This window comes from Erinaceus europaeus, chromosome 2, assembly GCF_950295315.1.
Source record: "Erinaceus europaeus chromosome 2, mEriEur2.1, whole genome shotgun sequence".
NCBI classification, from domain to species: Eukaryota; Metazoa; Chordata; class Mammalia; order Eulipotyphla; family Erinaceidae; genus Erinaceus; species Erinaceus europaeus.
The window spans coordinates 116,541,095-116,683,708 of record NC_080163.1 but is presented as its reverse complement, the minus strand read 5'-3'; the positions used below and the strand labels follow the sequence as shown (position 1 = coordinate 116,683,708).

The window sequence follows — 142,614 nt, the reverse complement described above, 5'->3', positions numbered from 1 at the left end:
AAGGTTGACTCCTCAGAAGGGCAGAAGAGATATTGGGCTGTCAGAAAAGTCATGACGTATTTTTTCCTCTTTATTTTTTATATTTATTTATTTATTTATTTATTTATTTTTTACCAGTTGAGCACTGCTCAACTCTGGCTTATGGTGGTGCAGGGGATTGAACCCTGGGACTTTGGAGTCTCAAACATGAGAATCTCTTTGCATAACCTATAATGCATAATGCTATCTATCCCTGCCTTTCTCTTATTTTTTCTAACTATATTTATTTATTGGATAGAGACAAATCAATAGGGAAAGGGAAGATAGAGAAGAAGAAGATAGAAGAAGAAGAAGAGACAAATCAATAGGGAAAGGGAAGATAGAGAAGCAGACACCCGCAGCACTGCTTCACCACTTGCAAAGCTTTTCCCCTGCAGGTGGGGACCAGGGGCTTGAACCCAAGTCCTTATGCACTATAATGTATGTACTTAACCAAGTGTGCCACCACCTGGTCCTATAATGTATTTTTCTATGCCTAAATGCACCATGACTTTTCTGACAACCCAGTAGATGTAGAGAGTAATTTTTTTTCTGGAATAAAAGGTTCATGGGTAGAAATGCCTCAAGGATATTCTGATGAGGATGAGAATGTGACTGCACAGGTATTGGACAGAACTCTTTCTGACAAGTACCTGACTTCCAAGTGGAACCAAACTTCTGAGAAAGCAGTTGTGAGAGGATGGAGGCAGATGACAATTCCCTGGTCTTGGAAGCTGGCACCTGGCATGATGCCCAGCCCTTGGCAGAGTGGCTGGGGGAAAAGCTCAGAACTTCTCCAAGAAGGCTGTGTGGGAGCCAAGGTTCTCTGGACAAGAATGGTGGTGAAGGAACAGTTTCTGTTCAGGTAAACATGCTCTGAGAAGATTGCATTGGATTTTGAAATAGTTTTGGAGTAAATTGAACAAAATAAAAGTGAAGTATGACAGGGATGTTTTCAGTTCCTCCCTGGAAGGCCTGTTTCTGCAGGAATTAACTAAATATTTAAAGTTTTATATCTTCATGGTTGTCTTGTTGTCTGTTTTGAACAAGTCTTGATTGTAAAGGATTCTGTTTGGGGAGGGTGGGCATGGGAGTTAACACACTGTTTAGAACACATGCCATAGTATGTGGAGGTCCTAGGTTTGAGTCCCCAGCAACACAAGAGAGAATTATAAACAGCGGGTGTGTGGGGGGGTCCATGATTGCTGGAGTGGTGGTATTGCTGTTTCTACACTATGTCTCCCCCGCAAAAAATTAATATCAAAGTTATACCTGGGAGGCCATTTAGCTTTACTTAATAACCTATGAAACTCTGGGCTTGTTCATAGAACCCCTTTAAATTAAAAGGTAAAGATTTCTACATGGAGCTTTTTCCAAGTTGTCCTCTCTAGGTTTTGGCTCTGATTCTGAAATCGGTCTCAGGAAATATTCAACTGGCAAAGAAAGTTTTTTTTTTTTTTTTTTTAAAAAACATCAAAGTAACGGCTCAGGGTTTCTGTGCCAATGGAACCCAATCACCAGGATTTCCCTAAACTTAAGAAAAAAACAAAACAAAAAAACCTGCCTACCCTCAGGGGTTCCTGTTAATTGGGAAACGCCTGCTGGAGAAGCTTAGTCTCCCAGGGCCTTGGACAACAGCCCTGTCTGAGAGAACCCCTCAGCTCTTGCTGTGGGTAGGAGGCTAATGGATGACCCAGCACCAGGAAGGGCTGGAGCTCCAGGAGGCTAGGCCACCTCCAAAAGGCAAGAAGAGCAGGTCTCCACTTTGACCTACTCGGTTGGGCTGACTAGACCATTCTCTTCTGCTAGACATGCAGACTGAACAGTAGATGTTAACCAAGAACCATGGCAGCAATGCATCATCACCCATTGTACTAAAATGTACAAAGAGGGAAAAAGTCACCATTTTATGGGTTTGGAGGTCTGACAGAAGGGACCAGAGTATTAGAGTATTACATTGGTGGTTGTGGTGATGGTGATGAGGGGGGCTTCTTACTCCTTGTAGGGGAGCTGGGAGTGCGAACACGATTATGAGACGCAGTCTGTGCCCCACTCTGCTGGCCCCCAAATCCCCTCTGCTGCCCGAGTTCCAGCAAAGGGTTAAGAAGTGGCGGCGGGCGCGTGCGGGTGCGGGCAGGGGAGGCCCCCCTGCGCTCTCCAGGGCCGAGCAGCCAGTGCGCGCGCCGGCTGGCTGCGCCCCCTCCCCGCTGTGCCCGGCTCGGCGCGGCCTGCTCACTGGCGGTGAGCGAGGGCACCGTTCACCCAGGGGGCCCAGGGTGCTGGGGCGCTCTGGGGCTCAGCCGCGCGGGCACCCGCACTCGCACAGGTGCGCGGAGGCAGCCTCAGTCCCCGAGCTCCCACAGGTGCGCGGGAGGAAGCCCTGCGCATGCGTTTCGGAGCCCCCTCCTTGGGCCCCGAGTCCCGGGATCGGGGAGCGCCCTGGCGGAGGGAGAGGCGTGGAGTGGAGAGGTAGGGTAGGGCCCCGCGACACCCGAGAGCGGGAAATGGGGGTGGGGACTCGGGCCAGGGAGGGCAGAAGCAGCGGGGTGGAGGGGGCGAGCTCTCTCGGGGAGGGGAGGGGAGTCCTGGCGCCCGCGGGGTGGGGGGGTGGGATTGCCAGGGCAGGGACGCCCCCATATCCTTCTCGGATGCGGGCGGCGGGGGCCGGACAGATGCGCTGGGTCATGGAGAAGCCTCCCCCACCCCGCCCCAGGCCGCCTTGGGTGCTCAGACCTCCAGCTGGTCCCCGAGTGTCCGCGTTCAGCGTAGGGGGTTCACGGGGCCGGGGGTTCTGACTTGAGGGTCTGAGAGGGTGGGGGGGCGGGTGGTGTGTGTCGGGGCGGGTCCCCCTGCTGAGGCTTGGTGATCGGTAAGACTGGATCCCTCTAGGGTGCACAGGAATCGGAGTGGGGGGCTGCTTCTGGGCTTGAGACCCAGGAGGGAGGATCTGCATGTGGTTTGGGCAGATGAGGAGACCTGAGGAGGGCGCACTGGAACTTCATTCTTCCCTCCTCACTGCCCCCACCCTGACCCCTGACCAAGCCCATGAGAAACCCAGTCTGTGCTTGGGGGGACCCAGAGCCTGTGCGCAAGAGCAGTACACCCCCATCCCCTGATCCTAGCCCCCACCCACACCCAAGTTTCTGTTTGATGTACCCAAGGTGTGTGTGTGTGTGTGTTGGGAGTGGGGGTGTCTGGAGAACATGTAAACGAAGATGTGTGTGTGTGTGTGTGTGTGTGTGTGTGTGTGCACCCTACCCCACAGATTGCAATTCTAGAGTTCATTCTCCACCCACCCACCCACCCCCGCACCTGTTGGAGCCCGACTCTTGCATGAGTCTGACCAGGGTCCCTCTGCTCAGGCTTGATGCTCTGTTAACATTAAATAAGGTAGGCGTTCAAAATTGCACCATCTCTTTGGTTCCTATGAAAGCCTGTTCTTTGTGCTCCCTTCCTCCCCCATTCTGAGGGAAAAGCAAATAACAAATTGATGTCATGAGAGCTTTATTTCCACGCCAGCTATCAAGAGCTATTGACTTGGTTTAAATTCCCTGCACATGTTCCCAAGCATGAAGGAGAGTTCCAATGTGCCAGGTACTGGGGCTGACTCTTCCTCATCACAGAGCATTTTATGCAGCCTCAGATGGGATTTTAGATGCCAGTCTGAGCTTTTTATCCTGAGTGAAAAGGAAAGGTCTGACTATTAAAATTCTCCTCACGCCTGCCATGGATTTTCAGGGCAACCCAGCACTTCAGATCATCGGTGCCAGCCCTCCCTTCTGGGAACAATTGATCAAACAGTTAATGAGAGAGAGTGTTCCTGAGCATTGAATCTAATTGCACAGGCATGACTGCTGGTGGGAGGAAAATAGTTTAAGGTCCCTGACAGTGTTGTGATTGGGCCTGGGAGGAGGGGAGAGACACTGGGTGACACCTGACTGGGACTAGGACTAAGACATGTTGAAGTGTTGGTGCTGCTTTACATGTGCATTTTGACCCTCAGAGTCCTATCCCTTTCCTACATGTGCCTGGGGAGCATAGAGACATGTGGAAAGGTATGGATGCTCATCTCTGAACATCTGGTCCCATAGCTCTGGCTTGGTCTTCTGCAGCTCTGCAGCTCTGGTTTGGTGGTTTGGGAAGCTTTTTTTTTTTTTTTTCTTTTTCTTGAAGCTACTGGAGTATCTGGCCCCCTCCACCAGGAACTCTGGGCCAGGAACTGCCATTCTATTGTTCCATGACTGCACTACACAAGATCAGTCTCACAAAGAAGTTGGAAGTGCCTAGTAGCTCAGCTTCCCCAAATTTTAGTGGTATGGAAGGTCTCTGAGAGGTATCAGTATGCAGAGCTGGAATTAGCCAGCCCTTTCAGAGTATATCTCCCCCTGGTGACCTAGGGTGACATCTGTTATTCTTTGGAGGTCAGAGAATGGCTGTCACCTTTGTGGCCATGTCTTACATGTTGAATAAACTATGGGGGCTAAAGTAAACATTCTGTCTACTTTACACACAGACACAGGGCATCAGAGATCATAGAATGTACAGGAGTTCTAGCTCTTAGGAGGATAAGATCATTCCAGGCTGCAGACCTACATCAGAAAGGCTCTTCAGTACAAACATGCTCGTGCATGTGAACACACACACAAACACACACACACACACACACACACACACACACACACACACACACACACACTCCTACACCTGGTTTCCTGAGGGAGTGTACTGTCGGGAGGAGGGAGAGAAGTTTCTGGTTTAATGGAGAGAAGGCCAGAGAGCACTGGGAACAGATGGTTCCCAGCTCTAACCATTGTGGGAGTACGGATTCCAAGAATAGCCATCACAGAGAAGCTTCTCAGTGGGAAACTCTTGGTTATTTTACTGCTTGTTGTAAATTAACTTACAAAAATTGAGATTTTGGGAGTGGGGGCTGCTTACGGCCACAGCAGGTAGCTGGGAACTGGTTTAAACAATACACGGTTTATTAGGATGAAACAGGTAAAAGGCAAAATAAGCACTTATCATCAAAGGTTAAGAGTACACTAGGTCCATAAGGTCTGAATATAGTTATCAAAGGTTTAGTCCCATAAGATAAACAATTACTAGATCTGGTAAAGGTTGCTCATGGCTGTAGAGGGGTCTAAAAGTTTACCGGCTAGCAGAGTTACACGTGTTCAGTTCCCAGGAGAAGTAGACATGGCGGATAGATGCTTGGAGCACCTCCGCAGAGGTGCTTCTGACCAGGAGAAGATCCTGCAGCCAAAGAGCCTCACATGCTCAAAGTCCCTTGCTTTTATACATTCCCTTCTCTGAAGCACCTCCTCAGGGTGAGGTCATTTGTATGCTAATAGTCCCAACCTCCTGCTGGAGTCACCACAACTGCTGTCCATTAATTCCTGCCAAGGATTCAGCCCAGCATATTCCTCTAAGTCACCTGCCACAGATGCCAGCTGCAGGGACAGAGACACCATGCACCCCTCTTTTCCCAGGACCCTGGGATATCTCTGCTACTGCAGTCCTGTGCAGGGATGCATGACGGCAGACTTGGTATCTGGGTTTCTCATGGGCTTGTATCAGCCCCACCCATGGCTGCTGCAAAAGTCTGGTAGCTTGTGTCTGCTAGCAGTATACAGAGGCATCAGGTGCACTGAAGTTTGGGGGGGAGGGGGATTCCACTTCTGTCCTGCCACTTACTGATGCCCTAGCTGTTACTCTTCTGAAAACCCCCAACCTCCCAGGATGGTGGAGGATGCAAGCTTAGCACTAACAAATGAGAACCACTTTGCCTGGGGACATGTTTTGTTGATGTGCTGTCAGGTCAGATCACAGTTCATCTAGTCTTTGAGGAGTGTCCATAAAGGACTTAAAATGGTAGATGTCAGGAAGAAGAGTCTCTCATGTCACTTGAGCTGTTGAAAGACATTCATTTATTCATCTAGTGACTTAACAAACTTTACTTTGGAGATGCCCTTTCCATTTTTACAGAACACAGCATATTCTGCCTAACTTGGTTTTAGTTCCTCTTATCCACTCACTATCTCCATCCAGGAACTGTAATAGAGATACCCAAAGACAAGGAGGATAACTCTTGCTTCCTATATCTCCAAGACTCCACACACCACACATCTCTGCAGACAGCAGTCCATGGGTGCATCTGGAACATAAATGGACTTGGTGAATGATTCCTCTCTCTGGCGAGATTTGTCAGAGCAAGTCTGCTTGAAACTCTCATTGAGAATCCTGAGGATGTGGGGCTCAGGCATGGAGGGGAGGACACTGGCTGTATAGACACATGGTCAGCCTGTAGCTGGGGGCTTCATGCTGTTGCTTCTTCCCTGTAGCACTGTGTACCCAGAAACTGCCAATTCATGTAAAGAAAGAGGAACTTGGAAACACAACATTGTGCAAACAGCTGAGGGGAAGAAACTTTTATAATCAAACTGAAATCTTGAACTTCCTTGCAAGTTTCTAGGATGCTCAAATTGTTGTTATGTGTAATTTTCTCAGTTGCTGGTCATTTGTTATTATGAGGGGTGTCTGGTATGGGGGGGGGCATGTATGCATAGTCTGATGCCTGGATTCGGACCTTCCCAGGCACTGGAAGACATTCAAAGAAATAGCATGGCTGGGTCCCTATGAGACAGGAAGGAAATCTGTATATGCTGTACTTGCCACAGAAGTTCAGATGAACTTGTAAGTTTACTAACATAGTAGAATCATCAAATCTCCCTTGAAACGAAGAGTCTTCTTATTATAATATTACTACATATTATATATGTAATACATGTGTTAAGTATTATTATTCTGAAGTATACTTGAATAGTCTAATATCTGCATTAAATACAGAAAATGAACTAATATTTCTACTAGGAGATCAAACACACTTTCTAAAATCCATATTGATAGTAAGTAAATTAATTTAAAAAACTTAAAAAGACCTGTTTAGATATTTATAAGATCAGGAAAAAATTTACATCCTTCTGGGGAAAATGCCACATCATGATAGTGAAATAAAATGGTTCTGCGTAAAATTGATTCTAACTGCAATTGAGAAAGAAACCAGCTCCTCCACTGTCACATTGCTGACCCCTTCCTTTCACAAATGGTGCTGAGAATCTGTAAGGTAACTTTTACTGTAAGGATCCCAGTTCCAGCTCCTGGCTCCCCACCTGCAGGGTCGCTTCACAGGTGGTGAAGCAGGTGTGCAGGTGTCTATCTTTCTCTCCCCCTCTCTGTCTTCCCCTCCTCTCTCCATTTCTCTCTGTCCTATCCAACAACGAACGACATCAACAACAACAATAATAACCACAACAAGGCTACAACAACAAGAGCAACAAAAGGGGGGGAAATGGCCTCCAGGAGCAGTGGATTCATGGTGCAGGCCCCAGCAATAACTCAGGAGGCAAAAAAAAGAAAAAGAAAGAAAGAAAGAAAGAGAAGAAAGTCTTTCCAGTTTGTCTTGCACCTGCCTTTTCTTTCCATTGTGACTAATATAAAAGTGATCCTCGGGGATGAGCTTTCTCACGTTGTACTGAGAACAAGCCAGAGGAGGAATGGTGAAGCTCTGGGGCACTTGTCCAGATTAAATAAATAAAAAAATCACTACACGAGCTATTTGTTTTCAGCAGTCTGAGTACTGCTGTGTTGCACAGAACTGTGAGTGACTGGTCCAAATGAGAGAGTCCACACAGGTTTACTTCACACTTTAAGGCCCCTGTGGTCCTACGGAAGACAGGTTTATGTCTGAGTGTTTACCTCACTTTCCTGGCAGTGACTCAGGATGATAAAGTGCCTCTGGCATCCTTGGGGAAATTTGGTAAACTTTTTGAGAAATCTTTGCAGGCTGCCAGTCCTCAGTTCCTGTCACTAGGCCCCATCCCTTTCCTCCATATAGACAGAATGGAGAATGGAGGCTGTTCAGTGTCATGGCTGGGACACAGCTGAGCAAACAGCAGGGTCTTATTGCAGGGTGACCTCTGGGATATCACCCTGGGTCTGGCCAACTCTCAGATTACAAACAGACACAGCTGGATGCTGAATTTGCACTGTCCCAGGACTGTGTGCTTCCTATAAAGTGAATACATCAAAAACATGTACACATACGTGCATCAACCCAGAGCATTGGTGGGGAGCAGCTACAGTATGAAGTGTGAACAGTAGAAAAGCAAAAGGTATGCAACAAAGATGTGCGAGTATCATTCCTCTGTCATTTGATAGGCAGAAACCTGCTGTATCATGTAGTTTGGGCTGCCTTTGCTATGCTTTTCTTGCCTATTCTTACCCCTGCCCCACCCCCCATTGTGATAAGTCTTACTGCTGGCTCTCAGTGCCTGCTCCTAGTGACCACTTTTTCCTCTTTTAAACTTTTTTTTATTAGGACAGGAAAATTGAGGGGGAAGGAAGGAGATAGGGAGAAACAGAGAAACACTGCTTCACTGTTCATGAAGCTTCCAGCTGGGGAGAGGGGACTTGAACCCTTGCACATGGTAACCCGTGTGCCAAAGCAGATGCACCACTTCCCACTGTCCCCCTATAATCCCTTTTTAGAAAGTTAGAATGCTTTTTTATTCTACATCTGTACAAAGCCAGAACACTAACTGGTTTCCCTCTAACATTCCTTCTCTGACCCTGTCATGTCAGGAGTCTTGATGATAGTGTTAATTTAGGAAAGCTGTTGCTTGAGTTATAATTTAGGTGCAGCTCTTCTCTTTCCTGATGTATCTCTCCTGGACCTGAGCTCTCTGTGGACTTTCTTCTCTGTTTTTTTTTTTTTTTTTCCCCCAGGAACACAGTCTTTGGATTCCAGATCTGGACATGGAGCCTCTGAGGTCAAATCTAGAGAGGCACCCTTGGCTTCTTTCTCCACATATTTAGTTTGGAATATTTACCTGGAAAATATTCAAAGGAAACGATCATATTAGTAAGGTGATATGAGTTGGCCAAGCCTTCTCACTGAATGTGTACAACACACACACACACACACACACACACACACACACACACACACACACACTTCCTTCCACTGCAAGGAGCTTGCTGTTTGACTGCTACTGACCCACAAAGCCAGCACTTTCATAGAGCTCCCCCTTTGTGTATGAGACCTAAGTCTGAACAGAGTTCAATATGGGCCTGTTTGACTGTTTGCTGTTTGACTGCTACTGACCCACAAAGCCAGCACTTTCATAGAGCTCCCCCTTTGTGTATGAGACCTAAGTCTGAACAGAGTTCAATATGGGCCTTAAATTACATTCAAGGCAAGAATAGTTCAGTGGCTATATTTAACCCCTAAGCTGTTCTGTATCCAAACCACTGGACCGCCAGTGATTAGTCATGGGTCTCTTGTCATTCCTTAGACTAGGATGGTGTAGTAGAGCCATCACATGACTCTACTGGAAAATGCTAACCCTGATGTATGTCCCCTCTCTCTACTACAAACAGGAACTTCAGGAAAAAGATGTTGGATGTGGGGACACCTGATGTAACAACAAAGGAAGCCTGGAGGACAGCCCTTGATGGATGTGAGGGCCTTGCAATGTGTGAGGTCACTGGTTCCTCTCACACTCCCAACCTGTGACCTAGAGGCTCCCCTGGTGACAGTGGGGACAGATGTTCTGAGATCAGAGATACTCCACGGTAGTCAGGACATAAACTCTCCAGCTAAGCCTTCCTTACTTTCATGCCTCAGTGGCTCCTGACAGAACACGGAGAACCTTCATACTCTGCAGACTGAGTGCTTGACCACCAATGTGCGTGTCCTCTCTCCATAGTGTAGATATGACTGATAGCTTGGATCAGCAGGACTGGCACGAGGCAAGGGGCGCGACTGCAACATGCACTTGAGAGCTAGTCTTGTAGAGTGGGGAGCCCAGGTGTGTGGCAGTCTCTGGCCTGCAGGGCACCTCCACCTGGGCACTGCCAGGTGCTGCAGATAACCTGCATGCAAGTCCGACCACTGGTGACACTACTGAGTCCAAGTTTGGTGGGTGGTGCCTCTGGAGTGAGGACTGCTGTCCTCACGGGACTTGTGAACCACCACCCCCCAAAAAAAAGCGCACCCAAGTGGAAACTGTTCAAGTGCCAAGAGAGCTGTGAGAGCCAGAAGACACAAGGAGCCAGCGACCTCTCTGGAGGAGTCAGGAGAAGGATGGTGTGCTGCTGAGCTGAGGTGGCTAGAGAAGACCCCCCCCCCATGGAGACCCCGGTGGTCCCCTGTGTCCTCTACCCGGGGGATGAGCGGGGGGCCGAACCCGGGGGTGTTCTGGCCCGTGGGACGTGTGGCCAGGCGGTGGGCCAGGGCGGCGCTCCCGAGGCTCCGGGTGAGGGCAGCCTGCAGCTTGCGGACTCGCCGGCGGGGGAGGGCGCGGCATCCCAGGCGCAGACACCCTGCAGTCTGCGCGTGTCCTTGTGCTGCAGCTCTGGGGACAACTCGCCGCCACCTCAGTCTCCTGCCACCGCGGCCCCGGGCTCAGAGGCCTCCTCGCCCCCACAGCTCAGCGGCCACAGGGTGGTACAGACGCAGCGTCAGGTCAGCAGCCGCGCGGGCGCCGGGTCCCCGAAGGAGCGCGCGTCTCCGGAGCCCGGGTCCCCGAAGGAGCGCGCGCCCTTGCAAGCACCCGGCTTCCCCATCGAACTCGCGTCCCCGGAGGGGTGCGGGTCCCCGGAAGAGCCTGTGACCCCCGAGGAGTCCGGGGACTTGGAGGAGTCCGGGGACCCCGCCCCGGTGCCCCCAGGGGTCGGCCCGGCCTACGGGGAACCCGACCTAGTGATAGAGGTGTCGGGCCGCCGGCTGCGGGCTCACAAGGCGGTGCTTGCGGCGCGCTCCGACTACTTCAGTGCGCGCGCGTCCCGGGACGTGCTGCGGGTACGCGGCGTGAGCTTCGCGGCCCTGCGGCTGCTGCTGGCCTACGCGTACAGCGGGCGCATGGCGGGCGTGCGACCCGACAACGTGGCGGAACTGGTGGCCGGTGCGCGCCGCCTGCAGTTGCCCTGCGCCGCGCAGCGCGCCACCGAGGCGGTGGCGCCCCAGCTCAGCCTGGCCAACTGCTACGACGTGCTGAGCACCGCCAAGCGGCAGCGGCTGACTGAGCTGCACGACGCCGCCCTGCGCTTCATGAGCGACCACTACCTGGAGGTGCTGCGCGAACCCGCCGTCTTCGGCCGCCTGTCGGGCGCGGAGCGGGACCTGCTGCTGCGCCGCCGCCTACGCTCGGGCCAGGCCCGCCTGCTGGTCGCCGCGCTCGGGCCGGCGGGGGATCGCACGGGCAGCCGCCCCCAGAGCCCTTCGGGGGACGCGGAGGGCCGCGGGGACGCCGCAGTCTACAGCTTCTACGCGGCGGCCGGCGAGTGGCGCTCGCTCACCCGGCTGCCCGAGGGCGCGGCGGCGCGGGGCTGCGGCGTCTGCGTGCTCTACAACTACCTTTTCGTAGCCGGCGGCTTGGGGCCCGCCGGGCCGGACGGCCGTGCGCGCCCGTCTGATCAGGTCTCCTGCTACAACCCGGCCACCGGCTGCTGGAGCACCGTGCGCCCCCTGCGCCAGGCGCGCTCGCAGCTGCAGCTGCTGGCCCTGGACGGCCACCTGTACGCCGTGGGCGGCGAGTGCCTGCTCAGCGTGGAGCGCTACGACCCGCGCGCCGATCGCTGGAGCGCTGTGGCCCCGCTGCCCCGTGGAGCCTTCGCGGTGGCACACGAAGCCACCACCTGCAACGGCGAGATCTACGTGTCAGGGGGCTCTCTCTTCTACCGCCTGCTCAAATATGACCCGCGGCGTGACGAGTGGCAGGAGTGCCCCTGCAGCAGCAGCCGCGAGCGCGCGGCCGACATGGTGGCCCTCGACGGCTTTCTCTACCGCTTCGACCTCTGCGGGCCTCGCGGAGACACGCAAGCTGCGGGGTCAGGCACGGGGATCAGTGTGCTTCGCTACCATTGTCTGGCCAAGCAGTGGAGCCACTTCGCCCCACTCCTGCCTCCCGGCGCCCCTGCCAGTCTGCAGCCCTTCCGCTGTGCAGCCCTGGACGGCTCCATTTACTGTGTGAGCCGTGCTGGCACTTGGCGCTTCGTGCCGGACCAGGACGGTGGTGAGGGTGGCAGCTTCCAGCCCGAGGTGCTCGGAGCCCCAGGGGATGCCCGTGGATTTCTTGTCCCCTTTGTACTCAACTTGCCGGAGGAGAGGCCTGAAGGAGGCGAGGACAGAGGTGATGAGGATGCCTTGTAAGGCAGACAGGGAGCAGTTGAGTATCTTCCACGAACAGCTCTGCGACAAGGGGACAGATAAGATACCCTGTGGGCTGAGGTCCCACTTGCGAGGGGGACAACGGAGAGGAGAGGGCGAGGGTTCTCTTAGACCCAGCTCACAGTGAAGTGCTGTGAAATTTGAGGTTTGTTAGAGGGCTCTGCAAAATTCTGCAATGCTGATTTCAGGTCTGCTTCCCTGCTAGCACCATATTCTTTCTGCTTTGCTTTGCTTATGGGGTAGGAAGCAGGTTGTGTGCAAGTGAGCGCATCAGTAGGATCTGGCCTGGGATGCTTGAGCAAGAAGGATGTGGAGCAAAAGATTGAGGTTCAAGGCTCAGTGGGTGGGTTCCACAGTGTACCTGAGATGTTCTTGGTTGTTTTTTCTTTTTGGTGGAGTGGTGGTGGTGGTGGTGTCAGTATGCTTTTGGGTGTACCCAGGATACACTCTGTGAACTGAGGTGGACCAAAGTTGCACTGACAGGAAAGTCCCAGGGAACCTCACCTGTTGGACCCAGAAGTGGGTTATGGGGAACTCTATGAGCAGAACCAATGAAAAGTCACACTTTAAAAATTAGAACTGCTAAGCAAGACTCTTGAAAACTTCCTTAGTTAAAAAAAAGTTTCTGTCTCCATATGCTTAAATTTGGCTGAATTCCAAGGCCAATAGGCACTGAAGGAGAAATATGTGATTGCCATTATTCACACTTGCCCTGTAAGTGCCAGAAGTTTGTTCTGTGCTACATGATGCCCAGTACCAGGATGACCAGTACACATACACACCACACACACACACACACACACACACACACACCTCAGTGACCTATATACTGTAGGGAGATGGAATTCATATTTCCCAGTTAGAGGATGGTGGCTTTTGTTCAATGACATAGCTGTGACTTACTCTTTGAACTTTGGTGACTAAATGTCAGCCACAGACCATGTTAGAAATAGAAAAGCTTCCCAATAGGGTGCTTGTCAGTTTTTCAGGGAACTTTGTAGCTTACTTGATGTGCCCAGGCACATTTACATTTTTATGATGGGCTACATTTAAATACTAAAAAAGGACATTTAAAATTCTAAAACAAACGTGCAGGTATGTTTTGAATTCATGACTTAGGCTGTTTTAACGAATTATGATGGCATTTTGGGAAGGGGATTCATTTCCACAAACACCCTTCTAACATGGCTGAATGACAAGGATCAACTTGATTAAGAAGAAATAATACACATTTGAACTATAGGTTAGCAAGACAGCCACATCTTTCAAATGGTGGATTCCAAAGTACCCTGCTTGGAATAATAATGAAACGCACTACTTTGACAGTAAGAATTAGAAACAAATTAGCTGATCTATCCTCATTATGATGTTTTATGTATTTATTTTTTAAATTCCCCCCCCCCCCCCGCCCCAGCACTGCTCAGCTCTGGCTAATGGTAGTGAGGGTCACTGAACCTGGAACCTTGGAACCTCAGGCATGAGAGTCTTTTTACATAACCAGTATGCTGTCTTCCTCGCCCCTATAATGTTTAGTTTAGCTTTACTACTTAGCTAAGAGTTTCAGGATAAAACATATCATACAAAAGCAAGCTGATCTGTAGTCTGAATCCAGTCCATCTCCTGATTATAATAGGACCAATGCACACTGAAAGTTACAGGGACATAGATGCTCTATGTCATTTTCAGTCTTGGGATCAACCTCATCACTCACACTGGTTCTGGGAACTTGTGGCACCAGATTTGCAGTTGGATGACTTGAATTCTGAATCTTTTTTGATTTCTGACACCAATGTCTTTTCTTTGAAGAGAATGAGTGCTGTGGAAATCCTTTTGTTCTTTAGTTAAATTTCTTATCTGTGTCACTTTTGCTACAATCACCTCAGTAGAAAATAACCACCTCCATTTTGGTAATTCCTGTGTCGTTTTAGCAGCGGTTGAATTTGTTGATCTCATGGGTAGCTTCCTGTGAAAGCTTTTAAAGCAGAGTATTTTAAAAATCTTTTCCTATAAGTCCAAATCGATGCAATTCCTGATCTGCTGTAACATCTTAAGAGGCTGGATGAAAATGAATGTGCTCTTTCGTGTACTTGTTTCATATGCTTTTTTTTTTTTTAAAGTATATAAATGCTTTCTTTGGGGTTATTCTTTTGGGCTTATTTCCTCCTTTCCTTTGTCAGTGGTATTACCCCTGGAAATAGAATAATGAGAGCTGAAGTTGGAAATGTGAGCATGCTTTTGTTGCATCCAATTCATGTTGGGGATCACATGCTCACCCTTTTCCCACCCAGAGAGAGGTGTTGGGCTCCACACAGCCCCACTCACCAGTGAACTGGTTTGATGGAATTAAATACAGCAGCCGTGCCTCAAGAACCAGCACCCCAAAACCATGGCTGAGTGGGGCTGAAGTCTCATGTTCCTCCGGCACAGACCTCACCTGCCCCCTCCTGCACAGCTTGTGGACTTCCAGCATTTGGGCTCAAGCCCCAGGCGCGCATCCGTACAACCTCATGTGTATGTCAGACCAGCCAAGATGAAATAAATCATGTGACATGCAGTCTCTTCAGATCTCTGCATTTGCCGTACCTGGCCCCACCATATTGAAGGAAATATGGTCTCTTCTCTCTCCCTCTCTCTTTCTGCCTCCCTGACTTTTCCTAAAAAACAAAACAGTAACAGCAACAAAACCCAATCTATCTCTGCAACAGCTGATTTACCCCCCCCCCAACCCATGCCCCAGCAACAAGGCCCCAGGAGATCATCCTCCCAGTGCAAAAAGCTTTCCTGGGGGTAGGGTCCCCACATCCCAACCAGGTCTAGCCTTGGAATGTCTCCATCTGGGAGTGGAAGTCTCTAAGGCCCCTGAGAGTCCTTCTGGTTAAGTTCCTTTCTTTCTTTCTTTCTTTCTTTCTTTCCTTTTTTTTTGGGGGGGAAATAGTTTTTAAATTTTTAAAATATTTTTATATTACAGAATTACACGTCAGCAGGGGTTTGAATGCACACCATTCTCATCACCAGAGTTTTGAATCTTCATTCTCCCCACTGCAAACCACCACAGTAAAGTTTTAGACATGGGCCAACCATCTTCTCTACAACTGTCCACATTTATACATAGTTTCCTATTCTTTTTCTGATTCAATCCTCTCTTTCCCTCTAAGCCACTCATGACGTCATAACTACCCCCATATGTCCCTCTCCTTTTCCTTCTTTCTTTCTGGGTGCTGACGGAGTTGGAGTGCAGAGTCCTCTTATCTTCATCCTATCACTTCTCCCCTGCTGGGAGTATGGATCAAGGTTGTTTATGGGGAGCAGAAGGTAAGAGTTCTGGCTTCTGTAGCTGCTTCTCCACTGAGCATGGGTGTTGACAGGTTAATCCATACTCCCAGCCTGTTTCTGTCTTTCCCTAGTGGACCAGAGCACTGGGGATGCGAGGGTCCAGGACACACTGGTGAGATCATCTACCCAGAAAAGTCGGGGTGGAGTCATGGTAGCATCTGCATCCTGGTGTCTGGAAGGTGTCATGATCTAAGTTGAGACAAAATGGTTAATGAACAGGAACCAGAAAGTAGGATCAGAGCAGATGAGCTTAGGGATTTTAGGGTAGAAGAAAGTTAGGAGAACCATTTTAGGCATGTTCCTGGGGGCATACAACTATAGTAGTTTTGCTTGAGTTTGGTAGCTAGCCTGATGTTGAATGGGAATATTGTCTGAGAGAATGGTATCAGAGTGGAGAAAAGGGCTAGAAAGTTGGATTAGGGATCTGGCTATGTTTCCAAAGAAAGGAATCCATGTTTCTCCTGCTTTGCCTATGCCTGGGGGTTGGGGGTACTGGCCTCCACTGATTCCCCAAGAGGAAATGGGGGTGGCTGTGGGAGATGGGACAAGACTAAGAGGAAGAAGGGTGTTCTGGCAGGTCTCATGAAAGGGACAGCCTAGGGTGGGTCAGGGGCTGAAGAAAGAGGTGGTCAGAGTTGGCAGGGACCTTGTTGGGATCTCCCAGGGAGGTAGGGTGGGGAGGGCATTCTCTTAGCTGTGGATAGGGTGCTGTTCAGGGATCCTAGTGCCTGATTCTCAGAGAAAATGGCAGGGGAAGGCTGAATGGAAGGTGGAGTCTCACTCCCAGTTTGGGTGGTTCTGGCTCTTTGTTTTTGCCCTGAATATGCTGGCATGGAAGGACTATTTCTCCTGCCACCAATTTTCCAAGACACCAACATGTTGTCATCAACTGGAAAAGACGAATACAATACTCATCTAGACACTGGTCACACGGTGTCCTCAGTTTGAGGATTTAGAGGCCTGTGGGACAGGGCAGCTGAGAGCAGGGAATCTCTGTCCTGGGGGTGCCCTTCCCTCATTCAGGTTCCTGATTCCTTTCAGCCTCCTGTCAGTAGTCCTGCCTGATCACTGAGCACTATGCCCCTGGATAGTACCCAAGTCAGACCCAAGGGACTACACCACCACCCCCTTTGCCCCAGGGAGACCCCAGTGGAGATTCTGGGAACTGGCTTTCAGCCTTGCCTCTCAAGCAGGCTGAGCAAAAACTGGAGATGGAGTCAGGGTTTGGGCAGTCCTGAAGTTCTGTTGCCAGGGCAGATGGTCAAGGAAGAGGTGGAAGAAGATTGGAAAAGATTGAAGGAGGAAGAGGAGGGCCTTGAGGTGAACTTGCTTAGGAGGCTATGCAAAACCCTGAGCTGTGCAAAACCCTAATGGGGGCCTGTGGAGATACTGTGAGCACAGGGCCATGGATGGAATGCCTGGTGGGTGCCAGGGATTGTTATAGAAATGGAGATAGCGGGAGTTGGGCGGTAATGCAGCAGGTTAAGCGCATGTGGTGTGAATTGCAAGGACCAGCATAAGGATCCTGGTTCAAGCCCCGGCTCTCCACCTGCAGGGGAGTCACTTCACAAGTGGTGAAGCAGGTCTGCAGGTGTCTATCTTTCTCTTTCCCTCTCTGTCTTCCCCCTCTCTCCATTTCTCTCTGTCCTACCCAACAACGATGACAACAATAACAACAATAATAACTACAACAATAAAACAACAAGGGCAACAAAAGAGAATAAATAAATAAATATTTAAAAAATGGAATGAAGATAGCAGAGGCCAGGTGGTGGCACACCTGGTTAAGCGCACATATTACCAAGCACAGGACTCAGGTTTGAGAGCCCTCAACCCCCACCTGCAGGGGGTCTTCTTTATAAGCGGTGAAGCAGGTCTACAGGTGTCTATATTTCCTCTCTATCTCCCCAGTCTTTCTCAATTTCTCTCTGTCTTATCTAATAAAAATTTAATAAAAAATGGCTGCCGGCAGTGGTGGATTTGTAGTGCCAGCACCTAGCCTCAGTGATATCCCTGGTGGTAATAAAACGAAACAAAAATAAACAAAAAAGAATTGGAGACAGTGGCTCCACCCCTACAGAGGTAACAGACACCACTGCTACATTCTCTGGTAGCCATTCTCTCCTTTTCTGTGAAAGCCCTCTCAGGAACAGTAAGAGAACACCACTTAGTGGCCAGGCTTTCCAGCTTTCCATTGGGGACCCTGCTGAAACCAAACCGCCAAGTCAGTGTGCTCTGATTTCTTCCCTCCAAGCTCACTCACCAGCTGTTTGCCCCACCTATTTTGGAGGCATCCCAGGTGGGAGTGCATTCACATTTGCTTTGATGAGCACAGAGAAAGGCTCAGCCTTTCAAACACACAGTGATGTCACCAAGCCACACAACCCTTCCTACAGAGGAGACAAGGGAGTGAACTTTCTAGATAGGCTTCGTTGTAAATAGTCACTTATTAAAAAACAAAACAAAACATTCTTCTTTCAAGAGACATAGCATTTCCTACACACTGTTTATTTTTGATAGATGTGACTACATTACATAAACAAAAGAATCCTAAATTATATTTATTCTAAATATAATTCTGGAAAACAGACTTCTCCCAGCAGGCTGACAACTTCAGCGCCTGGCAGGAAATGTTCCTCTTAGAAGGTGGATGTTTCCGTGTATGAGGAGACCTTGGGGTCAGTTGCCTCTCTGCAGCTCATTGCTCTTGCAAAGAAAGCTTCTAAAGCACAGGTGGTGAGTGACCCGGTGTCATGAGTGTAGGGTCTATGTCACTTCCAGAGAAAGTCCCCCTCAGGACACTTAGCCATCCATTTGCAAGGTGGCTATTTCTTTTGCTTCAAAGACATGATCTGGAGACTAACAGTTGAGCACCAGTGGTTCCATTGTGCTTATTCATACAACCCCAAGCATCCTAGCAAATTGAAAACAATCATGATTCCATCACCATATGCCAGTTCCACATGTGCCAAAGCACCTGCTAGATTTTCCACTAGGTTTAGAGACACCCCATGGGAATGGTCTGAGAATGGGGAGAAAGTCTGTGAGTAGAAACTTTAGCCAGATTCTTTCCTTCCTTTCTTTTCCTTTTAAAATTTTTTTTTTAAATTAAAAAAAGGAGACATTAACAAAACCATAGGATAAAAGGGGCACAACTCCACACAGTTCCTATCACCAGATCTCCGTATCCCATCCCCTCCCCTGATAACTTTCCTATTCTTTATTCCTCTGGGTGTATGGACCCAAGGCCATTGTGGGATGCAGAAGGTGGAAGGTGTGGCTTCTGTAATTGCTTCCCCACTGAACATGGGCATTGACAGGTTGATCCATACTCTCTCTTTTCCATTTAACTAGAGCATTGCTCAGCTCTGGCTTGTGAGGGTGCTGGGGATTCAACTTGGGACTTTGGAGTCTGAGGTATGAGAGTCTCTTTGCATAACCACTATGCTATTTCCCTCACCCTCAGCCAGATTTCTGCCCCATTGCTCCAAATGGTGAGATGAGACTTAGTTTTCACTTCCAGCCAAAGAACTGCCTCATGCCTGTCCTTTGTGGGTGGGTGGTGCCAGGAGATATCGCACTCAGTAGACTGCATACTCTGCCATGTTGGGGACTTGGGTTGGAGGCCCCAGCCACCACCACAATGGAGGAAGCTTCTGTGCTATGGTTTCTTTCTTTCTCTTTCTCTGTCTTTTTCTTTTTGCTTAAAAAAGCCCAGAATGGTGAAGTGTGTGTGTATGTGTGTGTGTGTGTGTGTGTGTGTGTGTGTGTGTATAACTGTACATGGTTTGGTGTGCTTGTGGTTTGGTGGTAACTGGGAGGTAGCTTACCCAGTAGATCACACACAAGGACTTAGTTTGAGACCCTAATCACCTCACTCTACAGGGGGAAAGATGCATGACTGGTGGAGCAGTGTTGGAGAGTCTCTCCTCTTTCTCAGCTCTCTCCCTCCCTCTCTCTCTCCCTCCCACCATCCCCCCTTCTCTCCTTCCTTATCTTCTTCCTTTTATTTCACCCTCTATGTAAAACAAGCAAACAAAAAGGTCTACTACTGGGACTGGTGGATTCATTCAGTTATGAAGCCCCAACAGGAAAGAAAGAAAAAACAAGCCTTGATCCCTCCCCACTAAAAAGGAAAATTTAAAAAATTGTATGGCTTGTGGTCTCAGGAGGTGACTGAGACAGAGTCTAGACAACATGTTATTGCTCTAAAGCCACAGTCCTGTGTGTCCAGCCCCAAGCCTCCCAAGTGAGCAAGAGCAGCCTGGAACTGGAAGTTGTGGTGCCATACAGGCCTGAGTCCCCTGTTCTCCAGAGCTGCCTCCCCCCTCCCCACCAGCTGTGAGGTGGGACCATCCAAACTTCTGGGAGGCTGGTTGGAGCAGTGGGGAACACAGACAGCATCCAGTGTTTTCTCTCTGAATTTCCCCCTGCCCTGTCCCCATTGTCCTTGTTTGCAGTCCGTCCCTGGAAGGATCTGGATGGATGCTGGTCCCTGGCCAGTGCTCTGTGCACCAGAGGCCTCCCTTCCCCCCATCGGGCACAGAGGACCCTCTGTGAACACGGAAGGACAGAGGCCAGCGGAGACGCACCCTTGTCTGTGTGAAAATGACCGTGGGAATTGACTGGTATGGAGACAAAGGCCCTTTCTTCCTGTCCTACATCTGAACCGCCTCTGTTTTCTCTCTTCCAGCAGTGGTGTCAGGGGACTAGGAAATGCACCCGGTGGCCAGTGACATGGGGTGACATCCTTCTTCCCTTTAGCTCAGATGAGTTCATATAGAGATGCATCCTGGGTACACTGCTGGTCCTACGTGGGGTTTGTGGGGGTGGGGGGTGGGGGTGGGGGTTTGTATTTTCATTTCCTTCCTCTTTCTTTCTTTCTTTCTTTCCTCCTTTCTCTTTTTTATTTTCTTTCTTCCTGTTTGGTCACATTTAGTAGACCTACCTGTTCCCTTCTCCCAGCATTTCATTCCTAACTTCATCCCAGTGAGTTTGGATTCCCACTGAAGGGATGAAATACTTGAGGGTACTGTGCTGGCTCTGAAGTGACAATATCTAAAAACTTTCCAGAATGACAAATCACAGGTCACAGCTGGGAAGTGTGGTGCCACAACCCAAATCACATCTGCTGGGTGCACAGGGCTCTGTATCCTGGGTCAGTGTGAGCACTGCCCCCCTGAAATCTTTCACAGGCTGCTGCAGTCCCTCTCTTAGAAATCAAGGCAGCACAGTGCTTTCAAAAGCACTTAAAGGGATTCAGGTGGTCATGCACCTTCTTGAGCACATGTTACAATGCACAAAGACCCTGGTGCAAGCCCCTCATCCCCACCTGCAGAAGGAAAGCTTCACAAGTGGTGAAGCAGTGCTGCAGCTACCTCTCTCTCCCTCCCTCCCTTCCATATCAGTTTATCTCTTTCTCTATCCAATAAACAAATAATTAAAAACCCAAACCCCCACTTACATGCATTTCATGCTATTTTTTTTTAGTTATTATTGTTGTCATCATTGTTGGATAGGACAGAGAGAAATGGAGAGAGGAAGGGAAGACAGACAAGGGGAGAGAAAGACAAGCTTCACTGCTTGTGAAGCAACTCCCCTGCAGGTGGGGAGTCGGGGGCTGGAACTGGAATCCTTATGCCGGTCCTTGTGCATTGAGCCACCTGCGCTTAACCCACTGCGCTACAGCCCAACTCCCTTTTTTTTTTTTAAATGTTAATAGCGGGCACATTTATTAAGTGTTTAACAAGTTAGGGGACTGGGTAGTGGGGCACCTGGTTACAGGGTGTTTTTAAATTTTTTAAAAAATATTTATTTATTCTCTTTTGTTGCCCTTGCTTTTTATTTTTGTACTTATTATTGTTGTTATTGATGTCATCGTTGTTGGATAGGACAGAGAGAAATAGAAAGAGGAGGGGAAGACAGAGAGGGGGAGAGAAAGATAGACACCTGCAGATCTGCTTCACTACTTGTGAAGTGACTCCCCTGCAGGTGGGGAGCCAGGGACTCGAACCAGGATCCTTATGCCCATCCTTGCACTTCATGTCACCTGCGCTTAACCCACTGCGCTACCACTGGACTTCCACAGGGTGTTTTTTTAAAATTTTTATTTATGAAATGGAAACACTGACAAAACCATAGGATAAGAGGGGTAGAACTGCACACAGTTCCCACCACCAGAACTCTGTATTCCATCCCCTCCCCTGATAGCTTTCCTATTCTTTATCCCTCTGGGAGTATGGACCCAGGGTCTTTATGGGGTGCAGAAGGTGGGAGGTCTGGCTTCTGTAATTGCTTCCCCGCTGAACATGGGCATTGACAGGTCTATCCATGCTCCCAGCTTGTCGCTCTCTTTCCCTAGTGGGGAAGGGCTCTGGGGAAGCAGAGCTCCAGGACGCATTGGTGGGGTTATCTGTCCAGGGAAGTCTGGTTGGCATCATGGCAGCATCTGGAAAAAAGTTAACATATAGAGCCAAACAAATTGTTGACTAATCATGAACCTAAAGGCTGGAATATTGTAGATGAAGATTTGGGGATCTTCATTTTGGAGATAGCCAGTAGGTCTATTTTAGTTATATTCCAAAGGGCCCATGACTATACTAGTTTTTTCCTGAGCTGGACATCTGAATGCAGGTGGACCCAAGTTATTGTCTCGAGAGATGATGTCATGGCTGGAAAAAGGGCTAGAAATCTGGATCAGGGAAGAGAGTAGCTACCAAATATGGGAAAGGTACATAAATATTGTTGACTATAAACCCCGTTGATTTGATCTGGGGCCTATAATTTCATGCTATTTGAATAGCATCTATAATACATGCTTGTAAAGAGTGAAATACATCTGTGTTCAAATGCAGCACCGCAGGGTTAGCTGATCAGACCCTGGTGCAGCAATTATTGTGTGACACTGTGCTCTGACTTAGAGCAGGAGGCTACAGGGCTTTGGGGAAATACCAAATATCAACCCTGAGGTTAAAGGTAGGTCAGAAAAATTACATCCACTTTTACAACATAAAAGATTTAGTGTCTGGGGTGACCCAGGATGTGGTAAAGTGGGTAGGACATTGGACCCTCAAGCATGAGGTTCTGAGTTCAATCCCCAGAATTGCATATGCCAGAGTGATGCTCTGGTTCCATCTCTCTCTCTCTCACTAAAGAAATAAATCTATCTTTAAAAATACTTATTAATTTTTTTGGATAGAGGCAGAGAGAAGTTAAGAGAGAAGGAGGAGGTAGAGCAAGAGTGAGGAAGAGGGAAAGAGAGAAAGAGAGAGAGATTGACTTGCAACACTCCTTCACCATTTGTGAAGCTTCTCTGCAGATGAGGATGGGAGGCATGAACCTGGGTACCTCTATATGATAACATGGGCACTCAACTGGGTGCACCATGACCTGGCTCCTTCTGTCTCCATCTTTTTTTTTTTTTTTTAAGAGTTAATGTCTGAGAGGAAGACAATGCAGATGTTAAAGCTTAGCAACTAGATTCATGAACTGTGGTAGAAAGCCACTATGTAACACATACCACAGTGATGTCCTCAGTGTCATTGCCCTTAAAAGCCCCTCACCCTGTTCTCTACCTGCCCTTCTGGATGGCAGCCCCAGGCTAGTCCCCACCTAGTGTCCACATCACCTACGGGGCCATCTAGCAAGATGACCTGCCTTAAGATAACACCATGGGCCCTCCACCAGAGGAGGCATATGGGGCTGCACAGTGTCATTTCAGTGCCTCATGGAGCACCTGCACACAGTAGGACCTCATAGATCCTTGGTGAAGACATGGGTAGGTTCCAAAGGCTCTGTAGTCACACCCTCAGGTCACAGCCTCTGTCTTCACAGCCACCTCTGATCAATAGTGGGGGCCCCAGAAATAAGAACATTTGAGTAGAAAGAGCTGGTGCTCCACCAGGAGTCTGGTACATTCACATGTATGCACACATGCCATGCGTGCACATACGTACATGTATGCAGACACATCCACACAATCCACATATGCGCGCGCACACACACACACACACACACACACACACACACACACATCCTTCTCGATCTTTTCAGATTAAAAAACTCATTTTCTTTCTCTTAGGTGTAACATGGTTTTTGTTATAGTTCATTTGATCTTTAATTTTTATTTTCTTTTGACAATAGGAAATGTTATAGAATCAAAAGCTAGTCAATTTTCTACCAAACTTTACATTTTATTATGTGATTCCCTCTCTCTCTCTCTCTCTCTCTTTCCATTTTATTGGGGAGGATGAATGGTTTCCACGTAGGTACAACTTCTTGTCTTCCCAGGGTAGGTGTCTACAGAACAGTCACCCCCCTCAACTTTGGATCTCTTCTATCATCATACATCAAGATATCAACACCTTCTCCACCACCTCCCAAGCCCTCTTTCCTCAGAGTCTTTTGCTTTGGTGCAATATACCCCACTTAGTCCAAGTTTCACCCTGTGTTTTAAGTTCCACCTGTAAGTGAGAGCATCTGGTATTTGTCCTCTTTTTGGGTCATCTCATGTAATATAAGGCCCTCTAGCTCCATCCAAAATGAAGCAAAACACATAACTTCATAATTTTAAAGAGCTGATCAGTATTCTAATGTATGTATACACTCCAATTTTTTTAGCCATTCATCTGTCCACTGGACATCAGGTTTGTTTCCAGGTTTTCCCTATTACAAATTATGCTGCTATGAGCATAGGTATATATAGATCTCTTTGGATATGTATTTCTGTTTCCTTTGGGTAAATTCCCAGGAGAGGGATTGCAGGGTCATAGAGTAGGTTTATCCCCTCCCCTCCCCTTTCCTTCCCTCCCCTCCCCTTCTCTCTCCCCTCCCCTTCACTCTCCCCTCCCCTTCTCTCTCCCCTCCCCTCCCCTTTTCCCTTTCCTCCCCTCCCCTCTCCCCTCCCCTTCCCTCCCCTCCCCTTCCCTCCCCTCCTATTTCTGTTCCCCCTTCCACTCTGCCCTACCCTGCCCGCCCCGTCCCTCCCCTCTCCTCCCCTCCCTTCCCTTCCTTTCCCCTCGCCTCCCCTCCCCTCCTTTCCCCTCCCCTCCCTTCCCTTCCCTTCCCCTCCCCACCCCTCCCCTCCCCTCCTCTCCTCACCCCTCCCCTCCCTTCCCCTCCCTTTCCCTCCCTTCCCCTCCCCTTCCCTTTCCCTTCCTTCCTTCCTTCCTTCCTTCCTTCCTTCCTTCCTTCCTTCTTTCCTTTCTCTCTCTCTCTCTCTCTCTCTCTCTCTCTTCCAGGGTTATCTCTGGGGCTTGGTGCCTCCACTGCTCCTGGAGGCTATTTTTTTGTTGCCTTTGTTGTTATTGCTGTTGGATGGGGCAGAGAGAAATCAAGAGAGAAGGGGAAGACAGAGAGGGAGAAAGACACCTACAGACCTGTTTCACCACCCATGAAGTGGCTCCCCTGCAGATAGGGGGCCAGAGGCTTGAACTGGTCCTTGTGCTTTGTGCCATGCGTGCTTAACCCACTGCATTACTGCCTGGCCCCCAGGGAAGATTTATTTCTAAGGTCCTTAGAAATATCCAGACTGTTCCACAGGGGTTGGACCAATCTGTATTCTCAGCAGCAGTGCAGAAGTGTCCCCTTTCCAACATATATTGATGCTGTCCTTTCTGGTGTATGACATTCTCACAGGTGTAAAATGATATCTCATCACTGTCTTTATTTGTATTTGTCTGCTAAATCACTTTGGGCACTTTCTTCTGTATTTGTTGGCCCTCTGGATCTCTTCTTTGGTGAAGATTCTGTCTATGCCCTTCCCCCATTTTCTAATGGAATTGTTTGGAAAACAACTTATTTTCAGTGTAAGAGCTGATATATATATATATTACAAATGCAAACAATTTTTTATCCCTCATGTTATTTAAATTTGTTTGTAATTCTTTCCCTTTCTCACACTCAGATCACTTTTTTCCATGGAAGATAGTCACAGGATTTTCTTATGAGAATGGGCGGTCCTGATAGTTCTGTGCGCCATCTCGTGGATTTAAATTGAATATTCACTTTTCAGACTTTCCAACGGCTGGAGCTTTGGGCAGGTGCGCCCTCTTGTGACCATAAATAGATCATCATTTTTTAACGAATTCCAATGTCTGTAGATCTCATTTTGCCCAAGGTTCAATGGCACCTTTGTGTGTCTCAATCTCCTGGAAGTGTAGGAGGTCAAATTATCTGCAAAATTCTGATGTGACTCTTGGTCATATTGGCAACTGAGTTTTTTCTGAACCGTGTTGGTGTTTGGAAACCTGCATAATTCTATGTATGACTGTCCTTTCCAAATGTCCAAGGTGGGTATTAGAAAACCATTCCCTGGGAAGGACAACCAAACTATTTGAGTGCAGCGTGAAGATCAGAGATGAGCTTGTGTCAGTATGAGAAGATCCTGGCGGGGCTTCTGAACACACATTGCAGCAAATCTCGGCGAAACAAGCAGACTGGGTTTGAACTAGCAAGAGAAGGTTATCCATGATCCTATGGGATTTGAACCAGGGACCTCTCACTGACCATGCAATACTCTATTACTGAGCTATCTTCTTGGTCCTTGGACAATACTCTGAAAAAAGAGACAAGACTGACTCTCTTCTTTCACTGCATGTCTCCTTGAGATGGTATTTTCTTCATATGATCAACCCCAAAATTGAATTGCAACCAGCTGAATGCGCGCGCGCGCGCGCACACACACACACACACACACACACACACACACAAAATCTCTTCTCAAGAAAAGTAGTCAAAATATTTGGAAAAGTGTCAATCTACCTATTATTTTTGTTTTAGAAATCATGAAGTTATCTCAATTTAAATTTCTAGTGCCAATAAAGATGTGATTATTTTTATATCACTTGTAATTTTTTATTATTTATTAATTATTTATGTAAATTTTATAAATGATAGTTGTTTGGTATAACAATAATTTTCTGGACACAGTTTAACCAAAAATCTGAAAAAACTTAGGCTAAAGGACTAGTACTTGATAACAAAATGTCATATTGAATTAATTGAAGAATGACTGAATCTTAGACACATTTAAATATTGTTCATTTTTGATACTTATGATACTTAAGCATTTTGTTTTTACATCAAGGAAGTTACTAGTTGATACTTAACTCTGTACTTCTCCTGTGCTAGGGTAGGTTCCACTCTTATTGTGATCACATCTCTCAACTCAGCTCACTTTATTTTCTTTCAAATCACCAAAATGGAAGACCCACTACAGAGGGTGCAACCCCAGGTAGAGCTGTGCACTCCAACAAGAGAAGGAGAGGTAACTTCTGCCTCTCCAGCAGTAGAGGAGCATCTTATCTATGTATTCTTTTGAAAGTACTTTGCACAGTCACTACTGAATTTTAAAAACCACCTCCAGAGTTAACATCGGAAGACCACCTTTTGATCCACAAATAACTGAGCACCTTCAGGCTCTAGCAGGATGACTATCTATGGATGAGAAAGGAATTTTATGTAAATGAGTTTTCCATTCACTTGGAACATTTTGCCCCTGGTGTGGGATCTGGTATGTGTATGTTCTTTCTCTTTTTAAAATTTATTTTTATTAGTGATTTAATATTGATTTACAAAATTGTAAGATAATGGGGCTTGAAGTCCATACAGTTCCCACAACCAGAGTTCTGTGTCTCATTGCCTCCATTAGAAACTGCAGTAGTTTTCCTAAGGTCACAGATATAGGATGATTCTATAACTATCTATCTATATCTATGTCTCTCTCTCTCTGTCTCTCTTTCTTCTCCCCAGAGCATTGCTCAGCTCTGGTTCATGGTGGTACAGGGGATTTAACCTGGGACTTTGAAGCCTCAGATATGAGAATCTCTTTTACAGAACCATCTACCTCTGCCCTCTATTTATGACTCTCTATATTTCTTTTCCATTTTCTTTAAGGGTCCTGTATTTATTTCCTTTCTAGTTCATCTCTATACCCACTGCTACTTCTGGGTGTCTTTCCTTTTTTCCTCTTCTCTCTGATAAGAGAAACTGTGTTTGTCTTCCTCTGGTATTTCCCAGGGCCACTTCCTTTTCAGTGATAGTATAAAATATAAAAACGAGATTCCTGGTTACAAATGCTTTGAGTCCTGGTGGAATGGGGGTACAGAGACCTCTGGTTTACTTCCCCTATCATTTACCCCCTGGGAGTATGGACCAAAATTCTTTTTGGTGTGCAGAAGGTAGGAGTTCTGGCTTCTGTAATTGCTTCTCTGGTGGACATGTGCATTGGCAGGTTGATCCATACCCCATCCTGTTTCTATCTTTCCCTAGTGGGGTAGGGCTCTGGAGAGGTACAAGCACTAGAGCTTGTACAACCACTGAGTCCCTGTCAGACTGAGTTCACAGTGCATGGTCACAGCTGGAGGTACTGGTGAGGTCATCTGTCTAGGGAAGTCAGGATGAAATCGTGGTAGCATCTGGAACTTGGTGATTGAAAGGCAGTAAGATGAAAAACAGGACAAAAGGTTTAATAAACAGGAACCATAAATTAGGAATAGAGCAGATGAAAGTAAAGGAAGCTAGGACATCTATTTTAGAAATGTTCCTAGGAGCCCATGTCTTAGTAATCTTTCCTTAAGTTTCATAGCTAACATGGGGGTGAACTAGAAATATTGTCTGGGAAGATGGTGTCAGAGTTGAGTCTAGAACTAAGAAGCAGGAGTAGGGCAGAGAGTTACTCACAAACTTGAAGAAAATATATAAATGCAATTAACTTTACCACAGCAATCGAACCTGTGCCCCGTATCTATTCATAGTTATCACCAGAGCTTGTACAACCTCTGAGTCCCTGTCAGACTGAGTTCATAGTCTGTGGTCACAGCTAGAAACCATCTAACCCGCACTGCTTCAGAACCAGTCTTCCTCCAGTGTCAGAGTTGACTCAGTCTCTCTTTGGAGAGTGGGGCAGTCCCTATCACTGCTAGTTAGTAGTAAGAGTATGATCCCGAAAAAGCCCACAAAAGGGCTTATGATGATGTTCCCAAAGGATGTGACCAGTTATGGCAGAGAAAGGGATCTATTACTCAGAGAGACTCAGTCTCTCTTTGGAGAGTGGGGCAGTCCCTATCATTGCTAGTTAGTAGTGAGGTTATGATCCCAAAAAAGCCCACAAAAGGGCTTATGATGATGTTCCCAAAGGATGTGACCACTTATGGCAGAGAGAGGGATCTATTAGAGGTCTAGGCCCATATCATCTATGGGGGAATCCAAAGATTCCTTGTCTAGGACCCCAGGTGATGGGGTGGCCTGATAATGGCCAAAAAGTCCATCATTCAGTGAACAAGTCTCTTGCCCATTTCCAGTTTTTGTAACCCTTTATCTAATGAACTTAGTCTTTTCCTCAGTTGTTGAAGTATTGAGTGTCATTTGTTGTATCCAGACTGTTACTAGGTTTATGGGCTTTGGTCTTAAGTTAGGGAGGAAATAGACCTAGGATTTTAGTGAGGTAGTTTATTTATTTATTTTTTGTTTTTGCATTTATTTGTTTATTTATTCTAATAAAAGTTCTCACAGAGACATCAATTATCCTTTATTTGATGTATGTATGTATGTATATTAATTAATTTTTTTTTTTTTTTGCCAGTAAGGGAGTCAGGGGGATGGGGTGAGAGAGACAGGAGAGTCAGATCTGAGAGTCCTCCAGGATCCTAGGGTCACCTTCCTCTGCACTATGGGGAGATTTGTTCATATCTTCTGCCCCTCTTCATCTTATCACCACCCAATGCTTTATATCATGGCTGGGGGGCGTAGAGCTGGGGTCTCTGTACCCACAAAATGGATTCCCCTGATTTGGCTGCTTGAACAGTTATCTGGGCCTCTGTCACTCTGAGGCAGTGTCACATGCCACTAGGACTGAAAAGACAGTGCATGAGCCCTTGGCAAGGCTTACTTGATCCAACTGGCTCTTTCCATGTGGGGTAGAAGGAGGAAGGGTGGGTGAAGAAGTACAGGTAAGCCCCACAGACTTTCCTGCAGATGTGACCCAGAGCCAGGCCCCTGTCAGGGACTTGATGGCTCAGCCAGATCTCAGTCCACATGCAGGATATGACTCTTTAATGGAATGGAGGAGATAAGTTCCCTTAACTGAGGTGGTGTCTGCAAATAGAAACCTGTAAATAGAATCTCTAGGTTTGAAGTCAGGCTCGCACATGTAACAAAAACACACTCAGGGAGCTTCTTCCCCATTTGTGAAATTATGGTTTTAAAAAAAAATTTATTTATTTATTCCCTTTTGTTGCCCTTGTTTTTTATTGTTGTAGTTATTATTGTTGTTATTGACGTCATTGTTGTTGGATAGGACAGAGAGAAATGGAGAGAGGAAGGGAAGACAGAGAGGGGGAGAGAAAGACAGACACCTGAAGACCTGCTTCAACTTCTGTGAAGCGACTCCCCTGTAGGTGGGGAGCCAGGGGCTTGAACCATGATCCTTACGCTGGTCCTTGCGCTTTGCACCACCTGCACATAACCCACTGCGCTACTGCCTGACTTCCGAAATTCTAATTTTGAAAATGTGGAGGAAGGGATTGGAATCCCCCACCTTCAGCAGATAAACTCACCACGAGGCTTGAGGTCAGGGGAAGGCAGGAAGCCACATGGCTCTCACCCAGGCAGCCAGTTCCCTCATCTGTCTGAGGCATAGCCTGAAATCCTGCATTTAGTGTCCTGCTATGATCCTGCAAGATCATAGCTTTTAACAAGGTTTTAGAAAGATGTAAAAGTTATGGCTGACCCTGCACACTGTTAGGGACTCCATTCTTGGCTTTCCTTCTACACACCCAGGCCTTCAATCCTCCAAGGCTTCCACATGCAAGGTCAATCTTTCAGCTCTGAGGAAGGCAGCTCAACCAACCAAGAAGTATGATAGGTCCTCCAGGGCCCTGACACAGACTCAGCATCTTGTCTTCTTGATGGGGACCTCAGGTTTGTCCAAATAGAGGCACTTGTGATGATGTCTGCTGGTGCCTCACATGCTTAATTAAGATTCATAGATGGGGCACTTGCTTCCATCAGAGACTCCTGGGTCTGTGATATGTGCAAAGAAAATCAGTCTGATCCCTAAATCTCATCTGCTATAGTCTTGCCTTTAGGTTCCTGATTATTTAACAATTTGTTGTCGGGCTGAGCTTCACGGGTGGGAGTCAGATGACCAGAGACTCATGGCTGGGCTGTACACAGTATCTCTTTATTCATGCAGGACGCAGCACAATCTAAGCCGAGCTAAACTAAAACTAACTCACAACGCTGTCTTTATATATACTTGCCAAGTAGGGTGTACACAGGATGTGATGTAGAGAGGGTGGAGAGAAAAGTGACTGGTGCAAATCAGGGTGTGACAAGGAGAGGGGGCAGAGCAAAAACACATCATGAACCAGTGGGGATTAGACCAATGCCCTGCAGTGGTTATGTAAATAGAATACAGTGTTAAGCAGGGGGGATTAAACCAAATGAAACAGAAGGGGTTTTAGAAGCAGAATTAGAAGCATACCAACAATTTGTTCTGCTTTATATCATGTTTTTTAAGCCACCAAGTTGCAGATGCTACCATGATGCCAACCTGACTTCCCTGGGTAGATGACCTCACTAATGTGTCCTGAAATACCACTTCTCCAGAGCCCTGCCCAACTAGGGAAAGAGAGGGACAGGCTGGGGGTATGGACTGACCTATCAATGCCATGTTCAGCAGAGAAGCAATTACAGAAGCCAGACCTTCCACCTGTTGGTATGCTTCACATTGGTTTGGTCTCACTCCCCCCGCCTCCGGGAGATTGTGGTTTAGTCTTTGCCTTTTCGCCCACCCCCTATCCTACGTACTTCCTGAGTTCCTGACTCTGCTGCTGGAGGAGAAAGATGGAGGAGCACATTATGTGGTGATTAGGTGTTGGACTGTTTGCCCGCTCATGAATAAAGATTAAACTGTGTTCTCAGTACAGCCATGTGTTTCTGGTCATCTGTTACCCACCCGTGAAGCCAGCCTGGAGAAAACGACATAATGGCGCCCTGAACAGGGACAAGAATCTTGGCTCCACATACATGCAACAGACCAAAGAAGATCAGATAAGTAAAGCCACAATGGCCTTCTTTTCTGCTTGTGAAGAGGTTTCCAAAGGCCTCTGCCCTTTCTTCATGAGACTGTTTCTCTGTTTCTGGAATATTTTTCTCTGGGCCACACTGTGGTTTCCGCCCAACGCCTACCCGCGGGAGCTGGCTAGCCATTGCGTGGCGCGGGGCATTGGGCGTGGGCTCCCTCCACACTGCTCTGCTGCTGGGAGCAGGGCAGCAGACATGGCAGGCAGGGGTGCAGCCCATCCTGGCCGCCACCCCGGGGCACCTTGGCCCACGCCTTCTGCACGGCCGGCCTGCCCGCCCTCCTGCTATGAAGTCTGGGCAGATCCTAGACCATCTGGAGACTGCGGGCTCTCTGGCAGGACTGGGCCCCCTGGCCAAGATCCCTAGCTCAGCTCTGAAGGCAGAGGAGCTAGAATACGCAGAGATCCCTGCAGAGATCGCAACCTACAATTCCTGGAGCTGAAGTTGTGCAAGAAGCCACCACCGGACAATGCACCCCCGAACAACTAGACAGTACAGATCTAAATTCGTGTTTAAAATGATGTCTTCGTAACAAAAGTTTTTCTCCTTGTGTATTGAAGACCATGTTTATGTGTGTGTTTAAAGTTTGGTAAACATTAACTATAAGGTTAAAAATGTAATGGGTGTAACAAAAGGTTAAGTAAGACGTTGTTGATATGTAAAGCTCTCAAATACATTAATTAGAAATGGTGGATTGCACAATGGTTATGCTAATGATTCTCATGCCTGAGGCTCTAGCAGTGGTTCTTTGACTTACCACATTTTATTGCACTTAGATTGGTTAGGAGCCTTAAAATGAAATTAAAATGACCTTCCAAACTTATAAAGATACTTAAACCAATTATAATCATCGAGTTATCTATTGTGGTAAACTTCTAACCTGTTACAAGTTTTGTTTCATAAGTAAGTGAATTGCAGCTGTCAAGTTCTCTACAGAAAAGCGGAATTCCAGCAGCTGACCTTCCTCATACAACGTTCCACCCCCTGGCATTCTTCTGTGGACATCTGCTTTGGACTGGCACTTCTATCGGACTCACTGGTACACCTCTTGGACACTTTGCATAAAACTAGCAGCTTCCCTTTATGCTGCTGGGTTTCGCAAAGACTGACTGCAGCCAGCTGTCATGGGACTCTATAGGCCATACCCCCCTCCTATCTTACTAGGTAATGCCCACAGAATCAGGAAAGGCCCATCGAGGCAAGAAAAGCCCACAGAGGCAAGAAAGATCCTTTAGCTTGATAAAGCCTTGCCTATAGAGGCAAGAAACGTCCCCCACAGGCCTTCCCTTGGCATCATACTGGTTCTTGTTGCTCGTTTACTTGTTCCTCCATGTTTGTGTCAGTTTCTTTTTTGAAAATTCCTGTATGATAAAGGTTTCTGTTCACACCACACTCCTGATACTATGATCAATTAGTTAAAAAGAAAAGGGGGAATTGTTGGTATGCTTCACACTCCCCCCACCTCTGGGAGATTGTGGTTTAGTCTTTGCCTTTTCGCGCTGCTCCCTTCTCCCCACCCCCTATCCTATGTAATTCCTGAGTTCCTGACTCTGCTGCCGGAGGAGAAAGATGGAGGAGCACATTGTGTGGTGATTAGGTGTTGGACCGTTTTCCCGCTCATGAATAAAGATTAAACTGCATTCTCAGCTCAGCCATGTGTTTCTGGTCATCTGTTACCCGCCCGTGAAGCCAGCCTGGAGAAAATGAAAACCTTCTGTACCCCATAATGATCTTGGGTCCATGCTCCTAGAGGGATAAAGAATAGGGAAGCTATCAAGGGATGGGATGGGATATGGAGCTCTGGAGGTGGGAACTATGTGGAATTGTATCCCTCTTATCCTATGTTCTTGTCAGTATTTCCTTTATCAATAAACATAACAAATAATAAAGAAAATTGGTCTGATCACTGTTTATCTCTCAGGGGGTTGCCAGCCAGTTTATTCTCTGGATCCTCTGGGAGACCTTCCTTTGATGGGTGGAGTGGGGGGTGTGAAACAATTTTCTTGGGAGAGACTGGGACTAGAGCCCAGAGACTGAGACCTGTGGGTAGGACATGATATGTTCTCATCCCTGCTCTCCCTCCTTTACCTCCTTTCTTCTCCCTTTCCCCTTCTTTGCCTTCTCTATCCTTTTCTCTCCCTGTTTTTTCTTGTCATCACTGGGATGTTTTACCACTCCAGGTTGATTTTTTTCAGATAGAAAGAGGGAGTCAGGGGGTGGGGTGGGAAAGAGAGAGGAAGAAGGAGAGGGAGAAGGAGAGGGAGAAGGAGAGAGGGAGAGAAGGAGAGAGAGAGGGAGGAAGTGGGAGAGAGAGAGAGAGAGAGAGAGAGAGAGAGAGAGAGAAGGAGAGAGGATTTCTCCAATTCTGTGAAGCATTGGATTTGAGCCTAATCTGGTTTATGGCAGGGTGGGTGCACTATTTAGGTGAGCTATTTTGCTGTTTCTTTCTCTTCCCTTCTGCAAGGGACAGAGATAGGGCTGACCATATCTGAAGCTTACAGTGGATGACAGTACAGGTGTTCCCCAGGATGGGATGTTGACAAACAGAATAGACTTCATGTCCACCTGCTTTGATTTCCCACCAACACTGATCAACTCAAATGCTAGCAGCACTAAAGGGAGTCAGACAGGCAAAAGAAGCACACGTTCCCTGAGGAGGCATTCAAGGGGTTCTCAAAGAGTCCCTGTTGGTATGCTTCTAGTTCTGCTTCTGGGATCCCTTCTGTTACGTTGCTTGATGTTGTGGTCTATTTACATGGTCATTCTGTTACATTGGTTTGGTCTCACTCCTCCTGTCTCCGGGAGATTTTAGTTTAGTCCTTGCTAGTTCCGCGCTTCTTCCTTTTCCCCGCCCCATATCTGATATACTTCCTTGGTTCCTGACGCTGCCTCCAGAGGAGAAAGATGGAGGACAGGATTGTGTGGTAATTAGATAGATTAGTTTTTTGAACCGTTGGCTCGTGAATAAAGAAATACAGCTTCTCCGCTCAGTCTTGTGTCCCTGGTCGTCTATCTACCGCCGCGAAGCTAGCCCGGCATACTGAACTCTGAACTCTGACTGACAAGTCCCTCTTAGTTCAGGAAGTGGCTTTGTTCCTTGTTTTTATAGCGTTTTACTCATGCTTTCATCCATGAGTCCTCTTGGTAGGTGGTGGGTTCTTAACTAACTAGACTGGGAATGGGGCTTTTTTTTTTTTTTTGAAACTCTTGGCATGTCTCATGTATTTGTTTTTTAATTTTAAATTTTTATTAGTGATTTAATAATTATTAATACGATTGTAAGATAAAAGGGGTATAATTCACACAATTCCCATCACCAGAGTTCCATGTCTTATCTCTTCCATTGGAAACTTCCCTAGTCTTTATCCTTCTGGGAGTATGGACCAAAATTCTTTATGGGATACAGAAGGTGGAAGGTCTGGCTTCTGTAATTGCTTTTCTGTTGGACATGGACACTTGGCAGGTCGATCCATACCTCCAGCCTGTTTCTATCTTTCCCTAATTGGGTAGGGCTCTAGAGAGGTGAGGTTCCGGGACACATTGGTGAGGTTGCTTGCTCAGGAAAGTCAGGTTGGTGTCATGGTAGCATCTGCAAATGGTGGCTGAAAGGTGATAAGATATAAAGCAGGACCAATTGTTTAATAGACAGGAAACCAAAAGTTGGACTAAATCAGATGAAATTAGGGTTCTCCAGGTGGGAAGAAACTAGGAAGTCTATTTTAGACTATTTCAAGGGGCTCATGACTTGAGTAATTTTTGCCTGAGCCTGATAGCTAACATGTAAGTGAATTTAAAATATTGTCTGGGAAGATGGTGTCAGACCTGAGAACAGGGATAGAAAACTGGATTAGGGCAGAGAGTAGCTCCCAAACATAAGGAAACTATATAAATACTATTAACTGTTTACCCCATTGATCTGACCTAGGGCCCATATCTATTCATATTTAGCACAAGAGCCTGTGCAACCTCTGAGTCCCTGCCAGTCTAGCTTGTAGTCCATTGATACCCTGGAACATTCTAGGCTGCACTCATTTCAGGACTAGTCGTCCTCAAGTGGCAGAGTAGGCTGACCCAGCCTCCCTTCAGAGAGTGGGGCAGTCCCTATCATAGCTGTTCTACAGTGAGGGCAATGTCCTGAGAGGGCCCGCAAGATGGCTTATGATGACATTCCTGATAGAAGTGACCAGTGATGGTGGAGAGAGGGATCTATTAGATGTCTAGGCCCATATTATCTGTGTAGGAATCCAAGAATTCCCTGACTAGAGCCCCAGATGATGGGGTGGCTTTTGGTTATTGACCAAAAGGGCCATCATTAAGTGAACAAGTCTCTAGCCTATATCCAGCTTTTGTAGTCCTTTCGTTATCTGACGAGGTTAGACTTTCTCCCAGTTGTTAAATCTTTGAGTGTCATTTGCTGTATCCAAACCGGTATTGGGTTTATGGGATCTGGCCTCAAGCTGGGGAGGGAATAGACCTAGGGTTTAAGTGGGATCTAGATTAACTTTTAAGTTTTAATGCATTTTACTTGCTTGATGATTTTAATAGAGGTTGTCACTGAGGACAATAATTGTCCTTTAGTTGATGTATATGCTTTTGCCAGTCAATCTCTCTCAGGACACTGCTCAGCTCTTGCTTATGGTGGTGCTTGGGATTGAACCTGGGACCTTGGAGCGTCAGGCATGAAAGTCATTTTGTACAATTATTATTCTGACTCCTCAGCTCTCATAAATTCTTTTCTCTAGTTCTTTGCAGAAAACTGAAAGGAAGAATTGTGACACTTTCTACAACTGGGAAAACAGATCTCAGAGGCTGAGCAATAGGCCCCCCTGGGCATTCTGCAGGCCTGGGGACTTTGGGTGGGGCTATCAGCATGCAGCCCTGCTAAGACCAGACATGCCAGGGACAACCCTGGCTGTGCCAGTCTCACTCGCATTATTTATATGTGGATACATGCCATGCAAAAGATGACACCCTGCACTGGCCTGTGGTGGGATGAACCCATGTCTGGTATTTACTATAAATAAGACTCGGCCGGCCCAGCACGCTCCTTTAGGAGGATGGAACTAGCCCAGGCAAATCCAAGTGCAAAGCAGAGCAGCTTCTGAAATTAACACAGGCACAAAAGAACCGTGGTGCCCCAGTAGGACAGCTGGTCTCTCAGCTCCAGCAGCACAACAGGCTCCACAAGGGCCACTTGTGTGCCAGAGGCTGGGGTTTTTGGAAATAAGTCATACAGTGTGTTAGAAAGTGAAAGGGGTGGGAGGAAAGTGAAGCGGGGTGAGATGGCTTTATCCTATCCCCCATCTTCTAGATTAGGGACTGAAGGGCCACCCCCTTTCCTGGAATAAGAAAAGTGCACTATCTGACTCATCACTCAGGCGGCTGATTTATGGTGTAGGTATCAGTTTGGGAGGGGCAGGGCCTGGTCTATAAATAGCGCCCCCCCCAGCATAAATTGGAGGGACAGAGCTTTGGAGAGGGAGAAGTTCTCTGCTTCCTTGGAAGTCCCCCAGGCGAGGAAGCTGCTTTTCTGTCTTCTGCCACCTTCCCCTCTAGGTAAGTCTCTCTTTTGCTTTTTTGATTTTGGAATTGGAGGATTTGGAGGGAGCAGCAGTAATGTGGGCAGTGTATCCCCTGTCTCCTACCTTGATATAACACAGGGTAGAGAAATGTGAACCAGAACCTTCTACTGTGTGTGTGCGCAGAAAAACCACAAACCTTTAGACTCCAGGCCAAAGATTACACAGCTCCTTCTTTTTCATGCTCACAGTCTTTTTATTTGCTGGAACATTCCAGTATCCCTTTTCAAGGCTTTACATCTTTGCAGCCTTTCCCAGGACAATTCTGCAGACTCATGTCTGCAACTGTCACCATAGTCACAGGAACCACAGGCTGGAGAGGAGAGTGCAGGCTGGAGAACACGGAAACTAAAATTAGGTGTTTCCTAAAGGAAAAAAAAAGAATAAGGGTCTTCAACCTGGACTGTATTATCAAGGGGGCTGGAAAGAAAGCAATACTTCCTGTTAGTTTTTGAAAATCCCCTCCCCCCAAAAATGGAGAGTTCTTGGTTGCTTCTTTATGATGTGTGTGTGTGTGTTGTGTTGTGTTTGTCACCAGGATTATAGCTGAGGCTTTGTTGTTAAAATTCGGAGGCTCCAGCCGCCCGGGCTAGCTTCACGGGCGGGTAACAGAGACGACCAGAGACATACGGCTGGGCAGGGAAGCTGTATTTCTTTATTCAGGAACAGCGATTCATAAACTAAGACAAACTAATCACCAAATAGAACTCTGCTGTCTCTTTGCAGCGGCGCAAGCACTCTCTCTAACTCTCGAACTCTGCAACTCTCCAACTCCCGAACTCTGGAACTCTCGCGGGGTTCTGTGAGGCAGGGCCAAGCGGGCCGCGAAACTAACAGGACTGATCCAATTCTCTTGGCGGGGGAGAACTAGAACCCAATGTAAAGCATACAACAAGGCTTGATACCTTCATGATAAACTACCTACTCCTGGTGGCCATCCTTTCCTTCCCCCTCCTGTTTTATCTGATAGGACAGGGAAATTGAGAGGAAGGGGGAAATAAAAAGGGAGAAAGAAACAAGAGACACCTGCAACACTGCTTCAGTGCTTGTGAATCTTCCCTTTTGCAGGTGGGGACCTGGGGCTTGAACTCATGTCCTCAAGCATGAAAACTTATGCACTTTACTGGTTGCACTATCTAGCCTTTATGATGTGTTTTTTGCTGAGCAAGACCCTGCAGATGTGCCAGTTTCCCCATATCCTCTGCCTGTGTGTTTTCCACTCATAACCAAACTGCATAGTTGTGTGGGATCTACTCTCCCCCTTCCTCCTGCACAGAGATGGGAGGGCCCAAGGTAGCCATAGTAGAAATGCCAGGCTCCCCTCTCTCAGCCCTGTACACTGAACAGAGGTGACATAAATAAGAAAGAAAAGACAGAGATGTTTGACAGGGTATTTAATAAACTTGAGTCTGGGATGTGCTGGCAGGGAATCTGCATGGAGGAAATGGGGGGGGGGGCTTGGGACATTCACCTGCTCACCCACCCTCATAGAATAGTATAGTGTTGTGGAATGAAACCACCCTGATAATACTGCTTTATTTTAAAGTCTCAACTGGTGGAAAACACTATCTGGAGGCTGGAACATTCTGCCCAGGAAGCTGCACCTACTCTCCTTTCTGGGTCTTGCTTGAGGATGCATGAATGTCTGGGCAGAAAGCATTAGTCTGGGTCTACAGACAGCACTGTAGAAAAAAACAAGAGAGAAGCATGGAGAAATTGCCCAAGTTACTCCCACCATAATGCCTAAAGGTTATTTAGAGGAACAGTTAGAGTTTAGTTACTGGGTTTATCAGATGATGCTTCTTCAGGATGATTTGGTCTCTTTAGTTCTTACTAAGTGGTTTGGGGGAAAACAAAACAAAACAAAACAAAACAAAACAAAACAAAACAAACCTTGGAGGATAGCTGTGAGCAGTGTGCCTGAGATTGGGCCAAATCTGCTCTGGGAATGGAGGTTCAGTCACTAGGAGAGTGCCATTGCCCATCAGTTTTGTCCCCCTGGGAAAACTTGAACTTGGTATGTTTGTGGAAACTGACATTTGTTTGTTTGTTTATTTATTTATTTTTAAAGTATGAATGACAATTTCTTTCATTAAATGAGAGTGAGTGTTTTGTACCTGGAACTTTTTTGCAAGTTCAAGCCCTTCTCAGTGTCATGAAAAATCAGATCCCAAATCTTCTTGGCAGGAAGGATTAGGACTGAGCTTTCTGAACCATGGTCCCCTGGGCTGAACCTGCTCAAGTTTCGCTTAGTGTCATCATTCTAAGCATGTTGGCAGTGTTTTGGGTGTTGGGCAGTGGGTGGGACCTGGCTCGGGTGGGGCTGGACCACCATGGGAAGCCCCAGTACTGTCCCTGCTCACTAGAGACACTAGGTCACCAGAATGGGTGCCTTCACTTCTGAAACATTGATTTTTTTTCTCTCTCTTCTCCCTCTTTTTCTTTCTTTGTTCTTTCCTTTATTTCTTTCAGAACATTTTTTAGTTTTTATTTATTTGTTTATTTATTTAGGATAAAATAGGGGGAATTGAGAGGGAAGAGAGAGATAGCGAGAGAGAAATACCTGTAGCACTACTTAACAGTTTATGAAGCTTCTCCCTTGCAGGTGAGGACCGGGGTCCTTATGCGCTGTAACATGTGAACTCTACAGGGTGGACCACTATTGAGCCCCTAGGCTAACATTTCAGTCAGCTCTACTTCTGTCCTCAATAGGATGGGCCAGATACAAGCCAGGGCAGAGATTTCCAAGTTGTGCAAATTCCCTTGCAATGGCAGGAGGAGCTCAGATCTCTGTGTGCGATTCCTTCCATGGTTGTCTTCAAGTGGAGGAGAGCTGCTCCAGTATTATTCCATCCCAAAGTCACTGTGAGAGCTCCTGGCTAGGTCCTATCAGCCCATTTCTCAGTCAAGTAGAGTAAGGCTGAGAGCTATGCAAAGCTCCAGGGATGGTCATAATGGTATCTATATGTGCGTGTGTGTGTGTGTGTGTGTGTGTGTGTGTGTGTGTGTGTGTGTGTGTGAGAACAGTGAACATGTTAGAGAATTTGTCTTCCTTTTTTTTTGCCTCCAGGATTATCGCTGGGGCTCAATGCATGCACTATGAATCCACTGCTCCTGGAGGCCAACTTTTCCTTTTTTTTTTTTTTTTTTGCCCTTGTTGTTGCTGTTGGGTAGGACAGAGAGAAATAGGGAGAGGAGGTGAAGACAGAATGGGGTAGAGAAAATCACCTGCAGACCTGCTTCACCACTTGTGAAGCAATCCCCTTGCAGAAGGGGAGCTGAGAGCTTGAACTGGAATCCCTACGCTGGTCCTTGTGCTTTGCGCCATGTGCACTTAACCCACTGCACTACCACCTACACCCCTCCTTTCCGTTGTATTTCTATGAAGATAGTGAGACTGGCTTGTGTCATAAGTAGAAGGGGCTGACTGAGTTATTTTTTGGGGGGTTCTTCCTGTTCAGAAGTGAGTTCTGGGCTGGGTTGGGGACCCTGCTGGTTCTAAAATGTGAGATCCACTGAGAGTGACCAGGTGGTTGGGAGTCTGGGAGTCCTGTGGGTTTGTCTGTCTGTATTGGGGCAGTGGGTGATAAGTGAGGGGAGGGGCCGTGTGTGTGTGTGTGTGTGTGTGTGTGTGTGTGTGTGTGTGTGTATCTCTAACCCAGCTCCTATGCTGAGAAGACTTGGAGCTGGGAAGTGTCAAATATTTCGTGGTTCTTTCTGTGGCACTGGCACAAGTGTGAGTACAGGGACAGTGGGGGTCTCTTATTTTGACAATCCTCAACACAGACCAATTAAGTGAGCCGTGAGAGTGGGAATGAATGTGAGGGCATGTTCTACCACTACAGGGCCTAAAGGGGCCCCGAGAGAGGCAACCAAAGGAAGTCTGTGTGAGGTTAAGGGACAGGAACCCAGTGCACTGATTCTGCCTCCTGGGCCCCCAATCTGGACAGACAGGAAGTGCCCACACTTGCTTGTAGTGTTCTAGGTATGCACTGAGGTCAGGGACACACCTTGTGTTGGTGTGCTCGTGCCAGGACAGGACATGGGGGACTAGCTCAAGGAGAGCTGTCACCAGACTCTGACACGCATAGTGACCTTTTCAGCCACTTTACATTCACAATAGTCATGCGCAGACACCCTCCCCCATGGTGCCAGTTGCCACCATTCAAAGATTTTAAGAGAGAAAGCTCACTCCCATATCACCAGGCTGTTTGGGGACTCTATGCCAAGAAATATAGATTTGAAGGTTAACTAGCCTTGATGAAAGTGAACCCTGGGGGCTTGGTATAGCCCCAATTTACATGTCTGAGACCCTAGAAGCCACAGGCCCCATCCTTGGTACCACCTTATGCTAGAGCTGAGCAATGCTTTGGTTCTCCCTCTCTATTGAAGGAGTACAATCATTTTTTAAAAAGAAAGTTTCTTCTTGAAGAAAAAAAAACCAGATCCTTGTTTTCTGGCTTTTTGCTCCCTGGGATTAGTCTTGGTTTCTTCTGTCCATTACAGAATTTTTCTCACTAGTGTGGTAAATTAGGTGGGTGGGTGGGGGGAGTGATCAGCAGAAATCTGGGAAGAAATCTAGCTTAAAGAAACATGTCACAGCAGTGGGCACTCCTACAATCCAACAGTAATAGCTAAATACACCCTGATTTTTATATTTATTTATTTATTTTTACCAGAGCACTACTCACTTCTGGTTTATAGTGCTGTTAGGAATTGAACCTGAGACCTGTGAGTCTCAGGAATGAAAGTTGTTTGCATAACCATCACACCATCTATACAAATCTCACCCTGATCTTCTGACTGCTAGAGAAACAAAGTATAAAACTGGGAGTCCAATAGATACCCAGACTTCATGTCCAAAATGACTTCCACCCATCACCCATCTCATTTTCTTTCTGTTCTTCCTCCAGAAACAGGGTTTATTTATTTATTTGTTTGTTTTTAACTTTTTATTTATTTTCCCTTTTGTTGCCCTTGTTGTTTTATTGTTGTTACAGTTATTATTATTGTTGTTGTTGGATAGGAGAGAGAGAAATGGAGAGAGGAGGGGAAGACAGAGAGGGGGAGTGAAAGACAGATACCTGCAGACCTGCTTTACCGCCTGTGAAGGGGCTGCCCTGAAGGTGGGGAGCCAGGGCTCGAACCGGGATCCTTCACTGGTCTTTGTGCTTCGTGTCTGCCCCCCTAGGGTTTATTTATTTACCTACCTATGAAAGCACTGCTCATCTCTGGTTTATGGTGGTGCCTGGGATGAACGTAAGTGTTTTTGCATAACCATTATATTATCTCTCTGATCTGCCAGAGTGGATTTTTAAAAAAAATTTTAAAAAATTTACTTATTTTCCCTTTTGTTGTCCTTTATTATTTTTTTTATTATTGTTGTTGTTATTAGACAGGACCGAGAGAAATGGAGAGAGGAGGGGAAGACAGAGAGGGGGAAAGAAAGATAGACACCTGAAGACCTACTTCACTGCCTGTGAAGCGACTCCCCTGTAGTTGGGGAGCTGGGGACTAGAACCAGGACCTTATGCTGGTCCTTGTGCTTTGCGCCACATGCACTTAACCCACTGCGCTACTGGCCGACACCCCAGAATGGATTTTATTAGCTGGGTTGGCTTCCCAGTGGAGTCAGCTTCAGAAGGTTACTGAAGATATCCTAAGATGCTGGCCCCAGTTGGGGGAACCAATGTCTGGTTGCATGCTTTCTTTCAGACCTTCATCAACATGTCCCTGGTTGCTGTCCCCTTCTACCAGAAAAGGCACAAGCACTTTGACCAGTCGTATCGCAACATCCAAGCACGCTACCTCCTGGATGAATACACATCGAAAAAGTAAGTGGGGATGATGTGTAGACTTATAAACTCTGGATGAGGGAAAGCTTTTGACCCCAGAATCCTGGAAGGAATGGTTCAGGGAGACTGATCTGGGGGTGAGGAGAGAATATCCTCTGGCACCTGTCTGTCCAAGGCCTGTAGATCCTGGTGAGCCCTGAGCTGCGGATCTTTCAGTAAATTCTCAGGACATCACTTTCCCCCACAAGTCTGTCTTCCAAAGCTGAAGTCAAAATCCTCCATAATAAAAGGTACAAGAAGAAAGTGGATGAGAGGAGTTCCCAGGTGGCCCAGGAAAGAAAATCAATGATACATGGCTCCACAAATGGTCAAATAGTCCTTGTTATGAGAGCCAATGAGACTGTGTGATCCAGGGCGTCTGCAGGTTGTTAAACCCAGTGACCTGCGCCTCACAAGGCTCCCTTGACAACATGTATGGGACTGGGTGAGTGACCAGAAGGTTGTTCTGCAGGACTAAGACCTGCTGGGCAGGGAATCCTGGTGTTGGGCACATGTCTCCAACACCCTATATTTAGAAATGCCTATGGGTTTGTATTTGGTTGCCATCCCTGCAATAAACAAAGCCAAACATTCTCAGCCTCTCCCGGCTCTGCAGAGATCTGGGTTCCTCTGGATATATATACTCATGGCATCAGGCCTGCCTGGCATCCAGAAGAGTGGGGAGGGTGGTGAGACCTCTTTGACCTGCCAATACCCCCCAGTCCTTGAGGAAGGCACTTGTGTATGTGTGTATGCATATACACATATGTATGGATATGTAGGTCTAGATGCAAATGTGTGCACAGACATGTGAGCATGCATGGGAACAGATGATTTTGCATGAGTGTATGTTTGCCCTCGAGGGTACCGTAGCTGTGTGTACATGTGCATGTATGTGTATATACATCTGGGTGGCATGTAGGTTAAGTTCCCTACCTGGCCACAAACTATGCCCTTTCCATCTTTCTTCCTTTCTCTCCTTCTTCCATTCTTTTTTCCTTTACTATGTAATACATATTCATTTGAAAGAAAGGGAGGGCCAAGGTTTTCCTTTTCTTTCCTTTTTTTTGCCTCCAAGATTATTGGTGGGGCTCAGTGCCTGCACCATGAATACACTGCTCCTGGAGTGGAGGATATTTTTCTCCTTTTTTGGTTGCCTTTGTTGTTTTATCATTGTTGTGGTTATTATTATTGTTGTTATTGATGTCATTGTTGTTGGATAGGACAGAGAGAAATGGAGAGAGGAGGGGAAGACAGAGAGGAGGAGAGAAAAATAGACGCCTGCAGACCTGCTTCACTGCTCCTTTTCTAAGGCAGCTTCTCTGCATTATGCACCCAGGAGGTCTTCAGCCCGGTCCTCCCAGCAGTCCTTTGCTCAGACTTCATCATCCAAGAGAGCATCCAGCCAGAAGTCAACTGGAGGGACCACCTGCAGACTCTGTGCCAAGAGGGTGTCAGAGGAGGAGGAGGAACATGCAGAGGGAAGGTAACCCTGCCTTCTCTACTGTGCTGCAGAGTCCAGTGGCCTGCAGCTTGAGACATGAGGGATGAGACATGACTCTCAAGTACAGGCGTCACTGTAATAAAAGCCCAGGTTCTGTCCTGACATTTGAAGTGAGCATGTGTCCTGCTTCCTTAACAGCTTTTCAAATTCCCCTCCCCCCCTTTTTTTTTTTCCTGAGAGCACTGCTCAGTTCTGGCTTATGGTGGTGCTGGGAATTGAGTCTGGGATCTCAAAGCCTCAGGCAGGAAGGTCTTTTGCATAACTGCTGTGCTATCTCTCCAAGCTCAAATATACTTTTGAGAGACAATTAGTGAACCCCCCTTTCGGTGCCTGTTGAGAGCACCAAAAGTAATGTCCAAGCTTCCAAACCTTCCCCTAACCCTTTGCTCACATGGTGGCTGACTGTTTGTGGGTTCCTGGCTCTCAGGTACCGCTCATCAACAGCGGCCTATGGAGAGGCCAAGCGGCAGCGCTTCCTGGGAGAGCTGGCCCGGCTGGAGGACAGTGTCCACCTAGCACGCTTGCAGGCCCAGGACCAGCTGAGCAAGCATGCCTTCCAAAGTGTGGTAAGGATGAAGGGGTGCTGTGGCAGTTGAGATGTATTTAACGGGGGATGGGGTGGGAAGGATCTCCAGGGCCTCATTGGCCCCAAGTGTTCTCTGCATCCACCCAGCCTCCTTGTTTCCCAGCAGCTGCAAGACAGGCAGGCCTGGCAGAGCTACACCCGGGAGGAGCGCATGCGCAGGGCCCCAGAGATCCTGGTGCGCCTGCGGTCCCATACGGTCTGGGAAAAGATGTCTGTGACACTGTGCTTCACTGTGCAAGGCTTCCCCACTCCCGTGGTGCAATGGTGAGTGGCCCCTCTCGGCAGAGCTTCCTTCTACGGAAGAGGGGCTCTAGGACCCAAAGGCAGAGGGCAGGAGCTGTGCCTACTTGCCTGCCTGAATATCACAGGTCTCCAAGTCCTTGGGAAACATTGATTGAAGCCTGTGAAATGCCATGTGGACGTCCATGCTTAGTGAAATCCACTCAACTGTCTTTTCAGAGATCTATTTTATGGCTCGCTACTAAACCACACCATTAATTATAGTGTTAGAGAAATTGATTACAATGACCTTGATTTGTAACATCATGCAAATGCTCTAGGACCCTAACTTCACATTTGGATACACTGCATGTCATTCACCATCCAGAGAAGAGTTTATAGTCCTATTGACCCCAGGGTTTTATTTGAAACTAGAAGTGGCTCAATGGGCAGAGCTCAGGACTTGCATATCTGAGGTTTCACTTTCGACCCCTAGTACCATCTATGTCAGGGTGATCCTCTGGTTCTCACTCATAAAATAAATAAATAAATTAGTCTTAAGAAATGTTAGAACCAGTCTCTCTGAAATGGGCTGTTTCCACAAGCAGTTCTGCTTTTAATTATGTCAACACAGTAAGCTATGGAACTATGGAGCTCTCAAGTAATTGAGTCTCTAAACTGCACAGATATCATCTCCCTCTCTGTCTCTCTTTCTCTTTTTACTTGCCATAGCTCCTGGTGGCAATTTCGTTTCACTGATTTATTTATCATCCTAAACAATACTGATAAGTAACAACTGATAATATATAACATAAATATATCATATATCATATATAATATTCATTTGTTTTCCTCTTGCTGAAAGTGATAAATTTTCAAAGTTTTTAGCTTGCTGTGAAAGCCATAAGGGTTTTACTTGTTATGGGATCAGAGAGCTGGTTCCAGGGCAGGCTGTCATGGGGAAGGCAGGCCCCTAATCCTGTGGAACTTGAGGCCAGTGATTCTTTGGAGACCATTGAGGTGGAATAAACTGTTGTCTGGGACCCACATGTGTGACACATGGTTCCTTAGAGAATGACATTTTGATGTCCTTCCAAAGCCCCAGAGCCCTTAGGCACAGGCCTGAGTTTAATGTCAGCTTAATAGCATTAGGTTTGAGCAACTCCTTGGGGAAACAAACAGGTGTGTCCCTTGCCCCTTCACTCACATACATTTGCTCCTTAGGTATAAAGATGGCCATTTGATCTGCCAGGCGGGGGAGCCGGGGAAGTACCGCATCGAGGGCAAGTATGGAGTGCACACATTGGAGATCCACAGGTGAGGGCCTAGAGGCAGCACCACCCTGTCTTGTACCTGAGATTCTGGGCCACCACAGAAGGCTAGAAGCTTCCTTTCTTGGGCCTTGGGGATTGTGCCTTCTGTCTAGTCCCTGTTCTGGGAAGAGAGGAGGAGTTCCAGGAAAGATGTAGGGTGGATGGGGATGTGGGTGAGAAGCAGAAGTTATAGACCATCCCAGTGTGGGCTGAGAGGTGTCTGATTTGGTAGAGTCACACTTTCCCATGCACGAGGACACAAGTCCTAGCCCCAGGCTACCACATGGGAGCATCTACACAGAAGAAATTTTGAGTAATTGGGATGAGAGATACTGTGGTGTCTTCCCTTTCTTTCTCTCCCTATTTTTCTTCCTGTCTCTTGCCCTTTACCTTAAAGAACAATAAAAATAAAAGAAACCTCTGGTAGTGGTCGAATCATGTAGGCACTGAGCCCTAGTGAAAACCCTGAAGGAAAAAAGATAGTTCACTTGGATAGTACACTACTTTGCTATGTATGAGACCCAGGTTTGAGCCAGCCCCTCACTGCATTGAATGAAGCTTTAGTGTTCTGTTTCTTTTATTCTCTCTTTCTCTGCTTCTTTATCTCTTTGTCTTTATAAAAGAAAAAAGAAAAAAAATAAACAAACAAACAAAAACCAATTCCAGAGTTGGGATCCTGGTATGAAGTGGGTAGGTGGGTGTTTGATTTATCACTGGGGTACATGCTGTATAGGATCAGAGAGGTGATGTTGACCTGGCAGGGAACTTGTCTCCCAGTTGAGATATTAATACTCACTTTTGAAAGAAAGGCTGCACCCTCTTCTCCAGGGCAAGAAGGTTTCTCTCACTTTGGTATTAGTACTTCTGTCCCTTGTCTTGGGCCCCATATGCACTCATAACAAAGTGAACCAGCTCTGCAAATACAGGCCAGGATGGGACTTGGCTCAGGACTGGGACTCGCCTCCCCCTCCTCCATCCTCAGGTCAGGTTTGACAGAGCATGTGCAAAGGGCCCCAGGAGTTTGGGGAATGGGAGCTGTGGGGACTGACCTCCCTTTCCAGTATTCTTGCCCATGTTGGAATGTGTGACCACTGAGAGGTGTCTCCAAAGGGCCTGGTAGAGAACCCACAGATTCCAGCTCCTGTCAGCTGTTTCCACCAAGTGCTGAGTCCCCAACACCCGATCTCCCCAGCATCATTCCTGTGACAGGAGCTGGCTGGCTGTCCCTGGCACAGGGACTGGCTCATCCTGCCATTAAAGAGTGACGTTTATTCCTAGGAATGTTCTCTGGCCCTGCTGCAGGATTCTTGGGGTAGCTGAAAAGAAGCTTTCCACCCTCTGGGGCTGCTTGAATCTGCAATTGACACTGTTTTATATGCTCATAACTTTCTCTCTTGGGAGCCAGGCTATGAGCTCTGTTTCCTCACAGCATGTTAATGCCGCCTGCTATTTTTATAAACACTTGGGGGTGACCTCCCCTCTCTCTTTCTCTCACTCACTCGTGAGGCCACCACTGCCTACTCTTGCACTGCCCACAGGGCTGGCTGCTCCCAACTCTTTATTTTTAGATGTTGATATCCAAATTCTAATTTGAGTGAAAATTCAAATCCACTGCCAACCCCACTTAGATGTGAGGACGTGGCCTGGCCACTGAGAGAGATTCCCTCACTCCTTGAGCAGGGCCTGGCCACCTTTTAAAACAGAGGTGAAAGTGTTGGCTTCCCTCATGGAGAGGTTTTGGGGAACACTTCAAACAGAGACCTGGGGTGGAGGAGGAGTAAAGAAAGTGCTCCCTGCAAGTTTGTAAATACTGAGACTACAGGAAGGAAAAGAAAGAAAGAAACTCTTCCTTTTTTTGTCCCTTGGAAAGCAAAGAAAAGAGACTCTTGCTCTTAGTCCCTTGGTTGCAGTTTCTGTGAGTGTGGGCAGGAGGCTCTGGGCTGGTGCAGGGCTTCCTCTGGTGTGGCTGTGGGCAGGCAGGGGACAGAGTAGCCAGGGGACTACTGGGGTCTGAGAAGGGAGTATAAGCTCAAGGTCTCTGTAAGATCACAACTGGCATTTAAAGAAAATGTTTGTTTAATAGGGCAGGGAAGTATTGAGAGGAAACAGGTAGATAAAAAGGGAGAGAGACAGAGAGATACCAGCAGCACTGCATTCACAGCTTGTGAAGCTTCCCTTTCTGCAGGTGGGGACTGGGGGATTGAGCCAGGTTCTTGTGCATGGTAGCATGTGTGTTCAACTGTGTGTCCCATTGTCTGGCCCCACAGATGGTATTTTTAAGCATTGGGTCCCCTCCTTAGTCCCCGTCTTCACTGCTGTGAGCTCTGCCCTCCTTAGGTTAACCTTACCCTCCAATTATCACAGGTAGGCCATTTATAATCTGTACCTGCTCTAGTATTTCTTTCGTAACAGAACTCACATGCACAGGAGAGTGATCAGACTGGGATTAAAGCAGGCAAAGAGAGTGCCTTTTTATGCCAGCCAGCAGGGGGCGTGCTTTCGGCCATGGATCTTTCAGTCTATGCCAGTCATTATGGGGTTCAGCCTCCTTCACAGACAAGTGAGGCTGTGGTCTTGGCATGACCGGGCAGGAGCACAGAGGTGGTCTCACATATCTGCACAGAGGGCTACCAGGGACTGGGCCCTGAAGTTGCCTGAATACTAAGCACTAAGTGTTAATTGGTGACTTGACAAGCTTCTTAGTGATAATGTGTTAGGTGACTGTCCCCTAGAATCCTAATGTGGTAAGTCAGATAAAAACTTGCTCTGGATCCCCTGGAGAAGCTATCTCAGGCTCCAGGACTCCCAGATCCTTTTCCAGTGTTAGTTCCTGTCACCCCTCCCATTCCAGCCACTTCCCTCTGCTCCTCTCTGCCCCACTTTCCAGATACTCCCAGCTCATCATCCTGAAAGGCAGTTAGTGACAGTTATTAAAGCACTTAGAAAGCCTTACTGACCTCTCTCTCTCTCTCTCTGTCTCTCTCTCTCTCTCCCTCTCCTATCCCTCTCCCTCTCCCTCTCCCTCTCTCTCTCCTTAGAAAAGAGCTTATAAATTCCATGGAAGCATTTCTCTTATTGATAGTACTCTCTTTATAAAGTTCCTCACCAAAGAACCCCCTTTGGACTTAGAATAATTACATAAAAATTCAGGGTAGAACTTAAGAAACAAGGACAGAGAGGGAAAATAAATACAGTGTGGAACTTGAACTGGGTGTCGTGTATCACAACAAAAGCAGAAGAACTCTGGAGGAAGGAAGGGGACAAAATGGGTGGAGAGGACTTTGGGGGCTCTGGTACATGATGGTAGAAAATAACCTAAGTTGGGGGGGAGTGAAGAGTGTTTTGTGGAAACCTATCACAGGGAGGTGAGAAATTATACACAGGTATCAACAACTGTGCTGTAAACCATTAATTCCTTTCACAATAAAATGATTAAAGTAAATAAAAAAAAGAATCTGCAAAGGAAGACATTGGTGGGTGGAGAGGCAGGGAATCTGCAGCTAACACACTTAAAAAAACAATGTAGGGAAAGGATATACACCATAAACTCACAAAGTGTTCTCAGATGCACTGAGGCTCTTCTCAGTAGGGGCTACTGTGACATGGTGGAGGGCAGGGGGAAGGAAGGGGAACAGAGTCCTCTGCCTCCTTCCTTCATCTGAGATCTTTACCAGGGCCTTGTAGGATGGGTCTTGGTGTGCATCAGGATGTAGAGACAGGGGAATAGCTCTTGGCTGGCTTAAATTGCCCCCTCCAGTTAAATCCTCCATCAAGCAAATAGTGAGAACTTTCTGAGGCCTGGACATATATAGATTGACAAATTGTGCAGATTCTAGGAGTCCAGAAGAGCCCTTGCATTTTCTTCTCAAAGCCAAGTCTGGTTCAGACATGCTGGGATTGAAACTCAGCTCTACACAAGGACTGTGGTGTTGGAGCTGTCCACAGCAGAGCCAGGACCTAGGGTTACTTTGTGGGAATGACCAACGTGCCTGGACCTGAAATCTCAGGACTCCCTGGCACATGTCTCACTCTTTCTCTCTCAGGGCTGACTTTGATGACACTGCCACCTACTCAGCGGTGGCTACCAATGCGCATGGACAGGTGTCTACGCACGCCGCTGTGGTGGTGAGAAGTGAGTGTGTGCACCCTTGGCAGGGGGCGTGGAGGGTGCCTATCCTTCCCTGCACATGTTCATCCTCTTGTCTTGCAGGGTACCGGGGGGATGATGATCTGCTCCACTCCGTTGGATTGCCCATTGGATGTGAGTTGATGTTTGTTCCATAAAGCATCTTGATTAATTTTAAGTGCTCTTTTCAAGGGCTCAGGAGCATTTCAGTCAACTCATGGAACCCATCACCAAAGTTGTTGTTGTTGTTCTTTTTAAAATAATATTCATTTATTTATGAAAGAGAAGAAGAAAGAGAGAGAATTAGAACATCACTCTGGCACATATGATGTTGAGAATTGTACTCTGACCTCATACCTGTAAGTCCTGTGCTCAAGCCTCTACTCTACTTCCTGGGTTTTCACCATCCTAGTCCTTGTCTCCATCCAACTTCCCAAGCCTATGTCAGGAGGCTGTCACTCTCTTTGTTTCATGGTGTCACTGGGAAGTGTTTTGACTTTAATTGATAATTTTTTTTTCTCCCAGAGCACAGTTCAACTCTGGCTTATACTATTGCTTAATCTTAGTCTTTTTGCATAATCACTATGTTATCTTCTCAATCCTGGAGGGTGTTTTTTTAGACTCTGGTGAAATTACCACCTAGAAAGACTGCACATCATTACAAAAAAACTTATTTATTTCATATGAGAGCAGTGAATTTCAAGTATGAGAATGAGAGAAGCCACATCACCACTCTGTGTATGTCCAGACATGCAGGTCCTGTGCTTTGCCATTTGAGCTACCTCCTTAGCCCTACACATGCACATTATTGACCATTATTGACAGGAAAAGTTGAATTCATATCCTTTCCTGAATCACAGCAGTGCTGCAGTTTACTTTCTTCCCCAAAGTGGCTAAACTAATTTAGACAAGGAGATTCACTGGGAACCCTGCCTTGATGGTTTAAAATCTAATTCTCTGCACTCAGCCCCCGCACCCACCACCCTTCTACCTGCTTGTAGGCTACTATCCTTGGGTGGACACCTACAGAATATGCTTCTTGTCTCCCGTATCACAGGCTGTCCTATGGGGCTCTCATCCCAAAGGGACCTGCCATGGCCTAGGAGAAGCTGGACAAATCCCAGGGCCTGAGTGGGAACAGAAGCCTGAGGTTGGGCTGAAGTCAGGGGAGGGTGGTGCCCACACCAGGGTCTCAAGGACCACTGGACTGGGGGATGCTGCTCTACGAAGAAGGGGGGACTCGGGATTGATCTGAACTTGTTAAATGCTGACTGTATTTCCCCATACATAGCAACTTTGATTTTACTCATTTGAGGTTTAGACATCCAAACACAGTGTTTGTTGTAAGTGAAGAATAGACTTCAGAGCACAGAATGTAGGTTCATTGTAGGGTTGAGCACACCCCTGTGTGTCTTATGTGTGTGAAACAATGTCACCATCTCTGAGCAGTGCCCCTGTCCTCGGTGATCCCATACACCCACTTTGACGTCCAGTTCTTGGAGAAATTCGGGGTGACCTTCCGAAGAGAAGGAGAGACACTTACTCTCAAGTGCACACTGCTGGTGACCCCTGACCTGAAGAGGGTGCAGCCACGGGCTGAGTGGTACCGAGACGGTGAGTATGTAACCTGAACCTGAGAGAGACAGAAGGAATGGGGAAAGAGGAGCAAAGCAAGGAAAATATAAAAAGGAAGAAGGAAAGAAAGAATGAAAGGAAAGAGGGAGAAAAGGAGAGGAGAGGCAGAGAGAAGAAAAGAGGGAGAGGGAACAAGTGAAAGAATCAGAAAGGAATAGAGAAAAGAGATAGTGAGAGGTAAGATTGTTTGAGGGTGAGGCTGGCATGGCCTTCAGGACTCCCCTAGCTCCCAGCATGCTGACCCTGGGAGGACACTGAGGCCTGCATCCTTCCACCTCTCTGTCCCCTTGCTGCCCTTTCAGATGTGCTGGTGCAGGAGTCCAAATGGACCAAGATGTTCTTCGGAGAAGGCCAGGCTTCCCTGTCCTTTGGTCATTTACACAAGGATGACGAGGGCCTCTATACCCTGAGGATCGTGTCCAGGGGTGGTATCAGTGAGCACAGTGCCTTCCTGTTTGTGCGAGGTGTGTGTATGTGTGTGTGAGGAGGGTGGGGGGAAGTTTGGGGTAGAGCCCTGGGAAGTTTGGCCTGGGGAGATGGACAGGGCAGGAGGGGGTACCTGAATGTGAAGGGTCCTGCTTGGGAGCATGTGGGTCGCTCACTCCCTCTATGCTGCCCCTCCACCCCCAGGTAAAAATGGAAGCAGGAAGGTAACATTAGAAGTAGATGTGAATTGTGACCTTAGTTCTTTCTGATCCCTGGGGAAAATTGCCAGCATTTACAAATGACTCCCAGAATGAACACACAAGGACTCATGTTCAAGCCTGAGCTCCTCATCTGTAGGAGTTAACTGGGGGCTTGGCCTCAGGTCCTAGTGCATGGTAATGTGTACATTCTGCCAGACCTCTCATATATTTTTTTTAATTTAAAATAATATTGATATTAAATAACCACTCCCAGTTCAATAGCAAGCTTCCGCAATGAGTGCCACATACTTGCAATAGTCTGTTAATCCAGTCCCACACACAGGAAAAGAATTAGAGGTTCTGGGGAAGTCTAATTGCACTGATGACTTTCTGGAGATCTGGATACGGGAGAAAATATTTGACTGGGTGTCAAGAAACCCTTTGCTTGGGAGTCAGGAGATAGCACAGAGGGTTAAGCACACATGGCGCAAAGCACAAGGACTGGCGTAAGGATCCCGGTTTGAGCCCCTGGCTCCCCACTTGCAGGGGAGTCGCTTTACAGGCGGTGAAGCAGGTCTGCAGGTGTCTATCTTTCTCTCCCCCTCTCTGTCTTTCCCTCCTCTCTCCATTTCTCTCTGTCCTATCCAACAATGATGACATCAATAGTAACTACAACAATTAAAAAACAACAACAACAAGGACAACAAAAGGGAATAAATAAATATGAAAAAAAAAGAAACCCTTTGCTTCTTACATGCAAGGAGATTTGGACAGGAGGTGTGTGCTCACATCCTAAGGTTTTATAACTTCAGTACTGGGCACACACATGTCCTACAAGGAAAGAAAACACATTGATAATTTATTTTCTGAATAGTTCTGTTGGCCTTGGTGCTGCTGAAATTAAATTTGAAAGTAAGGCTCAGCCTATGGATTAAGAACAGGCATATTTGTGTATGAATTCCCTACCGATCTAAGTGGTTGCTCTCAACTTGCCAGAAAAAAAAAAGTATGTTAAATACATAAGTTTTCTAAAAAAATTGAAAATATACAAGTGTCTAAGGAAGGTTTTTTAAAATAATTTTTATTAGTGATTTAATAATAGAGAATATTGTGGGATAAGAGGGGTATAATTCCATGCAATTCCTACCACCAGAATTCTATATCCCATCCCTTCCATTGGAAGGTTCCCTATTCTTTATCCCTCTAGGAATATGGGCCAAAGATTTTTATGGGGTGCAGAAGGTGGGAGGTCTGGCTTTGGTAATTGCTTTTCTGCTGGACATGGGCATTGACAGATTGATCCATACCCCAGCCTGTTTCTATCTTTCCCTAGTGGGGCGGGGCTCTGGGGAGGTAGGGTCCCAGGACACATTGGTGAGGTTGTCTGCCTAGGGAAGTCAGTGTCCTAGTTTATGGATACATGTGAAAATATGCTCTGTCTCACGGGACCTAGCAGAAATTGTTCTAAACTTCCCATAGCACACACCTAGTGTTCAGATAAACACAAAGAGTTGCTGTGAAAGAATTTAGGGAGTGATCGCCCACTGTGCGTCTAACTACAACAAAGCACAGATGAGGTTTCACAGGGTACAGAGTGCTTTGAGTTTTAGACAATGCTCATAAATAAGTTTCTATATTTTTAAGTGTACATTTTATTAGTGATTTAATATTGATTTACAAAATTATGAGATGACAGGGGTGTATATTCCACACTGTTCCCACCACTACAGTTCTGTGTCCAAATTCCATTTCTTACCACAGCCCATTCTGGACAGTAATGACTCAGATCACTCTGGTGTGAGCTTGTAAAATGGGTCCAATCCTGTTTGAAGAAGCCACTAGTAGGGTTTAAGGTCCCTTCTGTCCTTCCTCCCTCAGATGCGGACCCACTGGTAACAGGGGCCCCTGGAGCACCCATGGACTTGCAGTGTCACGATGCCAATCAGGATTACGTCATTGTCACTTGGAAGCCACCCAACACGACCATGGAGAGCCCTGTCATGGGTTACTTCATTGACCGGTGAGCATCCCACTCCCTTCCAGACAGGGTGTTCCTGATAGGTGAGCACCCCAGGCCTCTCCAGGGATCAAGTTCTTCTAGGTACGGTGCTGTTGAAGTGACCATTGGTGGACAACACATCTGGATACTAACTTTTCTTAACTCAGCTCACCTTCTGAATTATCTCTGCCTTCTAGTTATACCGCTTCCATAAATCAGTATTTTAATAACATACTCTTGTTTACAAGTATGAGGTGTTTTCCTGCTATAAATGACATGCATATAATATAGGCATATACAGCTTTCTCTCTCTATATATAAATTCCCTAGATAGCTGTGCCCTTGTTTATGCTACTGTTTCTATCAGTTTTTTTTAAATATTTTATTTTAATGAGAGAGAGAGAGAGACAGAGAGTAAGGCACAGAAAGAAAGACCAGAGCACTGCTCAGCTTTGGCTTATGGTGGGATTGAACTGAGATCTAGGAGTCTCAGGTATTAAAGTCTTTTGCGTAACCATTATGCTATTTCCTCAGCCTATAAATCAGTCTTTTTTAACAGCATTTCCTGAATAGCTCTGTCCTTACTTACACTACTCTCTCTCTTTCCTTTTTTTTTAAAATCATCATTTCGGCATCATCGGGTTTCTACTGATGTGAGCAGCTTGCCAGTTCTGACTGCTGTGCATGTAGAATAAATACATGTGAGTCAGACAGGTATACACTTCTCTTTTTACTAAATTGCGTTTCTTCCTGTATTCTTTCTTATCTGAAGGTGTGAGGTGGGGACCAACAACTGGGTGCAGTGCAATGATGCCCCAGTAAAGATCTGCAAATATCCGGTGACTGGGCTGTGTGAGGGCCGATCTTATATCTTCCGTGTGCGAGCTGTTAACTCCGCAGGGGTCAGTCGGCCCTCTCGGGTCTCTGATGCAGTGGCTGCCCTTGACCCTGTTAACCTGAAAAGATTACAAGGTAGGATGCTAAAACACCAGGAAGTCTGGTATTGATAGGTTACCCTGATGCATTTTATCTCAGTGATATACCAGCTAGAACCCAGTGAGACTGATTCCAATTGGCCCTTTCTTAGTCCACTGATGATGTAATTTCAACATATAAAGAGACCGAGTAGGTGTGAAAATCAAGCTTCTTGACTCTGGATTTTACATATTTGTTCATTTGCTATTTTATTAATGATTTAGTGTTTTAGAAAAGATTTATTTACTTATTCATGATAGAGAGGAGAGCATCACTCTGGCACATATGATGGTGGGGACTGACCTTAGGATGTGATTTCTGCAAGTCCAGAGATCTAGTCACTGTATAAAACCCTGGACCACTATTAACTTATTTGTGTGTGTGTGTGTGTGTGTGTGTGTGTGTGTGTGTGTGTGTGTATGTGTGTGTGTGCGTGAGAGAGAGAGACTAAAGACTTTGTGAGAACTATGGTGGTGGTTGTGTGTTTATGAGGACATAGAACTTTGGTGGTGTGTGAAACTATATCCTTATAATCCATTATTAACTCAATATTAAAATTATATGAAATTAAAAAAAATAGAGATTAGAGCATTGCCAGAGCTGGGACCCAGAGTCTCTTCTGCCTACAAGTACAAGCTGAGATATTTGTCTGGCCCTTATTTTTGAATTTTAATTGTTCCTGACACAGCTTCCTTAGGGTGATCAGGCCTTGAATTGTGGTTTTAAGTGAGCCACTATGTTTTCCTTAGCACTGGTCTTTTGAACTCAACTTGAAGAGTTGAGAAGCACTAAATGTCATTATATCCCTCCCAAAATATCCCCTCAGATTATTACCAGGGAGCACGCAGAAGTGCTTCAGTCCTTGTTCTCAGGCAGGGAAGCTAGAGCTCTTTTTATGAAGCCTTTGGGTATTAAGTTCAGCACCCCTTTCTCTCTGCAGCCTTCCACTTGGAGGGAGATAAAGAAATTGTTATCTGTCAGGATGACCTCGAAGGTAAGTGGCTTTTCACCTCCAATTCAGCTGCTCCTACTCCAAGCTGTGGGATTGTGGCTTGAGACAGGAGAAATGGAGAGAAATGTACTCTTTACAGGCAACAATAAACACTGAAGGTCAGTTCTGCATGCTGGAGGTCTAGAGGAGTTGAAAATAAACCATTGGGCAGAAGGAGGTAGTAAGAATAAGATCACAAAGTCTTTACACTTTCATTTTAGTTCACACATGCATTCTGCTTAGGATTTACAGAAAAGAGAAAACACTGAATCTAAACTATGATTACTGAATGAATGAAGCTGGGGTCCAACTCAAAGATTTATTTAGGGGGAGAGTATGTGGTTTAATTTGTTTAAGCAAACATTTTATTTTTCACACTTTTACTGAAATGGATTGCGGTTTTCCTGTCAAATATTCCTGTTTGAAAGTTTTTATTTCCTTTATTTGCATTGGATTGCATGAATACTTTTTCAAGTTCCAGAGCAAACCATCTCTGGGTTCAGAAAGGTGCTTTAGGAAATTCTAAGCACTTCTCTTAGCATTGTTTTTTGGCTAGAAAAGAATTGGTACACACCATTTAGTTTTATGAAAGGGGGATGTTTACTCCTGTTGGCATAAAATTTCTTCCACTGCTATTTTAGGCTGTTTGCTAATTTCTTTTTCGGATCACTTTCATCTTGGTTAGTGTCTCTCAGCAGGCATTTTGATGAATGCTCTTCACATCATTCAATACTTCTGATTTTCTTGTGCGGTTCCATCGGAGAAAAGGACACTCTATTCTTGGAAGGGAAAGAATGGGCTCTAGTAAAATACAATAAGTTTGATTTTATCCTGTGACACATTCAAAGATTTTTTTATGCCACCTGTGCTTAACCCACTGTGCCTGACTCCCACAAAGATTTTTAAAAAAATTAAAAAAAAATCTTTATTTATTAGATAGAGACAACCAGAAATGGAGAGGGAAGGGGGTGATAGATGGGGAGAGAGATGGAGAGATACCTGCAGCCCTGCTTCACCACTTGTGAAACTTTCCCCCTGCAGGTGGGGACGGGGGCTCGAACGTGGGTCTTTGCGCACTGTAGCATGTGCGCTCAACCAGGTGCACCACCACCTGGCCCCTCATTCAAAGATTTTTATATTCTCTTGGATGAGGTCTTGGTAGCAGCACATGTCATGATTCATCATTTGCTTTACAGTCTCATTTCTAGTTATGTAGCTAGAATTCTCCCATCTTACCTGGGGGTGGTGGGAGTTTAAGCATTAAGAACTTCCATTCTCATTGACCTAGAGAAAACAACTCACTTGCAGAGATTGTGGAGGTTGTGATTTCCTAGTTGATAGAGTACAGGATTTGGAACCAGAAGCACTAAGCTCAGACCACAATTCAGCACCTAAATAGTTACATGTCTTGAGGAGAGTGCTACCTTCTTCTGAGCTTCATTTCTGAGCCCCATTTTCATGTCTTAGATCAGGGATAGGGTTTTTTTTTTTTTCTGTCAAGGGCCATTTAGATATTTATAACATCATTAATGGACCATACAGAATTATAAACCTAAAATACTGCTTACTGTTACTATGAAAAAAGTCTCTAGATTTATTGACTTTCAAGTCTCATCTGCAGTTTCCTTGGCAGGGCCAGACCAAATGATTTTTTTGGCCTTATGTTACCCATGGGCTGGATATTCCTTGTCCCTGCCCTATATTGAGTGTGCATCTGGCAATATATTATAGTGTATGAAACATACATCACAACATTGTTTTTTTTCACCTCCAATTCTATTTTTATTATTTATTTTATTTATAAAAAGGAAACACTGACAAAACCATAGAGGGGTACAACTCCACATAATTTCCACCACCAGAATTTCATATCCTATCCCCTCCCTTAATAGCTTTCCTATTCTTTAACCCTCTGGGAGTATGGACCCAAGGTCATTGTGGGATGCTTCTGTAATTGCTTCCCTACTGACCATGGGCATTGACAGATCGATCCATACTCACAGCCTGCTTCTCTCTTTCCCTAGTGGGGCAGGGGCCTGGGGAGTCGGAGCTCCAGGATACATTGGTGGGGTTGTCTGTCCAGGGAAGTCTAGTTGGCATCCTGCTAGCATCTGGAACCTGGTGGCTGAAAAGAGAGTTAACATATAAAGCGAAACAAGTTGTTGACTAATCATGAACTTAAAGGCTGGAGTAGTGTTGATGAAGAGTTGGGGGGGGGTCCTCCATTTTGTAGATAGCTAGTAGGCATATTTTAGTTATATTCCAATGGGCCTGTGGATATACTAGCTTTTTTTTTTTTTTTTTTTTTTTTTTGCCTGAGCCTGATATCAGATATGCAGATGGATCCAAGTTATTGTCTGGGGAGATGATGTCATGGCTGGAAAAAGGACCAGAAAGCTGGACCAGGGAAGAGTGTAGCTCCCAAATATGGGAAAGGTGTATAAATATTGTTGACTGCAAACCCCATTGATTTGAACATCACACCATTCTTTTAAAAAACTTTTTATTAGTGATTCAATAATGATCAGGTCCCACCTCCTCTAATGAAAATGTCTATATTTCCCCCCCCCCCGAACTTACGGATCAAAATTCTTTGTAGGGTGCAGAAAGTGGGAGCTATGGTTTCTGCAATTGCTCCTCTACTGGGCATGGGCATTGGCAGGTTGATCCTTGTCCCCACCTACTCCTGTCTTTCTCTGGTGGGACAGGGCTTTGGAGAGGTGAGGTTCTGGAACATACTGGTAAGGTTATCTGCCCAGGGAAGTCAGGATGGCATCATGTAGCAACTTCAACTTGTTGACTTAAAGGCAGTAACAGATAAAGCATAAAAAACTGTTTAATAAAGAGGAACCCAAAGGTAGGACTAGAGTAGATGAGAATAGGAGTCTTCTAGGTGGGAAGAAACTAGGAGGTCTATTTTAGGTATGTTGTAAGGGATCCATAACTTTAGTAATTTTTGCCTGAGCCTTATATCTAACATTGAGGTGGACTAAAAATATTGTTTGGGAAGATGGTGTCAGTGTTGAGAATAGGTCTAGAAAGCTGGATTAGGGCAGAGAGTAGCTCCCAAATAGAATAAAATTAATGTCACACCATTCTTACTTAGAGTTGGTGAGACATTCCTGAACAGGACCCTGGAGAAGGATGAAGTTGAAGCAGAGGTGAGGAGGACAGGGAGCTGATGGAAAGTCCTCAGGGCAAAGCCTTTGAAAGTCTTTTCCTGGCATTTGCTTATCTTTTGCTCTTTGTCTTTTCTTTAAAAATTTTTATTTTATTAGTGATTTAATAATGATCGACAAGATTCATATGGTTTCTACTATCAGAGTTCCATATTTCATCCCTTCCACTGGAAGCTTCCCTATTCTTTCTACCTTTGGAAGTATGGACCAAAGATCTTTATGTAGAAGGTGGGAAGTCTGGCTTCTGTAATTGCTTCCTCTTGGACATGGGCACTGACAGGTTGATTCATATCCCCAGCCTGTTTCTGTCTTTTCCTGGTGGGGTTCCAGGACACACACTGGTGAGGTCGTTTGTCCAGGGAGATCAGGAAGGCATCCTGGTAGCATCTGCAACTTGGTGGCTGAAAGGCATTAAGATATCAAACAGAACAAATTATTTAATAATCAGGAACCTAAAATTAAGAATAAAGCAAATGAGATTTGGGGTTTTCATGTTGTAAGAGGGTAGGAAGTCTATTTTAGGTATATTCCAAGGGGCCCAGGACTTTGCTAATTCTAACAGATCCCCCTCTCCACCGTCAGTGGTCATCACCATCAGGAACAACACCATAAGCCCTCTTGTGGGTCTCTACAGGACCTTACCCTAAATGTAGAACAACAATGATAGAAACTGCCCCACTCTCTGAAGAGAGCCTGGGTCACATAGTCTGCCACTTACGGAAGACTATTCCTACAATGAATGCAGCCTTGAATGTTCCTAGCTGTGATCATGGAATGTGAGCTCAAACTTACAGGGATATGGAGGTTACACAGGCTCCTGTGCTGAATATAAATAGACATAGACCCCAGGTCAGACTGATGGAGTTTACAATTAATAGTATTTATATACTTTTCCCATATTTGGGAGCTACTCTGTGCTTTGATCCAGCTTTCTAGTCCTGTTCTCAACTCTGACACCAGGCAGTACTTTTAGCCTACGTGCATGCTAGCTGTTGGGCCCAGTCGAAAATTAGTGAAGTCATGGGCCTTTCTCTTCCTTTTTAGCTCTTCTCTCAGTTGGGCTGTGGGTCTCTGGCAGCAGTTTCTTCCTTTGAAAACTGTTTGAATAATTTCTTTTTCTTCTTTTAAAAGATTTATTTATTTATTTCATAGAGTAATAAGGTGAAGGAATGAGAACCAGAGGACCACTCTGGCTTAGCAATGCTAGGGATCAAACTCAGGACCTCATGCTTGAAGGTCCACTACCTAACTCATTACTTTACCTCTTGGACTGCAGTGCTGTCTTCTTTTGTCCATGGTTGAGGTCACTGCAGACTCATGTGGAGAAGACCTAGCTTATCTTCACAGGGAATTCCTTGCTATTCCTTGCTAAACATTGCATTCTTCTTTCTTTCCATGGTGTCAAAGAAAGTGTTCCTTATTCCATTTTTCCAGGCTTAGAAACATCATGCCAGGTCTATAAACAGTGGGAAACTCTGATCTGAAAGTGTGTGAAAGATACGTGCATTCATGCATACAACTGTACCACACAGAGACCTTTCTCTTTTCTTTGCTTCCTCTGGTGTCTTGAAGTCAGTCTTGGTCCCTTTGGAAGCTGGGCATGCCCCCTTCAAGGACGACATTCTATTCCCATCTCTGGATCTCTGTAGAGTGTCCCGAGGGTCAATCCACCTGGCATTCCCTAGGCACTTTCCTGGACCCACCAACCTCCTCCTGTTTTTCAGTCCAGTGGCTGCCAGAACCCTACCTAACAAGGTCATGACAGCGTTGCAAGGCCTATGGTGTCTGTCAGATGTGATGCCTCCAACGATGCCCGTAAAATGAAACCCGGACTTGTTTGTGTTGTTTCCATGTGGCTGTCGAATTCCTCGCCCCAGGGCACGAGTGGACACAAGAAGGGCTCATAAATGTCCTGGGACATTTCAAACAGTTGTAATCATGTGATAAGCCAAGTGAAAGCTCATAATATTTGATATGGAAATCATAGGGGCTCCTGTGAACCTCTGTCCCTTTTGCAAAGCTCTTAAAAACTAATACCCCTGTCACCTGACATTGTTCTATAAAGTGGTACATGTCAGAAGGCATAGCAGACATCTCTTGATTGTAAATAATCAACTGTAGTTATTTGGAAAGACTAAAATATCACTGAGAATTTTAAAATTTGTGGCCCGATTACAGGGTTTGTTAATGTGGTCCAGTTTTACAAACAGAGAGAGAGAGAAAAAAAAAGTGCCTGGGAGAAGCTGCTGTACAGTTTCAGTGCTTTGAGGGAACCATCAGAAGATCTTTTGAGAATTCCTCCCACACTGCAGAATATGCCTGCTCATTCTTTCTCTGCACAGGTTCCCAGTGCAGCGGCAAGAGCTCCATTTCTGGTTAATGGCCCATTTCTTCCTCCCCTCTTTCCAACTGAAGCTCCAGAAGGCGTTGGATTAGATTACATTCTTTCCCTATGAAGTGGCATATGTTAGAGACCAAAACAATCAGACAATCTTTCCTAGTGCATTATCCTTTGGCTTGGAGGGAAGAATAGTCTTTGTGGTTTGTTAACTTTCCTAAAATAGAAATGAAGTAAAGGACAATATGATAAGGCACTTCTTTCATGCCAGCAATTTGCCCCAACGAAGACTCAGCCAGGGACGGGCCAATGTGGGTTGGGAGGCTGGATCCTCAGCCCTCACTGAGTTCACTGTCTCTGCAGGTGAAGTCCAGATCCCAGGCCCTCCCACCAATGTGCATGCCTCAGAAATCAGTAGAACATATGTGGTGCTCAGCTGGGAGCCACCTGTCCCCCGGGGCAAGGAACCGCTGATGTATTTCATTGAGAAGGTACTCTGGTCACATTTCTGTAAAAGTTAGCCTCCTTATGATCTCAGTTGTGTGTGCTGTAAAAGTGGGTAGCTGTGGAATCAGCCACCACTGTTGCTGATCAGGAAGCTCCCTGGGCAGAGTAGTGGGTGTGTGAGCAGGGCTCTGCAGGGGTTTTGGGGTTGGTACCTGTGCTGCTGTTTATGTGAGGGAGTGACTGTGTGCATCTCTCAGTTCCTGGCCCCTCCAAAACATAATGAAGGCTTGAACTGAATGGCCATAAGTGTTCTTGCCTAAGCAGTCTGGTTCTAAGTACTGGTGGTTTTCTGAGGTGGGATCAAGCATTCTCTGCCATCACACTCTGGGTGTTCAATGCCAAGTGGCCACTGGGTGGCAATCATGCCCAGGGATTCGACCTCAGATAGGAGCTGCAGAGTGGCATGAAAACCTTAGATCTTGACACAAGTGAAGAAAATGTACACAGCAGCACACACACACACACACACACACACACACACACACTATGCACAGACATATTTATACATATTTACTTATGTATATATTTTTTTGTAATTTTTTATTATCTTTATTTATTGGATAGAGACAGCCAGAAATTGAGAGGAAGGGGAAGATAGAGAGGAAGAGAGACAGAGAGACACATGTAGCACTGCTTCACAACTTGTAAAGCTTTCCCCCTGCAGGTGGGGACTGGGGGCTTGAACCTGGCTTCTCAAGAATTGTAACGTGTGCTCAACCAAATGCGCCACCACCTGGCCCCTTATATATGTTTATATATGTGCTTATAACCAACACAGTTTAGACCTGGCAGCCTTCCTCCATGCATTGCTTCCTCTCTTACTTTATTCAACTCTGCCCTATTGCATTACAAAATTAGGTTATGACTAGTCATTTGATCTTGGAACCACTCTTGGGCTGTGGGTTATAATTGGAAAAGCTAGTCTTTATAAGCCCAAGCCCTTTAACTATCATTCTGTGATACTACTTTTATATTACATTATGTTACAATATACTATGTAATACAATATACAAGCAAATAGATTCTATAATGTATAGTAGATAATGCATTTTCATGCTGTATAGATTGGATCAGTATGAACACACAATATATAACATGGAACAGAAAGTTTACACAGATAATATAACACTTGAAGCAGGAAGACCAACCAGTACTGACTGTCAAATAAGCAAAGCAGAACAGAATGGGAGGATAGAAATAACAACTTGAAACTGAAATGTGAATAGTTGAATTATGTTGACATTTTACACACATATTCCTGAAATATCTTTAATTACTTATAGTTAATTTCATTTTATGAAAAAGACAACCTGTGCCTCCCCCATATTAGGTAATTCCTGGGTGGGTGGGCAGTGTGTGCAGCATGCTGTGGATCCCTGGGGCATGGGCTGGTTAGTTGAAAGGACATGTCCTCCTGCTCTTGGGTTATGCTGAATGTCCCCTGTCCTCACAGTCCATGGTCGGCAGCGGGAGCTGGCAGAGAGTCAACGCGCAGACAGCAGTGCGGTCCCCACGTTACGCAGTCTTTGACCTCTCTGAGGGGAAGCCGTACGTGTTCCGGGTTTTGTCAGCAAACAAACACGGCCTGAGTGACCCCTCAGAAATCACACCTCCCATCCAGGTGCAGGATACCATCGGTGAGTGGTGAGGACGGCCCAACACCATGACATGGGTGATGGTCTCCCTCTCGATAAAGACGTGCATGTGTGTGAGGGGGACAGCTCATGCTAGCTTGAAATTGTATTTTTCCCCCAAGGGGAATATTTCTCTGCCATGTTTTGGTAGGTTTTCATTATTTCCCCAAAGTTTCAGCTTCCATTTTGAGACCAGTGAACCATGTAGAACTACTTGGAGGTCATGGCCACTTAAAAAAAGTGACAAGATGTGCAAGAACCTGGCTTCAAGCTCCTAGTCCCCACTTTATGAGCAGTGAAGCAGGGACACAGGCCTCCCTCTTTTTCTTCCTCTCTATCTTTCTCTCCCCTCTCAGTTTCTCTCTGTCCTATCAAATAAAATGGTGAAAAAAAAAAAAAAAGGAAAAGATGGCCTCTGAGAGCAGTGGATTCATCACCAATTTCCAATGATAACCCTGGTGGCAAAAACAAACAGAAAAAACACCCAAAAGCATAACCTAAGATATGTATACTTGCTTATTAAAATTGGCAATGCTGTTGCTACCGACCTCACTATTCCTTTCTCCTTTTTTTTTTTTTAAAGATTTTATTTATTTATTAATGAGAAACATAGGAGGAGAGAGAAAGAACCTGGCATCACCCCAGTACATGTGCTGTGGGGGATTGAACTCAGGACCTCATGCTTGAGAGTCCAGTGCTTTATCCATTGCAACACCTCCTGTACCACCTCTTCCTTTCTCCTTATACAAACTCTAAGCCTGAGCAGTTATTTCCCCAGGGAGGAAGAGCAGGAAGGTTCTGGGGTGTCTTTCCAGTTTCACACCACTTACCATTTGTCACTGTCTTCTCTAAAGCGGTCCCTTCAGCCCCGGGCCGGGTGCTGGCCTCCCGGAACACCAAGTCGTCAGTGGTGGTTCAGTGGGACCGGCCGAAGCATGAGGAAGCCCTGCTGGGCTACTACGTGGACTGCTGTGTGGCAGGGAGCAATGTCTGGGAGCCCTGCAACCATAAGCCCATTGGCTACAACAGGTGAAGGCCCCCCTGGAGACCCTCACTGGCCTCGATGTCCAAAACATATCCTGGAGTAAAGCTTAAATTGCCTAACTGATCAGGAACACATGGCCGCATGGAGGTTGGAGCACTGTCTGCATAGGGTTTGCTCACCTGGGCTGTTTTCTGTTCTTACGCAGGTGCAGGACTTTAACGGGGATGAACTGATCCCCATGCACATAGTGGTATAATTTGTCATTGGTGAAAGTCAATTTTTAATCAGAGTTGCTGTGACATAACTAACATTGACAACTTCAATATTTTTTTGTTATTCTTAAGTCATTTTTCATTTTTATTTGTGATTAATAGTAGGTTACAAGACTAAAATTACAGTGTAATCATCGCCAAAGTCCTGAGTCCCCGCCCTCCCATCTCCCAAAGATCACCACTATAGTTCTCACACCTCTTAGAAGCAGTTTGCTTGCTTCTAAAATTTGTGATTGATAGTGGTTTACAAGATTGTAAGACTATAGGATATAGTTCTACAGTTCACCCACCACCAGAGTTCTGTGCTTCCAACCTTGCAACGATAATTCTAGTTCTCAGAAAGTATTAAAGAGTGCTTGTTTACTTTTTTTCAAGTTCATGTGTTTCAATTCTCTAGAGTCCATGTACGAGTTAAACCATCCAGTAGTTGTCTTTCACATCTTTACAACTTACTTTAAAAAAGTTATTTATTTATGAGAAAGAATGGAAGAGATCACTCTGGCATATGTGGTGCTAGTGAGTGAATTCAAGGCCTTATGCTTGAGAGTCCAACATTTTATCCACTGTGTCACCTCCTAGGCCATGATGTTTTACCTTTGAAAGGGAAAATTCAAGTAGCACCATGAAAGGCCTTTTATCTTTCCATGTCTTACACTTTGTAATTGCTTTGTTCCTGCAGCTGGTATTTTCTTTTTTTGGTCACTGATCAAGACAAAGTCACTGATACATTTCCCTGCTGAGGAGCATGAGGTGACTTGCCTTGTGCAATGAAGCAGCATTCCCACCTCTGCAACTACAGCAGCTCATGTGGAGGGTGTAGAGGTTGTCTTGGTTAGACTATCTTAAGGATGTGCTTTTTAGAGAAACAAGAGGCACTTGATACCTTCACTGTTGTAGATTGGACTAGCTATTATAGCTCAGTCCTTTTTGCTTTTCCAATCTCCTTTTATAAAATAAGTTGAAAAAAAAAACCCATGCTGTGGTTAGGAAAGAAGACATGTAAGGAGCGTGAAGGGATAGAAAGCATAATGGTTATGCAAAGAGACTCTCATGCCTGAGGCTCCAAGGTCTCACTCACTCAGGAGTTCAGTCCCCATTCAGCACCATAAATCAGAGCTGAGCAGTACTCTGGTTTAAGAAAAAAAAAAAAAATGACTGAGTGTCAGTCAAATCTATGGCCCACAAATGCAGAAAATTGCTCAGAACAAAGAACTTTAACAGTGACGAAAATGATCATTAACTGCACCACACACAACAGTCATTGCTAACACCTGATATATATCTGAGTCTTTTTCTCCATAGGATTCATAGATGTGATAGATCAGAGGTGTGTAATGATTGCAGGAGTTTGGAATTATACTTGTGGAGTCTGAAAGAGAACGAAGAATGAACACATTGCTGACTGAATACAAAGCAACTGCTCTTGGATCTTCACAAGTCATGTCCTATTTAGCACAACAGAGCGGGGGGGGGGCTAGACTTCCTATTTATAGATGGGAAATAAAGACAAAGGATCAAGGATATGCAGTCTGATAAGAGGCAAAGACTGTGTGGAGCCCAGACTAGCAGCAGAATCTTAGTTATTATTGCCAATGGTGTTGCTCTTCTTCCTTGTGTTCTATGCATGGGACTACTTAGGAAAGGACGTCAAGACTCTTATTTTAAATATTTATTTATTAGAACCAGGGTGTTAACATAGTAGTGATGCAAAAGACTTTCATGGCTATGATTCCAAGGTCCCAGGCTCAATCCCAGGTACCATAAACCAGAGCAGAGCAGTGCTCTAGTTGAAAAACAATTAGATTAAATTAAATATTTACTTATTTTTTGTCATTGCTACTGAAGCTTTACTGCTTTGGATTGACATTTTTTATATGGAAAGAGATAAAGGCAGAGAAGGAGAGACAGAATCACAGCAATGGAGACTCCCTCCATGGGCGGTGAGTGGTTTGTGGGGTGGTAAGTGGGGGTAGTTTCTAACCTGGGTCATGGGTAAAGCAGGCATGAACTATCATGCCTCAGATGAGCTATCTGCTGGGCCTTCAACTCTTTTAATATTTTTGACCAGTGATGCTGGGGATTGAAACTGACACCTCCAAACTTCAGACATGAATGTCTATAGAGCAAACTCTTTTGTATTCAGGCAAAACTTGGGAACAGAAATAAGAGAGAATTCACAGAATAAGGACTCCGGTATTCCAGTGAAGTCACTTAGGGATGGTGGGGCTGGGGGTTGGAGGATACTCCAGCTCTTGTATATTTGTTGGTCTTCCTTTCTCTTTGACCCTGCATGATGATTCACACTAAGTATCTAACATTGAAATGGAAATGGATAAACGGGGTATAGTAACCCCATTCAAGAGTCAATTTCCTTTTTGTCCAAGGTAGATGTTCATGGAGTGTTCAAAAATGATTTCTACTTCTGCTATAGGAGCCAAACCAGCTTGAGCCCTGCAGGTTTGACCCTGAGCCCTGTTTTCTCAGGTTTGTGGTGCATGGCTTAACAACTGGAGAGCAGTACATCTTCCGAGTAAAAGCTGTGAATGCTGTTGGGGCAAGTGAGAATTCGCAGGAATCTGACATCATCAAAGTCCAGGCTGCCCTCAGTGAGTATTTCATGGGCCATTTTGCTTGGATTTTCCTTTCCCAGTGCATTTTAATTTCTGCATGAACAAACATTTATGATGCCATTTGGAATCTTACCAGAGGGAAAAAGGGGCTGTAAATGGTTGAACAGAAAATGCAATTATGTGGAAACCTCTCATCAGTTGACTGCTTGTCTTGGAAATGCCAGTGTGCAAGGAGAAATGATCACATGGCTATAAAATGCAAATTAAAGTTAGAAAATATTATTAGAGGTCATATTTGTTTCTAAATACATTTACGTATGTGCCACAGGGTATACATTTTTCTTTTCAAAACAATGCTGAAAAGGAGCAACATCAATGACCTTTTTAGCTGTTCTTAGTTCCAGGAACTTTAATAAATAATTTTAGGGAATTTCAAATGCTTTTGCAACTTTGTGGTTTTATTTATAAACAATGACCTTTTAGAGATTCCTTTGACCAAATTGGGCAATCAGGGCCCTCCATTTTGGTGATGGATCCTTAAAAAAGTCAATCTCTACAGCTCTGGTAATCTTCCTGGTTATTTCTTTTCTTTTTTTTTTTTTTTTGATTTTTTAAATATTTATTTTTTTATTCGCTTTTTGTTGCCCTTGTTGTTTTATTGTTGTAGTTATTATTGTTGTTGTCATTGTTGGATAGGACAGAGAGAAATGGAGAGAGGAGGGGAAGACAGAGAGGAGGAGAGAAAGATAGACACCTGCAGACCTGCTTCACCACCTGTGAAGTGACTCCCCTGCAGGTGGGGAGCCGGGGTTCGAACCGGGATCCTTATGCCGGTCCTTGTGCTTTGCGCCACCTGCGCTTAACCCTCTGCACTACAGCCCGACTCCCTCCTGGTTATTTTCTATTAAGTACACTCAGGAATGTTTTGAGACAGCAATGCCATATATTACACATTTGAATCAGAGTATTCTCTTTTCACTCTGAGAGAAATGTTTTACTCTTTTTTCTTTTTTATGAAACTGTGATTTCTTTTAACAATTGAGCTACTGAAATTTCCAAAGAATGACAACTCTGATACTATTAGTCATTCAATGTAGAAAAACATCTGTTTTCCTTTGCTTTAATCTCCAACTAATTTTTCCCTGGAGGGACTGTGACATATCCCTTTTTGCCTTTTTTAGATAATCTTGAATGAAAGGCAGGGGCCAGGTGGTGGCACACCTAGTTAAGTACACACATTGCAGTGCTCAAGGAGCTGGGTTCAAGCTCCTGGTCCCCACCTGCACGTGGAAAGCCTCATGAGTGGTGAGGGAGGGCTGCAGGTGTCTCTCTGTCTCTTTCCTTCTCTATCTCCCTCACCCCTTTCAGTTTCTCTCTGTCTCTATCCAATAATAAAAACAAACAAATAAAAATATTTTAAAAAATGGAAGGCAATCATTTGGATTTGTCTTTTTAAATTTCTTTTTGCTGACCTGGGGCCTTGTGTATATACAGTTCCACCACTCTAGGTCAAAATTTTTTAAAAAATTTCTTTATTGGAGGAATTAATGTTTTATAGTCAACAGTAAATACAATAGCTTGTACATGCATAACATTTCTCAGTTTTCCACATAACAATACAACCCCCACTAGGTCCTCTGCCATCATCTAGGTCACTTTTTTCTTTGAGAGAGATCGAGAGGTCGAGACCCCACTGTGTCAACACTTCCTCTGTGACATCACTCAGGTGATGTGGGGGCTCAAACCTGGGCTGCGCATATGACAAGGCATATACTCTACCTGGTAAACCATTTCTATGGCCCTCAATGTGTATTCTGTATAACAATACTTGCTTCCAACTCACCTGCCTCTCAAGAGACAGGACATTCACAGATGAAAGTAACACCGAGTTGGGCTGAGGGAGATCAAAACATCTTTCCCTGTCCCTTTTGTTCCTTCTCAACCTGTCAGCAAAATATACAGAGTATTGAAATCTGGTGCTTGAGACTTGCTTGAGAACCTGAAATTTCTGAAACTATAGGAGTTGAAAACATGTTGATCTGCAGGGTGCTCCTCACTACCCCCAGGAGTGGTGTAGTTTTACTCTTTGCTGGGGAGAAAAAAGAAAAAAAGCTACCTTGGAACATTTCCCAAAAGGAAGGGAAAGCTGGAATTTCCCAGGTCTCTGTTAATAACTCAGAATCTGGTAGGATGGAAACACCAGGAAATGTATTTAGATAAAGTGACACACAGGAGAGGAACTTTTCTACTTTTACTCTTTTCTAGGAGAAGCAATAAAGCAAAGTCATTAGTCAGAAGACAGGCTGAGGAAGGTAGAGGGACAGGGGCTCAGGGCCATGGTGGTAGGTAAGACCAGACCCTGAGCTGTAGTCCTGGTATCTCTTCACAGCCGTGCCTTCCTACCCTTATGGGATCACGCTGTTGAATTGTGATGGCCACTCCATGACCCTGGGCTGGAAGGTGCCTAAGTTCAGTGGCGGCTCAGCCATCTTGGGTTACTACCTGGACAAGCGGGAAGCCTACCACACAAACTGGCATGAGGTCAACTCCACGCCCATCAAAGACAGGATCTTCAAGGTGGGTTTTGGGTTTTGGTGTTGGCACTGGATGAGGAACCCTATATTATGTTTCAAAACTCAGTGATAGGAGATGATTTTATGTTGAAACAAAATGAACCAAAACAAACAAACAACAACAACAAAAAGAGCAATGCATAGTATCTTAAGTCTGAAGCACAGTAGTTGTGTGCTATGTGCTGGTAGGTGACAGGACCCCACAGTGGGGCCCCATTGAAGGAGACTTCCTGTGGATAGTCTGTCATGCCTGGGTTGAGGTGGTCTGGAGGGGAGGTTGGGATGTGGGCCTCAGTTTCCCTCGAGTGAAGGTCATCTTGTTAGCCCTGTGAGAGTGTTTGGGGAGTGGTTGTGACAGGACAGGAGATTTATCATGGAGACAGCAATGTCTGGCAGCCTTTCTCACAGGACCTACATATTCCCCACATATTATTTTACTTTATTTGTTTGTTCTAAAAATGTTTGCTTACTTCTTCATTTATTTACACAACATTTTTGAATATGTATATTTATTAATGATTTAATATTGATTTACATAAGTCTAAGATAAGAGGGGTATAATTTCATAACATTCCATCCACCAGAGTTCTGTGTCCTCATTCCTTCCGTGGGTTGACTTTCTATCTATAACTGTATATCTATATATATATATTTTGCTCATTATTTCTACATCCCTGCCTTCATTTCCATTCTAAGTTGCACCTACACATATTCCTACTTCCTAGTGTCTTTCCTTTTCCCCCTCTTCTCTCAGATAAGAGAAATAGTGCCTGGCTTCCTCTGGTATTTTCCAGATTTGCTTCCCTTTCTGTAATGCTACAAAAACAAGACTCCTGATGACAAACACTTTGGGTCTTGGTGGAATTAGGGTTTAGAGCTCTTTGGTCTTCTTCCTCTATCCTTCACCCCTCTGGGAGTATGGACCAAGGATCTTTATGGAGTACAGAAGGCGGGAGTTTTGGCTTCTGTAATTGCTTCTCTGCTGGACATGGGCATTGGCAGGTTGATTTTTTTTCTATTGTTCCCCCCACACCTCATCTTATAAATCAATCATAAACCCCACTACATAGCAAGTCTCAACACCGATTTCACATCGTAATGGAAAAATAAAATCTGAACAGGTGGAGGGCTTGACAGAAGGCTCACTGTACGAGTTCAAGATTGCTGCCACCAACCTAGCCGGGATTGGGGATCCATCAAATCCCAGCGAGCTATTCAAGTGTGAGGCCTGGACGGCTCCGGAGCCTGGTGAGCCATATTCCTGGACACCTAGACACCAGATATCTTGCAGCAAAGCTGGTCACAGGATGTGTGGGTTTCCTGGGGACAGATAAGAGTTATGTTTAAATGACAATGTCAGAGCCAGGCTGTAGTACACTCAGTGGGAGTGCACATGTTACCATATACAAGGGTCCAGGTTCAAGGCCCCCCCCCCCATCCCCACTTGCATAGGGGGAACTTTATAGCAGTGAAGCAGTGCTGCAGCCCCCTTTATTTCCCTTTCTTCCTTCTTTCCTTCCTTCCTTCCTTCCTCCCTTCCTTCCTTCCTTCCTTCCTTCCTGCCTCCCTCCCTCCCTTCCTTCCTGTCTTTCTTTCTCTCTCCCTATCCTTTCTCAATTTCTCTTTTGTCCTATCAAATAAAAAGAAAGAAAAAAAAATGGCCACGAGGAGTGGTGGATTCATGTGCAGGCACCAAATCCTAGTAATAATCCTGGTGTAATTAAATTAAAAAAAAAGACAGTGCCACCTGCCATGTGTACAACAGCCTTGTGTCTGAGAGCAGTGCCTTATCCTGTGCCTTCAAGAGTCCCTCAACTTTATCCAGCTTCCTGCATGCCCCTGCTGCAGCATCAGCACCTCCTCAGAGCACCTGGAGAGAAGGTGACATGACATGTACGAGGGGACTCAGCACTGCCCTTGCTGGACTTCTGAGAAAGCAGGGCCACATACCCCTTGGTGTGTGTGTGATTCACCCGCTCTGCTTCCAGGTCCTGCGTACGACTTGACCTTCTGTGAGGTCAGGGATTCCTCGCTGGTCCTGCTCTGGAAGCCCCCCGTGTACTCAGGCAGCAGCCCTGTGTGTGGTTACCTGGTGGACTACAAGGAAGAGGAATCCGGAGAGTGGCTTACCGCCAATGAGGCAACCACAGCCAATCGTTACTTGAAGGTGGTCACATCCTTCTGTTCTGCGGTCATGACTGGTGTGGGGCATGCTTGTCCTGCCACTTAGAGGTGGCAGGTTCCTGCTTTGTGTGATTGTCTCTGAAAGGTAGTGGTGTCCCTCCTTCACATAAACTTCATCAAGATGCGGCAGGCCCTTCCTTTCCATAATTACTACCTGGGGTTTTACATGTGCTTTACTTACTTACACACCTGGGAAGAATGGCCATGTCCGCAGGTAGATTGGCCCCGGTCTCAGGCGGCACCTACAGCTTTTATTCCCAGAGCTTAGACTTCATCACTATGGGCTCCATGAAATGACTCCACAGCAGGACCAATAGAGTGTTCCCCGGCCCACATATCCAGCTTCATATTCCATGGACTTAATGTAGGTGATCACTATGGAAGCCTTTAGATCAGCATACAAGCACTCACATGCATATGCTCAAGTGCATCTTTCCTGTCTCTCTGGCTCGCTTTGGTTAGCTACCCCAACTGGAAGACTCAGTTATTTTTAGAAAGCTGGCTCATATAATATGTGAACAGCAATAGTCATCTTCATTTGTCTATTCACATGAGACATATTCTTTGTCTCTCCAGATCTGTGACCTGCACCAAGGGAAGACCTACGTGTTTAGGGTGCGTGCGGTGAATGCAAGTGGGGAGGGGAGGCCATCGGACACGTCGGAACCGGTGCTGGTGGAGGCCAGGCCAGGTGAGTCTCCGTGGGTGCTATGGGAGGTGAGGATGCATCCTAGTTCATGGAAGCGTGGAAGGTTGGGTGGGGAGCCCTTGATATCTTTTACTTTCCTCTTTTTTCCTCCTTTTCTTTCACTACATATGCCAGTCTATTGGCATATAACAGTTTATAAAGTGCCTCTGTTGTATTGCACATCACACTGAATAAGAATAATTGAACCAACTGAGCTCATTCTCACTGGGTATTCTTTTATCTCAATGTATAGTTTAATTTATAATACTTGAATTCAAAAAGATCTTATTTTTTATCAAATTTATTTATTTTTATTATTTGATAGGACAGAGAGAAATTGAGAGAGAGGGATGGACAGGGAGAGAGGCAGAGAGATACCTATAGTAGAGAGGGAGAGAGACAGAAAGACATCCTATAGCACTGATTTACTACTTATGAAGCTTCGTCCCTGCAGTCAGGGACCAAGGGCTTGAACCTGATTCTTTGTGCATGGTAACGTGTGTGCTCAAAACAGGTGCAACGCCACCAGGGACCCCTCTTCCCCCACACTTGATTTTAATGGTGACAAAAGGGGGGGGATTACATAGTCCTCTATTTTGAAAAGAAGTTGGATCAGAAAGTAAGATCTGTGCCTTGGTCCCAGGGTCTCTGGTGCCTGGGGATGGAGGAGGCCCCCCAGGCACCTGCACTAGAGCAAAGGGACACTCTGCAGGACAACCAGGGCTGCTCTGTCACTTAGGAATTTTTCAGCAGATTATAATGTTCTTGGTAATTTTCTTGTCTTCAAGGAGTGGAAACCCAGTGGTAACGCCTTCACTTTGGGAGAGTGTTGGAGGTGAGAGGGGAGCAGATAGGTGGCATAGGATGGAGTTTAGCTGGCAAGGGAGTGATAAGAGTTCCTTCTCTGTGCTGTCTGCTCCCTCTGTCCTGCCTGGGCTTGTTGGGCTGCCTCCTAGGGCATCTCTGGGGTCTGTTCTCCCCCCCACTCACCAAGCCTCAGTGTGTGCGCACACATACACACACACACAACACACACACACACGCACACACACAACACACACAACACACACACACACACAATACACACACACACACAGTGGGGTGAGTCTGACAGAAGAAAGAAAAAGTTCTTTTAGGGATGGGCGGTGGTGCACCTGGTTGATTACATGTGTTACAATGTGCAAGGACCCAGTTTTGAGCCCCTGGTCCCCACCTGCAGGGGGAAAGCTTTGCGAGTAGTAAAGCAGGCCTGCAAGTGTCTCTCTGTCTCTCTCCCTCTCTACCTTCCCCCTCCCTCTTGATTTCTGACTGTCTCTATCCAATAAATAAAGAAAGATAAAAAAATTTAGAAAAAAAGAAAACTTTCTTTAAAAAAAATATTTATTTATTCCCTTTTGTTGCCCTTGTTGTTTTATTGTTGTAGTTATTGTTGTTATTGATGTTGTCATTGTTGAATAGGACAGTGAGAAATGTATATAGTAGGGAAAAACAGAGGGGGGAGAGAAAGATAGACACCTGCAGACCTGCTTCACCGCTTGTGAAGAGACTCCCTTGCAGGTGGGGAGACAGGGGCTGAAACAGACTCCCTTGCAGGTGGGGAGCCAGGGGCTTGAACTGGGATTCTTACGCCGGACCTTGCACTTTGTGCCACCTGCGCTTAACTCACTGCGCTACTGCTCAACTCCCAAGAAAAAGTTCTTTCTGGTGGAATCTCAGCTCCAAAGTTCTCATGGGTACTTGGGAGTTAAAGAATAGTTATGGCTAGAAATGGGGAGACTACAACAAAACCAGAAAGAACCCACTTCCATCTCTTTGTTTCCTGGAGGCTTTATTTGGTCCCAGTAATATCTCTCAGTACTCTTGGGGTGGGAAATACAGGCTTATGGGTCCATGTGGCATCTTCTTTCCAAGGACAGAACCTGAGGGCAGCTCTGAGTGGCCTTGTCTCCCCACTTCTCAGGGACCAAGGAGATCAGTGCAGGTGTGGATGAGGAGGGCAATATCTACTTGGCCTTTGATTGCCCAGAGATGACTGATGCTTCCCATTTCACCTGGTGCAAGGCCTATGAGGAGCTGCCAGAGGATGAGAAATTCCATGTGGAAACTGCGGGGGACCAGTAAGTCACTCTGGGAACCACCATCACCACCTCTGAGAAACATATGCACACACCTCACCCCACTCATTCCTCTTGTCTTTCAGCTCCAAGCTGTACTTCCGGAATCCAGAAAAAGGGGACCTGGGGACCTACTCTGTGTCTGTCAGTGACACAGATGGCATTTCTTCCAGCTTTGTCTTGGATGAGGAAGGTAACATCGGCACCATAGTCTCTTGCCTTTAGTTTTATGAACTTTCAAAGACTGGCACTTTGTGTACATGAAACTTAACCTTTTTTAAAGAATGCATATCTAGGCGAGGCTGGGGAGGGATGTGGGAGATTTTTATCAGCCACAAAGGATTTTAGAATATTTGAATTCTGTCCACTAAGTCAACCACTATTTAGGACTTAGAACGTAATGTTTGGTTTTAGTCACATTTCAATAGTGTGATGAACAGGAAGTAGAAAATTAGCAAACAAGCCCATAAAATGAGACAGAAGTGTGCAGATGGTGGACACCCTTCCATCCTTCCATCCTTTCATTAGAATCAAGACTTTCTCAAATTACCTTGAATTTCTTTCTGCTTTCCCATCAGATCTCCTCAGACTCACACTAAGTCTTGGTGATGTCAGTTCTCTACTAAAGCTCACAAATATCATAGTGGTCAAAAACCAATTAACATCTTTTTCTTGGTTTCAGAGCTTGAACGTCTGATGGCACTGAGCAACGAAATAAAAAATCCCAGTAAGTCAACTGTAGCCCTGAGTGTCCCATTGCAGTACGGTGGATGATACATGGAGCTCTGAGACATGGTACCTCTCTCAGCTCACCGGCTTGTGTATAAGCTTATATGCAACAGACATTAGCTTATACTATAAGTGTAGGAATTGTCAAGTGCAGAGAGTGTGTGGGTTTGGCATTTAATATGCCTATTTCCAACCCAAGGAGGTGTGCGTTCAACAGGATCTTTATTATTAAACTACACTCAGTGCAGGATGGACACACATGTCCCCAGTAACTGAAGGCACCAAGAAAACTCTGCTGTCATGAGGCAGCACAAAAGTTTATAGGCAACAGCAGACTAACTAGAGTTTCATTTTCCATTCCTGGGTTTCATAATAGATTTCTATACTCTGAGGCTTCACCTCCTCAAAGAATTTAATAATATCAAAGGACTGATATTCTCCTCTAGTAAGCAACGGTTCTTTCTCACAAGGATTCATGCATTATTGACTTGGTGCTCTTTCTCCTTCCTGTAGCAATTCCTCTGAAATCAGAATTAGCTTATGAGATTTTTGATAAGGGGCAGGTGCGCTTCTGGTTGCAGGCTGAGCACCTATCACCCGATGCCAACTTCCGGTTCATTATTAACGACAGAGAAGTCCCCAACAGCGAGGTGAGTCCCTGTGGGCTAAGCTCTGGCTTGGTGAGAGCCAGGCCTTCTTTCAGAAGTCAGTTACTAAAAGTCAGTACAGTGAATTTTTGAAATGGTGGTGTAGCAGAGTGACAAGAGGAATGAGGGATGTAGAGTCATGTTTAGAGCTTTGGTCTAGGGTAGATACAAGATCACGAGGAGTCCTTTGAACCCAAGCCTGCTGAATTAAAAAAAAAACAAGTATGTGATATAGAGCCATTGAGCCAGTTTTATGAAAAGGCTCAGGTTCTGTGGAGGGGGGATATCTTTGGTGACTCAGTGTATAGATTCTTGATGATGGTCTTAAAGGGATATGCTTTGCTGCATTGTGACAATATACCCCTGTGTCTTTACACTGCTGGCCTCCCTGGAAGCATCATTGGGGGATTTGCTTTGTGTCTTTTTGGCTGACCTCTAGCTTGTACACCTGGGTGAAGAGAGCAGAACTGTCACAAGTGCACACTATACTACTTAGCATTTTGTTCTGTTTTTAATCAAACAGGATGAGTCTTAGGACATTACAGACATTCAGGATAAAGCATTTTTTGGCTCTGGCTGGAATGCTGCTTATCTTCTGATTTTTTTTATTTATAAAAAGGAAACTATGACTAAACCATAGGATAAGAGGGATACAGCTCCACACAATTCCCACCACCGGAACTCTGTATCCCATTTCCTCCCTTGATAGCTTTCCTATGCTTTGACCCTCTGGGAGTATGGACCCAAGGTCACTGTGGGATGCAGAAGCTGGAAGGTCTGGCTTCTGTAATTGCTTCCCCGCTGAACATGGGTGTTGACTGGTCTATCCATACTCCCAGCCTGCCTCTCTCTTTCCCTAGTAGGGTGGGACTCTGTGGAGTCAGAGCTCCAGGACATATTGGTGGGGTTGTCTGTCCAGGGAAGTCTGGTTGACATCCTGCTAGCATCTGGAACCTGGTGGCTGAAAAGAGAGTTAACATACAAAGCCATACAAATTATTGATCAATCATGAACTTAAAGGCTGGAATGGTGCCAAGGAAGAGTTGGGGGTTCTCCATTTTGTAAATAGCTAGTAGGCATATTTTAGTTATATTCCAAAGGGCCTGTGGCTATACTAGCTTTTTTTTTTTTTTCCCTGAGCCTGAAATCTGATATGCAGGTGGATCCAAGTTATTGTCTGGGGAGATGATGTCATGGCTAGAAAAGGAACAGGAAGCTGGATCAGGGACGAGAGTAGCTCCCTAATATGGGAAAGGGGTATAAATAGTGTTGACTGTAAATTCCATCTATTTGATTTGGTCTTTTGATTTTTATCTGTTGTCTAAAAACTATGACAGGGACTGATGGTAGCACACTTGGATGAGCTCACATGTTACAATGCACAAGGAATTTTAGCTCTTGGTCCTCACCTGCAGAGGGAAAGCTTTGTGATTGGTGAAGCAGTGTTGTAGGTGTCTCTCTCCTTCTCAAAAACCCTCTTCCCCTCTCAATTTCTGGCAGTCTCTATCCAATAAATAAAGATTAAAAAATTATAACATAGTCAGTTTGGTGGTCCTGGAAGTGGCACAGTGGATAAAGCATTGGATTCTCAAGCATGAAGTCCCAAGTTCATTCCCTGGCAGCACATGTACCAGAATGATGTCTGGTTCTTTCTCTCTCTGTGTCTGTTATTCTTCCAGAATAAATAAATATGATCTTAAAAAAAAAACAAAAAACCCTAGGGAGTCGGCCGGTAGCGCAGCGGGTTAAGCGCATGTGGCACAAAGTGCGAGGATTGGCGTGAGGATCCTGGTTCAAGCCCCTGACTCCCCACCTTCAGGGGATTCACTTCACAGGCAGTGAAGCAGGTCTGTAGGTGTCTTATCTTTCTCCCCCCTCTCTGTCTTCCCCTCCTCTCTCCATTTCTCTCTGTCCTATCCAACAACGAATGACCTAAACAACAGCAATAATAACTACAATAACAATAAAAACAAGAAGGGCAACAAAGGGAAAATAAATTAAAAAATATAAAAAAACTAAAAAAGACATGCCCAATTTGATGGAATTTTTTTCTTTATCACTCAGTGGTGAACTTGGGGTCTCTTAAATTTCACTGTCTATACTTCTTTGTCCACTTGTTCTTTAGCTTCTGCCATGAAGGCCATTGGTATATTTGGCTCTCCTACTGAGCCACAAATAGCTTGGTTCTTAGTCTACCACCCAAGAACTAATTGATTCTATTTTTCTTCTGCACTGGGCAGCCCATAGGACAGTTTCTCAATCTGACTTCTCATGTCTGGTTCGGCCTCTGTGTCTGATGGGCATTTGGTTCAGTTTCTGGGTTAGATAAACATCTACCAGTGCAGGAACCATTCACAGAGGGTTCACATGGGAGAACTGACTGATCAGAAGAAAGCATGTATCTTCTTTCTTGCTGCAAAAAGGCCAGTGGTTGGACTTTCTAAGAGACATATCTACATCATCAGAGTAACTGAAGGAGTTTTTTCTTAGTAAAGATCACACCAGGAAATGAAATGGAATTTAGCGTAATTGCATCTTATTTGCAGAGCAGCTTTTGATTAAGTTTCCTACCTGCTATATGCAGCTTGCTTGAAACCCTAGCATCGTTGCTGCAGGACTAATCTAGAATATGGCAGTTCTATTTCACTTCTTTAATTAGCAGTCCACAGGTGACTTTTACACTTGTAGATTGCTGCCATTTTGGGAAAGTCACATAAAAGCCTCTATTTATGGCACCCATAAAATCACTGAACTCTTCTTCTTGCTGCCTAATGGTGAGCAGGAAGCCTAATTATTTTCTAAAAGCTGCCCAGGCATGATGGGACAGGGGCTAAGAAAACTGAAAAGGCTTCCAAGAATCAAGCTGCTGAGAGTCCCACTTTTCTACTCAAAACTGATTAGACTAAATTCCTCTAGTTCTTGACTTACGGTGTTGGCAGTGAGTGAAATGTCAGACAAATGAGAATGAAACTCTTGTGTGATCCAATTAAAACCTGCTCTCCATTTTGGAGGCCACATTCACTGCAGAGGTCACGCTGTGTCTTTCCAAGAGTTACTTTGTCCTGGGAAGGGGACAGAGATCACAGTAGTGCTTTCTGCAACTAACACAGTTTCTGAAAATAATCTCTTTCTCTAGCAGTAATCTGAGCTCATGTGTTTCTGTTATTGCTATCCTTTACTTCACCAGGAAAATCAGTTTCTTTTTCCACTTTCCTATTTACAACAAGGGCAATGATCTGTACATGTCCATATATTGGGTTGCTGGAAAAGTCATCACACACACACACACACACACACACACACACACACACACACACACACACACACACACACACACACACACACATTTAATTTGTATTTATAAAAAGGAGACACTGACAAAAACCATAGGACAAGAAGGGGTACAACCCCACACAATTCCCACCACCAGAACTTCGTATCCCATCCCCTCCCTTGATAGCTTTCCTATTTTTTGTCTCTCTGGGAGTATGGACCAAGGGACATTATGGGATGCAGAAGGTGGAAGGTCTGGCTTCTATAACTGCTTCCTCACTGAACATGGACGTTGACAGGTCGATCCATACTCCCAACCTGTCTCTCTTTTTCCCTAGTGGGGCAGGGCTCTAGGGAAATCGGAGCTCCAGGACACATTGGTAGGGTTGTCTCCCCAGGAAGTCCTGTTGGCATCATGGTAGCATCTGAAACCTGGTGGAAAGCTGCCTTATAGACTGGGTCTGGTCTCAGTGTAAAGCTGCTTCTAGTCTTCTCCATATGCTAGAAGGTCCAGAACATCTTTCCTCTGTGTCCTCGTCCCTGTGCTGCTTTGTGAAGTATGTGACCCAGATATGAGCCCAGCTCCCACTGCATTAAAGAAATCTCTTTCATTCTCTCTCTCCTCTCCTCTGAAGTCTCTGGACACAGTCTGAAGTGAAGCATGCTGAAGGGGTACTCGTTGTGTTGATTAGGTTGGGATCGGCGGATGCAATATTATTTGGTATGAATTAAGAGAAGCATGTAGGAAAGTGTGCCACACCCTAAGGTTCCAGGACTGGAGGAAATATAGGTTCTATAGTGGAAATGTGAGGTTCCTGCTGTCTTAGTGTTCAAGAAGACAATAGATAGTTATTGTTATCATCACATTGCTTGGTAATTCGTTTAACTTTGAAAAATCCCTTTGTTAGGATTTGCTGTATAACACCCAATATCACCATAATTTATGTCCTTTGACATTATTTATATATAGCTGTGCCACCAGTAGCTTCTGTTCTCCCTGGTCTAGGCTTTTAAGAGAACATGACATATTTTTCTACGTAAAAAATATGTTGTGACTTTTCTGATAACCCAGTATATATTCATAGCTACATATAAGTGTATGCTTAATTATTTTAAATAATATTGGAACTTCTAAATGTGAAAGTGATTTTATTTTTAAAGTTTGTTTTCTGAGAGTCTAATTTTAGGGCTGGAGACAGGTAGGTCTGAGTCCTAAAACCTAAAAGTATGTTAGAGTAAATGGTAACTTAGAGTATACCACTAGTCACGGGGAGTTTAGAGGTTCAACTTTGTGAGTAGTTTATTCCCATATGGTCATTCTATCTGTTCATTGTCAGATATTGTTCAAACACAGTCCCTTAGCCAGCATAGAACATTTCAGTGTCTGTTCATTCATCACCAATGATAAGAAGACAGAGCTTGACTGTGCTGGTGGTCTGGGGACAGTGACCCTGTTCAGCTAGGGGGACCTGGTGTGCTGGGGTGTTGAGGGGAAGAGAACAGCACAGTGTGAGGTCAGAAGGCCCAACTCTTGGAGGTTTGGAGCTGAGATGGTGTGAATGTGAGGTCACATTGCCAGTTACTCTTAGCCTGGGGTCTGTTGGGACACATTCTGCTTAATGATTTTGCACTGAGTCATTTTCCATATAGCAGGGCTGCTGCTCCCTTGAAGAACATGGGCTTTGTCACGGAATATTCTTGTTTTATTTTTCAAACATTTTTTTTAAATTTGTGATTAATTGTGGATTACAAGATAGTAAGATTACAGGGTATGATTCCACATCATAGCTATCACCAAAGTTGTGTCCTTTCTCTTCCAAAGATAACCACCAATAGTTTTTAGAAAGTATTAGAAACTGATTGTTCCTTTAAAAAAATTTTTTATTATCTTAATTTTATTTACTGGATAGAGACAGACAGAGATTGAGAGGGAAGGGGTGACAAAGAGATAGCTGCAACACTGTTTCACCACTTGCAAAGCTTTCCCCCTGCAGGTGGGGACTGGGGGCTTGAATCTGGGTCCTTGTGCACTGTAACATGTGCACTCAACCAGGTGTGTCACCACCCAGCCTGTTTACTTGTTTCTTTCTTTCTTTCTTCCTTTATTTCTTCCTTCCTTCCTTCCTTCCTTCCTTTCTTTCTTTCTTTCTTTCTTTCTTTCTTTCTTTCTTTCTTTCTTTCTTTCTTTCTTTCTTTCTTTCTTTTTCTTTGTTTTACAAGTTCATTTTTGTCAGATCTTTAGATTCCACATACGAGTGAAACTGTCTGGTAGCTGCGCTTTATATCCTTACTTATTTTGCTAAGGATAATCACTTCCAGTTCCATCCACTTTGTCCCAAAGTTCACAGCATCTTCTTTTTGACTGCAGAGTAGTATTCCATAGAGCGTATATCTAATAACTTCTGTATCCAGTCATCTGTTGATGGACATTTAGGCTGCTTCCTCTCTTTGGCTCTTGTGAACAATGCAGCTATGAGCACAGTGGTACATATGTCCCTTTGAATTAGTGTTTGCATGTCTTTTGGATAGATAACTAAGAGTAGCATTACTGGGTCATATGGTAATTCTGTTCTTATTTGTTTAAGAACATTCTGTACATTAGACTCTTATTTGATTTTTTTTCCCCTACAGGGTTATTGCTGGGACTTGGTGCCAGCACTACGAATGAATCCATTGCTCCTGGCAGCCATGCTTCCCCCTTTTCTATTTTATTTGACAGGGCAGAGAGAAGTTGAGAGGTGAGGGAGGGGCCTGATGGTGGTGCAGCTAGTTGAGTGCACATGTTAGAATGTGCAGGGAGCCAGGTTTGAGCCCCCAATCCCCATCTGTAGGGAGAAAGCTTTGAGAGTGGTGATGCAGGGCAGCAGGTGTCTCTCTGTCTCTCCATCTGTCTCACCCTTCCCTCTTGATTTCTGGATGTTTCTACCCAATAAACAATAAAATAAATAAATATAAGAGAAAAAGAGGGGAGAGGAGATAGAGAAAGTGATAACTGCAGACCTGCTTCACCATTTGTGAAGCGCCCCCCCCCCCCCACAGGTGGGGATCGAGGGCTCAAACCCAGGTTTTTTTTTTTTTTAATCAAAATTTTCTCAGTACCACTGCCATTTTTTCTTTTTTTTAATTTATTTTTTTGTTTATAAAGAGGAAACATTGACTAAACCATAGGATAAGAGGGGTATGACTTCACACAATTCCCACCACCAGAGCTCCACATCCTATCCCCTCCCTTAATAGCTTTCCTATTCTTTAACCCTCTGGGAGTATGGACCTAAGGTCACTGTGGGATGCAGAAGCTGGAAGGTCTGGCTTCTGTAATTCCTTCCCCGCTGAACATGGGCATTGATTATTCAATCCATACTTCCAGCCTGCCTCTCTCTTTCCCTAGTGGGGTGCAGCTCTCTGCACCCTAGTGGGGTGCAGCTCTGGGGAAGCAGAGCTCCTGGACACATTGGTGGGGTTGTCTGTCCAGGGAAGTCTGGTTGGCATCATGCTGGCATCTGGAACCTGGTGGTTGAAAATAGAGTTAACATACAAAGCCAAACAAATTGTTGATTAATCATGAACCTAAAGGCTGGAATAGTGCAGAGGAAGAGTTGAGAGAGGGTCCTCCATTTTGTAGATAGCTAGTAGGCATATTTTAGTTATATTCCAAAGGGCCTGTGGCTATACTAGTTCTTTTTTTTCCCCTGAGCCTGACATCTGATATTCAGGTGGATCCAAGTTATTGTCTGGGGAGATATCATGGCTGGAAAAAGGACCAGAAAGCTGGATCAGGGAAGAGAGTAGCTCCTTAATATGAGAAAGCGAAAGCGGTATAAATATTGTTGACTGTAAACCCCATCAATTTGATGTGATCTGGGGCCCATATTCAGCTTAGGAGCCTATGTGACCTCTGCATCCCTGTAGATCTGAGCTCACATTCTGTGGTCCTGAGTAGGAACATTCTAAGCTGCCCCAATATCAGGACACATCTTCCTCAGATGTAGCATAGAGTATGTTGTCCATCCTCCCATGGGAGGATGGAACGTTCTCTACCATTGTTGATCTAAGATGAGGGCAAGGTCCTATGGGGGGCCCACAAAGGGGTCTATTTTGTTGTTCCTGATAGACATTGATTTTTTTGTTTGTTTGTTTTACAGTAGTTCTTGTAAGTTGTAGTTGATTGTGGCAAATTCCTTTAGTTCTTGAATATTTGAGAAAACTTTTATTTCTCCCTTATATTTGAAGGATAATTTTTCAGGATACAATATTCATGGCTGGAATTCCTTCTCCATTAGAACTTTGAATATGTCATTCCACTCTCTCCTGACCTCTAGAGTTTGTAAAGAGAAATATGATGAAAGTCTTATAGCTCTGCCTTTGTATGTAATTTCTTTCCTTTCCCTGGAAACCAGCAAATTTTTTTCCTTGTCATTGACTTTTGATAGTTTTACAATAATGTGCCTTGGCCTTGGTCTTTTTGTATTTATAAATCTGAGTGATCGTTCTGCTTCTTGGATGAGAATGTTCTGATGATTTCCTAAGTGAAGGAAATTCTCAGCTAAAATTGCTCTGAAAATGAACTCTAGGTCTTTGGCCTTGTCCTCGTCTTCAGATATACCTATCATTCTTATATTTGATCTTTTGATGGACTCTGCAATTTCACAGAGAGTTGCTTCAGTCTTTCTAAACCATTCCTCTCCCTCATCTTTGAATTGAAAGAGTGGCCTGACTGTCTCTTCTGGACTGGAGATGATTTCTTCTGAATGTGTGGATCTATTTGCTAAGCCTTCTACCTTGGCATGGGTTGCAGTTAGGATGTCTTTTACTCCCTAGAGTTCTGACTGAAGTTCTTTCAAGAACTTAGTGATGTTGGTTATAAGTTCATCTCACCTGTGTTTTAATGCCATAGTAACATAGTCTTTTAATTCTTGCTTAATGCTTGGAGAGCCCTTATAATGAGCTCTGTGTAGTCTGTCTCTGAGAGTCTCTCTATGTCAGTAATTCCTTGGATTTCCTCTGTTTCATTTCTGTCTAGCTGATAGGGCATAGTTGGCTGTTTAGTTCTGTTTTTCTGCTTGTGCATTTTTTTGTGCTGGCTATTGATGGCCATCAGGTGGTGCTATTGTAATCTCTAGGTTTTTCTTGCTTGTATGATCTGCAGCGTGTGGGACTGGGTGGGGGGTGGTGGTTGTTTTGGGCTGTCTTGAGGTCACAAATGCCCTCTTTTATGTTGTGTCCTTGTTTTGAATTAGGAAGGCTAAAGCCCCACTGAGTCAAAGACTTAGAGATTTTAAGCCCCTGTCTCTTTTCTTTTGTCAGTAGGAACAAAGTTACTTGCTTGCTGTGCTTAAAGTGAAATCACCAAAATGGCGTGGCTCAGCACCCGTGCTGCCCAAAACTCCGATTTGACTTTACTGTTCTTCAACCCAGACCCGCACCCCTTTCTGCTCCAACCCTCGAGCATCCACCTGAGACTGCAGAACTTTCAGCTGTAGATTATGACTTCAGTTGGATCTCTTGTTGTATTTATTTGTTGTTTTGGGAGGAGACGTGGTTTGATCTCAGTTATTCCATGGCCACGCCTCCTGGAAGTCCCGGTTCTTTTTAAAAAAAATTTAAAAAAATTATCTTTATTTATTGGATAGAGATAGTCAGAAATTAAGAGGGAAGTAGGAGCTAGAGAGAAAGAGGGACACCTGCTTCACCACTCACTCACAAAGCTTTTCCCCTGCAGGTGGGGATTAGGGCTCAAACCTGGGTCCTTGAGCACTGTAGCATGTGCACTCAACCAGGTGTGCCACCACCAAGCCCTTCGAACTCAGATTCTTGTGCATGGTACTATATGCACTTAATCAGGTGCACCACTGCCTGGCCCCCTCTTACTTGATTTTTGATTCGCCAAATGGTGAAATGGGTGAGATTTCATTTTCTGCGCTAGTATTTGGGCTTACTGTCTTCCTGTCAGACTCACCACTCTCTGTGGCCATTGCCCCATCTCCATGCTTTCTTTCTTTTGCTGATATAGAAAGAAATTGAGAGGGAAGTAGGACAGAGAATGAGAGATACCTGCAGCACTGCTTCGCTTTTCAGGAACCCTTCACCCCCTGTAGGTGGGCCATTATATATAGTAATGTCTGTACTTCACCAGGTGTGCCACCTCATGACTCCACACTTCTTGTTATTTATTTGTTTAAATTTATTTATTTTCCCTTTCGTTGCCTTGTTGTTTTTTATTGTTGTTGTAGTTATTATTATTGTTGTTATTGATGTCATTGTTGTTAGGACAGAGAGAAATGGAGAGGGGGGAGAGAAAGAGAGACACCTGCAGACCTGCTTTGTTGTCTGTGAATCGACTTCCCTGCAGGTGGGGAGCCGGGGGCTTGAACTGGGATCTTTATGCTGGTCCTTGTGTTTTGCACCACATGGGCTCAGCCCACTGTGCTACTGCCTGACTCCCTATTTATTTTTTTAAAGTCACTGTCCCATAGAATATAATAGTTGATAAGAGAATTCAGTTTAGAGATAGAAAACAGAAAGGAGGAATTTCACTGTGGAATTCTCTATCTCCCTTGCTACATCCAGACACACAGGATTAAATGTGACAAATCAACTGGTATTATCGAGATGGTCATGGATCGATTCACGATTGAGAACGAAGGAACTTACACGGTGCAGATTCACGATGGAAAAGCCAAAAATCAATCTTCCCTGGTTCTTATTGGAGATGGTACGCTACATTGAACACATTCCCACATCCTTAAAATAAAATTCATTTGATAGGAGAGAGAAACAGATGCATTAAACATCTGCTTTTTTTTTTTTTTTCCTTAAATCTTGTATCTAGCATTCAAGGCTGTTCTGGATGAGGCTGAATTTCAAAGGAAAGAATTTCTCCGGAAACAAGGTGAGTCACTGACTTTCTCACTAGCATAAAGCTGACTCAGAATTTGAATATTTGTCACAAAAGATCTAGCCTGATGCCAAGGACTCCAAATGCTAATTCAAGTGAGTAGGAAGTTTTTGTTGTTGTTGTTATTGTTTGTTTATTTTTTTATTATACAGGTACACTGCTCTGCTCAGCTCTGGTTTATGGTGGTGAGGGATTGAACCTGGGAGCTCATAGCCTCAGGCATGAAAGTCCTTTGTGTAATCATTATGCTGTCACTGCCCCAGTTCAAGAGTGAGAAGTTGGGTCATTTCTTATCTTTTGCAATTCAGAGACTTTTCGGTACTTTTCCTTTTCAATAATTTTGTCTGCATTTTTTTCTTGCCTGTTTGTTTATTTATTATTTATTTGCCAGAGCACTGCTCAACCATGCCTGATGTGAGGGATTGATTCTGAGAATTTGTAGCCTCAGGCATGACTGTCTCTTTTACATGACCATTATGCTATCTCCCCCACCCACTGCTACCTTTAAAAAAAAACGTGAGGGAGTCGGCTGTAGCGCAGCGGGTTTAGCGCAGGTGGCGCAAAGCACAAGGACCAGCATAAGGATCCCGGTTCGAGCCCCTGGCTGCTCCCCACCTGCAGGGGAGTCACTTCACAGGTGGTGAAGCAGGTCTGCAGGTGTCTGTCTTTCTCTCCTCCTCTCTGTCTTCCCCTCCTCTCTCCATTTCTCTCTGTCCTATCCAACAACGACAACAACAATAATAACTACAACAATAAAACAAGGGCAACAAAAGGGAATAAAAAAAAAAAAAACGTGAAATTTCTTGTTCTGCGCTTATATTTCCCCTTTCTTGATAATGATAATGATAAGGGTAATCAGACTGTGATTACATTCTTAACTGATTCCTCTCATATATTGCTGGAGACACTTTTCTGCTGAGGACACTTGAGTGATTCAGTACCAGATGAGTCAGACTCTCACCTGTACCCATCCTAATGAACCAAATATTATCTCCCTCCATGCTAGTACATCTTCTCAGATAAACCTCCCATCACTCTTTTTTCCTTCCCTCCATCCTCTCTATTCTGTCATCCCATTTATTTGTATGACCCAGGAGCCCCTCATGACTCAAGACCTTCAGGGAGACCGCCATTTTGACGATTAACGGGGCTTTGAGGATGGGCTGCCTAGTCTATCTGGGATGTTTTCCCCAAGGCAAGCTTACTGCAAATATGTCACCAAGGGAATTTCAGAAGAACTGAAGTTAGGACTCTTGGTGACAATGAAAAACGCTTCTTCTAAATGTCTCCAGAGAGCCAATGACTTTCATAGAAAATGTCAGGGTGGGGTGGAGCAGAGGGATGAGTTGCCAATTTTCTTAAAATTGTGCAAACTTGGGGGCCAGATGGTGGCGCAGCTGGTTAAGTGCACATATTACAGTGCTCAAAGACCTAAGTTCAAGACCCTGGCCTCCACCTGCAGGGGGGAAGCTTCATGAGTGGTGAAGCAGGGCTGCAGGTATCTCTCTGTCTCTTTTCCTCTCTGTCTCCCCCACTCCTCTCAATTTCTCTGTCTTTATTCAATAATAAATAAATTATGCAAACACTAAGACTCTTAGATGTTTAACTGCTCAACTACAAGAAATATATTGCAACTAGGTTATTTTAAATATGAATATTAACTAGATGCAAAGGAAAATGGGTATGTTTTAGGATTTAAAATGTGACCTAAGGACTTATTTAGAGAATATTATTTTATTATCTTTATTTATTGGATAGAGATTAAGAAATTAAGAAGGGAGGTAGAGAGAGAGAGACACCTGTAGCCCTGATTCACCACTTGCAAAGCTTCCCTCCTGCAGGTGGAGACCGGGGGTTTGAACACAGGTCCTTGTACATTGTAATATGTGTGCTTAACCAGGTGCACCACCACCTGGCCCTGAGAATACTTTTAGATAGAATTTCTTATTGAGAAAAAAGGGGGTTAAAAATACAAAGTCAAGACATTTTATTGCATTTAGTTATTTTTAAGAATCAAAATATTTTATTTTACTCCTTGTTGTATTATGAATTTTTAAAAGTTTGCAGAATGTCTTTTAAATCTTTCTTTAGTTCTTTATTTATGAGACAATAGCTAAAGGAAGAACCACAGGATTATTCTGGTATATGTGATGCTGGGGATCAAACTCGGGACTTCATGTATACAAGGCCAGCATTCTACTTGGTGTGCTAATTCCCTGGAGCCAGAATTTCTCTATGTATGATATTGATAAATATTTTCTAAATCTATATTTTTTGCTTTGACTGTTATTAGTACATGATAAGTGCATTTGTTTTATATAAAGGATTTTTTAAAAATGACATAATTTATCTTTGATTTTAATACTATTTAAATGTGATGTGTCTACATAGCTTTTAGGTCCTGCTGTCCTTCCTGCCATTTCCATGTATTCTGCCATTTTAGAGTTTTTATATATAATACTATTGAATGTTCCATTACACATCTACCCTGAGAAAGAGAATAAAATGATTTTAATTTTCTTCTTTCTCAAGAGCAATAGATATTGGATGTTAGCAAGGGGGAGAGCTCAGACAGTATGTTTCTGCTCAGAAATACAGATCCTAGAATAAATATCAGTTATACACTTGTCAACTTCAGAGTCCTTAAAGTTAGTGATCTTAGTTTCACATAGCACATCTATAACTTTCTTCTTGTTCTTGTTCTTTTTTTTTTTTTTTAATTGACATCAGGATTATTGCTGGGGTCCGGTGCTGGCACAATGAAGTCACTGCTTTCAATGGCCATCAATTTTTCATTTTATTTGATAGGACAGAGAGAAATTGAGGGAGGAGGTGGGAAATATTTAGGATGAGAGAAAGATACCTGTAGATGTGTTTCATGTGCATAGTCAGGTGTGCCACCGCACCCTGCTTCCCATTTCTTCTAAAAATGCGCGTGTGTGTGCGATCGCACACACACACACACACACACACGTACACACACACACACGTACACACACACACACACACCCCTTTTTCCTTTAAAAACTATCCCCTTTCTGTCTCAGGTCCTCACTTTGCTGAGTATTTGCACTGGGATGTTACAGAAGAATGTGAGGTCCGCCTTGTCTGCAAGGTGAGAAGCTGGTTCTCAGAGGAGGCTCTGAGCTTTCCAAACCTGTGGCAGCTTGGAACAGCTTTTTACGACTGCTGACTCACTCATGTTGGTCTCTGTCTTGGTGGCTGGGGGATACATTGAAACTTTAGCTGTGGAGGCACCACATTTGAGAGCTTTGAGAGTAAGACAGTCTTGCTAACATTTGGTGAGTTGCATCTGCAGAACTGACAACAAGGAATAATCGGTTCTGGACAGGACCCTTAAGTCTGGCCATGGATGAAAAGGTATTGAACATGGTGGGCCAGGAAGATGAGAGATCATGGTGCACTTGGAGGCAATCAGATTGTTGAAGGGTTAGCATTAGAGGCTGAAAGACAATATAAGGCTGGAGAATTCCAGACACATTGTCAGAGCAGGACAGGAGTTGCTAGGGGAATCCTGGGGAAAGAAGTCAGAGAAGAAACAAGCAACAATTGAATGGATCTTCGAAGGTTAGGGTATGTTTACTCTGAGCACCTGGAGGCTCAGAGACTTTGTTTGTATATTTCTGAACAGCTGAAGAGTGGTACAGAGAATTCAGGAGTTCAGAGAAAAGCTAAGTGAGTTATAAAAGTCATGAGACCCCTCAGTTATGGTACAATTTAGTCCTCATTGTTGAGCTCACTTGTGTGAAGGCTTCATTCCCTCCATGTAGGTACGTCCAAAGAAAAGCAGCCACTAGACAGTTCTGTTGACCTCTGGAAGAAGTTTATTGTTTATAAATGTGGAGTATATTGCTTTCCAATTGTCTTTATTACTGACATTTCATATAGACCAACAGATCCTTCCCCTGTCTCATTTCATGGACTAGGTTGATGACTCCTCATTTGTCCTTCTGTGCAACACTGTAAAACATTATTTATTTTAGAAGACAGAATTTAGAAATACATTTGCCATTATTAGTACTGACAGCTGTTCTATGAGTCCTGTCTAAGATAGTCTGTAATAAAAATGGATAGCTTTTATTTTTTATATGTCATTTCAAATCTGAATAGAATTTTTTTCTAAGGAGTCAGACTGACTCACACACTAAGTATAGGATTTCTCCTTTACAGGTTGCCAATACTAAGAAAGAGACAGTTTTCAAGTGGCTAAAGGATGATGCTCTGTATGAGACTGAGACACTGCCCAACCTGGAGAGGGGACTGTGTGAGCTGCTTATCCCCAAGGTAAGCTGTGTTCAGTACAAATCAGAAGCCAGACCAAAACAGGTCTTACAAATAACTCATACACTCTGCATTCTCTCCAAACTGGTATCCTGAATTTCCATGAGTTGAAAAGAAAATCCACTCTCATTTGTTATATGTTGTGTACTGACACTGATTTTTGCACACATGGGATGTGTTTTATTTGTAGTTGTCAAAGAAGGACCAGGGAGAATACAAAGCGACCTTAAAAGATGACAGAGGTCAAGATGTGTCTATTTTGGAGATAGCTGGCAAAGGTAAAAAACAAAACAAAACAGCAAACACTAGTTTCTTTGTTCTACTTAAATAAGCCCCATTTCACCCACACGATGAGATGTGCAATGAGGGCACACACTTTTTTTTTTTTTTTGTCTCCCTTAAGTGACTATTGTTTTCTCGCAGGAACAAGTAGAAGAAACAGACTGTGCTTCAGTTGCACTCAGAGCGGTTCCATGTTTTACAAAAATGTGCAAGTCTACTTTGGTTTTATATGAAATGTCCTTTCTAGTCCACCATCATAAGCCAAGTTTTATCTGATCACTAATATAATTAAGATGATTGAACTGCCACGAGGTTATTCAATTAGATGTACAGTTGGATTTATGTTGAGTAGAGAATGTTCTTGTTTCTTGTTCAGAAAGCGAATGCTTAGAAGAATTGATTATACACACCAGCCTTTTATGGATAAATATTGCCACTTTAATGTTTCATTTTTCAAGTGGACATCATGATTTCCTCTGTCATTTTAATTAAACATGAAAATGCTGCTTCCTGATCAAATTATAAATCCTAACAGCCCATTTCCCTCTTCCCTTTCAGTGTATGATGATATGATTTTGGCAATGAGCAAAGTCTGTGGTAAGTAAGTGCCTCCTAATTTCCCCATCATTTTGCAGCTGAATCACTACTTCCTGGTGGGCTTTTTCCACTGCAGGCCAGGAACTGTGGCTCTCTGGTTTGTGCACTACAAAGAAAGCCAGTGATGCTGCCCTGGTGATGCTTTGTATAGGGATATTTAGCTTTACATTTAGAATTGATATTTTGCTTATAAAGCACCCCGTTTGATTTCCTGATTAGTGGCTTCTTCACATTTGCCTTGGGAGAATTTGACTAATTAGTTTCTACGTAACTGCTACCAGCCATTATACATGTTGCAGATCAATAATACATTTTTAAACTTCTGGTTTGTGTCTTTTGCACTAAACTTTTTTTTTTTTCTGCTTTGCAAATCAACCTTCCTCTCCATTTGCTCTCATGTGGAAACTACAAGAATAAAGATATGAGGGCAGGGATAGATAGCATAATGTTTACGCAAACAGACTCTCGTGCCTGAGGCTTCAAAGTCCCAGGTTCAATCCCCTGCACCACCATAAACCAGAACTGATCAGTGCTCTGGTTAAAAATAAAAAAAAGAATAAAGATATTGACTATTAGTCCAGTGATGCCAGGTTATGTATAGAGATTACACAGTTTCTCACTACAGCTCTCCTCATGAGGTCTTGAGGTCTTGTTCAGTTCAAGGGTGAGTGGAGCTCCTCAGATAGAAGCAGGCCTCCCTTCAGTACTGACCAACTCTCCCTCTGATCTTGCTGCATGTCTACTCTTTCTCTTCTGAAAACCTTCTTAAGTTTATTTTCCCAAAGCAAAAAGCTGCTTTCTCAAAATAGCTCTTCACAGTAGATTTTTAAAAAAATTTCTTTATTAGGGGAGTAATGGTTGACAGTTGACAGTAAAATACAATAGTTTGTACATGCATAACTTTTCCCAGTTTTCCACATGACAATTCATCCCCCACTAGGTCCTACTCTGCCATATGATCTTGGACCTGAACCCTCATCACACTCCAGAGTCTTTTACTTTGGTGCAAATACACCAGGCCCACTAGACTCTATTCCTTTTTGTTTTTGCTGGTCAAATAGCCCAATCAGACAACTATCAAGGTCAGTTAGTGAAATCAAGATATCACTGGCAACATTGTCTTGGAGTGGTGCGTCACATAGATTCCAAAGCTATCCAGCTAAAAATTGTATAATGAAAATTAAAAAAAAAGGTCTCAAAAGCTTTTTTAAAAAAATATTTATTTATTTCCTTTTGTTGCCCTGTTTTTTTGTTGTTGTGGTTGCCTCAGAAGCTTTTAAGATCAAAGTTTAACCTGGATGCAGGGGAGATAGACTACTGGTTAGTACCTTTAGGTCTACCCTGTTCTTGGAGATTAGCCCTGATGATTTCAGGGTTTGACCACACCCTTCCTTCCTTATAAAGTTAATTGTGCATTGATTTGCTGGATGGAAGGAAATTCACCCAGTTTTGGAGGGCATGTTTTATGTCCTTATGCAGGAATAATATATGGCTACTTTGGAAACTTCCAAGAGTCATCCTGGTATTTGAGTTGAGGAACTTTCATTAAAAAAAATTTTTTTTAAATTAATTATTTATTTTATTTCATTACCAGAGCACTACTCACCTCTGGCTTATGGTGGTACAGGGGATTGAACCCAGGACTTCAGAGCCTCAGGCATGACAGTCTCTTTGCATAACCATTATGCTATCTACCCCTGCCCAAATTTTTTATTTTTAAAATTTATTTATTTATTGGATAGAGATAGCCAGAAATTGAGAGGAAAGGAGGAGATAGAGAAGCAGAGAGATAGAGAGATACTTGTAGCACTGCTCTGCCACTCGTAAAGCTTTCCCCCTGCAGGTGGGGACCATGGACTTGAACCTGGCTTCTTGCTCATTGTAACAGGTGTGCCACCACCTGGTATCAGGTTGAGGAACTTTATAGAAAGCTCATCCTCTCTGTTGCACCGATAGGTGATAGCACCTTCCCCTTCCCTCTGCTTTACTGGAAAACCTAGACTCATGATCATTTATAGATTCCAATTTTAGTCTGATGAACGAGCTGCACTTAAAGCTCTTTTGCCTTAAAAAAATTTTTTTGAAATGATTTATTTTTAAAAGAGAAGAGAAGAGAGAGGGAGACTAGAATACGAATCATCTCTGGTATATAACAGTGCATAGAATCAAACTTGGGGCCACAGGCTTCAAAGTCCTGTGCTCTTAACACTTACATATCTCCCCAATCCTTCTTAAGCCTATTGAAGACTACAGTATTCCCTTGTCTTTATGTCCAGATTTTTGTGTTAGCATCATTAACAGTTCCTTGCAGGGAGAGCTTGGGTGCCAGTGGTCCCTGATTTGCCCTCTGCTGCTCTTCTTTATGCATGTTATGCCCTTCCCTTTGTCTCTATCCTTTTCCCTGGGGGCCTATCTCTTATACCAGGGGATCTTTTCCACCCAGTCTGTCTCTCTGTATTTGCTAATGGCATTTTTAGTTCTGTCTCTGTTGTCCATTTTGTCCACATTCTGAGGTTTCCTGGCCATCAATTTACTTCCATTTGAGCATTCAGATAGGTCAACAGATGCCAGGGAGGATGGCATTGCCATGCCCACTGCTGTTGGCATGCTTTCTTCACCTTTCAGCATAACTGCTAAAAGATAGATATTGAGTCTCTTTCAAACTGACATCCCCCCCATGGCATTTAGTCAGAGTTTTCCAAATACTTGTAACCTGGCAAGTGCTTGTTTATGAGTGAATGTGGGGTAATGATGGGCCTGATGACAGTTCAGAATGCAGGATTCTGGGAGTGCTGTTACCATGTATATAACAAGAAGGTCCCACCTCCCTCTCCCACCTTCAGTCTGTGGCATGACTGAACCTGTATTTCTCCCACAGGGGCCTCAGCTTCTCCCTTAAAACTCCTTTGCACCCCTGAGGGGATACGGCTTCAGTGTGTGATGAAGTATTTCACTGAGGAGATGAAGGTGAACTGGTACCACAAGTGAGTAAGAGACAGTGACTGTACAGGGTGGTGGTATGTCAGGGGCTGGCAATTGAAATAGGAGGTCCTGGACAGATAAGCAGTGCACTGTACTCTTTCTTGAGGACAGTAGTTTTGGGAAGTGGTGCCATCCTTTGCCGGGGCCATCAGGTCATCAAGTAGGCAGGCATTGAGAAGAGGAGGAAGAGGAGGAAGACAAAGGTGCTAGGAGAGGAGGATGTTCCTGTGGTGCCAGGGACAGGTTCTTCTAGCATCTTAGTCTTGCTAGAGGTGGCAGGGCTGTGCACATGTGCCGGGCTAGCGTGGGGGTGCTTCCTCCCCAGGCACGTGCTTTCTGGGTTGGAGAGAACTCGACCAGACTCAGCCTGGGCTGCTACTCACTCAGCGATGCAGGAGATAGATGACTCAGGAACTCGTGGCAGCGTGGTAATGCAAAAGGATCTATTGATCAGAGAGCCAATGCTTTTATAAGATAAAACCAGAAGTCGCAAGTCGGAAACAGAAGTGGCTAGGAAAGGGGGTGGAGAAAGACAAAAGCACGCTGGGAAGATAGAAGCTTCCAGGGTTTTAGCCGGTGGGATTAATGTTACCTATCTGGAACTGAGCAGCTGATGGAAAAAGTCCTGTTTAGAATCTAAGCTCCTAGGGGCCAGGCAGTAAGTAACTCACCTGGTTGAATATACACGTTACCATGTGCAAGGGTCCAGGTTCAAACTCCCCATGCCCCACCTGCAGGGGGGACACTTAATGAGCAGTGAAGCAGTTCTGCAGGTGTCTTTCTCTCTCCCTTTCTCCTCTCATTTTTTTCTCTGTCCTATCGAAAGAAAATAAAGGGGGAAAAAGAGGGAAAAATGACTTCTGGGAGTGCTGGACTTGTGATGGCACCAAACTCTAGTGATAACCCTGGTTGTGGAAAAAAAATAAACAAACAAAGAAAACAAATGAATACCCCCCCCCCAAAAAAAAAAAAAAAAGCAGGATCCATTTCTTGGTCTGTAAATTTCCCATCAACTTGACTAAAAGGAAAACAACAACAAACTTGAGTGACATAAAATATAGAAAGCAAAGAGAAGCCCAGGCCAAATCAGGGATGCATGGCACATTTGTCTCTTTGGTGTTCTGGTTGGTTTCCCGTGGCATGCTCACTAGTGAGCAGCAAGAGGCTCCACTGACAGTCCCAACACAAGAGTGTCCCTGTTCCGAGACACTAGGGCCTACTGCTCACACACAGACCCCCAGCTCACCCAAAAAAACTGCTGGTCAAAGAAGCAGGTCTCTGGAGGCGAGAGAGAGAGAGAGAGAGAGGGATTGAGAGAGATTACAAAGGGTGATCAGATTCTTGCTCTAGAGATTCTTATACTTTAAGGCAATAAGCAGTCACACAGGAAGAATTAGGTGGGATGAGGGGTGAAGGGCCTCATTGATTGTTAACTCAGGACTACAGGCCACATTTCAGGTTACGATTCAATGAGGTTAAAACATTCAAGTCTTTTGGTCTCATTAAACTCTTCCCTGAGTGGCTGCAGAACAGATGTTTCATTCCTCTAATTGACATTTCAAAAGGCAAGCACAGTGGTTCTGGTGATTTCAGTTTTTAAAGTGTGATTGATATCAGCACATGTATGAGTCCACTAAACAATGACAGGATACTTTGTCTTGAGATTTCCCACCCTTGTTTAAATGTTTATACACTATGCTTTTGCCTTAGTTTGCCTGCAATATTAAGTAATATCAAACTGTTATAGAAGCTACTAAATTACCCTTTCTAGTTACATTCTACCACTGAAATAGAATGGTGTTTCTATTTCTGTCTTGGATTATTAAGCAAGTTCTTGTTGGATTACTGATAGAAACTAAGAGATGTGATGTGAACACTGTTACAGTAGAATCTGCCATTTGGGAGTAGGTGTCCCTGAATACAGCTGGGCTTCCTCAGGAAAGATGAAATGATAAGATTGGAGACTTCATATATCTGTGTTCATTTTCTGCATTATAATGGTGTGAAATGCAATATTAGAGTGTCACAGAATTCCAGACAGACTGACAGGTAAAGCTTAGGGTTAGTGTCAAGACTCATCAGGTGTCTGACCTGAAAGGCACATTACCATACCCAAGGACCAGGGTTCAAGTCCCTGTTCTTCACCTGCAGGGGAAGCTTCACTAGCAGTGAAGCTGGATTGCAGGTGTCTCTCTTTCTCTTTTATTCCCTATCTCCTTTTTCTTCTCAGTTTCTCTCTGTCATATCAAGGGAGGGAGAAAAGAAGAAGAAGAAAGAGAAGAAGAAAGAGAGAGAGAGAGAGATATACTTGCTAGGAGAGGTGAATTTGTTGTGTAGGTATCGAGCCCTAGTGATAACCATGGTGATGATGAAGAAAAAAAAGAGAGAGAGAGGAGAAAGAAAGAAAGAAATATAAGAAGGAAGAAAGAAAGGAAGGAAGAAAGAGAGAAATGGGATCTGTCTCCTCTAGGGATCACACAGAAATAAATCCATATGCCACTCAGCATAACATCCTTGAATCCACCTGTGTTGTAACATGTATCAGAATGTCTTTCCTTTTAAAGGCTAAGTAACACCCTGCTGTGTGGACATTTGTTTATCACTCTGGTTGTTTCCATCTTTTGTGAGTGATGCTGTTACATATGTGAGTGTACACAAGCTATCTGAGTCCTTGCTTTCAGTTCTTTTGGAGAAATTTCCAGTGGTACGTTACAGAGCACATGATAATTCCATTTTTAACTTCTTGGGGGGTAATGCTAAATTATATATTAGTTACTGATACAGTTAATAGATTTATAGTTTCTAGAAGATTCTACCATGAGTTCTACTCCAGAGATTTAGAAAAGGCTCCCCACACAGGCATGTGTGATATGTCATGTAGACATTTAGCACATAACATAAGACCCCCAAACTGAACTATATCCCTGTGTCTTTTTATAAAGAGATGCTAAGATTGCATCCAGCGAGCACATGAGGATTGGAGGAAGTGAGGAGATGGCCTGGTTACAGATCTGTGAACCCACGGAGAAGGACAAAGGAAAATACACATTTGAGATTTTTGACGGCAAAGACAACCACCAGCATTCACTCGACCTTTCTGGTCAAGGTGAGACTGTTGTTCTTTACTGTCTGATAATTTGACATTTAGTGATTCACTTAGAATGCTGAAAGGGAGAAGATGGCATTTAGAAACAATCTAATTTTGTGATTTCCACATAGAGAAAATTATTTCTGAATAATCAGTTTATTCATTTGGATACTTGTCTGTTTTCATTATGAAAATTCACATAAATCATCTCAGTGAGTATAGAAAGGCTGAACACATTGAAATGGCTAATAAAGTATGACTTCCTTCCTTACAGCATTTGATGAAGCCTTTGCAGAATTCCAGCAACTCAAGTAAGTTTTTCTGTCTAGTTATTATTCTACTACTGAGAGCCCAGGTGACTTGTAGTCATTTAGACCAAGTGTGAGGACATCTGTGGATGTCTCACACAATTGTGACAGGTTTCAGACCTGGGATGAATAGAGTAGTCTTTTTTCTAAATTATAAATGCATTTCTAAAGTAATTTTTACAGAGTTGCAATAAGTCTGGGCTGCCTTAAATGATTGAAAGGATGAATTTCTGAAATAGTTATAATCATAACAACACATCACACAAGGCAATATGTATTTTTTATTATTTATTTATAGAAAGGAAACACTAGGAGTCGGGCAGTAGCACAGTGGGTTAAGCACACCTGGCAGAAAGCACAAGGACTGGTGAAGGATCTGGTTAGAGCCCCCGGCTTTCCACCTGCAAGGAGTCGATTCACAAGTGGTGAAGCAGGTCTGCAGGTGTCTGTCTTTCTCTCCCGCTTTCTGTCTTCCTCTCCTCTCTCCATTTCTCTCTGTCCTATCCAACAATGACATCAACAACAATAAGAACTACAACAATAAAACAATCAGGGCAACAAAAGGAAATAAATAAATATAAAAAAAAATTTTAACAAAAGGAAACACTGACAAAACCATAGGATAAGAGGGGTACAACTCCACACAATTACCACCACCAGAACTCTGTATTCCATCCCTTCCCTTGATAGGTTTTCTATTCTTTATTCCTCTGGGAGTATGGACCCAAGGCCATTGTGTAATGCAGAAGGTGGAAGGTCTGGCTTCTGTAATTGCTTCCCCACTGAAGCAATAGGAGTTGACAGGTCGATCCATACTCCCAGCCTGTCTCTCTCTTTCCCTAGTGGAGAAGGGTTCTGGGGAAGCGGAGCTCCAGGACACATTGGTGGGGTTGTCTGTCCAGGGAAGTCTGGTTGGCATCATGCTAGCATCTGGAACCTGGTGGTTGAAAATAGAGTTAACATACAAAGCCAAACAAGTTGTTGACTAATCATGAACCTAAAGGCTGGAGTAGTGCAGATGAAGATTTAGGGGTAGGTTTCAGTTCTGTAGATAGCTAATAAGCATATTTTAGTTATATTCCAAAGGGCCCACACAGGACAATATTTTAAATGTTATTTATTGAGTTAAAAAAAAAAGCTTTCCTTTTTTAAGGACGGTTTTGGGTTCACAGTAAAACTGGTCAGAAAGAACAGAGATTCCCATACACTCCCTATCTCCACAGTTGCACAGCCTCCCTTACTCTCCACGCTCCGACAGGTGGAAACTTACTATACTATATCACCATTACCCAGAGTCCTTAGTTAACATCAGGCTCACTCCTGGATGTGTGCATTCTCTGGGTTATGATAAATGGATAATAACATGTATCCAATATTATAGCATCATACAGAATTAATTTCATTGCTCTAAAATTCTCCCTCTTCTACTTTGCCATTCCCTCCCCCAACTCCTGCCAACCACTGTTCTTTCACTCTTTCTCTAGTTTCACCTTTTTCCAGAATTTTCTACAAATTCCATCTCACACTATGCCACCTTTGCAGAGTGACCTCTTTTTCTTAGTCACTTAAGGTTCTTTGTGCCTTTTTCATAGCTTGATAGTTTGTGTTTCATGCTGAATACTATCCTGTTGTTCAGAGCAACTTTTCAAAGGAATATCCTAAGCTCCCCCCTCTGTCTCTCTCTCTATCTCTGTGTGTTAGTTTTAGAAGATACAAACCTGTGTTTGGTCCAGACTAGACTCTTTTAAGAATATCCTTGAGCAGGTGAACAGGTGACTTAAGATATGATAGAAGCCCACATTGAATTAATTAAAAACTTCCAGTCCAATCTGGTGAAACTGGTGAAAAGAGAGCTCTCTTCAACCTGTGTGTCTTAACTAACTGTCTTTGTGGGCTTGGCACCTGGGAGTCAGAGCCTAGCTCTTAAGATTGGGACAAGTCAGGAAAGATATTCAGCCTTCCTCATTCTCACCCCTGCTAGCCAGAGCTCAGTGACTTCCCTTCTTTCTTTGCTTTCTTCTCTGGCAAAACTCTCAGATGCTTGATGATGTCTGCTGATAGCATTTTCTCACCATTATCCTTTTATCCTCCCCTCTCTACCCCCTTTCATTTTCAGGGCTGCTGCCTTTGCAGAGAAGAGTAAGTACTCATTAGATTACTACAAATAGAGTTGGGGCTAGTTGGGGATCCACATCAATCACCATGTGCAAGGACCTGGGGTTCAAGCCCCTAACTAAATTCTCCCCTGCAGGGGAGAAGCTTCATAGGCAGTGCTTCATGTCTTTCTCTCTCCCTATCCCCTCTCTCCATTTTTCTTTATAAAAAGAAAGATGACAGTAAGATTTATTTTTTGTTTTTTTATTTTGGCGTGGGTGGGGAAGAATGTTCATATTTTAGGGTGCTAATTTTGTTAATTAAATAATAAGCTGAAAGCCTAGCTAGATTTAAAAAGCTCTCCTGACTCTTGATACCTGAACTCTGAATTCCACAGCAGCATACTGACTCTGAGTTTACTTAGAGGATCTGGAGGCATAGGCAGGACAGAGGGGGTTAAGCAGAAGATTCCAGTCTTCTCCTTCCAGTCTTGTACTTCCCCAGTCGGGAAGTCAGGGCAGAGGGGCTTGTCTAGGACTGGCCAGTGGGGTAATTTTAGGGTTTTGGGCTGCAGGTTGTCTCTAGTGACCCCTATCCTTGGGATAATTTAGAGAAATGTGTTTTTTTTTATTTTTAAATTTTATTTATTATTATTTTTTTAGAGCAGGACCATGTGTAAGGACCTGGTCTGTGTGGGATGGCTACAGTTCAAAGACTTGCTCTTTTGTTCTCTCAGAATGGAAGCTAGGAGGGGCATCTCCATACTAGAAAGGAGTTTTAAGAGTCAGAGTCAAGGCACTGTACTTGATAAAGTATTAAAAACATTTAAATAACATTCCATTATTGCCAAATCCTTTACTTCCAGACAGGATTATTGGCTGTTGGAGTCCTGGAACCTGGCTTCTATCCCATACACCCTGTAGTGTGTTGGGCCCTTCCTTAGTGTAGAGTCCAGCCTCCTAGGCATTTGGTTTCTCTCCTCCATACATGCATTTTGTGTCCCTCCCAGAAGAGTGAAGCCTCCACCTTCTTGATTTTTGTAGACATGAAAGTAGCTCCAGGCTCCCCCCTCCCCTGCCCCATTCTCTTTCTAATGGAACTCTTGCATTGCAGATCGAGGCAAAGTGATTGGTGGCTTACCTGATGTAGTGACAATCATGGAAGGCAAGGTAGGATAGACATGCAGCAGGAGGGAAGATGGGGATGGTGGGGTGCATCATGGGGCCACCAAAGTACCACCTTTGCTTAATCTTCAGGGTCAGACCACACCACTGTGCTACACACTCCCTGAACCCACAGTGTCACCTCTGTCATTTCGAGCCTGGAAAACTGAGGCCTGAATGTTCACATCACATAAAATCAGATTGTTATGGAGAAATTAACACATATTTCACGCTTCTGGCAGAAAGCATGCTTTCCTAAGACAGTATACTTCCCAGATTTGTGGGAGCAACTGGAAAAATTGAGTCATAAGCTAGAAAGTGAAGGATATTCAGTAACAGATTAAACACATCAACTATAAGACAGAGAATTGATCTCCTTCCAGTTCATTCTTTCATTGACATGGGCCTTGAATTAAAAATGAGAGGAGTAGAGAATGATACCCTTAAGTTTTCTCAAGAACTGCCCATGATACTATATGTGTTTTTGGGACCTGGTCCATCTGGTCCTCTTGGTAATTCCTATTATATAAAGAGCTTGTTGCCTAATGATCCATTGATATTGTTACCAACAAAAAAGTTTCAGTGTTTTCTTCTTGAAAAACCAATTAATTCAAGAAGCAAGGGTTGGTGCAAGGATATGTGCTTATGTTAGGTGCTAGTGATCAGAGAAGATGACAGACTTATGTTCCAAAACAAAGTCTTTCTCTCAAGTTGAAGCTTGGGATTCATAGAAGGGAGAAATAAAAGTAGTTTACCAGTAAGAGAGAAAGAGAGGAAATAAAAAAGGGGGTTCAGTCCCATGGCTGCCCAGCTGTCCTCAGTGATTTGACAAATCATCTGGGTGCAATCACCAGGACAGCACGGTCCTTTCCCTGCAGATTTTTGAGATTCATTGCTAAGTACCTTCTATAGGAGAACTTTCAACATTTCTTTAGTGGGGATGGGTGGGTCAGTGTTTTTCTTGCTTGTTCCTTCCCATTTATCCGCAACTGGTGTCTAGTTAAGCAACACACAGTGCACAGGAATATTTTTTTCCTTTGAATATCAGGTAAGGTCAGGGCCAAGAGGGAGAGATCATGGCAGCGAAAGATAGAGAATCTAACATCTGCTTGTTTTCTGATGCCTGCTCACTTGTACTATCAACGAATGAGGCACAGTCAACCCTTTTGGGTGAGGGCAATGCACCTTTTCTGTGCCTGACTCTCCTTGCCCATTTCTCTCTCCCAAAGACATTGAGCCTGAGCTGCACTGTATTTGGAAACCCTGATCCTGAGGTGGTGTGGTCCAAGAATGACCGGGACATTGAGATGAGCGAGCACTTCTTTGTGAAGGTGGAGCAGGCCAAGAATGCCAGCTTGACCATCTCAGGCGTGAGATCTGAGGACTCGGGCAAGTACAGCATCAGCGTGAGGAACAAGTATGGGGGTGAGAAGATTGACTTCACTGTCAGCGTGTACAAACATGGCGAGAAGATCCCTGATGTGGCAACGCCCCAGCAGGCTAAGCCCAAACTCATCCCTGCTTCCACATCCTCAGCTGCTGAGTGATGGGCTCCCCTAAAGATGGGCTCCCCAAAGGATGGTGTCCAAGTCCTGTGCCTGAGCCCAGCACAAATTGTGCAATTTGATGAGTGTGCACATTATCATCATGCTTGGCACTTTCATTCTGACCTTAGATTGCATCCAGTTTATGTCCCTCTAAGGGGAAAGCTAGCTGGCACCAGGTTAAGTGGTGTCTGTGTGCAGATACTCACAGGAGCATGGGTGGGCGATGTTAACTCAGGTACCATTGGCATCAGCATGTGAAGTTCAGAGAAAAGCCATCCCCTTCTCTCACCCCTGCATTTGTACTCCTTAGTGGTGGCAAGATCCTGAAGCTCTGAAAATGGAGTTGTGGGGATTCTGATACATGTCTCACCTGGTAATGCTATTTCCTCTGGCTTTAGAAAAATAAAAAACTTTAAAGGTAATCTGTTGTGGTTATCCTGCACTGATCCAAACCCAACTCTGTCTTCAAATTCCTTTGGCTGGTATAAGTATGAATAGTTTCTTGTGTCTGAACTCATGATTGAGAGCTGGCATCTGACCATGCCTGATGAGCTTCCCTAGAGGGAATCCCAAAACCATGAAGCTCATATCATGTATAGGCATGGGTATGTCAGGCCCTTTCCTACTATGAGAAGAAAAACCTCTGTAGAGGAAAATATTACATGGAGATGGCCAGTGCTTTCTTTTTAAGTATGCTAACCAATTAGTCAAGGGCTGTAAACTAAAAAAATAAAATAAAATAAACAAATAAACAAAAAAGGCAACCAACTGACTAAAGAAACAATGAAATGAAAGCAATAACAGTGGAAAAAAAAAAAAAAACCCATTCCTTTGAAATGGTCACTTGAATAGGAAATGCCAACTGATGCAAATCCTTTGAAAAACATTTTGGAAAGTCATTAAACTAATAAAACCCACAAACTAAGGCAGATCTACAGGAGGTAATTTGTGACAGCTGACATCTAAAAGGTAATCAGTGGCTCTTGATGGCCAAATGGTAAACTGAGCCTTGCTTCTTCAAATATAACTTCTACCTAGTAGAACCCCCCTTCCCACACAGCTTGAATTCAGACTGAAATTCTACAGAAAAACCATATATACACACTACATAGAGTATAAAACAGCTGAAGTAGGGTTTGGAAGGTAGTGCAGCGGGTTAAGTCCACGTGGTGCGAAGCTCAAGGACCAGCATAAAGATCTCAGTTCGAGCCCCTGGCTTCCCACCTGCAGGGGGGTCATCACTTCACAGGCAGTGAACCAGGTCTGCAGGTGTCTGTCTTTCTCTCCCCCTGTCTCCCCTCCTCTCTCAATTTCTCTCTGTCCTATCCAACAACAGTGGCATCAAAGGCAACAATAGCAATAATGACAACAGTAGGGACAACAAAATGGGAAAAATGGCCTCCAGGAGCAGTGGATTCGTGGTGCAGTCACTGAGCTCCAGCGATAACCCTGGAGGAAAACAAAAACAAAAACAGCTGAAGGAAATAAGAAGAAACATAACTCCAAACCCTAGCCACCACCTGCCAAATATATGAAGAGACTGAAACCTAGTAATTATAATTGGCTCAGTAATAATCAGTGCTGGCACTCGTGTGGGTGGCCTCACGGCAGAGAGTAAGCCAGATTGACCTCTCGTGCTAGTACTAGTGGCTACAAAACAGACAGAGGACCAGGGGATAATTCAGCTATGAACAAATCCACTTTATTGTACAGGAGGCAAAGTTTAAATAGCAGAATGGAACAAAGAACATTTTTCACATGTGACAATGATGATGGGTTTCTAAAGGTTAGAACCCTCTTGGTGAAGGAGCTAAGGAATGAAGAGAATTGACAGGGGTAGAGGAGAGTTCAGGATGATTAGTTGCTATTGGGTAAGACAGTTAATTAACTGAAGGTATTTAGAAAAACATGTTAATTATACCATCAAGGGAGAGGTAAACAGAGAAAAGCAGAATATTGAAACATAGAGTAGTGATCAAAGAACGAGGAAATAGAGTGTGGGCCTTACTGTTATTCTACTGACAAAGCAGAATGATGGAGTATAGTTTGTATGTGATCAAAGATGGTGAACTTATAGTGAAATTTAAGCAGGCAATTGTTTGGTTTGTAACAAGGGAATGAGTTAAGTGTTAGGGGGTGTAGGACTTTGTGATGCTTGGGAGACTGACAAGAGAAAACTTTTCCCTTCATGTTCAACCCCTGAAAGGGAGAGGCTGACAGGAGGGGTGTCTTTTTAGACCATCATCTTTATGATGGGAGTTCCCCTATGCTCTTACCATGCTTTCACAATTATCCTACAAATCAGCACAAAAATATGTTAACAACAGAGAAAGGAAAAAAAAAAACCCTTCAGTATGACTACTCAAAAAGACAGAAATGAAACAGAAGGACTCCAGAAAATTTTAGATATAGAGGGACAATTAGAGACAGACTAGAAAACTCATTGAAGTCTCCCTAAGAGTCTAAGCATGGTATTGAGATGTATACTCAAGAGTTAAAAAAATAGTTTCTTAAGGAGTTATGAAACACAAAAGGAACTCCAAATGGAGTTCTCCAAGAAATTAGAAAATATGAAAGAAGACCTTCAATCAGAATTAACTAGGCAGTTAGGAAGCATGAAAGCAAAACTTCAAATAGGATTTTAGGGTGTGAAGGACTCTTTGAGTACAGTACAAGCTCAGGTATCAGGCTTTGGAAGTAGACTTACTCTGGCAGAGGAAAGAATATCTAAACTAGAAGATACAAGCCCACTATTTCAATTTAAATGATGGAGAAGAAAGGTTTAGAAAGGACGAAGCAACCTTCTGGGAAATAGCAGACTACGTCAAAAGGTCAAATGTGAAAGTGATAGGAATTTCTGAGGAAGAGGACAGGGTGAAGGGAACAGAGGATATATTCAGGGAAATTATATCTGAGAATTTTCCTCACTTAGGTGATCCTCAGAATATAAAATTCCTGAAAGCAGAGCATACACTCAGGTACTTAAATGCAAAAAGAACAAAAGCAAAATATATCACAGTAAAACTATTAAAACTCAAGAACAAGGAAAGAATATTGCAGGCTGCTAGGGAGAGGAAAGAAGTGACAGGCCATGGGTGGTGGCATACCTGGTTGAGTGCACATGTTACAATGTGAAAGAATACAAGTTTGAGCCCCCAGTCCCCTCATGCAGGGGGAAAGTTTTGCTCATGGTGAAGCAGTGCTATAGATGTCTCTCTGCCTCTCTCCCTCTCTATTATTCCCTTCCCTTTCAATTTCTGGTTGTCTCTATTCAATAAATAAATAAAGATAAATTTTCTTAAATGGAAAGAAGTGATATACAAAGGTAAAGTTACCAGGCTTCCATTAAATTTCTCTACAGAAGCCCTAGTGGCAAGGAAAGAGTGGAATAATATATTAAAAATACTTGAATAATGTATTTAATAACTGTCAGCCACATATACTCTATCCCATAATGATATTCTTCAAATATGAAAGAGGAATAAAGGTCTTTCAAATATTCAAAATCTAAAAAGGAATTTGCCATCATCAACCCCTTATTGTAGGAATTGTTGAAACAAAGGATTACACATTCTAAGTGAGGTGAACAGCAGTGGAATAGAAGTAAGAACATAACAGAAATAAGGAAGAACAATAAGAGAATAGGAAAGGGTGGAGAAATCATGGACAGAACAGTATGATCAAATATTAGTTAGTCCAAGACTTAAGAAAATATTTTAAAGATACAATATGTTAGTCATTATACTTATGGTCACCACAATACAAAACAAGGAACAGAGCAACATAAAGTACGAGCAAAATTAGTGAGGAAGTCACCTAGAAACACATCCACACAAAATGACAAATAGAAGGAAATGGGAAAAGAATAAACAACCTTAAAATAAAAACCAGAATGGATGTAAGCAAACCACATATGTCAATAATCACCCTAAACAAGAATGGACTAAATTCTCCTATCAAAAGATCCACAGCAGCTAAGTTTATTGAAGAACACAATCCATCTACTATATATCTCCAGCAAACACCCATTCAAAGAAAAGATAAACAGAAGCTTATATTAAAAAAAGAAAGAGAGAAAGCTATGATAAAATCACTCAGAAACTAAGAATATATATTACAACAGACAAAGCAGACATATAAAAGATCATGCAAGGCTGTTATGTACATCGATATGGAAATAAATTTGACAACTTAGGAGAAATGAACATACCATTAGAGCCATACAAATTGCCAACCTTGACACAAGAAGAAGAAAATAAACTTAACAGGTCAATCACTAGTATAGAAATTGAAGTAGTAATCAAAAGCCTCCCCCAAAACAAAAGTTCAGGTCCACATGGCTATACTAATGATTTCTATAAACCATTCAAAGAAGAACTCATACCCATTCTCCTCAAACTTTTCCAGAAAATAGAAGAAGAGGGAATACTCCCAAACATGTTTTATGAGGCTAATATCACTCTGTTCCCCAAAGCAGGATAGGACTCCACCAGAAAAAGAAAACTACAGACCTATAACCTTGATGAACCTTGATGCACAGATCCTAGTTAATCAAGTCCAACAATATATTAAGAGAATAATCCACTAAGACCAAGTGGGAGTCATCCCTAGAAAACAGGGATGGTTCAATATCCACAAGTCAATCAATATAATCCACCAGATCAACAAAAAGAAAGATAAAAATCCCTTGATCATAGCAATTGATGAAGATAATGCATTTGATAAGGCCCAGCACCCATTTATGATAAAGGCCCTCAAAAATTGGGAGTGGAAGGAAAATTCATCAACATAATAAAAGCTATATATGACAAACCCATGGCTATCCCCCTAAAATAGCTTTCCCCCTAAAATCAGGAACTAGGCAAGGATGTCCACTTTCACCACATCTATTCAACATAGTCCTCAAAGTCCTTGTCATCGCACTCAGGCAAGAGATATTAAAGGAATCTAAAATGGGAAGGATGAAGGTAAATTACCATTGTTTGCAGATGACATACTGATATCTAGAAGATCCCAAAAACTCTGCCTAAAACCTACTGGAAATCATTTATTCAAAAGTTACATTAACACTGATTTGAAGTGATAAGAGCACCCTGATGTTCATGATGACTTTATTCACAATAGTTGAAACTTGAAAACAACTAAAATGCCCTTTGATAGATGACTGGATAAAAATGTTGGGGGAGGGAGCTGGGCGGTAGCACAGCAGGTTAAGCGCACATGGAGTGAAGTGCAAGGACCATTGTAAGGATCTTGCCTTGAGCCCCGGCTCCCCACCTATCCAACAACTACAACATCATCATCAACAACAACAACAATATTAACTATAACAATAAAACAACAAGGGCAACAAAAAGGAATAAATAAATAAATGTTAAAATATATTTTTTAAAAAATGGGGGCTGGGCAGTAGTGCAGCAGGTTAAGCACATATGGTGTGTTGCAAGAGGACTGCCATAAAGATCCTGGTTCGAGTCCCTGGCTCCCCACCTGCAGGGGGGTTGCTTCACAGGCAGTGAAGCAGGTCTGCAGGTTTCTATTTTTCTATCCCCCTCTCTTACCTTTCCCTACTCTCTCCATTTCTCTCTGTACTATCCAACAACGATGGCAGAAGTAACAACAATAATAACAGCAACAATGATAAACAACAAGGGCAACAAAAAGGAAAAAATAGCCTTTAGGAGCAGTGGATTCATAATGCAGGTACCGAACCCCAACGATAACCCTAGAGGAAAAAAAAAGTTATGGGACCTATACTCAATGGAGTTATTACTCAGCAATAAAAGATGATACTGTGTCTTTTGGGATAAAGTGGATGGAATTGGAGAAGATCCTACTTAGTGAAGCAAGTAAGGAGGTAAAGGAAGATATAAATATATATCAAAGGAATTAGGACTGGAAAGGATAAAGTTAAATTATCATTATTTGCATACATTATGCTCTTTTCCTCTCTCTGTCTACATCTCTCTTCCTCTGTCTCCTTCTCTCCATCTATGATTCACATACTTTAAGAAAAAGGCAAAAGGAGGAAATCACCCTGCAGATGCCTAAATCAAAAGGAGGAAATCACCCTGCAGATGCTTAAACCCAGTGATATACCAAAGACAAAGTAAATTGTAAATAAATTATTTTTTAAGTAAAAGAGAGAAAAGGGAACTCTGCAACATTGGTAGTGGGAATGCAAACTGGCACAGACCCTTTGGATGACTGTATGGAGATTCCTGAAACAAATAAAAATGGAAATACCTTATGATTCAGCAATATCACTCTTGGGCATTTATCCAGTGGACACTCAAGCACTACTTAGAAGGGACATATGCACCCCTATGTTCATAGCTGTGTTATTCACAATAACCAGAGTGGAAACAGCCTAGATGCCCATCAACAGACGACGGGCTAAAGAAGTTATGGGATATATATTCCATGGAATATTACTCTGTGATTAAAGTAGATAGTATTGTGTCCTTTGGGACAAAATAAATGGAGCTGGAGGTGATTATGCTTAGAGAAATAAGAGACGAAAACAACTACCAGATGGTTTCACTCATATGTGGAATCTAGAGATATGATTTATATGAACTTGCCAAAAAGATTCAAAGAAAACAGAGGCAAGAAGGACCGGGTGGTGGTGCACCTGGTTGAGCGTATATGTTACAGTGCTCAAGGACCTAGGTTCGAGCCCCCGGTCCCCACCTGCAGGGGGAAGGCTTTGCAAGTGGTGAAGCAGTACTGCAGGTGTCTCTCTCTCTTCCTCTCTATCTCCCCTACCATCTCAATTTCTGGCTGTGTCTATCCAATAAATAAAGATAATAAAAAAGATTAAAAAAAAACAGAAGCAAGCATATTGTTTGTAAGACTTGTAAGAACTATGGTAGTTATCTTTGGGAGGGCAGGAATACAGAACTTTGGTGGTGGGTGTGGTGTAGAACTCTACACTGTACTCTTACAATCTTGTAACATACTTTAATAAATACATAAATTATAAAAAAAGAAATGCCTTATAACCCTGCAGTACCACTCCTAGGCATATAGCCAAAGGACATGAAAATGCTAATTTAAAGGGACACATACAATCCTATGTGTATAATTGTTTTATTAGCAACTGCCAAGGAGAGGACAGGAGAGGAGAGAAGAGAGGAGAGGAGAGGAGAGGAGAGGAGAGGAGAAGAAAGGAGAGGAGAGGAGAGATAATATAACAGTGCTCCCATGTTCATGGAGCTTCCCTAGGTGCCATGCCTGATGCTCTTATATGATGTCAGGGGCTAGAGCTGGGTTCTCCTGCATAATTAAGTGTGTTTTTTCTCTGCTGGGTGAGTTATCTCCTGGTCTATTATCTAGCTTAAGCAGTCATTTTTGTTTAGCAGTTAAGGTTCATGGAAAAAGATTAAGTGGTTGTGAATTTTAAAATTCATATAATTAAAAAAACACATATGTCTCATTAGACATATGTCTCATATAGAGCCTTGTGCATACCTAACTCCTGTGTTTCCAGGCCACATCTATCATTTTTAAAAAAAATTTCAGACAGATAGATAGTCCATCCTAACCATCCCTGAAGCTTGCTCTGGGTCCATTCAAGGTGTCATGACTCAATTTAGGTCTTTGAGAATGACAAGGAATGCAGTCTACTGAGGGAGTTATTTTCTACCCTTTTAAATAATTAAAAAAATAATTTTAAAGCCATAATTTTTTTTCTTTTTGCTCTAGGGGTCCTGCCTTCTGGGCACACTCATTTCCTTGGAGTCAATTCTTCCTTGGAGGTAAAGTTATAAGATTATAGACAAAACAACAACAACAACATTAACTATAACAATAAAACAACAAGGGCAACAAAAAGGAATAAATAAATAAATGTTAAAAAATCTTTAAAAAAATGTTGGGGGGTAGGCAGTAGCACGGGTTAAGCACACATGGTGGGTTAGATTTCCAGAATGAATAACCTCAGTCCCATTTGCAGGGGTGTAGAGTGATACCTCAGTTGACTCTGGGGTGCCAGCACCTCTAGATGGTACTCAGAGAATGGGGGCCTGCTGTTGCCTTAGCACCAAACCAGATTCACCTTCTGATGCATCAACATCATTTAATGAGCGGAAGATTAGTCAAGACATTGCACTCACTCCAGTGACAAGGACAGGTCTAGCAAACAACTGTTAGCCGGCAATAATGTGGGCTCTTAATCAGTACACGATGCATGTCATATGGATAAATTAAGCCTCGTGAGATTCTTGCAAGGCTTGTGTTACACCAGCAAAGTCATAAAGAGGTGTGATCTACACACTAGGTTTGGGTATTACTTTTAAATATTCTGTGTTTTGAGATGCATGTCAAGTGCAACCTGCATGTGTATTTTTTAGAACAGTAAATTGGTGTCACCATCACCAATAGTGCTGAGAGGTCTTTGGGGTGGGGTGGGTGGGTTGGAATCCAGGGGGAGGTTCTGAATCTTCAAGGAACTGTGTTCACCCAGTGTCCGTGTGTCCTTGTTTATTACCCTTGAGCATTTTCTCAAGGGTCCTTCTGCTTCTCAATTTTAAAGACTCTTTCCTCATAGGTATTTGGAGAACAGCATTAGAAACTTAAGAACACCTATAGTAACATTCCTGGTCTTGATTTTTAAATTTTGACCACTTTTTTGATGAGTGAAAGGAAGGATTGTGTCTAACCGTCTCATCTATGCTGATTTAAAATGGATTAAAATCCTTTTAAATTAAATTTTGTCTGTAAAATTATGATGACTTTATTTTCCTTTTAAACAAAGAGGGCATTAAAGAGGACTATGGAAGGAGTACATTAACATTAAATAAATAATCCCAACACGGTTCTACTTTATGATGTCATTTAGCACATCCCACCAACCCTTGGGCTTTCTCCCTACCATGCCTGTACTATAATAGTCACACACTCATTACTAACTCACTCACTCACTCCTACCACCCACATCAAGTCCTCTGCTTCTATTTGAATCAAGTTACCAGCCTAATTCTCCAGCAACACACACTCTGTTTTTGCCCCTTTTCTTTTTTATAGTTTGTAATTATATATAATTTTTATTTATAAAATGGAAAGATTGACAAGACCACAGGAGAAGAGGGGTATAATTCCACACAATTCCCACCACTAGAAATCCTCATCCCATTCCCTCCCTTGAAAGCTTTCCTATTCTTTTTCTCATTTCTTTTTCTATTAGCTGTAATAATGGATCATTATTGATGGCAGCAATACTATGGATGTCTCTCTTTTTTTATCTCTGTCTATCTCCCTTTTCCCTCTCAATTTCTTTCTGTCCTATCAAAAATGGAAAAATAAAAAGAGGGAAAATGGCTTCCAAGAGTTGTGGATTTGCTATGCAGTTACTGGGCCCCAGTGATAGCACTGGTGCTAGTGAAAAGACATAGACAGAGAGAAAGAGAGAGAAAGAAAGAGAGAGAAAGAGAGATAAAGAAGAAGAAAAGAAGAAGGAGGAGAAGAAGAAGAAGAAGAAGAAGAAGAAGAAGAAGAAGAAGAAGAAGAAGAAGAAGAAGAAGAAGAAGGAGAAGAGGAAGAAGGAGGGAGTTGGGCGGTAGCTCAGCAGGTTAAGCGCAGGTGACACAAAGCCCAAGGGCCAGTGTAAGAATCCCGGTTTGAGCCCCCGGCTCCCCACCTGCAGGGGAGTCGTTTCACAGGCAGTGAAGCAGGTCTGCAGGTGTCTATCTTTCTCTCCCCTTCTCTGTCTTCCCTTCCTCTCTCCATTTCTCTCTGTCCTATCCAACAACAACAATAGCTACAACAATAAAACAACAAGGTCAGCAAAAGGGAATAAATAAATAAATATTAAAGAGGAGGAGGAGGCAGAGGAGGAGGAAGAGGCAGAGGAGGAAGAGGAGGAGGAGGAGAAGGAGAAGGAGAAGGAGAAGGAGAAGGAGAAGGAGAAGGAGAAGGAGAAGGAGAAGGAGAAGTCCTTAAATGAAAGGGTAATTTCAAATATTTCTACTTTCCCCCACGGATATCTGCTTTATTGCCTTTTGGAAAAAAAAATTCATGTCTCTCTCCAAGCTGTCATGAAGCCACTGATTCACCACACCCATCATTCATTCAGTCCATTACTCCTTCATAAACATGAGTGCAGCTAGCAAGATGCTTCTCTGCCACTTCATGACATCAGAGCATGTGGTCCTGCTCACTGGATATCTGTTCCCTGCCATTCAAAGGCAAATATGCCATCCCCCTCCACCCCGTTAGAATCAACTTCAATTACTGATATATTGGAGCTGATGCAGCCTTACTTTGAGTGTCTTCTTTAGTTTGAAATGTGAGACAACCTACTTTGGCACCCAGATCATTTTTAATTGGAATGATCCATGAGTCAAGGATTTACCGAGCAAAATAGTGAAAGTGAACAAGATGGCAGAACAATTTGCACTCACACTGTCTGCTTCCCAGTAAATTTATAGCACTATTTGTAAACATACAAGCAGCTAATACAGGGAAGCTCATCTTTGTGCCATAGCCACCAGGAGGGTGGTGCACCTGTGTCAGTCATGGCTGCATCTCTACCTCTGAGAATGGTATGTGACCTTGCCTGACAGGTGCTCTATCAATGTTATTTATAGGATAAAGAGACACAGACCACAGATAGGCCTCTCATAGACACTCCTTGTTAATGCACTTTGCTTCATAGAGATAGGAGACAAAAGCCTCTCTTAGCATTTTATAATTCAGCTCTCTTACACATTAAAAGAATCATAGTCATATACAGTGTATTTTATCAGATACTCTTGAACTTGTAACCACACGACCAATACTGTTGATACTTTGCTAAAAGTACTCATAATTATTTCTGGATGGGTTACTCTCCTATCTCTGTTTTTCTTTCTTCCTCCTCTCACCTTCTCTTTCTTCTCCCTTTCATGTTTACTATAATAGATATACTTTAGCTTCCTAATTAATAATTTCAGCACCTATAACAATATTCATTGGTAATAAGTAGGAGCCAATATTCACTTACTTAGGAGCCAGGACTTTGAAGTAAATAGTCTCTTCATTTAGAGGATTCTTTTCAGGATTAGTAGGAGGCGGAAAAATTATGTACCCTTGTTCATGGAACTGAAGTGTGACACAGTTGCCTTGAAATCTTAGTCTTATGTCTTATTCAAACAGACTCACTGCTCATGACTTCTTTCACTCATCTGTCAACCCCAGGTGGAAAGAAGCTTCCTTTCTCATTGGATTCCATTATTGTAGTACTTCTGAGGAACTGAGACTCACTGGGAATTGACATCTTTAGTTCAGTTTTCCTCTGGCAGTGTATGTGCCAAGATCAGACTGATGCTTTTAAAAGGAAGAGGATCTCTGTGTTACTGAAAATGTGAGTCATTTGATGGACCATTCCTGTTGCCTGAGGGTTGTCATTGTATCTTGGAGGATACCTACACAATCTAGCTTTATTTTTAAGGTAGCTGCGCTCCTGAGCTGGGAAGGGTAAAGCAGAAGTGCTGCATACCAGACAATTTGTGCCAACTTCCTGACAGAGGCAGGGGGAGGGTGTGGAGGACTCAGCAGGGAGTTAGTTCCTCAACACAGAACCAGAGGTCCAGGTGTCCCTCTTAGTACTACCCAGAACTACCATAATGCTTCCTCCCAAGGATGTTTATATTTTTGTGTCTTATGTAACTCAGGTTCTATAAATACTCCCAAGTCCAGGAGTAACCTTAGAGCCAGAGTTATCTAATACCCCAATGAGTTAGGCCTTAGGGCTACATTCTAATCATCTTTTCAGAAGCCAAATTCCCCTTTCTCCTGTTGTTCTTTGCAATCTAGCACAATCCCTACTCCTTAAACAAAGAGTTATGATACACAGATGGCAGGCTATGTAGATACTACTGGCAATGTTATCAATCCTCTACATCTATGTGGAAGAACAGAAATAAAATTCTTTTAAAAATAGTTTATTTTTATATTTATTTATTTATAATCAATAGTGGCTTACAATAGTGGATTGTAAATTTACAGGGCAGAATTCCACACTGTACTGACCACCAAAGTTCTGTGTCCCCACTCTCCCAAACAGTAACCACTAAAGTTCTCAAAAACTCTAGAGACAGTTTGCTTCTCTTTGTGTGATTTTGCAGTTTCATGTGTCTCCATTCTCTAGATTCCACATGTTAATTAGAGAGAGATAGATACAAAGATACAGAAAGAGAGAGACCAAGAGAGAAGGACCAGAGCACTGCTCAGCTGTGGCTTAATGTGGTGCTGGAGACAGAAACTAGGAACTTGGAGCCTCAGGCATGGAAGTCTTTTGCATAACCATTACGCTGACTCCACAGATCACCAATGTTAAGTTCTTAACTCTGATGGCTTGGTTTGGTGGTGGAGAAAAAGACCAGAAAAGAGGAAACTGAGAAGGAAATGAGCAAGGTATTATTTCATTCTTACCACTTTCAGGCATTTTCTTTTTACAATGAGAACTTATTACTTTCAACATCTAAACAACTGAAAAAATATATATAAACAGTTTTTCCTTTGCTTTTTTTCTATTATTGGAAATTTCTTTTCATACATTTTAAAGCCACTATGAATGCATTTGAAGGAGTAATGGGTAATTTTTCACAGAACCTTCTGCTTATTTAATTACTTACATATGCTGCTTTGTGAAAGCAGCAGCCTAGGTAGTGGTGAATGTTTACAGCATGGCGTTTCTTTGCAAGAACAGTTTGTTAGGCACTCCAACTCACAGCGTCCTCTAGTCCTCTAGGAGATTAACTTGTGAAGGCCAGTATTTCATCACAGTTCTGTCAGTCTTGGTCTATAAAATGTTCAATGAATATAGACCATTAGTCTTTATTCATTTAAATGGAATATCACTTAATTATCACTGTGTAGAGTGTTTCCAAGTGGGATGCATTGGATCGACCTTCTCGTGGTGCATCCCATGAGTACCCATTTATTGGGGAAACTGACGATCCTTCCTAGCCGACTGAATCCACATGGATCCCAGTCACTTTCAAAGCCAGCAACAAGCAGACATCAGGCTCAACCTGACGCTGTTGACTGGCTACGGAAGAAGGGCAAACGCTAGAAAAAGAAGTGTTTTTCTATCTATATGGACACCTCCTCCTCCTCCTCCTCCTCCTCCTTTTTTTGCCTCTAAGGTTATTGCTAGGACTTGGGGCCTGCACTATAGATCCTATGGTCCTGGAGGCTACTTTTTCCCTTATTGTTGCCCTTATTGTTTATTGTTGTTGTTGTTATTATTATTGTTGTTAGATAGGACAGAGAAAAATAGAGAGAGAAGGGGAAAACAGAGAGAGGAAGAGAAAGATAGACGTCTGCAGACCTGCTTCACCCACCACTTGTGAAGCGACCCCCACCCTGCAGGTGGGGAGCCGGGGGCTCGAACTGGGATCCTTATGCCTGTCGTTGTGCTTCACACCATGTGCACTTAACCCAATGCACCCCCCCCATTTTTAACTGCTTATGCTTTTGATCAGATGTCCACTGAAAAATTCCAGTGACTTACTTTAATTTGTGTTTTTCTGAATATAGAAATCTAGACCTTCTCGCTTGTTATCTTTCATTTTCTGGAAAGCTAATGTAACAACCCTCTAACTTCAGTTTCCTTAACTGTAAAATAGGGATGCTAACAGCATATGTTACATCAAGACACCAAAGAACTATGAGGAAGAGATATCCAAAACTTATAGTTTGGCATGGAATTTGATGACTTGATGAGGATGATGAATGGTTTGGTAACAATGATAATAGTAATGATGGTGGGATGACGGTGGTGGTGATAATTAGTGCCACCTCTTTGGAATGGGTCTGGGATCTTTTCAACATCTGAGGATAATGGGGAACAGAGAAGTAAAGGGGATAGGGGCCACTGCAATTCAGTATTGTCAGGGAAGGGCAGCATAGTTGTTGGGACACTTATCTGTAGCAGTAGGAGCTTTGGGAAGTCTGCTTGGGCATAAAGTGTGTATAGTAAATTGGGCACAAAGACCTCATGTAACATGTTATCTAGAAGTCAATTTCCTGTTGTTTATTAATTGCCACAGCTGGAGTGCCTGCACAATGACTCCACCATTCATGTTGGCCACCCCCCTCATTTTTTTTCTAGTAGAGCAAGAGAAATGGGGAGAGAGTGTTGAGCCGCGCTGTGGAGAAGAGAGAGAGGAGATCCGGAGCGAAGAGGGAACACAAATCTTCATTTATGCTGGCATCTCAGAGTTGGGTGAGAGAGAAGCAGGTTGGGCCACATGGAGGTAGCAAAAATGGCCACCTCACGCAGCAACCTTTCCTGCGTCTAGACACTGAAGTGAAGGGCCAGCAAGAGAGAGAGGTGTGGAAGAAGAAGGGCTTTTATGGGAGTAGCTCTCGCAGAATGGGAAGGGGGAGGAGTAACCAAAGCACTCCAAATATTGCTGGGAATAGACAATGCCCTGAGGGCACAACATGGTGGAACAGGTGCCGAGAATGTCCCAACTCTCGAAGGAACTAGCAATAGCCTGAGGGGACAACATGGCAGATGTGACTGCATCTGCACAATTTCCCAGCAAGAGAGGAAAGGAGAGAGAGAGGGAGAGAGAAAAAGAAACATCTATACCACAGCTCCCCCCTTTATGGAGTTTCCCCCTACATGTGGGGACTGGAAACTTGAACCCAGGTCCTCATGAATGCTAATGTGCATGCTCAACCTGGTGCACCATTACCTGGTCCCCTTGATGTCCTGTTACTTATATTGTTAAAGAGTATTACATTAACAACAAGATCAGCAATGGTTATATATTTGATATTATAGCAGATCTTAACATCACCAGTGTTGTTAGCAATAACCTTATGGCTGCATGTTCTGTGCAATTAGCATTCACTCCGGGAGAATGAGCACATTTGATCACATAGCAAAACTTTATTTATTTAAATTTATGAAGCCATCCTGTAAAACAGATAGGTTTGTCCAGCTTTAACCTCGCTCAATCTTACAGACTCAAGGAGAATCTCCGTGTATTTATTGCATTGAAATCTCCCCCTCAAACAGTGCATATTTACTCACTTTTATCTTGAATTTAAATCAGCCAAGGGGGAATTTCCATAAAAAATATTTTATACTTATAGTACAGGGTGGCTTTCCCAACCTTGTCAGAAGTGTGAGTAGTAAGTATTACTCATCAAACTCAAGACATGAGGCAAGGCTAGGCAACTGATCTTTGATACCGTGTAGATTAAGGATGTTGTTTTCTAAAGTGTAGTTGGGCACTGATATACAGCTGCTCTGTGGCGTGGTACAGGTGATTATTTCAGGCTAGGAGTCATCAGAAGCTCATTCTTCTTTTCTGCTCAGTATTTAGGAGATGCCAGCAATGAGTCTTCTGGGGTGAGAGGAAATGGACCTCTTCTCATGGTCCTCCTCTGCAGCAGAAGGGAGAGAGAGAGAGGGGAGAATAAGAGGAAAGAACCCCTCCCTCCCTCTTAACCTTCCACCTCCCTTAGAGAGCTGGGAGATATCCTTGGTGCATCCATAAATTACTCTTTTATTTATACCCACAAAACCCAAGATGGGGAGGGGAAGCACATCATCTTAAAAATAAAGATGCATAACTAAAGGCTAAGTAAGATATTAGCATGCATTATTATTATTATTTTTCTATAAAGCACTGCTCAGCACTGGCTTATGGTGGTGTGGGGGGTAGCAACTGTGATCTCAGAAGCTTAGGGATAAAAATCTTTTACACAACCACTATGTTATTTCTCCAGCCTTAACAGATGGTCATTTAAATTCTATTCCTCCCCCATTTGGAGGTCTTCCCTTCTTAGCCCCAGTGAGGAGGAATGTTCATGTGGGAAGAACATTCTCCTTGCTTTCTGGAATAGCTGATGGTGACTGTAGAGGTTCTACAAGTAACCATTGTTTTGATCTGGTACTTCCTAGACTCCACCCCCCCTCCCCCCCCCCCCCCCCCCGCTCCCCAAGATATGGACAGAGAAACAGAGAGGCAGAGATGAAGGGGAAAGAAACTACCTTTCAATGAGGGTGAGAGCTGGGTTTGAACTTGGAATATACACATGGCAAAAGCAATGCACCATCCAAGTGAGTTATTTTACCAGCTTAAAACATTTTTTTTCCTTTGCTTTAAATGCTTCCCTTTACATTTAACTCACCTCTCCAACAAAATCTGAACACACCACAGACACATGTATAGCTGTCATTCTCAGTGTGCTAGGGACTGCACAGTAAAACAAGCTGAGATGTCTTCCTGGACCTCCTCTTTCCTTTCACAGAGACATAATAATATTTAAAAATGAGCTTTTTCATCAAGCTGCTTGTCTGGTGATCCCCAAGATAAATGAGACCAGATGTACACACACACACACACACACACACACACACACACACACACACACACACACCTACTGCTGTGTCCTCAGCCTCCTTGTTCAGCCTGTAAGTAATGGAAATGCCTGTCTGTTTCCCTCTAAGTTCACAGAGACTTTCTTGGCTGCTGGCATGTCTTTGCAAACTAATATGCTAAATTAAAAAAAAGAAGAAAATGATTAAAATGCCATTAAAAGGATCTATAAATTTCTCATTTTTAAGATAGGGCATGTGTAGTACATTATCCTCACAATCTGAGTGGGAGTAATTAGTCTCACTCCAATTAAGCTTGAGTTATGTGGGTATCAGTAGATGCACTCTGATTATCTTGGTGGTTTTTGAAAATGCCATAAGAGGAAGATGAATGATGGGATAAAGAAGTTTCTCTGCTGGGGCTAGAAGACATCTCACTCAGTAGGTATGTGCCTAGTCATAAGAATGGTCTGGGTTAAGTCCTGACACCATGGGGGAGTGCCATGGCACTGGAGTGGAGCTGTAGTGTCTCTCCTCTCTTGTATGAAAAAACAAAACACAAAAACTCAAGGGAGGTAAAATTGTGCATGAATGAGAGCCAATATCAGAAAAAAGAGAGATCAAGAGAGAAAGCAAAAAGGAAGGTTCCCTGCAGAACCCCACTCTTAGAGTTCATTATGACCAGGAAGACAAAAGGTCCTTGTTGAGTATTCAGAGGCCCCAATGTAATAACTACACTTGAGATTTAAACCTTGATCTTATAGAATGGACATTCATTGTAAACACAGATTCATACACCAAAGGTAGAATCCTTGAATGCTCTGGAATTTCCTGGATTATTCGTCACGGCTCTCATCTGCTTTTCAGGTCAGGCAGAGCAACCTCAGAGCAGTAACTGGCGCTCTTGGTGAGCAGAAGGAGTTTCCAACTGGTGCTAGAATAGTCTGCAAATTTAGTTGGTTCTGTCAACTTACCTCTTCGCAGCATTAGAATGGTGACATGGAATGGGGTTGTCAAAGCCTACTTCAGTGTAATTAGATTCCAGAAGATTATTCTCATTTCCACTCCGGATTTGGAGCTTGGGAATAGTAGACATACTGGCTAACTCTGGGGAGCCCATCACCTCACTCCAGGGAAGACCTCTCAGAGGTAAAGGAAGTTTCATTTATGGAAGTGGCCTTAGACTTTGGGTGTTGGGGACTCAGGAACTTTAGTCCATACTTTCCAGATTTCACTACCATGGAGGATAGGTGTGTGCCACTCATTTTTGCTTACAGTCTCTAAAGAAGTTGCCCATGTGCTGAGGCGCAGTGGGGCTTAGAAGCTGAGCTATTTCAAGGCATCTTGAAGGGGTAGGGTGGGGGCTGGGGGCTGGAACTAGAGGAGAGTGTCAGGGGAATCCTTAATTAGAACTTCTTGCTTTTAGAATAAAGCAGACTTGGTGTGAATGTCTACAACCACAAGCTATGCGGTTTGGGTTTATTTTTTTCCTCTTTGAATTTTTAGTTTCTCTTAAAATATTTTTTTAGCTTTTTTTTTTTAGTTTCTCTTAAAATATTTTTTTAAAAAATTTTTTATTCATAAAAAAGAAACACTGATAAAACCATAGGATAAGAGGGGTACAACTCCACACAATTCCCACCACCAGAACTCTGTATCCCATCCCCTCCCTTGATAGCTTTCTTATTCTTTATCCCTCTGGGAGTATGGACCCAAGGTCATTGTAGGATGCAGAAGGTGGAAGGTCTGGCTTCTGTAATTGTTTCCCCAATGAACATGGGCTTTGACAGGTAGATCCATACTTCCAGCCTGTTTATTTTCTTTCCCTAGTGGGGAAAGAACACATTGGTGGGGTTGTCTGTCCAGGGAAGTCTGGTAGGCATCATGCAAGCATCTGGAACCTGGTGGCTGAAAAGAGAGTTAACATACAAAGCCAAACAAATTGGTGACCAATCATGGACCTAAAGGCTGGAAGAGTGAAGATGAAGAGTTGGGGGGGGGGGGTGTCTTCCATTTTGTAGATAGCTGGTAGGCATATTTTAGTTATATTCCAAAGGGCCTTCTTTTTCTTTTTTTTCCTTGAACCTGAAATTCGATATGCAGGTGGATCCAAGTTATTGTCACAAACAGATTGGAGTTAATGACCTCCCTCTCTGCCAAGCTTGTGATTTCCTATGTTACAATGACCCCAAAGCATTGCTGTATCCAGTGAGCCCACCAGTCTTCAGGAAAACTATCAGTTCAGTTTTTCCTGCCTAGAAAAGAACTTCTCCAGATCATTACCTTTCACTCCAGACTCCATCTCTTTGTTTGAAAAGTAACCAGACATACAGGCACATTAAAAATATTAGAAATTATTCAGAATTTCTATACCCCCCAAAATGTGATTATTTTGACTATCACTCCAGGGATTGGTTTTGGATCAAAGCTGCAGATTCCTAGTTCAGGAAGTGCTTCAGGTCTTCTAGTTCTAAGCCACAATGTATGAGAAAGGTGATAGTTCAGCTGTTGGAATTGGGACACATGACCCTCTGTCCTTACCAGGGTGGTGTCTCTCTGACACATGGGACCCTTTCTACTTAGCTTGGTCTTAGAGTATCTTCCTTTCACATGGTAGCACACACCTGCTCTGTGCACACATGGACGGAGGCACCTCCTCCCCCACATAGGTTTAGAAAGAGAACTTTCTAATTAAATGTGAACTTACCTTCCTTCTAGCTATGAAGGGAGATTAAGGCTGCTTCATGCTGATAAACAAATCTGTGTTAAGGGTGAGAGAGAGGCAGAAGACAGCTTTGTTATGTGGGCTTTAAAACTTCATTAAAACCCAGGCAATTATTTGATAAGGTTACAATAAGGCACCTGCGGCCCCACATCAGATGGATGAATGCAGCTCCTTGGTTTGGTTCTCCTTGGAGAAATAAAAGGGATGTAAGTTTCCACCTAGCATTATAGACCTGAGCCCTCTAATTAATCATATCAGCCTGAACATCAAGTGTGGCTGGGGTTATGGAATTGCCTTGTGGTTGTGGGGGGACTAGGTAGAGGCCTCAATCAGGCATATTCCACCCCCCATCCCCACAGTGCCTTTGGGTTTAACTATCAAGAGAGCTTGTCGATATCTGTAAGCCTCAGATGACCTCCATAGGTGCTTGACTATGTCACCCAACCAAGAGGCTTGAATACACAGTATTCAAGTAGATGAGGCTGAAGAAGTGAGTCTTGGGGTCCCTGGTGGCAGCATCTCAGACTCAGAGGCTAAACCAACACATTCCCTGAAATGGATAATGGATTCCTGACAATGGGTTGTGCTTACTTCCAACTTGCTCAGTCTGTATACAAACTTGGCACATGCACTTTGTATGCTTTAATTCTTCTTCTTCTTCTTCTTCTTCTTCTTCTTCTTCTTCTTCTTCTTCTTCTTCTTCTTCTTCTCCTTCTCCTTCTCCTTCTCCTCCTCCTCCTTCTCCTCCTTCTTCTTCTTCTCCTTCTCCTCCTCCTCCTCCTTCTTCTCTTCCTTCTTCTTCTCCTCCTCCTCCTTCTTCTTCTTCTCCTCCTCCTCCTCCTTCTTCCTCTTCTTCTTCTCCTCCTCCTTCTCCTCCTCCTCCTCTTCCTCTTCTTCCTCTTCCTTCTCCTCATTCTTCTTAATACTGCCAGTAGGGACTCAGTGTCTACAGGATGAATCTACTACTCCCAGAGACCAGATTTTTCTTTTTATCTTTCTTCATTTGGTAGAGAAAGAGACAAATAGAAAGGGAGGGAGAAAAGAGATGGAGAGAAAGTGGCCACCATTTGTGAAACCTCTCCACTACAGGTGGGGACCAGGGGCTTGAACCAAGGTCCTTGTGCATGATAATTTGGGAAGACTACTAGGTGCAACACCACCTAGCCTCCTCTATTTTACTTTTAAGATTTATGAGAGAGAGAGAGAGAGAGAGAGAGAGAGAGAGAGAGAGAGAGAGAGAGAGAGAGGAGAGGAGGAGAGGAAACACATAGTTTGGGAACATGCAGTATTGCTGAGAAGTTATTCTGATGCAGTCTCCGCCCCCAGGTTTTTCTATGCCCCGCTAAATCCTAGAGTGCCCCCTTTCAACCAATCCTGGCTCCGCCCCCAGGTTTTTCTATGCCCCGCTAAATCCTAGAGTGCCCCCTTTCAACCAATCCTGCCTCCGCCCCCAGGTTTTTCTATGCCCCGCTAAATCCTAGAGTGCCCCCTTTCAACCAATCCTGGCCCTACACGTCACCCCTGGTTGTCACCCAATAAAAAGCCCCCTCACCCCTCCCCTCTCTCTCTCTCTGGGCTCTCGGCTCTCCCTCTCTGAGGTTTCGCTTCCTGCTCTCCCCCATGGTCGGCCATTGCCGGCTGGCTCCACGTGGTCTGAACCAAACCTCCCCCCCATCCTATAATAAAGATTTGTGTACCCCTTTGCTCTGGACGTCTGCTCTCTTCTCCGTGGTGCAGCCCGACACCAGACCACCGCAATAACAATGCAGTGCCAGGGTTCAACTGCATACTTACAAGTTTTGTGCTCTACCTCTCAGGTCACCTTGTGTATTTTACTTTGACAAAAAAGTTAAATGTATAAGTACCTGAGAATAGTATGGTCTGAATTTATCTTCCTCAAATTCTGTGTTGAAACACTGACACTCAAAGTGATGGGGTTAGGTGGTGAAGTCAGATTGAGGGGTGATGGGGTGATCATGAGATCATGAGATAGAGGCACCATGCTGGGCTCAGAGCTTTATGAAGGAAGTTGAGTTCCAGGGAAGCCCTGACCCAGCTTCAGTCTTTCCCTCTTGTGCACTCCTGGGGAGGATACCCATCAGTGGAACAGAAAACAGATTCTTACCTAAACCCACCACGCTCAGGGCCACTTGGAAGCACCCCAGTTATACATTGTAGAATGATTCATGACAGAAGACAGGAGTGCAGGAATGGCCATGGAGAAACAAGAGTCCTTGCTGAGTCAAGGCCATGGGTTTCATGTGATTGTCCTGCTGGCAGCGACATTCTGATTACTCCTGGTTTGGGGAATTTACACAAGCCTTTCATCACTTTCCCTCTGCTACCCCTTTTACTGTAAGTACCACAGTTTGGAAGCTAAGTGGCTCAGAAGAAGCGGAAATTAAAATAGATTTATATCAGGAGTCACTGACAGTTTGGAGTTTGATAGTCTATAAAAACTCGAACATTTCTCTTTTTCTTGGGCCCCAGGGCATAAATTATTGATGGAGCTGACAGGCTCCAGCTGATGTACTACAAGAGCATTTCATCAATAACATGTCCTTTGCTTATCCAGTAAGTTATCCCAGTATTAAACAGAGAGGGAAATATTCATTTCCAAAATGTCATGGATTTTTTCTTTTTTCTCCAGGGTTATTGTGGGGTTTCAATGCCTGCACTACGAATCCACTGCTCCTGGACGCCATTTTCCTCATTTTTGTTGCCCTTGTTGTTATTGCTGTTGTTGGATAGGACAGAGAGAAATTGAGAGATGAGAGGAACATAGAGAGGGGAGAGAAAGATAGACACCTGCAGACCTGCGTTACCACTTGCGAAGTGACCCCTCTGCAGGTGGGGAGCCAGGGGCTCAAACCAGGATTCTTAAGCTGATCCTTGTGCTTTCAGCCCATGTGCACTCAACCAGGTGCGCTACTGCCTGGCCCCCTAGTGTCATGGGTTTTAAAGGTTAGAAATTCAGTTATGGGCTGGAAAAATAGCTCACTTTAATAATGCACTGCTTTCCTATGTGTGCTACACAGGTTTGAGCCTGGCTTCCATGGCACTGAAAGTTTTGGTGCTGTGGCTGTGCTCTTTTTCACTTTCTCTCTCTGTCTTTCTGCCTCTCTTAAAAAAAAAAAAAGAAAAGAAGAGAAAGAAAGAAAGAAAACAAAAAAGAAAAAAGAAAAAGAAAACAAAAACCAAAATATGATTATGGGTTGCTGGGAGGTGGCTTACCTGGTAGAGGTAAACCAGGAGTGAGGATTTGGGTTTAAGCTCCTGGACCCCATCTGCTTGGGGGTGGGGTTGGGGTTTGCTGAGTGATGGGAGTAGTGTTGCTTGTGTCTCTATCTCTGAATCTCTTCCCTCCTCTCTCTCTCTCTCTGCCTCTTACCCTTTATTTAAAGAAAGGTGGTCACAGGGAATGATAGAGCTGTGTAGGGACTGACCCCAACAACAACTCTGGTAGTGAGAAAAAAAAAAGGAATTCCGTTATGGTTCTACCCATGGCAGACTAGGGTAACTGCCAAGTAGACAGGGAAGTGAAGGAAGAGAATCCAGGACTTTTCAGAAGACATATAGGGACAGAGCCTGATGCTCCACACATGATGGTCTCTGACATACTATGCTCTGTGTTGTGCTCATATGGCTCCTGTGAGTTGAAGAAATTGGATCCCTGCCATATTAAGTGTTATCGGATAGGTTGTAGATGAATTGCATAATTAATGGACGCTTTTAACATTTAACACTTCTTCTGTTAGACTGTAAATGCCTTTGCTTTCTCTGGGGGGGGGGGGTTCTTCCCAGTCTCTGATTGCTGAAGTTTGCCTCGTAATGAACTAACAAATATCTTCATTAATGCTTCTCATTTCCACTAGAAGTTTGCTCAGGATTAAGTGACCTAGTGCTTCTGAGGGTGTTCTTCCTCCATCTCTAAATGGAGACTTAGGGGATCAAATTTTCACCTCCCTGCAGATGATTCGATTATGCAGGCTCACATGCAGTCAGCTCTCGATTATCTGTACTAATGGGAGCAAGGATGAATTGAGAAGATGGAATCCTTGGAGCCCAGGAGCCCCTTCCACCCAGCAAGTATTTGACAAGCTTCACTAACAAGCAACACAATTGTCTGGTTTGGACTATGTCTCCTTCCATTCTTTCAAACCCAGGTTGATAAGCAAGCAAAGCACAAACAGAAAAGGAGAGAAGCAGATGCATGTATTCCCTGGGTGCTCTCCAACCCCACCCTCTGGTGACTGTAACACTTTCCTTGAGTAGCCACATTTTTTTTTTTTGTGACTTGCACACATTGGATTAAACTCAGGACCTCATGCTTGAGAATCCAATGGTTTATCCACTGTGCCAACTCCAGGACCACTTTTTAAAAAATTTTAAAAATATTTATTTATTCCCTTTTGTTGCCCTTGTTTTATTTTTGTAGTTATTATTATTGTTGTCATTGTTGGGTAGGACAGAAATGGAGAAAGATGGGGAAGACAGGAGGAGAGAAAGATAGACACCTGTAGACCTTATTTCTTTAAAATTTTTTTTTTAAAAAAATATTTATTTAGTGGTCTGGGAGGTGGCGCAATGGCTAAGGCAGTAGACTCTCAAGCATGAGGTGCTGAGTTCGATCCCTGGCAGCACATGTACCAGAGTGATGGCTGGTTCTTTCTCTCCTCCTATCTTGCTCATGAATAAATAAATACTTTAAAAAAATGTATCAGAGAGCAGAGAGATTTGCACCCCAACAGTTGGCATTCACAGTGGTGCTGGGATGAAGAGACGATCTCTTACTGTTGCTCTTCCTACTGGAAAATCCTCCCTGTAACAGGGTAGACACTACACACAGCCATGTCCACAGTGCTGTGTCTGAATGTCACTTAGTACAATTCCCTGCTTTGTTTGGCGGTGAGGATTTCACAGGCTTTCCTTTGTAAGTGCTGTTTATTATACCTGTACTCTCACAGAGGTTATTTATTTATTTATTTATTTATTTATTGGTAGTTAAGCTGGGTCACCAGCTACATCTCTGGGGACTTGAAGTTACCATGAAGAAGTAGTGGCTGGTCATGCAGGAATCACCTGATGGGTGGAGAAAGTAGTGTCCTGCTCCTGAAGTTGCTGGGAGAACCACAGGTGGGGCTGAAAAATTTGAGTTTCCCTTGAGAGCAATTGGTGCCAGAAACTTCCAGCTGGGTCAGGCACAATGTTGCTTTTTCCTATCAGACTTTGAATAGAAGATATGCCATTTAATCATGATCTTAAAATTTTCACCCATGGCCTTTGTGTGACCCTGCTAGCTCTGGGTGACATGCCTTTCTTTCATTCATCTTGGCCAAGTTAAAGTAGGTCAAACTTCTGCTTTGCAGCCTCCTGCTCAGGAGCAGTAATTGGTGTTCCACATTTAAGATTAGATTGTCTGTTTCCACAATGTCAGGGTCATCAAAACTTCAAAGAGGAAGAGGATAAAGTCTAAGAAGGAAATGAGGAGGCTATTGTTGAACTTGTGAGCTCAGAACCAAGGATCGTTTGCATTTTTATTACTTTAAACATATATCAAATAATTCATATACTCATAACTCTTCAAAATTGTTTGCATGTATTATTGGCTTTCATTTTTGTAGTAATCCAATAAGTATACATCATTTTTAATCCCTACTTAATTGATAAGGAAAATGAAGAGTTGAGAATATAAATTACTTAACTCAAGTTCTCCCACTTTGTAAAAGTAGAAATATGATTCTAAAATCAGGGCTTTTTTGCACTACTATTTTTTCCTTCACATTCAAATTCCATGAGAAAAATAGGATGCTTAAGCTTGAAGCTAGATGTTTAAAAATGACTTAAAGTACATCTTTTTTTTCTATATGGAAGAAACCCAAGTGTGTATACAGACTGTCTTTCTAGGCATCACTGGGGGATACCACTGTGGAGCCAGCCTCTGGGCCAACTTGGGCAGCCATTTAAGACTAAAGATAGGCTAAAAATATCAGGAGGGGTAGAAAGATGTATGATGTAGTGAATTTTGTTTGCATCTGCCTGCTTGGTTTTACTCATTTGCGTGAGTTTGATCATTCTGAGCGTGTTGAAAGTGAACCTGCCTTCTATGAGTTCATCTGAATTAGCTTCTAAGGACAACCCTCCCTTTTGACAGGCTGAACAAACTCCTCTCACGGAATTCTGTTCAAAGTTCATGGAAAGAGCAGGGGATAAAGTTCCTGCTTTCATGGGGCTACAGTTGCATCTCTGAGGAGATAGAATCACTCTGACTCCTTAGGATATATCTCTAGGAAAGGTATTATTTCATAAGGCAAGTCCATTTCTAACCTCTTGAGGGTTCTCCAGACTGCTCTCCACAGGGGTTGAACCAGTTTACATTCCCACCAGCAGTGCAGGAGGGTTCTTTTGTCCCTACAACCGCTCCAGCATTGGTTGTTGCTATCGTTTCTGATGTATGCCATTCTCACAGGGATGAGATTGTTGTCTTTATTTGCATTTCTCTAACAATCAGTGAGTTGGAGCAATTTTCCACATGTCTGTTGGCCTTTTGAATCTTGTCTGTAGTGAATATTCTGTTCATATCCTCTCTCCACTTCTGAATTGGGTTCTTTGCTTTTTTGTTGCTGAATTTGGTGAACTCTTTATATATTTTGATTATTAGCCTCTTTTATGATGTATGGCATGTAAAGATCTTCTCTCATTCTGTGAGGAGTGACATCCCTGGACAGATGGCCTTACTAATGTGTCCTGGACCCCCACCTCCCCAGAGCTCTACCCTACTAGAGAAAGATAGAAACAGGCTGGGAATATGGATCAACCTGCCAACACCCATGTCCAGTGGAGAAGCGATTACAGAAGCCAAACGTCCCACTTTCAGCACCCTATAATGATCCTGGATCCAAACTCCCAGAGGGATAAAGAAAAGGGAATCTTCCCATGGAAGGGGTTTGATACAGAACTCTGGTGGTAGGAATTGTATGGGATTGTACCCCTCTTATCCTATGGTCTTGTCAATCATGATTAAATCAATAAAAGAAGGAAAAAAAAGGAAATAAAAGGAAAAATAAAATGAATCACCCTGAAAAAATAATGGCTGGTCATAAGTGTATCAGCATGTGGGTGGGAAAGTGGTGACCCGATCCTGACATTTCTGGGAGGATCACAGGCAGGGCTGGATGAGTTTTAGATCAGTCAGTTGGTGCCAGAAGTTTTCCGATGGGTCAGGTGCAAAAGCAGTGAACACACACAACTCCTGGGGTGGCACTTCTTGAGAGACATCAAAGCATTCGGGGGTGACAGTACACTTTTATTATTTAATATTCCTTGCATAGTTCACCTATGCAGTTTATTCAACTTGTTCCTCCAGGTTAGGAGCAGAAGCCCAGAGGTGGGGGCTGCCTGGGAGGTGGTATTAATGGAGAATTGAGGGGTACAGGGGACAGTCTCTGTGCACTAACTGAGGCCTATGCTGGGCCAACTGTTTGAGAGAGATCTCTGCCCACTTGAGTGATGATGAGCTTCAGGTCCTGGATGTGGAATACAAGCTGGTACTGGCTGCTCTGAAGACAGAGTGTGGAGGCCGTCTCACTAGAGTTTTGGGGGACATAGTGGGAAAACAACAAAATCACATTCATACTCACACACTGTTGTTCCCATGCAGGTTAGACAAAGGTGGGAAATGCACAGAATGGGTTTGATTCAGGGCCCAAAATTAGTCACCCACTGTCAAGGCTGCTTGTCCACTAGTTCCAGTCTCTCCAGCACCTATGCCCCTTGCCTTGTCCCTGTGGAGATCAGTCTCACAGCAGTCTGAGACCTCCAAGTCACCCCAGGCCATCCCTCTGCATGGCCACCCTGGGCCTAGAACATTATTAAAACACCAGACGTCTGCCTCCTTAATTTCATTTCTGTTCCACATTCCCAAGGTACATTCCAGAGGTAAACAACCCCAAGGCAGGCATTCCTTGCACCTGTAAATCAGGTGGGTGTCTTTGCAGCTTATTAGTTCTATTATGCCGCATTGTGGGTGGGAAGTCATTTGCTTCCTTTGTTGTTTGTGATCCATGTTTATCATCCTCTCCAAGTTGAAGTTATTTATCCAAACATTGAAAATAAAGAACTGGGAGGAAGGGAGATTAAAATAAGAAGGATGTTCCCTGCTTTCAAACCGTGGTGCTCAGCAGACATCTCTCATGAGATGGAGTGTGGCACAGAGGCTGGGAGGAGGAAGAGGAGGAGGAGCAGAACAGGAGCAGGAGCAGGAGGAGGAGGAGGAGGAGGAGGAGGAGGAGGGAGTAATTAAAACTCCAGGCTCAGAAGGGGAATTGCAAGTGTATTTGTAAACTATGTGATTTATTTTATTATTATTATTTTTAACTAGCATTCAGTCAATGAGACTGAAAGGTTGAAAGAAAGTTTACTTTCATCCTTCTAAAAACAATCTTTATTTAGGTAGACCTGAATACAATGTTTTTTGTGGTGTTTTTTATTGCCACCATGATTATCATCTGGGGCTTGGTGTCTGTACAATAAATCCATTGCCCCTAGTAGCCATGTTTTTTCTCTGCCCTCTCTATCTCCCCCTCCCCCCTCCCTTTTTATTTGATAGGACAGAGAGAAATTGAGAGGGGAATGGGAAGATAGAGAGGGAAAGAGAAAGAGAGACACATGCAGAACTGTCCCACCACTCATGAAGCTTCCTCCTTGAAGGTGAGGACTATGGGCTTGAACCTGTGTCCTTGTGCTTGGTAATGTATATGCTCTAACAGCTGCATCACCACCTGACCCATGGTACTATTATTACGTGCTTCCAGGGAATGAAGCTAAGGTCTCATGCTTGTGTGATAACACTAACCTAATTTTATTCCTTATTTTGAGAAAGCAGAGAGAGAAACAGATTCAGAAAGTACAGATCCTCATGGTGCTCCCATGTGATGCTACGGCTCAAACTCAGGGCCTGATGAATAGCAAGGCTTGTGTTGTACAGGGTGAGTTGTTTATGACCCCTGAAAATAATGCTTTTTATTTATTATATGGGTAAAACTATGGTAGAAGGCTCATTATGAGTTCAAAAACAAACTTGAAAGGTCTTCTATTTTTTTTTCTTAACAAAGGGTGCTGGGAGAACTGGATAGCCACATGTAGAAAAATAAAACTAGACTACTATTTAATATCGTGCATCAAAATTAGTTTAAAATGGATCAAAGGTCTGGATATTATACCTGAAACTATAAAATACATAGAAGAACATATTGGTAAAACACTTCATGACGTTAACATCAAAGATATATCTGGGCACTCAACCCCTTGGGCAAGGGAAACTAAAACAAAATGAAATAAGTAGGACTACATCATATTAAAGAGCTTCTATACATTAAAAGAAAACTCTACAAGGATAAACAGGTAACCAAGCATCTGGGAAAAGATATTTGTACACTACATATATGACTGATATCAAATATCTATAAAGAACTCATCCGGCTGAACAAAAAGAAAAAGAACAACTCAATAAAGACGTGGGGGGGGAAAGACACAAACAGACAGTTCTATACAAAAGAGATATATATGACCCACAGGCATATGTGGAAATGCTCCACTTCACTCATAGTTATGAAAATGCAAATTAAAACCACACTTGTGAGAATGGCCTTCATCAACAAAACAGGAAACGGTAAGTATCAGAGAGGATGTGGACAAAGACGATCTCTGTTACATTGCTGATGGGAATGCAAACTGGTGTAGCCACTATGGAGAACAGTATGGAGAATCCTTAAACAGATACAAATAATAATCTCTTACTATCCAGCAATTCTACTCTTAGGCATTTATCCAAGACATGAAAACAGTTCTTCTTCTTCTAGCGTTTGCCCTTCTTCCGTAGCCAGTCAACAGCGTCAGGTTGAGCCTGATGTCTGCTTGTTGCTGGCTTTGAAAGTGACTGGGATCCATGTGGATTCAGTCGGCTAGGAAGGATCGTCAGTTTCCCCAATAAATGGGTACTCATGGGATGCACCACGAGAAGGTCGATCCAATGCATCCCATGCATGAAAACAGTAATCTGAAGGGACGTATACACTTCCACGTTTATAGCTGCACTATTCTTAATAGTAAAAATGTGGAAACAATCTAAATGAACATCAACTAATGACTGGATAAAGAAGATATGAGAGGGGTCTGTATAGTGATACAGCAGATTAAACTCACATAGTATGAAACACAAGGACCTGTGCGAAGATTCCCAGTTTGAGCCCTCGGTTCCCCACCTACTGGGAGGTCCCTTCACAAGTAGTGAAGTAAGTCTGCAGGTGTCTTTCTCTCTCACTCTCTATTTCCCATACCTTCTCAGTTTCTCTCTGTCCTATCCAATAAAAAAATAGATAAAATGGCCACCAGGAACAGAGAATTCATAGTACAGGCACTGAGCCTCAGTGATAACCCTGGAGGCAAAAAAAAAAAAAAAGATATGGGGCACTTACTCAGTGGAATATTGCTCAGCAATTAAAATTTGGGACAAAATGGATGGAACTACAGATGATTATGCTTAATGAAGTAAGTAAAGGACAACTACCAGATGATTTCACTTACATGTAGAATATAGAGATCTGAAGTGCATGAACTTGAAAAAATAGTCAACTCATATTTAAGAGAACTTGGGAGAACTATGGTGCTTATTGTTGGGGGTGGAGATGAGGGCACCAAAATTCCGATGGTGTGGAACTATCACTTTATTCTGTTATAATCTTCTAAGTCATTAATAAATAAAAGAAAGAAAAGTAAAAAGTGAACTTGACATATATAGATAGTGAGTTTGGTTGCTATAGAGATGGGACAGTGTCTGATGAAAATGAGAGACTGGCAAATAAAGTGACACCCCCCCACCCCATCTTCATGACTTTACCCAATGTGCAATGCAGGTAACTGCTTTTAGTGAACTATGTGCCCATGGTCTTCTTTTGTCATTGACCAGTGATTCTTGGATGCAGTCTTGCAAAATATGTTTGCGTTAATGTGCTGATCAAGTGTTTCTGTAACAAGTGAGGATGGAATGAGGTCATGTTAGTGAAGGACAGAACAGTTTCTTGGCTTGTGGGTGTAAGGTTCAGGACCTCCTCTGTTGTCACTGATTTTGCAGTTATCTTGGGAAGACATATATACTTCTAGAAAATATTTATTTACTCAACATGACAGGGAAGGAGAAAGAACCAGAGCATCACTGTGGCACATGTAATGTCAGGGATCAAACTTACAACTTCATGCTTGAAAGTTCAACCTCCCAGGCAGAAATATAAGCTTAAAAAAAGAAATTTTGCACTTCTCTCCTCCATTCTTTCTTCCTTCCTTTATCCCCCCTCCTTTTTCTCTTCCCTACCTTCCTTTCTTCTTTCTGTCTGTCTCTATTCCACACTCCCATTCTTTCTCTCCTCTTCTTTCCTCCTTTATTTCTTTCCTCAGAAATATGGTGGAGATTGGTCCTGAAAGAAAAAACCCATGATTATGTGTTTCTGAATTCCCAGTGTCTCACTCTATGGGTTTAGTATGTGCTTTTGAATAAATTAAATAGGAATTTCCTAGTCAATAAGAAAAAAGGAAACAGAACAGAAACATACTTTCACCTTGTGCAAGGCATGGTGAAGTGCAAAGTGCAGAGAGGAAGGATCTGTAGAATCTGACAGACTGCTAATTCAATTCTGACTCTGGTTTATTAACTGCATTGGGAACATTCCCTGGTCTTCTCACACCTATAAGTGGAACAAGAAGTTGCCATGCTTAGAGGGACACGTCTACTCCATTCTCATCCTTCTCTGTAATCTTTGTTTGTTTCTGTGCTGGTCTTCTTCTGACTCACAGTATATGAGCCTCTCAGGGCACAAACCATCTCTGTTCAGCCCACTGTCATGTCACTTGGAGCAGAGGCAGGTTCTGGATGCACCTTCAATGAAAGACCCCATGAGCTGAGACCCCATAGCAACATAGTGTCATGGTTTGCTGTAGCAAACTCTTGTTTTCTTTCAAGTTAGAAAGGGGTTGAGAAGAGGGTTTACAGATTTTGCCACACACAAGAAGTTGAAGTACGTTAACTGTGTGTAAGGTTTGAGTTAAGAAATGGATGGGATTTATTCAAAATTAACATATTAATTGATTTTATGCAAATCAGGACTTTAAAATAGAAGTGTTTGAAAATAGTTTACTCTTGTGGTTGAAAAGTAATCACTGTTTCTGCTATCTTATGTTTGTTGTTAGCTGAATGGCTAAATAATCTTGTTTTCTGTATTAAAATGGATATTAAAACAAAAGTCTTCCACTGCTCTGTTAATTTCTCCCCACTTTACAAGTGCAATTTGAGCAGCATCCTAAATTAGAAAAATTCCATTTTTATTCTAGACTCTCCATTGTTTCCATAAATACTCTTGAGTCTTAGATTATGTTATCATCTACTGTTAGCTCTCAGTAGAAGAAACTGCTTTTCACTTGGGCCTCTTGAGTTGCGTCGTGGATGTGCAGTTTTTAGAAGTCAGATCCTAACTTCTGGCGGGAAGATAACATGTACTTTATGCAGGAAGGGGACTGTGACACCACTGTGTCTTGGATTGCCACTTTACTGAGGTAAGTATCACCAACTCTTCTAAAACTTCTCTCTCTCTCTCTCTTGCAGGTCAGTGGACCATTAATTTGAAGAAACAGTAGGATCTCATTTTCACATTTGTGCATTCTGGGAAATGCTTCTGCCCGGGAACCAGTGAAAAGGAAGCACTGTACTAATTCTTTGGCTACTTAGGAATGTCTTGATTATAATAACCATTTGCTGCATGATGCATAAGGCAGATTTCCTGTCTTTATTAAAAAAAGGAGTTACTCCTGCAATTATGTAATGAAATGAACCTGTTTATATTTGTGCCAAACATGTTTGAATGCTTGCTATTTTTATGTGTTTTCTTTTTAATTTTCTTGAACTCATTTCCCTTTCTTAATTGGCCTTCCACAACCTGTTTTCTAGATTTCATGCTAATGGAAGATGAATCCTTTGACAGAGGAAGCAGTTTCTTTAATATATTTTGAGTATAAATGAGACAGTAGAGCTTTTATTTATCTTTTAATTAGAAATCATTTCATAGTGCAGATTTACTTTTAGGTGCAAACATCTTCTTTTCCCCATACCTGAATCTGGCTCAGAAAGCTCACCCACTCTGCTGAGTCTGAAGAACAGTTCTGAATGTCTCTGAACAGTCATGGAATGGGCCTAATTCCCCCTTTCCCTTTGTTATGACCTGTGACGTTGTTCTGTCTCTGGAATTAAAACCCTGTAGACCTAAAAAAAAAAAAACTTAGATTTTCGGAGGGAGGTCTGCACCCACCTTTTCCTACCTTGTTTGGTAAAAACATGGGGACCTGACATTTCTGAGTAACCAAGACCTTACAGACTCCAAGATCTTTCAAATTTTATTTATTACTTATTTTTTAATTTTAATTTATTTATAAAATGAAAATATTGACAAGACTTTAGGAAGAGAGGGGTACGCCCGAGATCTTGACTTGGTCTGGTCTAGGCATCGAGAATCTTCCCTACTTTCCCTGTGGACCAGTGGGGTGGGGAGGGAGAGATAGGGAGAAGTTCTACTGTGTAGAACCAGCTGTGCTGGTATGGTGTTTGGCATGTCATGGCTCCCTAGGAAGCCATCACGTGTCTGTACCCTGACCAGCATCTGCAGGACCTGCCTTGTGTCTGCCTAACAGGGTGGCAGAGGACCCAGAGACTGAGGGCTCAAATTGCTGCTCTGAAATATACCTGATGTACTGAACTTTAGCTACCTTGGCTCTCAAGTTTGTATTTTAGATTTCATCAGTATTTTTTCAATGAGTTCTAGGTTTCTCTCCCAATCTCTCCCTCTCTTCTTTCTTTGTCCTCTCTCTCTCTGCTCTTTCTTCCATCTTTCCTTTCCCTCAAATTGCAGTGGTTTACAGGTTTACAGTACAGTTGTTGAGACGTTTCTCATCTTTCTGTGATATGTGTCTGCAGAATACTCTTAGCCCTCTACATGAGTTCTTTTCCACTAGCATGTACCCGGGAACTAACGTCCCTTGAATTTTAGCTTTCTTTTTTTAATTAAAATTTTTAAAATTATATTTATTTATTGGATATGGAAAGCCAGAATTGAGAGGGATGGGGAGCTATAGAGAGGGTGAAAGAGAGACACCGGAAGCCCTGCTTCACCACTGACAAAGCTTTCTCCCTGCAGGTGGGGCCTGGGGGTTCATATCTGGGTCCCTACACATTGTAACATGTGCATTCAACCAGGTGCACCACCACCTGGCCCCGAATTTTAGCTTTCTAAGCAACATCTCTGGGTCCTGCAATGGTTAATTTCAGGCCCTTCCCTGTCCTCTCCTGAACTTACACTTCTCCTAGTGGTATAAGCCCCAGCCTAACGTCACAGCTACCTCCTTGGATTGAAGCAGAGAAGTCTAGGATTCATAGCTCAATGTTCAAGGTAAAGTAGGATTTGAAAAAGGAATCTACTGCTTGTAAATCAACACAGGCCTGATATGTGTCCTGAAGCATTTGTCTGTGACACGAACTGCTTACATTCTGCAGCTTGAGTTCCTCTTACATGAAAGATGAAACTTGTACCATGTGGGAAAAAAAAATTATCTTTTCATCAAACAGGCATTAGGCACCTTGAGTCCTGGTGACAGGAATGACCGAGATGGGGAACGAGACAGTTCCCCACCCTCTCTGGCTTCTCAGAAATCAGGGAGAAGATAAACATGTTCATAAAGAAAACAAGATTAAACTCCAGCAGGACTAAGCCATTATTTCTAATGAGATTTTTTTTTTTGAAATGAGGAACCATAGCTTAATTGGTTAAAAGGAGATTAATAGGTAATTATTTGCTTAGGAACAGAAATAATCCAAATTAAAAAAAAAAACAACAAAAAACACCTGTCATTACTCATCAAGAGCTAGGATCTAAAGAGGGAAGCTTTTCACACCAGACTTCGAAAAGGAGACTCATATCTCATGGATTGGTGCTTGGAACTATGACTTGTCATAGCCCTCTGGTCAACTTCATGACTAAACAAAGTCAGAGAAGACAACATAGCACATATGTATACATACTATACATGTACAACCACTCCACACAATATATATAGGATACACAACATACAGACTTAGGTATCATCTCATAGTTCAGACACACCAAAATCATATGCCATATATAGCACCCATAATTCTCTCACACACAGTGACTTGGTGACATTTCCTCATCCTCTCTGGGCTTCTTTTAAAACTTGGGGTTTCTCCATTTTCAGAGGAGGAGCATGAGATCACAGTGAGGCTATCTATCACTTTGTATTTCTGCCCAACTTCACTCTTTCATCAAGAATAAAAGGAAATCCCCCTAAAGAATTGTTTAACATGTTTCTCACCCAATTGTCATAATTAAGTTATAATTGTACCCAGTGACCAAATGTGGTAGAATTTCCAGGGAAAACTATTCATTATTCAAAGATGCCTATTAATTGTAATGTTTCATATACATTCATGAAAACCATCCAAGGCAGGCACCTCTGAGGTGCTGAGATAGTTTTGCCCAAGACAGTAAAGTTTATGTGGGTATCTCCACAGTCTCTTGGATTTGAGACTTGCAACCCCATCTCACAGTTCCAGTTCCTTCAAGGCCGTGGGGATTAGGTATTTTTATAGCCTTCTGGGCAGAGTGTCTGAGCATATGTATAGACAAATGAATGATTAAGTATACATGCGTGTGCAGGTGTACCTATGGGCATGTGTATGTGTCCATATGTGGGTTGAGAGATAGGGCATCTGAGAATTGGACTTACCCTGAAGAAAGGTCAAAGCATTGAGGACTGAATGAAATGCCACAAGGTCACCATACCTCTTATTCTCAAGTTTTAGAAACTATGTCACAAGGTCATCTTTCTACTTTCAGATTAGTTTGCACGGTGGCTTGATAAGTTTCACCAGAATGAAAACATCACAGGATTTAGGCAAATCAAGCCTAGACTCTATCATCTTAACTGACTATTAATAAAGACACAGTTTTTTTTCTTGAAAAATATTCTTCACCTTTACTTTAGATCCTAGAAATTCTCAAGTTCAGAAATGACAGAGGGACCTTCATTATGAGGTGCTTAACAGAGAAGTGATAGTGCGGCCTGTATGTTTCTACTGTTAGGGAATTCTCATGTGTGATTCCCATTTTAATTACTACTGTATCTAAGCCTATATGGTCAGAAATTTAAAATGCTAGCCTTTTAATAAATAGGTATGTGTGTATGTGTGTAACCATCTGCAACCTTGCTAATAGTAAACATTTTGATTTCTTATTCAACCCTATTGACTGACCTAGAGTTTTCTATTTGTCCTGGGAGCTATTTTTCATGTATGTCTCTATGGATTTTTAAATAAAAAAAAAACCAAACACACAATTTTATGCAGCTTTACAGTGTGGTTGTAGTAAACTTGATTGCAATACCATTTTGTTTTATTGCATAGTGCAAAGCCATCTAAAACGTGTAAAGGCAATGTGGACAGAAAAGAGGTCCTCCAGATATTTGATCTGGAGGACTAAAGAGGAATTCCCATTAAAAGTAGGAGCACAGTGAGCTGAGTGGTGGCACACCTGTTAAGTGCACGTAACACTACATGCATGGATCCATGCAAGGAACCAGGTTTCTGCTCTCCACCTACAGCAGGACACTTCACGAATGGGGAAGCATGTTTGCAGGTCTCTCTATCCCTCTCCTCTCTCTCAGTTTCTCTCTGTCTCTGTCCTATCCAACAAAATGGGGTGGGTGGGGACGAAATAGGAGCATGGGGTGCCCCCCTTGAGCTGGATCTCTGAACAAAGCCTTACTTAGTGCAGTCAACTTCTTTTTGTCCCTGTTGATCAAAACTCTGTCCAGTGGGGATGATTTGTCTCTCTAGTTACCCTGTTGAAACCTTACCCTTCAATGTGACTTTTTTTGAGAGAGAGAGTCATTAGGGGAGTAATCAAGAATAGTGATACAGTGGGTCTTAGGGCATTGTCTTTAAAAGAAAGAGGAAGGAACCCCAGGAAAGCACACACAGGGGGACAATAACATGAGGACATGGGAGAAGTAAGTATTACCATGCCTGGGAGACAGTCCTCAGGAGGGATTAACTTGTGATACTAGGATTCTGTTATTCAGCCTCTAGGACAGGGACCAGCAGTGCTGTCAGTTAAACATCTACTTGCAGTCCTTTGTCCTCTCCCAGAGAATGTCTCCTATAACAGAGATGCAAGACCATCAGTAAGTGGACATCCGTCTTCATGTCATAATCCTTAGAACCAAGTTGAGGGACGCTGTACCTTGTGCAACATGCTAAGACTGATGATTCTCAGGTCAGCAAAATAACTTACCTGAATAGTAAGTAACCTGCCTGGTTGTGCTTGTAGCCTAGGTTTGAGCCCACTTCCCTCCATATTGGAGGAAGCTTTGCAACTGTGGGTCTCTCTCTTTATTTGAAAAAGTCTTCTGGAAGTGATGGAATCCCTATAGTGACAAACAAAACAAAACAAAACAAAATAACACACACACACAAGTAAACATAAAACAAAATAAAGGAAAGGAGAAAGAGTGCTTATTTTAGGTGTCTCAGTTTCTGTTTCTTTGTAGTCTCACCACAATTTCCCCTTATCTCGCTTTAGTTGTCATGCAAATTGAGTGGTTGACTTGAGTCAATAGAGCTGGAGTTCTTCAGCTACTACCATGAAGCTAGAAGGAAAAGTGAGTGTAGACAAGAAATGACAAGAGACTGTACTCAATTTTTATCTCATGAAGACTTGGAAACAGATGGCCTATTTGAGTAAAAATGTTCTATTTTGGAGTTGGGCGGTAGCGCAGCGGGTTAAGCCCACATAGCGCGAAGCGCAAGGACTGGTGTAAGGGTCCTGGTTTGAGCCCCTGGCACCCCACCTGCAGGGGAGTCACTTCACAGGTGGTGAAGCAGGTCTGCAGATGTCTAGCATTCTCTCCCTCTCTCTGTCTTCCCCTCCTCTCTCCGTTTCTCTCTGTCTTATCCAACAACGATGACATAAATAACTACAAACAATAAAACAAGAGCAACAAAAGGGAATAAAATAAATAAGTATTTTTTAAAAATGTTGTATTTTTTATGAAAACCAGTGTTGCCCCAGGCAGACTTTTTAGCACTCAGTGTTCACTAACGTTCTGAGCAACACATCAACCATTTGGGCATGTGCAATTGTGGAGTGCAAGATGACGAGCTCTTATAACCAATTTTTTAAAGCACATTTTTATTCACTAACAGAGCACACACACATTTGCAAGGGTACAGTTCTTATGACAGAGAAAGAGAATATGAGAAAGCATTTCCAAAAAGGCTGTTGTAAGAAAGGAAAGTTCAGTCTTCCTTTCAAGCATTCTGATTGCTTGATGAGTGTTGTGATATTACTAATAAAAACATATGTTCAGCTGTATTTCATTCTATTTCTAGTAGACACTTTAAAAATTGCAGGTGTAAAATATAGGTCAAATTGGCATTTACACTTATAGTCTGTGTATTTGTCTTTTTCTTTGCCTCCAGGGTTATTACTAGGGCTTAGTGCCAGCACTATGAATCCACTGTTCCTGGTGGTCATTTAATTCTTTTCCCCTAATTTTTATTAGATAAGACAGAGAAAAATTGAGAGATTATGTGGAGACACAGAGAGGGAAAGAAAGATAGACACCTGTAGACCTGTTTCACCACTTGTAAAGTGAACCCCCTGCAGGTGGGGGGCTGGGGCTCGAACCCTGGTCCTTGTGCTTAGTAATATGTGTGCTTAACCGGGCACACCACCACTTGGCCCCTTGTTTTGTGCATTTGTACATAGAAAGGCAGACTCTTCTTTTTAAAAATATTTATTTATTTATTTTCTCTTTTGTTGCCCTTGTTTTTTATTGTTGTTGTAGTTATTAATGTCATCATTGTTAGATAGGACAGAGAGAAATGGAGAGAGGAAGGGAAGACAGAGAGGGTGAGAAAAAGATTGACACCTGCAGACCTGTTTCACTGCTTGTGAAGCATCTCCCCTGCAGGTGGGGAGCCAGGGCTTGAACCGGGATCCTTACGCAGGTCCTTGTGCTTCACGCCATGTGTGTTTAACCTGCTGGGCTACCACTCCACTCTTTTTTTTTTTAAAATTTCTTTATTTTAATTTCTTTAATGTTTTACATTCAACAGTAAACACAATAGTTTGTACATGCATAAAATTTCCCAGAGTCTTTTACTTTGGTGCAATATGCCAATTTCAGTTCAGTTCTACTTGTGTTTTCTCTTCTGATGAAAGTCAGATTCTTAAAAAATTATAAGAATGGGGGGGGGGGGATGGGCAGTAGCACAGAGGGGTTAAGTGCACATGGTCCAAAGGCCTAGGACCAGAGTACGGATCTTTATTTGAACCCCTAGCTCCCCACCTGTAGAGGGGTTGCTTCGCAATTGGTGAAGCAGGTCTGCAGGTGTCTTTCTCTCCTCCTCTCTGTCTTTCCCTCTTCTTTTGATTTCTCTCTGTCC

At 43.8% G+C, this 142,614-nt stretch overlaps 2 protein-coding genes across 7 annotated transcripts; both read left to right on the top strand.

Moving 5' to 3' along the window:
- Window positions 1-2,217: 2,217 nt before the first annotated feature.
- Window positions 2,218-14,804, top strand: KBTBD11 (kelch repeat and BTB domain containing 11). 5 transcript variants are annotated; one of them, XM_060184947.1, is made up of 4 exons: window positions 2,266-2,487; window positions 3,284-3,408; window positions 6,613-6,711; window positions 9,457-14,804. In XM_060184947.1, the coding sequence occupies exon 4, from the start codon at window positions 10,208-10,210 to the stop codon at window positions 12,227-12,229; it is 2,022 nt and encodes a 673-aa protein (XP_060040930.1). In that variant the 5' UTR covers window positions 2,266-2,487; window positions 3,284-3,408; window positions 6,613-6,711; window positions 9,457-10,207; the 3' UTR covers window positions 12,230-14,804. The 5 variants fall into 5 exon arrangements, with proteins under 5 accessions (XP_060040931.1, XP_060040930.1, XP_060040929.1 ...); XM_060184948.1 differs by lacking the exons at window positions 2,266-2,487; window positions 3,284-3,408 and adding an exon at window positions 2,218-2,259; XM_060184946.1 differs by lacking the exon at window positions 3,284-3,408.
- A 22,001-nt stretch (window positions 14,805-36,805) lies between these two features.
- On the top strand, window positions 36,806-104,426 carry MYOM2 (myomesin 2). 2 transcript variants are annotated; one of them, XM_007531660.3, is made up of 37 exons: window positions 36,806-37,222; window positions 42,961-43,079; window positions 44,419-44,565; window positions 45,011-45,149; window positions 45,276-45,433; window positions 46,613-46,705; window positions 50,745-50,833; window positions 50,912-50,962; window positions 52,277-52,441; window positions 52,765-52,926; window positions 54,967-55,108; window positions 55,860-56,059; window positions 57,003-57,056; window positions 62,934-63,061; window positions 64,531-64,714; window positions 65,566-65,740; window positions 68,453-68,574; window positions 70,928-71,115; window positions 72,233-72,359; window positions 73,100-73,278; window positions 73,872-73,986; window positions 75,944-76,100; window positions 76,184-76,290; window positions 76,780-76,824; window positions 77,340-77,476; window positions 87,314-87,458; window positions 87,576-87,635; window positions 90,689-90,756; window positions 91,833-91,946; window positions 92,134-92,221; window positions 92,784-92,822; window positions 95,701-95,806; window positions 98,747-98,910; window positions 99,167-99,203; window positions 101,317-101,339; window positions 102,408-102,463; window positions 103,687-104,426. In XM_007531660.3, the coding sequence occupies exons 2-37, from the start codon at window positions 42,973-42,975 to the stop codon at window positions 104,002-104,004; spliced, it is 4,389 nt and encodes a 1,462-aa protein (XP_007531722.1). In that variant the 5' UTR covers window positions 36,806-37,222; window positions 42,961-42,972; the 3' UTR covers window positions 104,005-104,426. The 2 variants fall into 2 exon arrangements, with proteins under 2 accessions (XP_007531722.1, XP_060040927.1); XM_060184944.1 differs by having other exon boundaries at window positions 36,807-37,222; window positions 45,273-45,433.
- Window positions 104,427-142,614: the final 38,188 nt, after the last annotated feature.

Coding starts and splice junctions, on each gene's coding strand:
- MYOM2 (XM_060184944.1), top strand. CDS start 42,973: ATGTCCCTGGTTGCTGTCCCCTTCTACCAGAAAAGGCACAAGCACTTT. Junction 73,279..73,871: donor CAGCCAATCGTTACTTGAAG/GTGGTCACATCC, acceptor TTGTCTCTCCAG/ATCTGTGACCTGCACCAAGG. Junction 91,947..92,133: donor GTGAGCTGCTTATCCCCAAG/GTAAGCTGTGTT, acceptor TTTTATTTGTAG/TTGTCAAAGAAGGACCAGGG.
- KBTBD11 (XM_060184948.1), top strand. CDS start 10,208: ATGGAGACCCCGGTGGTCCCCTGTGTCCTCTACCCGGGGGATGAGCGG.